Raw genomic sequence first — 144,179 nt, 5'->3', positions numbered from 1 at the left:
ATGTATGTGTCAGGGTCTACAGGACACAGAAGACACACGTGGTGGAGGGGGTGTGGAGGCTCGGAAGACAGATCCCACGGTGATGTGTGGAAAGCTAGGGGGAAATAGTCATGGATGGGGAGGCAACAGGGCTGGGAATAACTGGAGCCCTCCCCACCCGAAGTGCCAAAGGAGGAAGCAAGGTAGAACTCTGGGAGAGAGGACCACTGAATGGGACTGTGCTGGTATGAAAGAAAGAGCAAAAAGTTGTGTCTGACTCTTGCAATCCCGTGGACTGTAGTCCACCAGGCTCCTCTGTCCATGGGATTTTCCAGGCAAGAATACTGGAGTGGGTTGCCATTTCCTTCTCCAGGGGAACTTCCCAACCCACTGCCTTGGCAGGTAGATTCTGTACCACTGAGCCACCTGGGAGGCACCTTTTCTCACTTAGGCCAGCAATTTGGCTGCTCCTTGGAATCAATTTCATTCACAACAGGCTAGAAGGAATAAGTGTTGCTAAGTGGTATAAGTTCCCGTGACAACCCTGTCCAGTGGAAACATATTGCCAGCCACTCACGTTAACTTACATTGTCTAGCAGGCAAATTTAAAAGGAAAATTAAATGGGTGAAATTAATTAAATGCGTGAAATAGTGATATATTGTATTTAACCCAGTATAATAATAGAGTATTATCATTCTAGAGTGATCAATAGGAGAACCATTGATGATACATTTTACATTATAGCATTATTACTTTTCACACGACGGCTTCAAAATCCCCTGCTTAGTTTCACCTACAGCACATCTCAGTTTGGCTCAGACCCATTTCAAATGCCCAGCAGGGACACGTGGCAGGCAGCTACCGTATGAGTGCAGATCTGTGAGACCCCCAAGAGACCAAGGAACTTCCTGGCCCACCCTCTGGGAACCACCACCACAGTGTTCCCTCCAGAAAAAGTCAGTCATTCTTCCCAGATGAAATGAGCCCATCAGTCCATCCAAGTGGAGCTTGTGGACTAAGAAGGATCCCTTTGTTTTAAGTCCGCAGAGTCGGACACAGCTGGGTGAGCACACAAGTAAGTCGAGGACAAGTATATGGTGTTGCTTATATGTGGAATCTATTTTAAAAAAAGATACAAATGAATTTATTTATAAAACAGAAACAGACCCACAGACCTAGAAAACAAACATGGTTTCCAAAGGGGAAAGGGATAAATTAGGAGTTTGGGATGAACATATACACACAACTAATTATAGAGTTTAGCACAAAGAACCATATTCTGCAATAACATATAATGGAGGGACTTCCCTGGTGGTCTGGGAACTGAGACTTCAACTTCCAATGTGGGGAGTGCAGGTTCGATCCTTGGTTAGGAAGCTAAGAGCCCACATGCCTCACAGCCGGAAAATCAAAACATAAAAACATCAGAAGCAAGATTGTAATAAATTCAATAAAGACTTTAAAAATGATCCATGTCAAAAAAAATCTTTAAAAATACATACAATGGAAAAGGATCTAAAAAAGGATATATATATATTCTTGTAGATATAAAAGAACATATATATCTAAAAAAGAATATATATCTAAAAGAATATATATCTTAAAAAGTATGTGTATATATATTTATATATATATATATATATATATATATATATATATATATATATATATATATATATAGTGTGAAAGTCGCTCAGTAGTGTCCAACTCTTTGCAACCCCATGGACTATACAGTCCATGGAATTCTCCCGACCAGAATACTGAAGTGGGTAGCCTTTCCCTTCTCCAGGGAATCTTCCCAACCCAGGGATTGAACCCAGATCTTCCAAGTTGCAGGCGGATTCTTTACCAGCTGATCCGTGCAGTGTTGATCGCTCAGTTGTGTCCGACTCTTTGCAACCCCGTGGACTGTAGCCCACCAGGCTCTTCTGACCGCGAGGATTTTCCAGACAAGGATACTGGAGTGGGTTGCCATTTCCTTCTCCAGGGGATCTTTCCGACCCAGAGATCGAACCCGGCTCTCCTGCATTGCCAACAGACTCTTTATCATCTGAGCTCACGTTGCTATACACCTGAAACTAATGCAACTTTGTAAATCATCTATATTTCAATGTTTGAAAATTGGAAAAGAAAAATCTAGAAAAGGAAGCTATTCATTTTTAGGGCTGGTATAGAAGGAGACCGACACGTAACCCGTTGAGCCTGATTATGTATTTAACAGCATTCTCTAAACCAACACAGGAGCCGCTAAAGCAAACACACAAGCAAAATATCTCCTGGTGCACCTGAGCATTCCGTTGGAAAGCATTTCTTAGGACTCGGGGGAATGGAGATAAATAGGAATATTACATTTATAGTTAGGAGCACCAGCATCTCTGAATTTATGATAAAAGTCAGAAGTTTGCAAAGCTGGATAAAACATAACTTCTCAAGGACACATCATTTGCAACTGTTGACTTCCACAGGCAAGGCAAAGTCGAGAGAAGAACACAGATTTCTACTTTTCCTTTTAAGGAGAGCAGATGTAATTACTTCAGTGTAGGTATTTGCGTGGAGAATTCAATCAAGTGACTTTAAAGAAATCAAATAAACCTTGGCTGGAGAACTGAAAAGCAAGAATGATTCAGTGGGAGTTGAACTGAGAGCACAGCACTGCTGATGGGCCCCAGGGGAGGAGCACAGAAGCAGGAGAAAATGTAATTTTAAAAGGACCATATCCCAAGAGCATGAAACCCAAACAGCATTGCAGCAGACAGACCACAGCGGCAGGGAAGCGCGAGACCATTTGCAGTCTATGGGCTGTTAATAAGTCAGCCTCGGGAGATACACAATGCCAAATGGGGCATCATAGTTGCCCCCAAGGGCTGCCTGAAACCATGGCCCATGCCAGCTTCTGCGGCAACAGAGAATCAGAAAGAGCTTACTGTTTAAAAAGAGCCTGATGGACTTCCCTGGAGGTCTAGCGGTTAAGTCTCCATGCTGCCTCTGCAGCGGACATGGGTTCAACCCCTGGTCCAGAAGCTAAGATCCCACATGCCACGCAGCGCAGCCAAAATAAAGAAAGAAAATAAAAAGGGCACGGTGTGGACATTGAGCACGCACAGTGTCAGGAAACCTCTGAAGCCACTGTCCCAAACCGCTCCCTCCACCCAGCTTCCCTGAGAGCTGACCAGGTGCAGAGTCATATCAGCGAGAACGTTTCCTCCCTTTCGACCAAAGGCAACTTCCTTGAGAAGCACATCTCAGCCACAGAGACTTCCAAACCCGTCCAAATGCAGACTTGAAACCCTAGGAGCAGACTGACCCCCCGTCTGCAGTCGGAGCCACGCAGGGCTTCACCAGCTCTACTGTGCAGTCGTTTGCAGCTGGTGGCAGGGCTTCCCTCGTGGCTCTGATGGCAAAGAATCTGCCTGCAATGCAGGAGACCTGGGTTCCATCCCTGAGTTAGGAAGATCCTCTGGAGAAGGGACTACTCCAGTATTATTGCCTGGGAAATCCCATGGACAGAGGAGCCTGGCAGGCTACAGTCCATGGGGTCACCAAGAGTCAGGCATGACTGAGTGACTAACACATACAGAAAACAGCCCAGAGCTGTGGCTTAATGGACAGAGAGCCTCAGCTGGTGTCCCGACCTCTTCCCCAGAACCCACTCAGGCCCCACCCTCACTAGCTGTGAGAGGACCAGAGGGAGTTGACAGTCCACTTTTCAGACCTCTTTCCCTCCCGGGACAGAAGACTCAATTCAAGACCTGTTATGGTCAGCGCTGCCCGAAGTTGTTCCAAAATGCAAGGTTGCTGCTTGGGAAAACTGTGTCTTCCTTTTAGCAAAACGACACCAGAAAACAAACAAAACTGGCAAAGAACTGCAGAGAAATCGTCCTCTTGACGTGCCTTCTGCTTCGCTTTAAAAAGGCACTTGATTTTGCAAGAGACACACGCAGTCTGAGCTGGAAGAAGGAGGGAAATGCAAATATTTCCAGTGGCTGATGAAAATTCACACAGTACTGCAGGCTCAAGTGGGGAGTCATCCTCCAGGAGTAAATCAACAGTAGGTACCGGTCCAGTCCACTTCTGGCCGCTCTAACCCCAAAGGAGAGCTTCTCTTCCAGAAAACTCAGGCAAAGCGAGGCGAGATGAAATAGGTCTTCACTTGGCATTGGGCCTGGATGGAGTGGGGGCCTCAAGGAAGGAGCAAGTCGTGCTTTCTAAGGAAACTGCTGTGCACCTCACGACATCAGTGCCAACCCGGGAATGCTAACATCACCAAAGGAAAAAGACGGCTCTCCCCAAGGGATCCATTGGGAAACTGACCTCAGAAGAAACGCTTGCTGTCAGCCAGTCAACTGCAGCTGCCCATGGTGGCAATTCGTGTCTAATTTGCATAAGGACCCGATTAAGATGGCATCTCCCATCCAGGGACTGTGAAAGGCTAACACTGGTTGAAGCTCACGGGCTTTCATTATAGTCACTGGTTATGAAGGAGTAGCCAGAGGTCCTAAGCTGGCTTCGGCGCAGTGGTGGGCACTGGAGACGTAGCAGTGAATGGTACGTGAACAGGGAGTTGGGCAGACAGTCCTCACCTCTGTCCACCTCTCCATGAGACCTCCCTGGGCAGGTCTGCTAACATGCTCCATCTCCCAACTGCCTGTGTGATTTTCAGGCTTCGGCAGACGGGGAGTCATGACCTTCTGGATTTTTACCATGCAATGTGACTATTTTTTTAGGTGAAATGCACATAACATGAAAGCTAATCTTTTCTTTTCTTCTTCTTTTTTTTTTTTTTGCTGCACCACTCTGCATGTGAGATATTAGTTTCCCAACAAGGGATCAAACCCAGGCCCCCTACAGTGTAAGGTCAGAGTTTTAACCACTGGATGCCCAGGGATCCAAAAACCTAATTTTTGAAGCAGCTTTCAATAGCATTTAGTCCAATGACAAAGCCATGCAACCAGCATCTCTATCAAGTTCCAAAACCTTTTCATCCACCCCCCAAAAGAAAACCCCTTGCCTATTAAATTGACACCCTCCCCCATTCCAACACAACATTTAAAAGAACATCTTCTCCTTGTGGTACATATACACAATGGAATATTACTCAGGCATAAAAAGGAACACGTTTGAGTCAGTTCTAACGAGGTAGATGAATCTAGAGCCTATTATACAGAGTGAAGTAAGAAAGAGAAAAACAAATATCGTATATTAACGCATATGTAATGGAATCTAAAAAGATGGTACTGATGATCCTATTTCCAGAGCAGGAATAGAGATGCAGACATGGAAAACCGACGTATAGACACAGTGGGAGGAGAGGGTGGGAAGAATTGAGAGAGCAGCACTGAAATGCATACATTCCCATGAGCAGAACAGAGAGCCGGTGGAAATTTGCTGTATGTCAGTTCAGTTCAATCGCTCAGTCATGTCCGACTCTGCGAACCCATGAATCACAGCACACCAGGCCCCCCTGTCAATCACCAGCTCCCAGAGTTCACTCAAACTCACGTCCATCGAGTGGGTGGTGCCATCCAGCCATCTCATTCTCTGTCATCCCCTTCTCCTCCTGCCCCCAATCCCTCCCAGCATCAGAGTCTTTTCTAATGAGTCGACTCTTCGCATGAGGTGGCCAAACTATTGGAGTTTCAGCTTCAGCATCAGTCCTTCCAAGGAACACCCAGGACTGATCTCCTTTAGAATGGACTGGTTGGATCTCAGAGTCCAAGGAACTCTCAAGAGTCTTCTCCAAAACAACACAGCTCAAACCCATCAGTTCTTCGGCGCTCAGCTTTCTTCACAGTCCAACTCTCACATCCATACATGACCACTGGAAAAACCATAGCCTTGACTAGATGGACCTTTGTTGGCAAAGTAATGTCTCTGCTTTTCAATATGCTGTCTAGGTTGGTCATAACTTTCCTTCCAACAAGTAAGCATCTTTTAATTTCATGGCTGCAATCACCATCTGCGGTGATTTTGGAGCCCCAGAAAATAAAGTCTGACACTGTTTCCACTGTTTCCCCATCTATTTCCCATGAAGTGATGGGACCAGATGCCATGATCTTAGTTTTCTGAATGTTGAGCTTCAAGCCAACTTTTTCCCTCTCCTCTTTCACTTTCATCAAGAGGCTTTTTAGTTCCTCTTCACTTTCTGCCATAAGGGTGGTGTCATCTGCATATCTAAGGTTATTGATATTTCTCCTGGCAATCTTGATTCCAGCTTGTGCATTCCCAGCGTTTCTCATGATGCACTTCACATATAAGTTAAATAAGCAGGGAGACAATATACAGCCTTGACGTACTCCTTTTCCTATTTGGAACCAGTCTGTTGTTCCATGTCTAGTTCTAACTGTTGCTTCCTGGCCTGCATACAGGTTTCTCAAGAGGCAGGTCAGGTGGTCTGGTATTCCCATCTCTTTCAGAATTTTCCACAGTTTATTGTGATCCACACAGTCAAAGGCTTTGGCATAGTCAAGAAAACAGAAATAGATGTTTTTCTGGAACTCTCTTGCTTTTTCCATGATCCAGAGGATGTTGGCAATTTGATCTCTGGTTCCTCTGCCTTTTCTAAAACCAGCTTGAACATCTGGAAGTTCACCATTCACATATTGCTGAAGCCTGGCTTGGAGAAATTTGAGCATTACTTTACCAGCATGTGAGATGAGTGCAATTGTGTGGTAGTTTGAGCATTCTTTGGCATTGCCTTTCTTTGGGATTGGAATGAAAACTGACCTTTTCCAGTCCTATGGCTATTGCTGAGTCTTCCAAATTTGCTGGCATATTGAGTGCAACACCTTCACAGCATCATCTTTCAGGATTTGAAACAGCTCAACTGGATTCCATCACCTCCACTAGCTTTGTTCATAGTGATGTTTTCTAAGGCCCACTTGACTTCACATTCCAGGATGTCTGGCTCTAGGTGAGCGATCACACCATCGTGATTATCTTGGTCATAAAGATTTTTTGTACAGTTCTTCTGTGTATTCTTGCCACCTCTCCTTAATATCTTCTGCTTCTGTTAGGTCCATACCATTTCTGTCCTTTATCGAGCCCATCTTTGCATGAAATGTTCCCTTGGTATCTCTGATTTTCTTGAAGAGATCTCTAGCCTTTCCCATTCTGTTCTTTCCTCTATTTCTTTGCACTGATTGCTGAAGAAAGCTTTCTTATCTCTCCTTGCTATTCTTTAGAACTCTGCATTCAGATATCTTTCCTTTTCTCCTTTGCTTTTCGCTTCTCTTCTTTTCACAGCTATTTGTAAGGCCTCCCCAGACAGCCATTTTGCTTTTTTGCATTTCTTTTCCATGGGTATGATCTTGATCCCTGTCTTCTGGACAATGTCACGAACCTCATTCCATAGTTCATCAGGCACTCTATCTATCAGTTCTAGTCCCTTAAATCTATTCCTCACTTCCACTGTATAATCATAAGGGATTTGATTTAGGTCATACCTGAATGGTCTTGTGAATTTCCCTACTTTCTTCAATTTAAGTCGAAATTTGGCAATAAGGAGTTCATGATCTGAGCCACAATCAGCTCCTGGTCTTGTTTTTGCTGACTGTATAGAGCTTCTCCATCTTTGGCTGCAAAGAATATAATCAATCTGATTTTGGTGTTGACCATCTGGTGATGTTCACGTGTAGAGTCTTCTCTTGTGTTGTTGGAAGAGGGTGTTTGCTATGACCAGTGCATTCTCTTGGCAAAACTCTATTAGCCTTTGCCCTGCTTCACTCTGTATTCCAAGGCCAAATTTGCCTGTTACCCCAGATGTTTCTTGACTTCCTAGTTTTGCATTCCAGTCCCCTATAATGAAGAGGACATCTTTTTTGGGTGTTAGTTCTAAAAGGTCTTACAGGTCTTCATAGAACCATTCAACTTCAGCTTCTTCAGCATTACTGGTTGGGGCATAGACTTGGATTATTGTGATACTGAATGGTTTGCCTTGGAAACAAAGAGAGATCATTCTGTTGTTTTTGAAATTGCATCCAAGTACTGCATTTCGGACTCTCTTGCTGACCATGATGGCTACTCCATCTCTACTAAGGGATTCCTGCCCGCAGTAGTAGATATAATGGTCATCTGAGTTAAATTCACCCATTCCAGTCCATTTTAGTTCACTGATTCCTAGAATGTCAACGTTCACTCTTGCCATCTCTTGTGTGACCACTTCCAATTTGCCTTGATTCATGGACCTGACATTCCAGGTTCCTATGCAATATTGCTCTTTACAGCATCAGATCTTGCTTCTATCACCAGTCACATCCACAGCTGGGTATTGTTTTTGCTTTGGCTTCATCCCTTCATTCTTTCTGGAGTTATTTCTCCACTGATCTCCAGTAGCATATTGGGCACCTACTGACCCAGGGAGTTCCCCTTTCAGTATCCTATCATTTTGCCTTTTCATACTGTTCATGGGGTTCTCAAGGCAAGAATACTGAAGTGGTTTGCCATTCCCTTCTCCAGTGGACCACATTTTGTCAGACCTCTCCACCATGACCCATCCGTCTTGGGGGCCCTCATGGCATGGCTTAGTTTCACTGAATTAGACAAGGTTGTGATCCGTGTGAACAGATTGGCTAGTTTTCTGTGATTATGGTTTCAGTGTCTGCCCTCTGATGCCCTCTCGCAACACCTACCATCGTACTTGGGTTTTGTTCTTACCTTGGACGTGGGGTATCTCTTCACGGCTGCTACAGCAAAGCGCAGCCACTGCTCCTTATCTTGGACAAGGGATATCTCCTCACCGCTGCCCCTCCTGACCTTGAACGTGGAGTAGCTCCTCTCGGCCCTCCCCCGCACAGCCGCCTCTCCTTGGACGTGGGGTTGCTCCTCTCGGCCGCCTCCCCTGACCTCAGGAGTGGGGTAGCTCCACAATGCAGAAGCATGCCAACTGTGATGGACCGTGCAGAAGTGTGGCCAAGAGGAGCTACCCTCGCGCAAGGTCAGGGGCAGCGACTAAGAGTGCCAGGCTGCGTCGGCACAGGAGTGGCCAGAGGAGCTACCCTACGTTTGAGGTCAGGGGCGGCGGCCAAGAGGAGCTGTATGTCACAGGGAGGTCAAACCTGGTTCTCTCTGACAGCCTGGAGGGGTGGGATGGGGTGGGAGGTGGGAGGGAGGTTCAAGAGGGAGGGGACATACGCCTACCTATTGCTGATCCATGTTGATGTATGGCAGAAACCAACACGATATTAAAGCAATTATCTTCCAGTTAAAAATAAATAAAATTTTCAAGAAAGAACATCCTGTTTAATTCCCAAACACTGTCTCCTCTCACTCCCTCCTTGACCTCAGCCCAGCATCTAGCCACAAAAGAGCATGGTGTCCTCAGGCAGGGGGTTAGGTTTTATTCATCCTTACATCCCCAGGGCCTTAGCACAGGGTATGGCTCCCAGTTGAAGCTGTGGGAGCAAAATGGTAAAAACAGGATGTTGAGCCTGCACTTAAGATAATCAGGAATGCAAATTTCAGCTCCTCTGGAGGTGCACTTCACCCTAGACTCTATGGGAAACTCACCCAACGCCTAAGCTAACGGGGAAGCCAGGGAAAGCCAGGAGCGAGAACCCTCCTTCCTTCATGGTGTCCGGACCCCAAGGGTGTCCCAAATAGCACATCCACAGATGGCCTCCATGTCAGCGTCCCCTCTCCCCGCCGGAAACTCAGTCACGGGCGGTCCATGGGATGCTGGAACATGATACATCACAGCACAGAACAGCAAGCGCTTTTCAGGGACAGACATGTGACTGTGGCAAACTGTCCCCTAAGAATTCCATCTGGCTCCAATAATCACTGCACCTGTTGCTCTAGGGATGGGGCTTCGGCCTCAACCCCCACCTGCTGCAGGCCTTTCAGAGCAGATGTGTTTTTCTCATCTGTCTGCAGCTGTGGGTCTGCACCAAACAAGGACTTTGTCCCTTTAAGCACCTCTTCTGCCCTGTAGCCCCACACTATGTCTCTGGGGGAGGGTTCGGGACTTGCCCTGACCTTTTGGAGTGGGTTCAGGTCTGGATGGGGCTTCCCGGATGGCTCAGCAGTAAAGTATCTGCCTTTCAATGCAGGAGACTCGGGGTCGATCCCAGGGTGGGCAAGATCCCCTGGAGGAGGAAACAGCAACCTGCTCAAGTGTTCTTGCCTCGAAGATTCCATGGACAGAGGAGCCTGGGAGGCTACAGTCCATGGGGTTCCAGAGACGGACGTGACAGTGACGGACACGCACACACACTGGTCTGGATACTGCACTGGCCTGGCACCAGCTTCCCCCAGAGGGGCGAGCTTTGGGGAAAAGGACTGGAGGGAGATAAATACACGAAAATGCCCAGAGCCTGGGTGCTGAGGTCTGGCGCTCCCTGCTCCTCTAAGGGGTAGGACCACGCTTGAACATGGAAAGATTGCACTTTCAAACCCACAGGGCAAGACGCACTCGGTAAAAACAGAAAAAGCAGCACGATGCATCTGTAGGAGATTCCCAGCCCCGGGCGGTACCCGTTTCTGGTGAAGTGATTCTATTTTAGAACCTTGACTTCCATCTACCCTCTGAGTCTAGCAACAGAGACACAGGTAACCTCCCATCTGTGTTAGAGAGTCTTCCTTTTATTGGGATAATATGTCACTCTCAGCTTGGCTCGTCACTGAGGGACTGAGTCACATCTTTCTTTCTCGAGCCAAGGGGAGGGAGGAGGAGCGTGGGAGGAGAAACTCCGAGAACAATGGGGATCCTGAGAGTCAGGGAAGCCTGCAGCACCAGCCGTGTCAGCCAAGCAGAGGGCGAGAGGGCCCAGCCCTGAGCAAACAGTAAAGAGGGCCACGTGTGGACCCGACCGTCCCCAGACCCCACTGCACCCCAGGAACCAGCAAACCTGCATTTCAGATACACGGTCCCCAGACCTGAGATGTGCACAGGTTGTCCTGAGCTGAAATGAGCTTGGGGAATTTGTGGGGGGTGGGTGGCGGGAGCAACTACAAATTACATACATGATATATTCTTATATTCCCACTCCAGTATTCTTGGGCTTCCCTGGTGGCTCAGCTGGTAAAGAATCGCCTGCAATGAGGGAGACCTGGGTTCCATCCCTGGGTTGGGAAGATCCCCTGGAGAAGGGAATGGCTACCCACTCCAGTATTCTGGCCTGGAGAATTCCATGGATTGTATAGTCCATGGGGTCGCAAAGAGTAGGACATGACTGAGTGACTTTCACTTTCACTTTTTGTTCTCATATATAACAGAATATAACATATTATAATAAAACATGTATAATTTATAATATATATAACATTATTTGTTGTTCAGTCGCTAAGTCGTGTCCCACTCTTTGCAACCCCAAGAACTGCAACACGCAGCTTCCCTGTCCTTCACCATCTCCCAGAGTTTATTCAAACTTACATCAATTGAGTCAGTGATGCCATCCAACCATCTTATCCTCTGTCGTCCCCTTCTCCTGCCTTCAATCTTCCCCAGCATCAGGGTCTTTTTCAGTGAGTCAGCTCTTCGCATCAGTATTGGAGTTTCAGCTTCAGCATCAGTCCTTCCAGTGAATATTCAAAACTGATTTCCTTTAGGATGGACTGGTTGGATCTCCTTGGGAGTTTTTACACATAGGAATTGGCAGACTCTCCAATCAAGACTTCTCTTCTCCCCTCCCCCAGTGGAGCTGCTTTACCAGCATAAGAGGGCTCTTAGCCCAGCTTACAGTGTCTCATGGACTTGGGGGCATGTCGGGGGCTCTGAAGATTCCCCATGTCCTGCTTTTTGCTCTGTACAATTCTTAAACGAAGGTCCCCTTTGGGGAACTTTTGAGGTTTCCCTTCTCCACAGACTGGAAGGGGGTGGTTGTTTCCACTCCACTCTTCCAAGTGGGAACACCGAAGTATAGTTGATTTACAGTGGTGTGTTAGCTTCTAATGTAGTTTCAAAGTGATTCATATATATATATATATATATATAGTCCATGGGGCTGCAAAGAGTCGGACATAACTGAGCTACTGAGCACACATATGCATACATTGAGTTTTTTATTTTTTCCAGTATGCTTTATCACGGGATGTTGAATATAGTTCCCGGAGCTATGTTGGTCCTTGTTTATTTTACATACAGTGTTGTGTATCTGTTAATCCTCAGATCTTTGTTTATCCCCTGCTTTCCTCTTTCGAAACCATAAATTTGTTTTCCACATCTGTGAGTCTGTCTCTGTTTTGCAAGCAGGTTCATTTGCATCATATTTTAGATTCCACATATACGCGATATCATATGATATTTATCTTTGGCTTATTTCATTAGTATGATAATCTCTGGTCCGTCCATGTTTCTACAAATGGCATTATTTCATTCTTTTCGAGCTTCCTTTTAAAAGAAATTTCTTATTTCATCCTAAAAACAACTGTAGATGGAAATTATTTTTCAGGATCAAAGCTGGTGGGGTAGGTTGTCTGCCAGCAGTCCTTGGGGAAACGGCACCGGGAAGTGGGGAAGTAAGCCCTGTGGACCAAGATAGGGGACCAGCTGGTTATCTGAGGACTTGAGGCCCCAAACCCAGTGCATTTTCCCTCCACAAAGCCCTGGCTAAGGACCTGCCCCTTCCTGAGGACTAAGGCAATGACTGAAGAGAGCAGGCTTCTCTTCAAAAGACTCTGAAATGCCAACAGCAAATTTCTCCAGGACAACACAGATTTAATGAAACGCAAAATGTAGGCCTTTTGCTCTCCAGCCAGAGCTTCACCAGGAATTTAAACCTCATCTCGATAAAAGCGATGCCGTCTCATTGTTGCAGAAATTAGTGTAATCACTGCAATCCATTCAGAGGATACAAGCCTCCAGAGGAAGGGGGAACATCAGGTTTAATCTGATCAAAATGCTAACAAACTTTGCGTACCAAGTTAAATGACACGATCCCTGTAGATGGTGCAGTAAAGGAGAAGATGAGGGGAAATGATACAGGGAAATGACTGTTTTCTTGTAAAATTAAATATACCTTATTAGAGAAAATACCCTGAATCCTGGTCTCCAAGTCACTCCCACAGGTAAGAGTTGGAATCTCCCAACAAGGGTTTCACTGCGGGGACCAGTTTTCCTGAAGTTTCCATGTACCTGGTCACTGCTCAGAGTGAACTACCAGGACCTTTCTCCTTCTTTTTATTCCTTTTTAATTTTTATTGGAGTACAGCTGCTTTACTATATTCTAATAAAATCCTAAAGGAAATCAACCCTGAATTTTCATTGGAAGGACTAATGCTAAAGCTGAAACTCCAATACTTTGGCCACCTGATGCAAAGAGCCAACTCATTAGAAAAGACCCTGATGCTGGGAAAGATTGAAGGCGGAAGGAGAAGGGGATGACATTGGATGAGATGGTGGGATGACATCACCGACTCGATGGACATGAGTTTGAGTGATCTCCGGGGGTCGGTGATGGACAGGGAGGCCTGGTGTGCTGCAGTCTACGGAGCTGCGAAGAGCCACGCGTGGCTGAGCGACTTCACTTTCACTTTTCTGCTTAGTCCAACCACAGCCGACCCCTGTCTCTGACATGCTGGAACATTTCAAGTCTCTTGCTCACCGAACAGCATGCATGTTTAAAGAGATAACTAATAAGACTAACGCACAGCACAGGGAACTCTACCTTACTCTGTGATGACCTAAACGGGAAGGAAATTCAAAACAGAGGGGATATGTGTGTATGTACAGTCCGTGGAGCCACAGAGAGGTGGGCGTGACTGAGCGACTAGCATACACGTGGCTGATTCAATTTGCTTCACACTTTGAATATAATCAATTCACTTTGATTCACACTGACACAGCAATATGAAGCACCTATACTCCAATAATTAAACTAAAAATGCAGCAAACTAGGGAACACTACGAAAATGAAGCAGAATCACAGATAAAGAGAACAAACCAGTGGGAGAGGGGAGGAGGGAAGGGCAGCACGGGGTAGAGGATTAAGAGGTACAAACTGTTAGGTATAAAATTCGTTACCAGCATATATTGTACAAGAAGAATATAGCCAACATTTTACAATAACTATAAATAGAGTGCAATCTTAAAAAAACTATGAATCACTACAGCATGCACCTGTAACTAATCTAATCTTGTACATCAACGATACTTCAATTAAAAAATTTGAATTTAGAAAGGGGGAGGATGAAATAAATGATACCCACAGTCTGACAAGGCAGGCAAAGCACAGACTGGATCTCAGCCTCCTGCTCCCCTCCTCTGGGCACCCTATGCAGTGTGCAACTACACAACTGTGTGGTCCTGAGAGGTTCTTAAGGGTCCTGAAACAAAGCAGGACCCTGCAGTCCTTTCCCCTACCCCAGCCCCCATGTCCTCAGCCTGCCTTTTTCTAGAGAAAAACTTTAGCCCAAAAATAAGTTTAATTAGAGCAATGAGAACATGCAGAAACAAAGGAAAATAGTCAAGGACGATCAAATAATAATAGCCATCAAGCATAGTCAAGGACTTTTAGTTCCTTCTCAAGGACTATAGATAATATTCTGAGCCATATCCTGTGAGCTGTCATATAGATACTGAAAGCCCCACCAGATGAAAGATGTTAACTACATGGTAACCAGACTGTAGCCACAACATAAGCTGCCATGATCCTGAGGGTTGGCCTCAAGGAAATGGAAACAGATAGACCCTGGAACTAAAGACTGGGGCTTCCCTGGTGGCTCAGACTGTAAAGAATCTGCCTGCAATGCAGGAGACCCAGGTTCGATCCTTGGCTTGGGAAGATCCCCTGGAGAAAAGTGTGGTTACCTACTCCAGGATTCCCGCCTGGAGAATTCCATGGACAGAGGAGCTGGGGGACTACAGTCCATGGGGTCTCAAAGCAGCGGACACGACTGAACTGTACTTGAAACAATCAAGATGACATCATCAGACCACCATGACCAGTTTCAAGACGTCTGTCAGAGATGACTCTGCCATTTCTGCATGTAGCCCCCTCTGTCTGTCTATAAAAGCTCTTGCTTCCTGCTTTTCCGGGGGGTGTGGTGGGGGAGAGTCTGCCTTTGGAGAGACATCTGCCTTCCCTGCCCCCAATGCCCTGGTGGCCGGCATCCAAAATCAAGCAAACTTTCCTTTCCATCAACCTGGCTTCTTCATTAGCTTTTCAGCTGTGAGCAATTGAACCCTCCACTTTCAGTAACAGTTGTAACTATCCAAGGTTCTGATTCTTGAAATCCAATGAGAAAAGAAATCACGGTATTGAATGTTGGTCTCCTTTGTCCTATCCAAAGTGAACTGTCATTTCCCTTCTCATCCAAAGTCATACCCACGTGCAAAGCAGCCAGGGCCAGTCCTCTGACCTTGCAGAGGGTTCTAGATGTTCTAAATTTAGGTTCATGTGTGGAGCCCCCGAGTTAGGATTTTAAAAGGCTCCCTCTACCCTTTAGTTTTCATCACATCTTCCCAGTGGAACACAGTAGCTGTTCTGCCACACACACACACACACACACACACACCTGTGACTTCAACTTTCCAGTGGTCTGGATTTCTGATCATTATAATAGTCTCCCATTGTTACAACACCTCAAGATACAGGACAAGTAAACATGACTTCACCTCCCCATGGCACATCAGCTGTCGGTGACAAGTGAAGAAGAATCGCCACATAAGGACTTATGCAGAAAGACAAGCATCATGGCAAGAGGACCAAGGCCAGCTGTTGATTTTGAACTTAAAGCACCACTTGTAACTACAGCTCTGATTGTTTCTCAGATGTCTTCCAGTCATCAATGGGAGCATAAATGGAAAAATGGAAAAAACTCTAACAGGAAAACCCCACCCTGTCCTATCTCTGCAGTATCATCACCTGCAATTATTTATTGCTGTTTGTAAACCTTCTGGAGAAGAGAATGGCAACCCACTCCAATGTTCTTGCCTGGAGAATTCCATAGAGAGAGGAGACTGGGGGGCTACGGTCCATGGGGTCACAAAGAGTAGGACACAACTGAGCAACTCTTCCCATTTAGGAAATAGATATGCTTGTCTTTTTGTTTACACAATTTACTTCTTTATTGTGGTAAAGTATATATAACATAAAAGTTACCATTTCAGTCATTCTATAGAATCGACATTTTTGTGGCATTAAGTACATCATGTTGTTATGCAGCCATACCATCATTCAACTACAGAATTCTTCCTCTGCCCAAACTGAAGCTCTGTACCTATTAAACCCTGAATCCCCCTTCCCTCCTCCCCCAGCCCTTGGTGCTTTCTGTCTCTAAGGACTTGACTATTTCAGGAAGCTCCTATAAGTGAACTCAAATATTTGCTCTCTGTGGCTTTATCTCACTTAAACCATAATATCCTCAAGGTTCACCCATGTTGTCCCATGTGTCCAAATTCCCTCCCTTTTAAGGCTTATCCATTCATCTGCTGATGGATTCTTGGGTTGCTTCCACCTTCTGGTTGTTGTGAACAGTGCTGCTATGAACAGGAGGATACAAGTTTCTGTTTACATGTGGCTTTCTTGAGCAGTGAGGATGAGGAAAGCTTAGGCTGATCTCTGATTATGCAGAGTTCAGTTATTTGCATTGTGAGATGTACATGCAATTCAACAAGTCCACTGAAGTGCAGACTGTTGTTTAAATTCACACTGGAAAATGAGCCCATCTGAAGCTCCTCCAGGACACAAAGCCTGAGAGAGATGTCGCCAAGATTCCCTTCCCATCCTTCTCGCTTCCTCTCCGTTCCACACCTGCCTCTCGGGAGGAAACAGACATGCTCATGGCTCAGCGGGTCAAGAATCCGCCTGCAAGGCAGGAGACACCGGTTTGACCCCTGGGCCAGGAAGATCCCCTGGAGAAGGAAATGGCAACCCACTCCAATATTCTTGCCTGGGAAATCCCATGGGCAGAGGAGCCTGGCGGGCTACAGTCCATGGGGTCACAAACAGGACGGAGCTCGCATGCACCGCCCCCCGCGCCCTCCACCTTTGCTCTCAACAGTACTTTGTCTTCATTTACAGTCCATCAGACACCTCACTCCTCCACAGCCTCCATCCTTGTAGAGTCAACCTCTCCTCTTCGGCTTCTTCTCAGGATATAAACATGCCCAAACTCCCCCAGTTCAAAGTCACCAACTGCATGAGTTTCCAGCGGCCAGCACACAAAGTAGGTAGCTTGAAACAACAGAAAAGTCTCCTCTTTAATTTCTGGAGGCCAGAGTTTGAAATTAAGGTGTCAGCAGGGCCGCCCTCCCTCCAGACACTCTAGGGGAGAATCCCACCTCACCCACCGGCTTCCAGGGGCTCCAGGTGTCCCTTGGCTAGTGGCCACATCACTCCACTCCCCAGCTTTCCCATCACACAGCCTTCTCTGCCAGTCCTTTTCTGTCTCCTATAAGGATATTCTAATTGGCTTTGGAGCACACCCTATTCCAGAATGTTTCTGTCTTAATCGTTATCTGAATTGCAGCTCCAAACTGGACCCCTGTTGCTTAGTCACTGAGTTATGTCCAGCTCTTTTGTAACCCAAAAGACTATAGCCCACCAGGCTCCTCTGTCCATGGGATTTCCTAGGTAAGAATACTGGAGTGGGCTGAAATTAGACTCTACTTACAAAGTCGTAGTCTGAGGTTCAAGCGTGTGTGAATTTGAGAGCAACACCATTCAAAGCTGCTGCTGCTGCTAAGTCTCTTCAGTCATGTCCGACTCTGTGCAAAAGCTAGTAAATCCCAATTGCCAAGAACAATGGACATGGCTCAGTGGCTGTCTGCAGTAATTGTTTTGATTATTTAAAACAGAAATAGCCTTATATTTCCTACAGATTTTTCAGATTATAGTCATTAAGGGAAAGTTTCGATGTAGAAAAATTGAAACAAAGCAAAAACACCCACAAACTTACAGCTCTTAGAGATTTACCTAAATTAACATTTTGGATGACATTCTTCCACACTCATTAATATAAGACAATATATGCAAAGAAAACTGCATATTTTATTATGTTTTTTCACTTAAACTGTGGCATGGACAACATGCCAGATTGATAAACACATACTCATTCATCCAATAAATAGACACAGATGCTTGCTATGTGTCAGACACATTTTCCAGAGCCTGAGATCTAATGGTGAAAAAACACGCATAGATCTTTGCTCAGAAACTTCCTTTCGGACAGGGACAACCAACATAAGATTATTAACATAATAAATAACCGCCTTGAAGACGGAAAGTGCTACAGGGAAAGGAAACAGTAACATAAGGAAGAGCAGCGTGAAGAGTGAGTGGCAGTGACTGTGACTTTTAAAAGAGGAGGTAAGTGCCTCATTAAGAAGGTGACTTCTACACACAGCTGAAGACCCCAAAACACTGGAAAATCATTTTCAATGACTGCATAGTATTCCATTGGTTATACCTGCAACAGTATATTTATTTAACTGGTGCTCCGTGGATAGATATTTAAATTGTCTCTATTTTTTTTAACTATTATAAATATCCCTGCAATATCCCCTGCCTGGAAGTGAAAAGTGAAAGTCACTCAGTCGTGTCCAGCTCTTTGCGACCCCATGGACTATACAGTCCATGGAATTCTCCAGGCCAGAATACTGGAGTGGGTAGCCTTTCCCTTCTCCAGGGGATCTTCCCAACCCAGGGATCAAACCCAGGTCTCCCTCATTGCAGGCGGATCCTTTACCAGCTGAGCCACCAGGGAAGCCCATGCCTACGACAGATAAATGTCGTAAAATCATTTTCTTAGGATAAATGTCTAGACCCAGAATGGCTAATACATCTAATCATTTCTAAATTTTGAGACCTACTCTCACCCTGTCCTCCAGGAAGATTTTGCCAGTTTGCACATCTGATAATATATGCAAATTCACAGTTCTACTGACCTACCATGCACACAAACTCCATGTACTGTATTTGCGGTCTATTTTTAATGATACTAACTTTAGAGTTTAAAAAATGTTGTTATATTTGCAGTGCTTTTACTCTGCCATGGTGGAACATATGCTCCTCAGCTCTGTGTATTTCTTCGCTTATAAATTCCTCATTCACTTCCTTTGATCATTTTTTTCCTATGGGGGTATTCATTGTTTTTGTAAATTAGAAACATTATGTGTGAAAATATTTTTCGTGGTTTATCTTCTTGCTTTATCTTTCAAACACTTATAATTTTTATACTGACACAAAATCAGCGTCCCAAGATAGTTTTTGAGACCCCATGGACTGTAGCCCACCAGGCTTCTCTGTCCGAGGCATTTTTCAGGTGAAAATATTTGAATGGGTTGCCATTTACTCCTCCTGGGGGATCATCCTGACCCAGGGGGTCAAGCCCATGTCTCTCGCGTTGGCAGCTGGATGCTGTACCACTGAGCCACCTGGGAAGTCCACGAAAGAGGGAAAGGATGCGTCACTTTTCTTCCAGCTGTCCCCACAATGTATGTGTCCCACTTGCCACCTGGGTAGCCCTCTGCCCCTCACATCTCCCATCCATCCCTTCCTCAGGACCCTCTCTGGCTCCTTTCCTTCTGACTTCATACAATAATTGTTTTCCAGACTCTTGTCTTCTGTATCCTCTACTCACGCTACAGTCTCCCAGGGAAGAGAGAGGCGTTCACCATACCCATAGTTACACTTCCATGAGTATGCGCTGACCACCTCCAAATCTAGAGCTTGGTCCGGTCCCTGATAAGCCTCATCCCCACACACCTGATTTCCCACAGGTGCAAGCACGTGCATACATGCTCAGTCATGTCTGACTCTTTGTGACCCCACCTGTAGCCCACCAGGCTCCTCTGTCCATGAGGATTCTCCAGGCAAGAATACTGGAGTGGGTTGCCATGCCCTCCTCCTGGGGATCTTCCCAGCCTAGTGATCGAACCTGAGTCTCCTGCATTGGCAGGCAGATTCTTTACCACTGAGCCACCCGGGCAGCCCACAGAAGTGAGCAGATACTTTCACCTGAAACGTCATCCTCTGCCTCCAGGTTTCAACCATCCTGCCGTCCCCCATCCTCCTGGCTGTTCCCCTCTGTGGCCACTAATCTCCAGATTATTTGAGTTTTGCTTCTTATTCAGCCCAGATCCATTGCCCCATCTTCACCCTCATGGCTGCTCCCTTAATCCAGCAGCGAACCATCTTTCTTTCTTACCAGCATCCTGTTAACCCAGAGGTCAGTCAACCATAACCTAGTGAGTCAAATCCAGCCTGCAGCCTCCCTCTGCACTGCCCATGAGCTAAACATAATTTTATAGTTTTAAAACAGTGTAAACAATTTTTTAAACATTTTTTTGATGTGGACTATTTTTAAAGTCTTTATTGAATTTGTTACAATATTGCTTCTGTTTTACGTTTTGGTTTTTTGGCATCAAGGCATGTGGGAATCTAGCTCCCCAACCAGGGATCAAACCTGCACTCCCTGCATTGGAAGGTGAAGTCTTAACCACTGGATTGCCAGGGGGAGGGGGAAAAAAAGAGTATGCAACAAAGATCTATGTTGTTTGCAAAATCTAAAGTAGACCCTTTACAGAAAATATTCACAGGCTTTTGCCTCCAATCTATACTTCATATCCACCCCTCCAGTGGTCTTGTTGCAGGAAGGGGGACCCCTTCCATGGCCCAAAAGTGAGCTCTTGTTTAACACTCAGAAATGAATTGTCCAAGGAGATACATGTGCTGAGAAAGCAAGAGATTTTATTGGGAAGGGGCACCCGGGCAGAGATCAGTGGGTTAAGAGAACCCAGGAGAACAGCTCTGCCATGTGGCTCACAATCTCGGGTTTTATGGTGATGGGATTAGTTTCCGGGTTGTCTTTGGCCAATCATTCTGACTCAGAGTCCTTCCTGGTGGTGCATGCCTTGTTCAGCCAAGATGGACACCAGCGAGAAGGATTCTGGGAGCTGTTTGGACACGTGGTATCACCTTTTGACCTTTCCTGGACTCTTCCGTTTGGTGGTGGCAGCTTATTAGTTCTGTGCTCCTTACCAGGACCTCCTGTTGTAAAACAACTCATGCAAATGGTCACGATGGCGCCTGGCCGGGGTGGGCAGTTTCAGTCAGCGTGCTCGCCCTAACAGTCTCAGACCCACACACATTCCATATCCCCACTGCTCCTCCCAGCACAAGCATCCCATGGGATTCACTCACGATTTCCTTAGAGTCAGGTGAAGCAAATGTCCTCATTTCTTGGGATGGGACACCTTCAGATCAAGTACTTAATCATTCCTTAGCTCCTTTGTGCTAAATTTCATCAGTCATATGCCAGGAGAGTCTCAACATTTTGTTTGAAAAATACCTCTTTTTTTCCCCTTCTGATGGTAAAAGTAATATAAAGTCATCCTAGAAAATTTGAAAAAAGTCAAAACTCTTTTAATATTTATTTATTTGCTGCCTAGGTCTTCGCTGCGGCACACGGGGTCTTTGCTGTGGTGTGCAGGCCTCTCTCTGGTCCTGGCGTGTGGGTGTTCCCTCTGTGGTCTGCAGAGCTCCGGCTCTCTCTAGTTGGGGCGCAGGCTCAGTAGTTGTGGTGTGTTCACTTAATTGCCCCAAGGCATGTGGTGTTGTAGCCACGAGTTCTGGGAAACAAACAATGCAGATGGTGGGGTGCAGTTTCTCACACTGGCGGGCCCAAGGCAGAGTCTCCTCTTAGCCAAGAAGCCCGACGAGTTTTTGTGAAAACCTTATATACCCTAAGTGTACGTCCCTAAATTCCCTGAAACTAGTCTGAACAAAGGAAAAGAAAGATACAAAGTTAACCTGTGATTCGTAAGCCTGAAGCCTAGGTAGTTAACAGTGGACAATTATCAATAGGCCTGTGGGCATATCCCAATAAGCATAATAGAATGTATGATTCTATTCGGTTACACAGACAATTAGGGTACTCTTCTAGGTGACAGAGGGTCTAGGTACCAGCGCTGGGGCTCTTCCTTTGGCGGGGGGAAGGGGGGGATCTGGTTTTGGTAGTTGGTGTGTCGTTTCCATAGATACTGGGCATATAGCTCAAAGTCCACAGTCTGGCCCAAGATGGAGTTCTGCTTTCAAGATGGAGCCTGTTCTGTCTGTTTCCTCCTTCAGTGGGATCTTAATTCCCCAACCAGGGATGAAACCTGCGTCCCCTGCACTGGAAGGAGGATTCTTTACCACTGGACCACCAGGGAAGACCATAGAATATTTAAAAGGAAAATTAGAAGCCCCCCTCAGCCCCCGTCTCAGAAGTTCCCTATTAATATCTGTGTGCATTTCCTTCCAGTCTTTGATTTGGTCTGTGCCTGTGAGATCCACCCTGTTTTTCTGTGGGCTTTTCCCCCATGAACTAGAAATTCTCAAAGGGCTCCTTGAACACTCTCTTAGACACCACAAGTTTCCCCCACTGAATTCGTCTATAATTTGCCATGTAGAATTGCTCATCAGAAGAACACTTCTACTGACCTGGAGCATCACGGCAGCCTCGGTCCACAAGTGAAGCCCCCAAAACTCGAGGTGATTCTAGTGGTTCTTTGACCAGCTACTTTCCAGCTTGTAACTCAGTCATGTGTTGTTTCTTTGAGGTTAAAGTTCACCATCGGATTGTTTTGCACCTTAGCTAGTTTAACGTTAATTAATCATCTTCCTAATGTCTTTCTGAGCTAAGTCACTCAGTCTTATCTGACTCTGTGACCCTATGAACTATAGCCCACCAGGCTCCTCTGTCCATGGGACTCTCCAGGCAAGAATACTGGAGTGGGTGGCCATTTCCTACTTCAGGGGATCTTCCCAACACAGGGACCCAACCCCCATCTCTCGCGTTTCCTGCATTGCAGGCAGATTCTTTACTACAAGCACCACCTGGGAAGCCCATCTTCTAATAAGGAGAGAGAGAAAGAACAGGGAGAAGGGGTTGGCTTTTTCACACAGACCCACATTTACTCTGAAACAAAAGACAGAAAAGCAACTTGGGTCAAGGAAACCAGCAAGATCCCGGGCCCCGCTCGGGTCATCCCTTTGCATGCTGTACAGCACTTCACAGTTTGCAGAGAGTTGCACTACGTTATCTCCGGGCAAGCCACGAGCCGGATGCGGAAGGACCGGGAAAGTGGTTCTGACTGGCAGTCTGATGCGCATGAGCTTGACTGGGGCCCAGAGCAAGCGCCGGCATGGCGGTGGTCGGGGTGAGAGGTTGGTGGGAGGTCCTTTGCGTCCCAGGCTGTGCAGGAACAGGAAGGATGGCCTGTTCTACCAGCCACAGCTGCAGCTATCCCCGCTGAGCAGCTCAAATGCTCTTGCCAATGCAATTCACATCACCCCCTCAAATTCACACCTGGCATTCCAAGAAAGAAAGAAATGTTAAGAGCGATCATTAACATTCCTTTCTGTATTCCCCGCCCCCACCGCACCCCACCCCCGTGCGTATTTGCATTCGTGCCCACAGGTGCTGAAGCAATGCTCACAGCTCAGACCTGCCATGGCCCTCTCTCCTCCCCAGGCAGGGGAACCCGCTCCAGTATTCTTGCCTGGAGAATTCCATAGACTGAGGAGCCTGGCGGGCTAGTCCATAGGGCCTCAAAGAGTCGGACAGGACTAAAGCGACTGAACACACCTCCCCAGTCCAGGGCGGCCTGCGTTTGCTCCAGACAGGGCCTAAGGCAGGGCCGCTCCACACCTGACTCCGACTCCTCCTGGCATCACTTCTTACTTGACACTCCAGATCAGTCTCCTCTATGTTCCAGACACTCTCACATTTTATTGGCTTTTTCTGGTTTCTCAGCTGTGTTCCTGTTCTCCACCAGGCGCTATTAAGCTTCCCATCCCATCTTCCCCGGGATAGATCTCACCTGCACACACAGCCTCACCTGGCTGAGGCTGTCACATAGTCCAGGCTCATACAGCTCCACCCACTACAGGCCAATAAGTCAGGAGATGAGTTGTGGGGGCAAGGAATAGTGACTTTATTTGGAAAACCAGCAGACTGAGAAGATGATGGACTAGTGTCCTAAAGCACCATCTTACCCAAGTCAGAGTTCAGATTTCTTTTAGACTGAAAGCGGTGGCAGCAGGGTTTGGTTGTTGCAAACATCTTGGTGTCGGAATCCTTTGCTGTTGCCGCTGTTTGTATAGGTTCAGTCATGATGATCCTGGAAACCTCCAACAAGACAAAGGTTATTCTCAATTCTACAACTTTTGATCTCTGTATCAATGAGCATTACACTTTTAAAGGTCAGAGCTCTGAGAATGGGCTACCTTGTGTATTTCAGGCTATAGGCAACGTTCTTAGCTTGTAGCAAAAGCAATTGAATCCAAAGGTTAAAGTAAAAGAAACCAGTGCAACATGGAGTCAGATCTGTTCTTCCCTACTTCAAGGCCACCATTCCATCCCACTCCCTGGGACCTTCAGCTTTCTTTGCTCCCATTTTTGTTTGTTTTAAAAGGCACTTAAGTAGCATACGCATTGACATTCTTTCCCTGACACATGACACAGACATTCGATTAACCACATGCTAGTTCATCACAGTGTCAACTGAAAAAAAAACAAAAAACGGCACGACCTGAAGGTTGAGAGTTGCGTTTAATTCAGAGGACCGACTGAGAACCTCAAGCCCAGGAGGCAGTATTTCAAGTAACCCTGAGAGAACTGCTCCAAGGAGGCGAGGAGGGAGAGCTAGAATAGCTAAAAGTTTCGCAACAAAGGGCATATAACAGGGAAAAAAGGTGACAGTTAATAAAAGAAAGCTAGATATCTCAAGCTAAGGAACTGAGTGCTTTTCTACGAATGGGAAAATGCAAGCATCTGAGCTTCCTGAAATCATTCCTCTGACATGCTCCTCAGCTGTCTGGGGCCAGCAGCCTGTGTTTTCACATCCTGAGTTTCCACAGGGCTCCCTGTGGGGAGCGGTCACAGTCTGATGGCTGCTAGATGACAAGTATTCTTTATTTCCTTCCTGAGTCCCCTCAGGGCTCACCGTTGGAGGGCTGCAATTGCTGATGACCGTGACATTCTTTGTTGACTGACATGGCAGGCAATATTTTATTTCTCGCTAGATACTGTCAGAGGTTAAAGTGTCTGCCCACAATGCGGGAGACCAGGGTTCGATCCCTGGGTCGGGAAGATCCTCTGGAGAAGGAAATGGCAGCCCACTCCAGTATTCTTGCCTGGAGAATCCCATGGATGGAGGAGCCTGGTAGGCTACAGTCCACGGGGTCGCGAAGAGTCAGACACGACTGAGCGACTTCACTTTCACTGTTAAAAAATAAAATTCAACTGAGTACCTTTGAAGATCAAATTGGCTTTATTCAACAATGCATGAACTAGGCAGCATCCTATTTAGCAGATAGACACTAGAGGTGCTGTACAAAGTGGATGATTTTTAAAGGTCTAAAAGGGATGGGACAGAGTGTCGTAAACAATAAAGGATTATGTCAGGCAAGATCACCTGCTTTACGGGGAAAGTTGGGGTCTCTATGAGAGATTACCTCATCTGTGGCCGGGAAATTCCAGACTGACTATAAAAGGTTACATTTCTGGAGGGACTGAACCTGAGGTTAGGATAGGTAATCAGTCTGCCTTGGCTGATACAGAGCTTAGCACAGGGGACTCCATGTGGGGAGACCTTTGTTTCTTTTCAACATCATCAAACCCACACACACCCCATCTTCACTCTCTTCCTCTCTCCCAGCTTTTTTCCACATCAGCCCTCCGAGAACTCTTCTATCTGCTTATCCATGTCAGTACTGATGCCCACAGCATTAGAGAGAAGGCTACAGTCAAAATTAGTACCTGTTTAAACACAATTATTTTTGTTTCTGGTTAGATGGCAGCTTTCTGCCACCAGCTGGGGACCCAGGCCCCTCCATCTCATGATTCCATCATCCATCCTACAAGGGGCAAGGCCAGAGGAGGGGGCATACCCATTATTTAAGACCTTGGCCCAGCAGGGCACACCCAGTCCTAGTGGGCCAGGTCTGGGAGCATGGCTGCCCCTCCATGCAAAGGAAGCTGGGAAATGTGATTCAGTCCTGAGCTAAGAAAAGGGGGAAAGTGGGTTTGTAGGATCAACCGGCAGGTTCCCAGGACTGCCCAGAGCAGTTACCTCTGTTCGTGTAGGTCCAGAAACTCACTGACCATTCAAACAGGAAGGTTACAAATGAGCCAGAAGATGGAGAAAACAGCTTCAAACTGGGGGCTGAGACGAGTGCAGGTCCCCTCCATGACATATGAACGTGTGGAGAGATTGCAGGAAACTGTTGCTGTTGTTGTTGAGTTGCTAAGTCATGCCCACCTCTTTCGTGACCCCATGGACCATAGCCCACCAGGCTCCTCTTGTCTGTAGGATTTCCCAGGCAAGGATACTGGAGTGAGTTTTGCCGTTTCCTTCTCCAGGGCATCTTCCCAACCCAGGGATCAAACCCACGTCTCCTGCATTGACAGGTGGCTTCTTTACCATCGGAGCACGAGGGAAGCCCAGAAACCTGCTAAGAGTCAGCTAATCTGACAAAGCCGCCCTCTTCCACCTCAACACTCAGGGAAACAAGACCCCAGGGTGACTCTGTGTAGGCAGAGAGCTCCCCACCCGAGGCCAAGATCAGACCACACTCCAGGTCTCCAGACAAGAGTGCCCAGCCTGGCTGATTTTGAACCGAGTTCAGCCCACCTGAAGTCAGACTTAGAGATTCCGTCTCAGGGCAAAATTAGCAATGAGAGCTCAGACATGGCAACCGCTGCATCAGACACCCCACCCCGCCTTGCATGGGGTGCTAGCAGTGAGCAGGGACATTGTCCATGACTCCCATCCAGATCCCCCAACCCCATCCACCCTGTCCCAGTCTCAGCTGCTTCCTTTGACTCTTGTCCTGGTATCTGTTCTGTTCTAAAAGGAAAAAAGACAAGGTTCCTCCTCTACAAATGAAGAGTTACTGAGGGCAGTTATCTAAACATCAAAGCTATCTCGCCAAACATTGGATTCACAGACCAGATGCTGCTTCTTCCTTGTGCTGAAAGATAAAAACAGATCCATGGGATTGATTATTAAGGAAACTATCCAACCATGAGCAAGGTTAATCCATAAGATAAGTTGGTACCGCTCGAGTCCCATCCCCAGCTGCTTGCTTATTCAGATAAATGTGTTCTCAACAGAGTGTTTTTCTCCTTTAACCAAGGGGAGAAAAGGCACCCCAGAGTCAAATGACACAGAGCACAAGCCTGAGGGAAGAAACTGCTTATAAAACTTTCAGAAAGCTTTAAAATTATTGGCTGAACAAGAAATTTCACACAGTGGTTTATATGTGTTTCATAGCAACATCGGTTCTAAACGTCCCCTTGCACTCGGATTCCGGGAGAGTCTTCCTAATGCTTCGTCATCAAATGATCGTACCAATGCTTTAATCATGATGGCCAGCAGAAAGAATACAACCACAAGCCAAAACTGCAGATGTTAAATGTTGAGGCAGAAACCAAACCAAATATGTAAACATATAGAAAGAGAAAGACATGCCCCACACTGCTTTTAACCTTGGCATCGCCTTAGGGTAAAATGCATGCATGTGAAAGTCACTTGGTCATGTTCAACTCTTTGCCACCCCATGGACTGTTACAGTCCATGGAATTCCACAGAATACTGGAGTGGGTTGCCATGCCCTCTTTCAGGGGATCTTCCCAACCCAGGGATAGAACCCAGGTCTCCTGCACTGCAGGCAGATTCTTCACCAGCTGAGCCACCAGGGAAGACCAAGAGTACTGGAGTGGTAGCCTATCCCTCCTCCAGGGGATCTTCCCGACTCAGGAATCAAACCAGGGTCTCCTGCATCGCAGGTGGATTCTTTACCAGCTGAGCTATCACGGAAGCTCATACTTACCAATAAAAACCAGAAATCTTTCAACTCTGAAATTTGACTGAATTAAAGACTTCGCTCAAAATTCTTGCCCCTAAAACCAAGGAGAGTAGCAAAGGAACAATTACAAAGGAGTGTTTATTACATGTCTGCTCCACGCAGGCACATGTCTGTTCCACGCAGGCACGTCTGTTCCACGCAGGCACATGTCTGTTCCACGCAGGCATATGTCTGTTCCACGCAGGCAGATATCATGCACATGGTCTTGTTTAACTTTATAATAACCCTATGAATTGGCTATTGTGATGACCGTTTTGTAAATGTGAAAACTGTGGCTCAGTCAATGAATTCGAATAGTCTATTGGTCTACTCAGGCTGCCCTAACAGAACCCTACAGACTGGAGGGCTTAAACAGCAGCAGTTTGTTTTCTCGCAGTTCTGGGGGCTGGAAGTTTAAGACCAAGGTGCCAGCAGGTGCCCTCAATTGGTTTGGAAGACCTTTCTTCCTGCCTCCTCTCTGTGTCCTCACATGGCCTTTCTCTGCAAACACAGCCCCAGTGTCTCTTTCTTTCCTTAAAAGAGCACAAGTCCTTTCGGATTCAGGCTTCACCCTTTTGCACTCATTTCACCTTAATTATGTCCTCAGAGGACCCATCTCCAGATAGAGTCACACTGGGTGTCTGGGCTTCAACATATGGATTTAGGAGAATACCATCCGTAACAGCACGACCAGGAGCCCACAGCCGCTGAGTGGTAGAACCAAGGCTGTCTGGATCGAAACATTTCTGTATCCGGAGTGGGCTGCTTCTCACATACCACAGCATCTCAGGGAGAGCCAGGAGACACCCTGCTGTCAGAGCCGACTCTTAGAACTTGCTGGCAGGGAGACACTTTCACAGCAGTGAGCCTTGTCCCGGTGGGAAGTGTGGTAAAGTCCTTACACAAGCTAGATCACAGGGCACAGCCAGATGACGCTCCTCCCAAAAGAGGCTTCATCTGCTCTGATAGGAGCTGCGCAAATGGGCCAATGATGCTCGGTCGTCTACCGCACTGCCAACCACCAAGGGGGTTTCCAGGACCCTCAGAGAGCCAGCGGTTCATTCGGTTTCTCTTTTCTTTTCTCCAAACCACCAGCTAACGTCCTAGAGGGTGACTCCATGGACCAGGACGTTGAGAGCCCCGTGGCCATTCACCAGCCAAAGTTGCCTAAGCAGGCCAGGGACGACCTGCCGAGACACGTCAGCCGGGACCGGACCAAAAGGAAAATCCAGAGGTACGTGCGGAAAGACGGAAAGTGCAACGTTCACCACGGCAACGTGAGGGAGACCTACCGCTACCTGACCGACATCTTCACCACCTTAGTGGACCTCAAGTGGAGATTCAACCTGCTCATCTTCGTCATGGTCTACACCGTGACGTGGCTCTTTTTCGGGATGATTTGGTGGCTAATCGCATACATCCGCGGAGATATGGACCACATAGAGGACCCGTCCTGGACTCCGTGCGTCACCAACCTCAACGGGTTCGTCTCTGCTTTTTTATTCTCCATAGAGACAGAAACCACCATCGGTTATGGCTACCGGGTCATCACGGACAAGTGCCCGGAGGGCATCATCCTCCTCCTCATCCAGTCGGTGTTGGGGTCCATTGTCAACGCTTTCATGGTGGGGTGCATGTTTGTTAAAATATCGCAGCCCAAGAAGAGGGCGGAGACCCTGGTTTTTTCCACGCACGCAGTGATCTCCATGCGGGATGGGAAACTGTGCCTAATGTTTCGGGTGGGGGACCTGAGGAATTCCCACATCGTGGAGGCTTCCATCAGAGCCAAGCTGATTAAATCCAAACAGACTTCGGAAGGGGAGTTCATCCCTCTGAACCAGACGGACATCAATGTCGGGTATTACACGGGGGATGACCGTCTGTTTCTGGTGTCTCCGCTCATCATCAGCCACGAAATTAACCAGCAGAGTCCTTTCTGGGAGATCTCCAAAGCCCAGCTGCCCAAAGAGGAACTGGAAATTGTGGTCATCCTGGAAGGAATGGTGGAAGCTACAGGTAAGGCGTGCCCACTCTGGGGTGTCTGGGGATGGATGTTCATCTTAAGCCGGACTTCAAATCCTTACTCACGACAAGATGTGGAAAACCGAACCTCCCTCACTATTAGACGTCACCTCTTTATTCATGAAATAGTGTATAGCCTCTTACTTAAGGATGTCCACCAAGAAGTCTAACCATTTAGCTTAAAAAAAAAAAAAAAAAAAAAACCTTGGGAAAATACATTAATAATTTTTAAAAACACCTCTTAATATATTTTAAATTTTCAAACATTTACTTAAATGAAAATTTGATCTCCCTCTAAAGCAATTTTAGGTGGTCTTAAAGCATTGTTTAGTTTGTATAACTTGAGGCTATTTATTGCCAAGACAGGAAGAAGAAGTTAAGCCTTTCAAAGGAAAACCTGACAAATTGCTTTAGTAAAAATGTAATTTTGCCCCTTCTTTGGGAGTCAATCTCTTCTAAAAATAGAGAAATGGTCTGTTTTTATTGAAGTCTTTACTCAAATCTTTTCATATGTCTTACACATCCCAGCCGCAAAGGAGGTCCTTCCATATTTGTCTGTAACGTTCTATGAAATAGAGTCATAACCGCTGACTTAAGGTAACAATAGTGTCCCATAGGATAGGCATAAAGTAGAACACTCATCCACACTTTGCTTTTCTGTCTTCTGAGTTATCCATTTTAGCCTTGGGATGCTCTTTAGTTGTACAATCAGCCCTTCTGTGCTTTGAGGTGTTCAACTTGAGGCTCAGGGTGGGTTTACACAATCTGAAAATGCATGGCCACTGGCCGGACTCCAGACTCCTCATCTACCCATGACTTGAGCTCAGTCATCCATCCAGGGCAAGTCACTGGTGCCATGTCTCTGCCTCCCTGGACCCAACAGGCAAGGTCATTATCTCTAACAAATTTCTCTTAAGGTGGTACAGCCTTCGGCAGCAGATTTTTTTAAATGCTGCAAGCAATAAAAAGGTGAGTAAAAGGCGTTGCATAAACTGCGCTCCTTTGCACGAGACAAAAGGAATGTCTAAAAACAAAAGAATGCTAAATAAGTGCTGTCCAGGTGCACAGGGCTCTCTGTACCCTGAGCCTGACTTTGGGGCACACTGGTGAGGCAACAGTTGTGTGGGAGGAAGGGAGAAGGGGGAGGAGGAGAGCGGGGAAGAGCCTGGATCAGGGAGAGGGGAGGGGAAACCAGCTCAAACAGGGAGCTCCATCAGTTCCCACAGACCAGAAACTTCCTCCCAGGCCAAGCACAGGGACTCTGGGTCCCCCTAGTGGTAGCCATTGAGATACAGCCTCTGGCAGCACAAACTGACCCCTGGGGATGCAGTTTTAATATTTGATTTCTCGCTATAAACGCTCCCAAAAGGACAGGAGGGAGGAAAATGGGCAAGCTTAGTTCTCCTCCCATCTCTGAGCCCCAGAAGCAAAATCCAGTGGAGAGGTACCATCTGGTTACTGGTGTTAACTCAAACTTCAAATTGCAGGAGCTGTGTTTCCTCAGATCAAAGCCCAATCTCGAAAGATAAACAAATGCGGAGTAAGGAACTTATCTTTGTGTTGTCCCTGAGTCTGAATCCTCCCCAGGGCACACCGTGTCCTTCTGATGACAGCTTGTGATGAGTGAGCCTCTCCAGCCAGAGGACCGTCCCTTTGTTGGTAATTCATAGTGACAGTTGCCTCTGAGCATCCGGTGGCCTTTCTGCTGCCGCTTTAGAGAAAACTGGGTGGTTACCAGCAAAAAGGAATCAACACACCCCTGTTCCTGGGGAAAGGCAACTGCTATCAACTTTCTAAAAATAATAATTATTTTCTAATTTCTCAAAAATAGAGGGAGGAGGAGTGCTCTAGAAAGTTCTGGGTTTTTCTAGAAGCTGGATACCTCTTGATTTTTTTCTTGACAGGACTTGCACAGTTCAGTCTTTCCAGCACATCTGATCTCTTAAACTTCAGGGAGACACTTTTTTCTTTGTGAATGAAAAGCACAATTGGGATTTATGGGTATGAAACAGGCTTTTGGGAAGGACTCCCTGGTGGCTCAGACGGTAAAGCATCTGCCTGCAATGCAGGAGACCCAGGTTTGATCCCTGGGTCGGGAAGATCCCCTGGAGAAGGAAATGGCAACCCACTCCAGTACTCTTGCCTGGAAAACCCCATGGATGGAGGAGTCTGGTAGGCTACATTCCATGGGATCTCAAAGAGTCCGACTGGACTTGAACGACTTCACTTTCACTTTGGGGAAGGAAAGATGTTTCAGTGAACCAAAGCCACAGGAAAAAAATTAATGTGGACCAAATGCACACTGAGGAAAACAAATTCACAAAAATCTCATTATTCACTGGAGGGCTAGATGGGAAATTAGGAGCCATGGAAACCCAAGCTGACACAAAACAGCCTCTGCTTGACTCCAGCTTTGTTTCAAGTCTGTCTCAGTTGACCTTAAACTACTGTCCGTGACCTCCGTTAGGGGGCCTCTCACTGAGGCCCATTTCAAGGACGAGCCTCATCAGCAACACCTCTGCAGCCTCAAAGCAATGCCCTCTTCCTGTCTTGCACGGCGTGGGCACACAGTGTCACGACGTGGTATCTTCTGGAGACCCAAGCTACTGAGCAGTAGGCTGAGAGGACCAGTCCTTCAGACGGCGGGGGCTCAGGCTCAGCACAGGTCAGCCAGTGACACACAGTAAATATCCCATCCCCGAGCTCACTGCCCCCAGCCTGCTTCATCACATCACTCAGGGTCAGGCTCATCTTTAGAAATGGCAGGTCAGCTCCTGGAAGGCAAGCGGCTGAGTCTTGCCCACCTCTGAGGGCCTGCGGGTCCTGGCCCTAAGACTCACACCCACAAAAGACAGACGCGCGCTCCTGGTCGATGGCTTGGATCTGGCCCTGCCCAGATCAGGGGGAATGTGTCACCTCCCAAGAACCGTCAGGTCATGTGATTCTATTTTTGAAAACGAATCCAACCCTGGAAACTTCTGACACCAGCCACCCAGACATCTGGGCACTGGCCACAGCTCGTCGCGCAAATGTATTTTTAAAGGGGGCCCTTTATGTGCCTGGCACATGGGCAATTTGGAGATAGTGGTGTTTACAGAGGGTTCACAGCTACGTAAACAAACACGCCGAGCAGCTGCGGCAAGCGTGCGTTAAAATAGTAAAGCATTCATATAGACTGATATTTATAGAGGGCAAATTGGCCTGGAGGCTAGATGACAGCCACACAGAGCTGGGCCCCATGCCAGCCAGCGCCTCCTCACTATAGGCTTTCTGATTGATGAACTTCCAAATTTACCCCCAACGATTATGCAACGGTGACAGGCGGCCCTTTCCAACACCTCAGCAAATATGTCTCCTTCAGGATGAATCCCTGTTAAGCTTTTTTTTTTTTTAATTTTATACTGGAGTACAGTTAATTTACAACATTGTATTAGTTTCAGATATACAGCAAAGTGACTTGGTTGTATGTATCTGCATTTCTCCTCTTCTTTGGATTCTTTTCTCACATAGGTTATTACAGAATATTGAGTCAAATTTCCTGTGCTGTACAGAGAGTAGTGTTATCTATTTTAACCTTTTATTTATTTTTTTAATTGATGGAAGCTATGAGACTTCTACAAAAGTAGACAATACATGTAATCAACTCCCATGTACCCAACCAGTCAATTTCGATAATTGTCAGTTCATCACCAAGCTTGTTTCATTTGTGTTATCTACTCACTAACTGCCCCTCCAGCATCATATTATTCTATCTGCAAATATTTCAAAATCTGTCTCTAAAAGATAAGGACTCTTTTTAACACGTATTAATGATCATTTCTTGAGATTCAATATCTATTAAATGGGCCAAGTGCCAATTGTCTTACAAATGTCTTTTTAATTTTTTTTTTTAATCTGCTTGTTCGAATCCAAACGAGGTTAACACACTGTGGCTGGCTGAAATCTCTTCCAAGCCTTAGTCTGTGAGCTCTTCTGTCTCTGTGGGATTTTTTTCCTTTCAAGTTTTTCTCAAGGAAGAGAATTTCTGAAACATTTATATACTACATAGAAAACTGGGGATGGTGGAGGGTGGGAAGCTGCCAACTTACTGAGGTTATCCTAGATAACATTTTGTGGATGACAAAGAGGGCTGACTGTCCAGAAGTCAGTATTTGGGGGTTACCCAGGAGGAGAGGGCAAACCAGAAGCAGATTCTGAAGGTAAACCCTCCTTCTCCCATAGCAGAGCTCAGTTCCATTTCCAGAGTCACTTGATTTCACACTAAGCGAGCTTAGTCGTATAAGTCATGCAACAGACGGCAGGATTTTTGAGTTGCAAGTCTTCACCCTACTCTTACTTTACTGGTGAGGAAACTGAGTCCCACCAAGACTAGTGAGCTGGCTAAGATCAGCTCATCAGGGGCAGAGCAAGAATGTGAAGCCCAAAAGCCATGGATGATGTTGTCCAGCCCCCAGGGGCAGCGCTGAATGCTGTGGGTCCGTGGAGATTCTGTGGAGCACCCAGAAGGACAACTGGTACTTACTGTGAGGACAGGATCTCTTCTCTCCCACCATCAGTTCTTTTTCATTAAGGCTTCTCTGTTGGGCTCCAATGTTATCAGCTTATTTTAAAATTCTCCATTACATTCACATGAATTTTTAACAACTGTATATTAAAATCAGATGTGCCACAAAGCCGTTCTGAAATTGAAGTTAAGTAAGCACCACCTACAAAAATACTCCTGGAAGAACATAATGTTCCGTCAAGTCTGATTCCCAAGGACCATTTTTGTTTGCCGTAATCAAAATGTCGCTTCACTGTAACAGAGGTGCTCACAGAGTTTGAAAAGGTGGCGTTTCTCAGCTAAGACGGCTGCAGGTTAGTGCTACAGTACTTTTAAGCTGTTTCTACTAATAATATTTCACAGCCTTTGTATTTCTCAAATCTTATTTTCTTCTCTAGATAAGTTACTGCTAATCCCTCCGCTGGCCATTCATTATCTCCAGATTTGCCATTTTTCTTTTGAGTTGTAACCCCAACTACCTAGCCTGGGAAAAGAGTTCATTGATAAGATCTGGAATGCTTAGATCTTGGGTGAATATCTCCCGGTAAATCTCTATAACGTGCAATAAAAAAAAAAAAAGATTCAAAGGTATATGAATTTATTTTTCCTGGTAGGAATCCGACATCAAGAAATTCAACCACCCTCTCTTCTTCCAGCATTAATTTCAGGTGATTTCTTCAGAGCTTCCTCTCAAACATCCACCTCAATATAATATACCCGGGTAGTGTCATTGGCTGTATAAAACCTGATAATAGCTGCTCCACAAATATGGTGAACATTTTGTAACCCTAAGCAGTTTGGGAACACTGTTCTGATCCTAACAAATGGAAGTTGGATCCGATGGAACACACATAGAATTTTAACCTCTTCCACCACCCCTCCTATAAAAAAAAAAAAAAAAAAAAAAAAACAATGCTGTCACTCTGTTAAACGTTATAGCTCTGTTAAATATTTCTCATAATTTAGAAGGCGCTTAGAATCTCACAACTTAGACAACAGCAGTGCATCAAGGTCAGCATATATTATTGTGATTGAAAAGGGAAACGTACTGGGTAACTATGAAACTTTTCATTATGAAAACACCAGCACCCGAAACTCTGGGGTTCCCCGGGCGGCTCAGGGGTAAAGAACTCACCTGCCAATGAGGAGCCTCGAGAGACACGGGTTTGATCCCTGGGTCGGGAAGATCCCCTGGAGGAGGAAATGGCAACTCACCCCAGTATTCTTGCCTGGAGAATCTCCATGGACAGAGGAGCCTGGCAGGCTGCAGTCCATGGGGTCACAAAGAGTTGGACGTGATTGAGTGACTGACCACACACACACACACACACAAGAAAACCCATTGTTCTTCCTTCTCCAGAAGGGCCTTGAGGAGCTCATAAACTAGATGTTCAGGACAAGGCAGGGATGGTCACACAATATACACCATTTAAAGTTCAAACCCAAGAGAAAAATAGACTAGCACCTGAAAGTTTGCTTTTTAGCTAATTTTTGTTTTTCAAACTCTGAAGTCAATACCCATGTTGGGAAGATATTACACCATTCAAATTAAGAGATGAGTATCAAAGAGTGAGATGCCTCTAATTAGGGCATCCTTAACTAAATTGAGCTTTATTATTTCCTAGGGCATTCAGTAATATGAGTGCTGACAGCGTGGTGCCAGTGAAGCAGTTCTACCCAGCAATTTCTAATGACCAGAAGAGGATCACTGGGAAAAACTGTGTAAATTACTCACATACACAAATACACACACACCTCTGCTAAATACCTAAACATGCAGAGGGGCTTCCTCCCCAGTTAAGCATGCCCTTGCTACTCTGTTTTATACCAACCCACCTACAAACCTTATTTGTTGGATTAATTATTCAGTTCTCTTTTTTTTGGAAGTAATCTCTCTAGGCCATAGCTCAGCTTATCTGCACTTCACTGTGTCATTTATAGTGTCAGGCAATCCTGGGTTGAAACCACAGTTGTCACGTCCACTGGCCCATTTAACCTCTCTAAGGCCTCAGTTTTGTCCTCTTTAAAATGGGAACGGGCTTCCCTGGTGGTTCAGTGGTAAAGTATCTGCCTGCCAGCGCAGGAGACGCAGGAGACATGAGTTCAATCCCCTGGTCAGGAAGATCCCCTGGATGGGGAAATGGCAACCCATTGCAGTATTCTTGCTTAGAAAATCCCATTGACAGAGGAGCCTGGCGGGCTACAGTCCACAGGGTCACAAAGAGTCGGACTTGACTGAGCATGCACGCACATCGCAGAATGGGAACAGTAATGGAACCTACCTCATCGGTGACTTTTCAGCATCACAGATTCTGTTAGATCATTCCTTCCCCTATAGACAGCACAGGTGAATGTCAGTAGAGAGGAAGGAAGCCGGGCATTTGGGAGAGCCAGCCCCAGGCACCGACTCCATTGTCTCCAGGGACCCGTGCCCCAGGATGAGATGATTCCCCCCTGGAAGGCATGCTGAAGAAGTCAAAACGGCAAACGCCAACCTGTGATGGCCAGTGCAAGAAACGCCCACTCACCGCATGAGAGTAAATGCCAGCTGGGCCTCGTCTCACTTACCCACCGTGAATCAGAGATTGATGCGCTCTGAATTAATGAGGCTCACTGGACTCAGAAGAGACTTTGCACTCCTATAGATAGCAACATTTTATCATTATAATGTCTGCCCAAATTGGACATGAATATCAATTATGCTCAGAGCTTCCAAGGCCACTCCTCAGGGAGGACAGGACCAAGAGTCTGCATTGAAACAAGATTCAAGTTGCAACTGAAACAAGTTTCTTTCTTTTTTTTTCTTTCTTTTTTAATACATTGAAACAACACAAATTTCAAACAGGACAAGTCTGTGCTGAAACAAGTCTGCATAGAAAGAGGATGTCTGTGTTCCCAACGCCCCTCCCAGGTCCTTCATAAGAACTCTTATCAGTTGATGCCCCAATTTGGAGAATGTATTTTTGGGCTGTAAACTCAACTGAATAATACTTATTTACATAATAAGTCCTGAGAGAAACTTCTGCTTTAAAGTACAGGTGTACTTCCACAAAGCAGACGGTAAATGTAAATTTCTATAGAGCCAATTCCATTGCTCTCTCTTTACTGAGAATGGTAAGCATCATAGCAGTCAGCTTTGGCTCAGTCGTGCTGCAGTAATGAGCAACTCCAAGTTTGCTGAACATGGAGGTTCATTTCTCACTCATGTTAAACACCAGCTGTGGCCCTGGTTCATGTCCTGCTGGCTCCAAGATGCAAACGGAAGGAGCAGCCTCACATAGAACGTGCCATTCTAATGGCAGAGAGGAAAAAAGAAATGACGGAGCGCCTCGCTTCTGTCTGCCACTCACTAGTCATAGCGAGTCATACAGCAGCGCCTGACGTCCACGGAATGGGGAATGTGATTCTCTCCCAGGAACGTGGAGTGAATAATTCAGAACAAAATAATGCCATCTACCACAGATACCCAGGTGGTTCTGAAAACCCGCAGAGTGAGTTTTAAAGTTTTTGCAAGTTAGGGCTTAAAATATGCAGTAGTCGTTAGTGTTGTTCGTGGGATATGTCCAGCTTTCATCCTTCTAGACACATGTTAGAATCCTACAGGTTTCCCAGGTGGCACTAGCGGTAAAGAACCCCTCTGCCAATGCAGGAGACATAAGAGATGCAAGCTCGGCCCCTGGGTCGGGAAGATTCCCTGGAGAAGGGAATGGCAACCCACTCCAGTATTCTTGCCTGGAGAATCCCATGGACAGAGGAGCTTGGTGGGCTGCTGTCTATGGAGTCACAGAGAGTCAGACAAGACTGAGTAACTTAACACGCACACACCAGGATTCCATTTCTGTTGCTGTTGAACGTGGTCATGTGACTTACATTCGTCCCAGCCATTTGGGGCACGAGAACTGGGGGTTGGGGTGGGGGTCCCTATCCCTGACTCCTGGACCTGAAGACCGAGCTCCAGAGGCAGCCCTCCCTCACCCCTCTCCGTCCTGCCTCGTGCTCAGTCACTTGTGATGTCCACACGTGGTAAATTCTCGGAGTCCTGGAAGGCAGTTGCCAGCTTCATGCAAGAATCAGTCATTCACAGGCTGTGTGCATCTCATAAAGCCACTGGCCTCTTTTGCTGCTGTCGTGACAGTACTCTAACAATACCCACCCTCGAGCAGGGCCTGCACATGGCAAGTCAGTGGCTCTTTAGGGACAAATCTTCAGGTTTCCTGTTTTTGTACCGCGAGGTGAGTAAGCATCCCTTTGGCTTCCCTAGGGGCTCAGCTGGTAAAGAATCCGCCTGCAATGCAGGAGACCTGGGTTCAATCCCTGGGTTGGGAAGGTCCCCTGGAGAAAGGGAAAGGCTGCCCACTCCAGTCTTCTTGGGCTTCCCTGGTAGCTCAGCTGGTAAAGAATCTGCCTGCAATGCAAGAGACCTGGATTTGATCCCTGGATTGGGAAGATCCCCTGGAGGGATGAAATTAAAAGACGCTTACTCCTTGGAAGAAAAGTTATCACCAACCTAGATAGTATATTCAAAAGCAGAGACATTACTTTACTGACTAAGGTCAGTCTAGTCAAGGCTATGGTTTTTCCATTAGTCATGTATGGATGTGAGAGTTGGACTGTGAAGAAGGCTGAGCACTGAAGAATTGATGCATTTGAACTGTGGTGTTGGAGAAGACTCTTGAGAGTCCCTTGGACTGCAAGGAGATCCAACCAGTCCATTCTAAAGGAGATCAGTCCTGGGTGTTCTTTGGAAGGAATGATGCTAAAGCTGAAGCTCCAGTACTTTGGCCACCTCATGCAAAGAGTTGACTCATTGGAAAAGACTCTGATGCTGGGAGGGATTGGGGGCAGGAAGAGAAAGGGATGACCCAGGATGAGATGGCTGGATGGCATCACGGTCTCAATGGACGTGAGTCTGAGTGAACTCCGGGAGTTGGTGATGGACAGGGAGGCCTGGCGTGCTGCGATTCATGGTGTCGCAAAGAGTCGGACATGACTGAGTGACTGAACTGAACTGAAATGATGCTGGGAAAGATTGAGGGCAGGAGGAGAAGGGGACGACAGAGGATGAGATGGTTGGATGGCATCATTGACTCAATGGAGATAAGTTTGAGTAAACTCTGGGAGTTGGTGATGGACAGGGAGGCCTGGTGTGCTGCAGTCCATGGGGTTGCAAAGAGTCGGACACAACTGAGCGACTGAACTGAACTTAAGGGAGGTACTATATTCTCATTTAACAAATGAGGAGGTTGGTTCTCGAGTGGGGCGTTGGGGAGAGTAACTTGCCAGAGATCACCCAAATGGTGAACTGGCAAAGCTGGGATTCCATCTCAGGGATGCCCACCTTCCAGGCTGTCTGCTTCGTGCCCCTCCAGGGAAGGCACAGCACACAGAGGCACACTGGAAGCCGTGGATGTTGATTAAAGTTCGTAGGACGTAGACTATGGTGGTTTGATGATGTATTCTGTATTTAAACTTTTTATTTTGTATCAGAGGATAGCTGATTAACAGCGTTGTGATAGTCTCAGGTGGTCAGCAAGGGAACTCAGCCATACATATACATGTATCCCTTCTCCCCCAAACTCCCCTCCCACCCAGGCTGCCACATGACAAGGAGCAGAGTTCCCCGTGCTCTACAGTAGGTCCCTGTTGGTTGCCCACTTTAAATATAGCAGTGTGCACAGGCAACCAAGAGTCTGTTCTCTAAGACTGTGTGTCTCCTTCTGTTTTGTAAGGAAGTTCATTCGTACCATTTCTGTTTGATTCCACGTATAAGGAATGTCCTAGGCATTTCTGCTTCTCTGTCTGACTTACTCACTCAGTGTGATGGTCTCTCGGTCCGTCCACGGTGCTGCACACAGCATTCGTTCCCTCTTTTTGACAGCTGAGTAATATTCTGTCGTGTATATTTGCCACACCTCCTTCATCCATTCCTCTGTCCATGGCCGTTCCGGTTGCATCCACTTCATGCTCACGGCTCAATTATAAGCAGTGCTGCAGTGAACACTGAATAGCAATAGACTTTCCAACCGTTTCTTCCCCCCAAATATATGCCCAGGAGTGAGACTACACGGTTAGATAGTTATACACCATGTCGCTCTGCTTCTAGTTGTTTGAGGAATCTCCGTACTTCTCTCTGTAGTGGCTGCAGCAATTTCTTTTGATTACCGGCTTCCCTAATCAGGCTCACCTCACCTGACTGCAGGAGGCAGGCAGGGGCATCTGCTCTTACATAACAGTTGGCGCTGAGTCTCTTGAAAGGAAACCTACTTGTTCATACCCTCAGATTCCACCCAGTTCAACGTTATCAAGCAACCACGCCAGTCGACACTTCAGGGCAACCCAATCCAAAGCAGTTTTGTTCTGCATCAAGCATAACCCAAAGTGCAACCACAGAGCCAGCTCAAAAAACCCTTAGGGGAGGAGCTAAACACTGAAAGAGAGGAATCACTTTAGACTCTGAGCTTCCTGCCAGAAAGCACGATAATAAAAAGATTTAGGCTCTGAGTAGCCTAAGTAAACCCTGTTGGGGTTTCCATTTCACCGCAAAACATCCGACAAGATGGTTCTTGGAGTTTGAGGGGGTGATGATCAGTCTTCTCTAGTCGCTGAGGCCATCCTTGGGAGATTTTAATTAAACATTTGCTAAGTAAATACATTTTCTTTTGCATTTTCTCAAGCATAGTTTCTATGGGTGAATGTTAAAAGAAGTCTGTGAGAGTTGATGGGTAAAGGAGGGGCCGTCGGGTAATGACATTAGAGAAGACCATAGAGCAGCAAAGGGGCAAGGCTGACGGCTGAACCTGAGTGGGACAAATGCTTTGTTCACATTAGCCCCAGACAGCTGGTGTTCAGTCAGTGAGTCATGTCTGAGGCTTTGCAGCCCCATGGACTGCAGCACGCCAGGCTTCCCTGTTCTTCACTATCTCCCTGAGTCAGTGCTGACATCCAACCATCTCATCCTCTGTCATCCCCTTCTCCTCTTGCCTTCAATCTTTCCCAGAATCACGGTCTTTTCCAGTAAGTCAGCTCTTTGCATCAGGTGGCCAAAGCTTTGGAGCTTCAGCATCAGTCCATCCAATAAATATTCAGGGTTGATTTCCTTTAAGATTGACTGGTTTGATCTCCTTGCAGCCCAAAGGACTCTCAAGAGTCTTCTCCAGCATCACAATTAGAAAGCATCAGTTCTTCGGTGCTCACCCCTGTTTATGGTCCAAGTCTCTCATCCATACATGATTACTGGAAAAACCACAGCTTTGACTACATGGACTTTTGCCCCAAATTAAGTATGTTTAAAACAACTCAGAGAGCTAAAGTAGTAATAAAGTGTTTGCTTTAGATACTAGGTCATATATATTGTCTGTCTCCTCAAAGTTGGAAAAGATGTAAGAGCAAGGGGGAAAGGGGGGCAGTTGGATGAATTGGGAGGTTGGGATTGACATATATACACTGTTGATACTGTATATAAAATAGATAGGGCTTCCCTGGTGGCTCAGATGGTAAAGAATCTGCCTGCAATGCGGTAGACCCAGGTTTAATCCCTAGGTCGGGAAGATCCCCTGGAGAAGGGAACAGCAACCCACTCCAGGGAGAATTCCATGGACAGAGGAGCCTGGCAGGCTACAGACCCTGGGGTCACAAAGAGTCGGATACGACTAAGAGACTAATAATGAAACAGATAACTAATGAGAACCTACTGTGTAGCACAGGGAACTCTACTCGATGCTCTGTGTGACCATATGGGAAGGAAACCCAAAAATGAGGGGATAAAGTAAACATATAGCCAATCCAGCCACTGTTATGCAGCAGAAACCAGCACAACATTGTAAAGCAACTATATAACCAAGAAACCAATTGCAAAGTCAAAGTCGCTCAGTCGTGTCCAGCTTTTTGTGACCCCCATGGACTATACAGTCCATGGAATTCTCTAGGCCAGAATTCTGGAGTGGGTAGCTGTTCCCTCCTCTAGGGAATCCTCCCAACCCAGGGATCAAACCCAGGTCTCCTGCATTGCAGGCAGATTCTTAGCCAGCTGAGCCAAAAAAGCAACTATACTCCAATTAAAAAACAATCAAACAGAAAAACCTAAGAGGGGAGAAAAATGATGCCGGTCTATGATTCTTGCAAAAGCTCTTATGAATCCACAGGGGGTGCAAAAAAGATTTCCAAACACCTCCCTGGATCTCTCCAGCATGAGTCTATGGGGTTCGCTGAGGGACCTCAGCCTGTTCAGCTTGGCTTGCAGACCCTATTTCAGCCCCCAAGGTAGGGGGAGGAAAGAGGTCACGTTCACTAAGCCAACAACGGATGGGTCATGACTGAGTGGGCGAGAGCAGGCAGCTTGACTGGCCATCAGCAAGCCAGGCCAAGAGCAAGGCAGGGCAGGGACGTTCCCAGTCCAGCCTCACAGCTTCTGCGGCTCTGGGGACCTGGCCCAGAGTCACACCCCGGGCTTGGTGGATGACTTAGGAAAGCCCCCGTGTGTGGCTGGAAATGCTCGTTTCTGACACTGAAGAGACAAGCTGGCATGCCTTGGATGCCCAGGTCAGCATTGCAAGGTTTCCTCCAGGGTCAGGCAGAAGGCTGGAACGATGGCCTGGCACCTCTTCCCTGGAGTGCACTTTGACACACGCCCACCAGGTAGAAGCAGGCATCTCATGAGTAAGGAGCATCTGTAACCTGGGGAGGTGGTGCTCAGTGGACAAGAGACAGAGAAGATGTCAGACAAAAAATGCGGTATGTCCCGCCCTCAGGACAGTCTTAGACCCAGACTGCTAACTGATCCATCTAAGTGGCTCTCAGGTCTCTTCAGTACAACTTGTCCTAAACTCAAACCGGCTCCCTCTCCTGTATCCACCCTTCGACGACTGGAGCCTCTGGTCTCCAAGTTGCCCAGGTCAGAAGCCTGGCTGTCATCTTGTGCTCTCCCCACCCCTCCCCACCTGGGGAGCTACAACCTTCTCACTCCCATCCATTTCCCCAAACTCTGGATGACTGGACTCCTTCGTGCAAATGAGGAAAATACATTCCGTCCTCAACTCTACTGCCATCTGCTGGGAGATGCGTGTCATAAGTATGTCAATGTATCTCTGTCCCTTAGGTGTCGTGAGTTGTGCAGTGTGCAACCTACACAACCATATGTGGCAGCCCTGGCTGAATTCACCCATTCCATCTTTGACCTGCGTCTAGTATCCAAACGTCCTCTCCTCTCCAGCATCTTAGCCAGCTTCTCTAAGTGTAGACTGTCATGTCAGCAATCTCACTCTTTATAATTAGCAGAATACACGTTGTAACTTATAAACCCCACCTTCCCCCACTCCAAGCTCAAACATTCTCAGTAGCTCCTGCGTAGCTAAAGAATCAAGTCCAATCTTCTTTGATTGTCACAGTCATGCCTTCTGTCCAGGAGACCTGTCACTTGCCCCAGAGCCCACGTGAGCTACTAAAATTCCTGAATACACCCGGGGTTATTTTGCCTCTGCACACACGCTATGACATTATCTCTGCCTGGAATATCCTCCTCCATTTACCTCCCCAGTCACCCCTTACCTACCCACTGAAAGTCCCTGCAAACATTGCCTTCTGTGAAACCTTCCTGACTGCTTCGCAAACTCAGGCATCCCCTATCTCTGCCTCCCCCGTATTTCTACAAACTTCCATCATGTCTGACTGCATTCTGGGTGACTGATCACATGGCTAGGTGTCCCCAGCAGACTCTACATTTTTGAGGATAAATATTATGCCCTTTTTTTTTTTCCCTATCCCCAACAACTAGCACAATCTGCCATGTGGTAGGTGCTCAGCAGAAAGAGCGAATGCACCAGTGGCTTTGTCAAAGCAACGTCTGCCCTTTCTAAATGTGCCTTAAACTCTCTAAAGCATTTCCTTTCCACCTGGCACCATGCTCTCTCACCTCTACTGAGAGCCCAGGGCTATATCTGCTTTCCCTGTGAGGCTGTTACATCATTTAATTAAAAAGTTAAAGACACATTTTATTAAAAGAGTCTGTTTATTCTACAAGATCCTTCCACCAGCCAATATTCACCAAGAACATAATAAAGTCCATCCAATATGTATACACAGATAGTTTAAAGCAGAGATCCAAAAGGCAACCTTGTTGCAGAATTTGATCTCAAACCACACAGCAGGCTCTGCCAGGTAGATATATCCCTGTGCTCCTTCTCTAAGCAGGTCTAGTCCACCAGAGGCTCAGCAGGGACAACAGGCAGGACCTCCTCGCGGCTTTCATTCCCCCTCATCCCACACATGGCTATTTCCCTTCCATGCTATCTGGTTCTGCTCGCCGATCTCCTCCCCTCTGCCAAGAAGCAAGCAGATACTTCAGAAGAGCAATATGTGGGAAGAGAAGATCCCTTTACCCAAACTGCTAATCCAAAAATAAATAAGGAGTCTCTCCATATGAACCACACTCACAGCAGTGAAGCTCCAATACGTTGGCCACCTGATACAAAGAGCCAACTCCATTGGAAAAGACCCTGATGGTTTGGGAAAGATTGAGGGCAGGAGGAGAAGGGGGTGAGAGAGGATGAGATGGTTGGATGGCATCACCGACTCAATGGACATGAGTCTGAGCCAACTCCGGGAGAGAGTGAAAGACAGGGAAGCTGGTGTGCTGCACTCCTTGGGGTCTCAAAGAGTTGGACACAACTGAGCGACTAGACAAAAACAACACTCCATTGATGAAAGACACGGGTAGGTGCTGAGTCAGGACCCACCAGCCCACCTCTGAAGCCTCCCAGGAAGGCTTTCTGGAGGTAAAAACTCAACAGGCACAGTGTCAGAAGCTGAGGAGTACCCAGTCTGCAGGCGAGGATTTTCCAGAACCTTCCGTGTGCTAAGACTTGTGCAAAGTTAGACAAGCACAGTCCTGCCCTCAGGGAACTCACATTTTAGAGCAAAGGTGGGCAGAATGTTTTCTGTAAAGGGCCAGGTCGTAAATATTTCAGCCTCTGTGATTTCTCTGTGACAATGCCTCAACTCTGCTGCCGTAGCATACAAGCAGCCATCGGCAATACATTTTCAGAGAAGCGTGGCCACGTTCCAGTAAGATTTTATTTATGGACACACAATTTTCATGTGTCATAAAATATTACTCTCCTCTGGGGTTTTTTCCAACCATTTAAAAATGTCAAAACCACTTTCAGCTCTAGGCCATGGGATTGGACATAAAAACAAATTACAACACAAAATGGAATAATGTATATTAAGAGAGCATTTTTTTTTTATGGGGAGGTGGACCAGCAGGTAGAGGGGCTCTGCTCTTATACTGCCAGCCAGAATCCCACTTCAAGTGTGTGCCACCTAACAAGTGCTAGCCACAGCAAGCCTGGCACCTCCCTGGAGGAGGAGGAGCAGCCACCATCCAGGAGAGAAGAAATCACACACATTTTCTGCCTGCATCAGCATTGCCCCAGAATTAGATGATAACAGGGAGCAGAGGGCCCCTGACCCTGGAGAACAAGTGAAAAACTGAACTTCTGCTCAAAAGCCGAGATTCATCAGTAAATAGTACTATTATCAACATAATGGTTTGAAGGGGAAAACATTTTAAAATGTGAGTGTCTTTGTTTCTGAGGGTTTGCACTGACACTCCCTTTGGTGCCTGCTCTGTTTTTCTTTGACTGCAAATCACTCCGCTTACTTAAATTTGGTTCCCCAGGGGCTCAGTCAGTGAAGAATGCAGGAGACACAGGTTCGATCCCTGGGTCAGGAAGATACCCGGAGAAGGAAACTGCAACCCACTCAAGTATTCTTGCCTTAAAGTTGTACTGCTGTTCTCCCAGAAACATTTATTCTTTTTTATAAGTTAAAATATTTATTTATTTTATTTTATTGACATATAGTCAATATACAACGTTTTGGGTGCACAGCAAAGTGATTCAGATATATAAGTTACTTTTCAGATCCTTTTCCATTTCAGGTTACAACTTACTGAATATAGCTCCTTGTGCTATATAGTAGATCCTTGAAATAGATCCTAGATCTATTTCATATATAGTAGTATGACTCTGTTAATCCCAAACTCCTAATTCATCCCTCCCCTACCTTCCTGCTTTGGTAACCATAAGTCTGTTTTCTATGTAACCTTTATCCTTTTTTAAATTTCTTTATTTTTATGTATTTCTTTATTTTGGGCTGCATTGAGTCTTTGCTGTGTTCGGGCTTTCTAGCTGACAACTAAAAACTTAGTCACAACCTGAAAGTAGAGAGTTGTTTTATTTGCATTTCATGAAGCTCTGAGAAAACTGCTCCAAGAAGGCAGAAGAGCAAGCCAGGCTATATAAAAGTTTGCGACAAAGGGAGCACGCAGTTGGAACATCAAAGATTATTATTAAATAAGGAAAACCAGATATCAAGGTTTTGTTTCCCTGATAGCTCAGCTGGTAAAGGATCCGCCTGTAATGCAGGAGACCCTGGTTCGATTCCTGGGTCAGGAAGATCCCCTGGAGAAGGAAAAGGCCACCCACTCCAGTATTCTTGGGCTTCCCTCATGCCTCAGCTGGTAAAGAATCCACCCACAATGTGGGAGACCTGGGTTCAATCCCTGAGTTGGGAAGATCCCTGGAGAAGGGAAAGGCTGCCCACTCCAGTATTCTGGCCTGGAGAATCCCATGGATTGTATAGTTAATAGGGTTGCAAAGAGTCGAACACAACTGAGCAACTTTCACTTTCACGGATATCACATTCAGGAATTTAGTGCTCCTGTAGGTATGGGAAGATGCATCAGACCCGGATTATTGCGGTCGTCTCTTTCATAGGCATCTCGGCTCTCTGGGGCCAGCCTCCTGTCTTTTTGCTTTCTTACAGTCTCCCCGGCCCCCGAGCCCCTCAGCCATCACTGCAGGGGGTGGCAGCATCCGTTGGATCACAGGCTTTGTGTTCCCTTTGGGGAGCCCCTCATTCACACTCGGAGGCTGGAAATGGCTGATGGCTGTTACATCCTTGTCTATTGACGTGGCAGAAGACATTCCATCTCACATCGTTGTGGTCAGCGGGGGCTCCTCTTCACTGCGGTGTGTGGCTCCTCATTGCGGCGGCTTCTCCTGGAGGACACAGGCTCTAGGCACACGGATGTCAGTAGCTTGGGTGCACAGGCTTTGTTGCTCCATGGCACATGGAATCTTCCTGGAACAGGGATCGAATCTGTGTCCCCTGCACCGGCAGGCAGATTCTTAACCACTGGATCACCAGGGAAGTCCCACATTTATTGTTCACATCAGTTCATTTGGAGGTTGAGGGTCCTACACTCCCTTCCACCCAATAAGAAACTTTCTTGGCCCAAACTTCCCTCTGCCCCCACCTACCTCACCCCTGGTTTCTTAGGAGGCTGAGTGGAACGTACAATGATTAGCCATCAAGAGGATTAGCCATCAAGACACTCGACCTTTGCTATGAATTACACATCCACACCATATAGACCAACTCTGTCTCCCGTCAGGCAACCACGGGGCTTAGTCCTTAACAACTTTATCAGAAATGCCTCCCATTACACAACTTGCTGTCAACGCAGCCCCAGCAATGCAACCAAACATGGTCGGTGGGAAGACTTCACCAAGACCCACAGAGTTACATTTGGCTGTGTTTCTATCTAATCGCAGGATCTTGGATCAGAATAATCGTAACGAACTCTTGAAAACCAGTAGCACACTGGAACTTGCCTTAACAAAAATCGTTCTCCCTAGGATGAATTTTCACCTGAATACACACAGGCGGAAACCTCGTGGTCTCTCCTGGTTCACTTCCGTTCCCTGTCTCTCCCTGTCTTTCCCTGGCTTCCTTTCCCTGCTAACCTGAGTCCCCCACACCCTGCAAGATCAGATAAGTGCCCTCCTCCGTGAGGCCCTTGAGTGATGCAGCTTGCCGCTCATTCCCACTGCTAACGAGGACAGTACTCTTCCCTAGGGTTCCCAGGTGGCTCGGTGGTAAGGAATCTGCCTCCAGTGTAGGAGACGTGGGTTCGATCCCTGGGTCAGGAAGATGCCCTGGAGAAGGACATGGCAATGTACTCCAGTATTCTTTGCCTGGAGAAGCCCATGAACAGAAGAGCCTGGTGGGCTACAGTCCATGGTGTCGAGAAGTCAGACACGGCTACTGTCTCCTACCTTTCCAAGTGTCGTTGTCAAGGGGACTCTAAGCCACATAGTGGTAGGACCCTAACCTTCCAGTCTTCTCTCTCCCTGGTCCCCTTGGCCATGCTGAGCACAAGAAACCAGAGCACACCGTGGGGGAAGCTCAGGGACCTCCTGAGCCCCCCTACGGATCCCAAATGTGCCAAGGGTTCTTTGTTAACAATTTGACAGTGTCGGGACCAGAGCTGGCTCAGTTCAGTTTCCGATGTTCAACATCGCTCACCTGGTTCAGACCTTTGTATTGATCCTCTTAGCCGATCACAAGTTGGGCCAGTTGAACCATCTTCCACATTGCACCACATTTGCAGGACCGTCCTCTCTAGATCCACGTACAGGGGTCAACATAGGTACGCGTGTGTATACATGTATATGCATTTGTGATTTTTAACTCACTTGAGAGTGAACTGTAGACATAGTACCACTTTCCCCCGTATTTTGTAAGTGTGAAGACAGTCTTACAGAACCACCGTATAACCATCAAAATCAGAAAATCGATATTGATATAAAGTTATTGTCCAAAGGCTTGATTCAGATGTTGCCAATTTTCCAAATAATTTCTCTTATTGTCAAAGAAAATCCCAGGTCATACTTTGCTGTCACGTCCCTTAATCGCCTATGACCCAGCGGAGCTCTTTTGTGTCTTTAACTCTCAGGACGTTGACATTTTTGAAGAGCAGAGGCCACTTACTTTTGTAGAATGCCCCTCCCTCCATATGGATTTTTCCCACGGTTAGACTCGGGTTTTGCATTTCTGACAAGAATACAACCGAAGTGAAGCTGTGTGCTTCTCTGTACATCATGGAGGGAGGTGCCTGATGCTGGTTTTCCCCAACTCAGGTGATGTTACGTTGCAAAAAGTATCTTGTAGACAGACACTTTGGGACCAAGTAAATATCCTGTTCTTCCCACAAACTGTCATTTTAGTATCCATGGATGATTCTTACTTGAAACAACTATTACTAGAAGGGTTGTTGTTGTTGTTCAGACACGAAGTCATGTCCAGCTCTTTTGCACCTCCATGCAGTGTACCCACCAGACTCTTGTGTCCAAGGGATTTCCCAGGCAAGGGTACTTGAATGGGTTGTTATTTTCTTCTCCAGGGATCATCCCTGGTCAGCGATTGAACAGACATCTGCTTGGCAGGCAGATTCTTTACCACTGGGCCACCTGGGAAGCCCACTAAGACGGTTACCAAATTGCGGTTTTCTGACTCCATGATTCTTTCTACATTTAGATGTTGACTTTCAGTGAGAAAGAGCTTTTCTCCCTGGATTACTTCAGTTCAGTTCAGTTGCTCAGTCGTGTCCGACTCTTTGTGACCCCATGAACTGCAGCACACCAGGCCTCCCTGTCCATGACCAACTCCCGGAGTTCACTCAGACTCACGTCCATCGAGTTGGTGATGCCGTCCAGCCATCTCATCCTCTGTCATTCCCTTCTCCTCCTGCCCCCAATCCCTCCCAGCACCAGAGTCTTTTCCAATGAGTCAACTCTTCGCATGAGGTGGCCAAAGTATTGGAGCTTCAGCTTTAGCATCATTCCTTCCAAAGAACACCCAGGGCTGATCTCCTTCTGAATGGACTGGTTGGATCTCCTTGCAGTCCAAGGGACCCTCAAGAGTCTTCTCCAACACCACAGTTCAAACGCATCAATTCTTCAGTGCTCAGCCTTCTTCACAGTCCAACTCTCACATCCATACATGACTATTGGAAAAACCATAGCCTTGACCAGATGGACCTTTGTTGGCAAAGTAATGTCTCTGCGTTTGAATATGCTATATAGGTTGGCCATAACTCTCCTTCCAAGGAGTAAGTGTCTTTTAATTTCATGGCTGCAATCACCATCTGCAGTGATTTTGGAGCCCAAAAAGATAAAGTCTGTATTACTTACTTATCATCTATATCAGTATAGACTCACTGAGTCTTATTTTATCCAATGGACTTTTGTCTGCTTCTACAGTTACTTGTGATGCTCCAAGTATTAGGGATTTGATCAATGGGACCTCCTACAGGCAGGCCTCCTACCCTTTAAACATCTCCCCATCCCTTTATAGCACAAAACAGATGTTCCAGACTCACACTGTAATTTTCCAGTCCCTACTATGCAATCAGACATTTATTGAAAGATTTTTTCACTCCTTTTAGTAGAGAATGGTCTTTAGCAACCAAGACTTGTGCACTAGGTGTGAAAATGATATCCATATTCAGTTCAGTTCAGTTCAGTCGCTCAATCGTGTCCGACTCTGTGACCCCGTGAATCGCAGCACACCAGACCTCCCTGTCCATCACCAACCCCCAGAATTTACTCAAACTCACATCCATCGAGTCAGTGATGCCATCCAGCCATCTCATCCTCGGTTGTCCCCTTCCCCTCCTGCCCCCAATCCCTCCCAGCATCAGAGTCTTTTCCAATGAGTCAACTCTTTGCATGAGGTGGCCAAAGTATTGGAGTTTCAGCTTCAGCATCAGTCCTTCCAATGAACACCCAGTACTGATCTCCTTTAGAATGGACTGGTTGGATCTCCTTGCAGTCCAAGGGACTCTCAAGAGTCTTCTCCAACACCACAGTTCAAAAGCATCAGTTCTTCAGTGCTCAGCTTTCTTCACAGTCCAACTCTCACATCCATACATGACCACTGGAAAAGCCATAGCCTTGACTAGACAGACCTTTGTTGGCAAAGTAACGTCTCTGCTTTTGAATACGCTATCTAGGTTGGTCATAACTTTCCTTCCAAGGAGTAAGTGTCTTTTACTTTCATGGCTGATATCCATATTAGCCTCCTCCTATTACAAAGGAGAAGGTCCGTTCTATCCCAGTGCCATTGACTGCTCGTTGTATGTATCTGAATTAAACCACAAGTCCAGAAGCACTGCCCTCCAGAAACTCTTCAAGGAGAAATCTCAAGCTCATCTCCTCCATTACTTATCAGAAAGTTGGTCTGGAGTGATCCATCTGGGAAGGCCTACCTGCCTCATGCAGACTCCATATTCTTCCAGAAGGTCTACAAGCCAGTTTTTGCACCTACCAGAAAAGCAGAGGGCTTTCCTGGTGGCTCAGACAATAAAGAATCTGCCTGCAATGCAAGAGACTTGGGTTCAGTCTCTGAGTTGGGAAGATCCCCTGGAGAAGGGAATGGATACCCACTCCAGTACTCTTGCCTGGAGAATTGCATGGACAGAGGAGCCTGGTGGGCTACAGTCCACGGGGCCACAAAGAGCCAAACACGGCTGAGCATGAGAAGCTCAGAGAAGACTTAGAGGCTCACTGCAAGACTTAGAAGAGAATTACTGGACTTAGAAGCCCACTGCTGAAGGTTTTTACTGAGCTGCAAGAAGTAAAACCAGCCTAGTGAAAGGGACCTTGTGTCTCCTAGAAGACAGTGTTGACTACAGGGTCACAGCCCCACCAGCTTGTTACAAACTCAGGAGACATTTCTTCACGTCACAGCGCTAAGAGTAGTTGGACTTTTGCCTAAAAGTTGATTTGCTTGCACGTGATGGATGCTCTGAACTCTGTGTGGTGTGTATAGTCTGTAGCCAGGCCTCCCTGTGGTCACAATAGTGCCTGGAAGCAAATCTGCGGCATCTGTAGCAAGGCTGCACCTCCTTGGGATGTGCGTTCACACAGGGCCTCACTCCTGGTGCTTTTTATGACCTGATCCTAGCGAGCTCTCTCCCTAGCACTGGCTCCCCTCCCCCACCACCCCGCATCATGACAGTTGCTATGGATATCTAGGCTACTTGTATTAGTCGTGTGGGGGCTGCCATTAGAAATAACACAGGCTACACAGCTTGCACAACAGACGCTTATTTCCTCTCAGTCACGGAGGCTGGGAGTCCCAGATGGAGGAGGTGGGGGTGGCGGATGCGGTTTCTGGTGGCCACGCTCTTCCGGATCTGCAGATGGCCACCTTCTCCTGGTGTCTTCACAAGGCCTTTCTCCTTCATGCTGGAAGACAGACCACACTTCCTCTTCTAAAAAGACACCAATTCTACGGGCTTCCCTGGCAGCTCAGACAGTAAAGAGCCCGCCTGCCTTGTGGGAGACCCAAGTTCAATCCCTGGGTCGGGAAGATGCCCTGGAGAAGGGCATGGCAACCCCCTCCAGTATTCTTGCCTGGAGAATCCCATGGATGGAGGAGCCCAGTGGGCTACGGTCCATGGGGTTGCAAAGAGTCAGACACGACTGAAGTGAATGAGCACACAGGCACCTCTGAATAGGCCCTACCTCCGACAGCAGTCCCCTCCACGATGGGGCTTCAACATGAACTTGGAGGGAGGGGACAGAGCTGACTGTAACTCCACGTAAACCACGTCTGTCCTTGTGAACCACGAGGACAGTGTGTGCATCCTCGCTAGGAGTCTGCAGCCTTCCCAGCTCTGACACCTAGCGCACAGGCCTGCCGCACCTGTGACTCGACGACCTGTGCTCCATCTGAAATGGTGCTCTGTCATGCCCGACTCTTGCGAGCCCATGGACTGCAGCCCGCCAGGCTCCTCTGTCCATGGGATTCTCCAGGCAAGAATACTGGAGGGGGCTGTCATGCCCTCCTCCAGGGGTTCTTCCCAACCCAGGGATCGAACCCCAAGTCTCCTGTGTCTGCTGCACTGGCAGGTGGATTCTTTTACCACTGTTCCACCTGGGAAGCCCCCTCTATCTAAAATTATATAAACAACACTCCACTAAAACTTGGCTCATTATTCTACAACCAAACAGTGGAGAAAATTCCTAAAGCGCCCCACTCTCCCTTGTCCAGAGCTGCCCACACCCCTTCTTTCTCTGTTGGAATGTGAGCTCATTGCTGTTGAAAGGGCCATGGGTGTGGGGAGGTCCTGGGTCTGAGCGAAGATGCTGTCACCTGCCCAGGTGAGAACCGCCAGTGTAAACACACAGCGGGATGGATGGCCCCTTCTTAGAAGGTGAAGCCTGAGGGTACGTGGCTGGGGTCCTGGGCACATCACATCCGCATCCCAGCTTGGAGCATCCTCCCTTCCGAACTTCTCTCCATCTTCCAAGCCCCTCTCCCAGGAAGGTGCCGTTGGCGCTGCAGCTGGGTTCATCTGTAGCTTCAGGAGCTCTGTTTCAGTTCATGCAGTGGGGTTTCTGCTTTTCTTCCCAAGTCATCATCCGTCTGGAATGATCAGCTGGACTCTGTGGTCCGCCCTCTCCTGATCGCTTCTACTGACGGAGCAGCTCGGGTTCTCAGGGCAAGAGGCTCTGCCCAGCAGGGACACCCATGGACCCGTGCACACCTCCTGGCCCCTGCAGGGGGCTGCCCCGGCCTCTCCTGTTCTGCCACAGAACCGCTCAGCCCGCCTGGACTCACACCCTCTTCCTGCCCACTGGATCTGGCTGTGTGGACGTAGCTGTCAGTTCCAAGCCGTCACCCAGGATGCAGTCTGGCTCACTCATGAATCACAGCCCAGACCCACACGCTCCTTCCTCCTCCAGCTCAGGCACACCCTCGGGGCCCCCTCCTTGTAGAAGAGGCATCTGACACACCATCCCCCAACCAATGACATTCGTCAAGAGACCACAGGGTGTATACCTCTGCTTAGACGTTACTGAGCTAGCCGTTGCTGGAATGCTGCCTGAGAAGGCCTGTGACATAGCACTTGGCGGCATCAACACCAGAAGGAGATATTATCACATTTCAATAGCTGATCTGACAGATTTCCAAACTGGATTAGTGTTATTTTCTGCTGTCACCAGAGAGAGTATCACAGGCACGTTTCTCCCTACCCATCAGTCCTTTTTTAAACTGACATGTAGTCGATTTACAATTTTGCGTTAATTTCTGCTGTACAGCAAAGTGAGTCAGTTATAGTAATGCATACATGCATATACGCATTCTTTTCTCGTATATTCTTTTCCATCATAGTTTATCACAGGATACTGACTATCGGTGCCTGTGCTATACAGTAAGACTTTTTTGTTTATCCATTCTGCATATACTGGTTAACATCTGCTAACGCCAACCTCCCACTCCACCCCTCCACCAACCCCCTTTCCCCCTTGGCAACCATAAGGCTGTTCTCTTACGTCCAGTAAGTCTGTTTCTGTTCCACAGGTACGTTCATTTGTGTTATACTTTAGATTCCACATGCAAATGTTCCCACATGACACTTGTTTCTCCTTCTGACTTACTTCCCTTTGTACGACAGTCTCTACTTGCATCCATGTTGCTGAAAATGGCATTATTTCACTCTTTTTATGGCCGAGCAGAACACCACATCTTCTTCATCCATTCATCTGTCGACCATTAGTCCTTTTTAATAAAAAACAAGCCAGAACATCAACAAAGTGTAGCTAGTCCCTAATGAGACCGTTCTTACAAGGTTGCTCACAGAATCACTTTTGTTGTGATGATTTACAACACAAATAGAGATATATAAAAAGCTACCCCTTCTTGGCACCTATATTAAAACTTAACATATCTAGTCCAGCCTTTTTATTCTAACTTTAACTAAATAAACATTTCATTGAGGGAAGTGACTTTAGAAGTTTGCACTAAATAGATACTTCCTTGACAGGTCACCAGCTAATTGTGGGTCTCAGTGGGAGATCTGTGTCTTAGAGAATGTCAAATTGCCAATCCTCTGTCTCTTTGAAAGTGAATTTTAAGTACTGTCCTGTTCAAAGCCAGGGTCTAAACTCTACTTCAGGGAGAGAGAAGTGCTCATCCCCTAAGCCCCAAAGTCCTGCCCGAACCAGGAGAACATAGTCTGTCCAGCCAAGACAAGGCTCATATTGGCCCCCACAGCCCCACCATTTTCCTGAATCTTCTACAGAAATGGGAGCTAGGGATGAGGCATTATTCTTATAATCAGTAAGTAATTGGCGTTGGTACAGTTGAAGAGATTATACTTGTTTTTGTCTCCTATAAACCAATGAGCTTTAAACACAATTTGAACCCCTTATGCAGCTCCTTGGAAATTATTCTGAAACAGAGGGGGGAAAAAAGCATTGATTTATTTCTCAAAGGGAGAGGAAGTTGAAATACAAACGTTCCATGGGAAGGTGGGTGTCTCTCGATGTTCAGAAAGTGGACGCATGTACCAGATTCCATTGCCACCAACCCCGAGTGACCAGCAAAGCGCATTAGAATCCATCCAAGTCAGGAACTGCTTAGAATAAGAGGGCAACTAACTGAGGGAAGATAAGTTTTCTTTTAATCAGATAGCAAAGCATCTCAGAAGAGAGCTGCCTTTGGTCCACCGTGATGGATCACGGCAAAAGCGTGTTGGATGAACAAACGCATGTGTCTGTGCCCTTGTTTTAACAGGTCCTGCAGGGTCCATGGAGTTCTAATGGGTCTGCTCTCCAGGCACGCACAGGTGTACTAGTCATGCTCCCGATTCCGCCCCTGCCAGGCGGCTCCAGCCAGGTCTGATCACATGCTATTACTGCTGATTTCAACTCGTGCCTAAAACTGAGCAAAGCACAGGGGGCTGAAACGGTGCCTGGAGGCCATGCCAGCCAGGGGCAGAATTGTGAATCAGGCTCAGGATAGGACCGCCAAGAGTTCTGCAGACCTCAGGCTCAGCTGGCGCTTTCACCCAGTGGGGGCCAAGACTTCCAGGCTTCCAGCAAGTGCTGCTGGGCTCCGTGAAGGCCAGCAAAGCGAGCTGTCAGAACCCAGGTTGTTGGCCCAGCTCTTCCTTATTGTTGCCGTTTAGTCGCTTGATTGTGTCGGAATCTTTGCGACCCCACAAATGTAGCCTGCCAGGTTCCTCTGTCCTTGGGATTCTCCAGGCAAGAATACTCGAGTGGGTTGCCATTTCCTCCTCCTGGGGATCTTCCTGACCCAAGGATCGAACCCATGTCTCCTGCATTGGCAGGTGGATGCTTTACCACTCAGCCACCAGGGAAGCCCAACGCTTCACTTGCGTTGAAGGTAAATGGTTGGAAGTGTAGAATTAGAGTGCACGGTGAGACCGCTGCCTGCCCAGCCCCCTTACCTGGCCAGCAGCCCCCCAGCAGTAGTCTCCTGGGCTAGGAAGCCTGGGCTCTCAGCCTCCATCCCCATCCTTCCTCCTCAAAGAGGCAGCTTAAGGATGCTTGGCTTGACATTGCAAAGTTAGCTGAGACTTCGCCAGGAATATGTTCCTCTGATCTATGCCTGCTTTTTACACATCTTCTGTTTGGAAATGGAAGGGCTTTATGGATCTTACTTTTTTTTTTTTTTTTTTTTGGATTTTACTCTTTTAATTCATCTTTGTGCCTGGATTGTGGCCATAGGCTATTATCTGAGTCAGGTGCCATCCTTGGTAATCAGGTCCCCAGAATAGAGGAAAATATCCATAGGGTATTATTGGAGTTTCCCATAACCACGACCTTGTATTCTACCAACACCTGTTAGAGATGCAAAGTTGCATAGCTGCCCGGCACACTTTGGCTGAAGTCAAAAATTTAACCCCATGGAGCAAAGATATTTATTAAAAGTCTTGTAGTCAGTAGTCTTTGAATTTTATAAATTTAAACAAGATTCAAGGCAGGAAATTTTACTGTCAAGTATATGCTATAGAGTGGAGGTGTGCGTGCACGCATGCTCAGTCGTGCCCTGCTCTTTGTAATCCCATGGACTGTAGCCCCCCAGGCTCCTCTGTCCATGGGATTCTCCAGGCAGAATACTGGAGTGGGTTGCCATTCCCTTCTCCAGGGGATCTTCCTGACCCAGGGATCGAATTGACGTCTCCTGCGTTGGCAGGAGGATTCTTTTCCACTGTGTCACTGGGAAACCAATGTGCAAGCATCTAAATGTGAAAAAAATTAAATGAAAAATGATAAACCTCTGGACATAGTTCATAAAGATGATAAAAATATAGCAATCTGTAATTTTCATATATGTGGATATTTTTAACTAATTATATCATGTGTTGATTAGTTGTTAATTTTAATTACATAATGCTACACAGAGAAGACAAGGGTGTTTACAAGGACAGTTTCTCTAGTTGATTGCAGTGGGTTTCTTTCATCTTTCTAAACCCTCAATCCAAAATTAAGCTACCTGTGGATACAGCAGCTTGGGCCCATTGATGATGAATAAGCTGGTGCCTTGGCCATCAGAGATTTAACCTTTGATTCTTGGTTTGGGACCCCAAGCGGCTTCAATGGTGGAGAAGAGCAAGTACTTCCCCAGTGTGAACCAATGGTGTGAGGAAGGATTCTCAGGTCACCCAAGCTTCCCACCAACTCCTGATGCCAGAGATGAAATAAGCAAGAGATTAAATCTCATCTTTCACAATCAAACACGAGGTTCAAAACACAAATAGCCCAGCACGATGTGTCGCTTGTTCTGACACTGAGCGACAGCTGTTTTCTTGTGTTACCAACAGCTTAATTCTTTAAAAGGAGGAAGGGAGACTGCCTCCTGGGCACTAAGAGCCGGGGGCTGTGGTTGGGTAGGTGATAGATGAGAAGCGATCTGAAAAACTCTGCCTGGCGTCTGAACACCGCCTTCTTGGGAGGCTTCGATAACAGAGAAACAGGATGAGAACACTGAGCCCCTGAAAGGGCAGAGAACAAGGTGGAGCCCCTTGGAAGGGGAAGGAGGAGCCAAGGCAAGCACACCCTGCCTGCCGGCTCTCTCTCCCTGCTCCCTTCTGACCCACCAGACTCTTGAAGTTTTGTGATTTTTGACGTGACTCCAGGGCAGGAAATTCATCAAGATATCATCCCACGAAGGGCAGTGGAGGGTAGGAGAGATGATTACCTTCCTCACTTGGGCTCTGTCCACTAGAAAGGGGTCACTTTTTAAAAGCTGGGGACCCTGACAGTTCTTCCCCAAGCAGGACGTCTCACTCACTTTAACTGTCCTTTCAAAAATATGTGTATAGCTCAACTCAGTGCTCTAGTGACAACCTAGAGGGCTGGGATGGGGGTGCGGGGGGTGCGAGGGAGGTTCAGGAGGGAGGGGACGTACGTATACCGATGGCTGATTCATGTTGTTATACAGCAGAAGCCGACACAACGTTGTAAAGCAATTGTCCTCCAATTAAAAATAAATTAATTAAAACAGAAAGAATATATGTATATTATATGGGACCTTCCTGGCAGTCCAGTGGTTAAGACTGTGCTTCAACTGCAGGGGCCACAAGTTAAATCCGTGGTCAGGTAACGAAGATTCCTCATGCCAAGCAGAGAAGCCAGGAAAAAAAGAATATATGTACACGATGGTAAGAGTAACAGTCGCTCAGTCGTGTCCCACTCTTCGCAACCCCTTGGACTATACAGTCCATGGAATTCTCCAGGCCAGAATACTGGAGTCGGTAGCCTTTCCCTTCTCCAGGGGATCTTCCCAACCCAGGGATCGAACCCAGGTCTCCCACATTGCAGGCAGATTCTTTACCAGCTGAGCCACCAGGGAAGCCGTGTGTATATGAAAATACATAATATATAACATACCATAATGAAACATATAACGCTGTATATTATACATATACATACATGGATGCGTGCTAAGTCTCTCAGTCATGTTCGACTCTGTGACCACATGGACTGTAGCCCACCAGGCTCCTCTTTCCGCGGGATTCTCCAGGCAAAAATACTGGAGTGGGTTGCCATGCCCTCCTCCAGGAGATCTTTCCAATCCAGGGATCAAACCTGCATCTCATATGACCCCCTGCATTGGCAGGCAGCTTCTTTACCACTAGCGCCACCTGGGAAGCCCACGTATGCTCATTATATGTACATAAATATATATATAAACATATATACACATTTGGCTTAAAGCTCAACATTCAGAAAACGAAGATCATGGCATCCGGTCCCGTCACTTCATGGGAAATAGATGGGGAAACAGTAGAAACAGTGTCAGACTTTATTTTGGGGGGCTCCAAAATCACTGCAGATGGTGACTGCAGCCATGAAATTAAAAGACGCTTACTCCTTGGAAGAAAAGTTATGATCAACCTAGATAGTAAATTCAAAAGCAGAGACATTATTTTGCCGACTAAGGTCCGTCTAGTCAAGGCTATGGTTTTTCCTGTGGTCATGTATGGATGTGAGAGTTGGACTGTGAAGAAGCCTGAGCACCGAAGAATTGATGCTTTTGAACTGTTGGAGAAGACTCTTGAGAGTCCCTTGGACTACAAGGAGATCCAACCAGTCCATTCTGAAGGAGATCAGCCCTGGGATTTCTTTGGAAAGAATGATGCTGAAGCTGAAGCTCCAGTACTTTGGCCACCTCATGCGAAGAGTTGACTCATTGGAAAAGACTCTGATGCTGGGAGGGATTGGGGGCAGGAGGAGAAGGGGACAACAGAGGATGAGATGGCTGGATGGCATCATGGACTCGATGGACGTGAGTCAGAGTGAATTCCGGGAGATGGTGATGGACAGGGAGGCCTGGCGTGCTGTGATTCATGGGATCGCAAAGAGTCGGACACAACTGAGCAACTGAACTGAACTGAGTATGCATATATTTAATAATATCTTGACTACAAATGAATTACATTAGCTCAGTATATACTCAAAGATTTCTCTATTTGACCTATGGCACTCTCGCTTCGGATCTAATATTTTAGCCAATACTTCCACCCATAATGTCACTGTGTCTATTAAATGCCTTTTCTAAGACTGTAGGACTAAGAGAAAAATACTTACTAAGCAATCAAGTCTGGTTTCCAGCCAAGTATGGGTACAGACGGGTTCCATTAAAGAGTAACCTCAGGTGTCTTATCTGATGACCTGCAGCCCTCTCCCCCACCAGTTTGGCCAGTAGAATTTGATGTCCTGGAACCAGCCTTGCCAGCGTTCAGGAAAAACTAGCGCCTGACAGGAGTGCGAGCAGTCAAAGCAGATTTTAATCAGGAACGATCACAATAGGGGAAGAAAGCTCTGCATAGAAGTGCGCTCCATTCCAAACACAGTGCGGCCAAGCAGCGACTTTCAGCCAAGGTGGCAGAGAAGGAAGGTGTCAGCGGGTGGAAAAGTACCGAGAGGGAACAACCGGGGTAAGGGAGCGTGCCGACGAATCCAGCCCAAGAGGACGCTCACTGAAGGCAGGCCAGGGCGATCAAAGGTCAGCTAGGGAGTGGTGAGGACCGAGAACCAGCTCCGTACCGGAGACGATCAGATATGGAGGAGGATGGGTGCCTGGCTAACCCAGCTTAGGAGGACGTTTGGCTAAAATTGGGCAATACAGAGACGGAAGTCCAAGGGTCAAGGCATCACTGGAGAGAGGATTCAGGGGAGCCTGCCTAAAGTCAGGTCAGGGAGAGCCTTTGGCACCATCAGTGGGTTATGTTTCACCCTGCATTCGGCTGACCAAGAGGGTGAACTCCACCAGGGAGAGCCGTGGTCTCTTGCAATCAGAAAATGTGTTCACGTCTTGACCCTGCCCTGTCCTCGACCAAGATGCCTGATTCAGTCGGACCCCCCAGTTCCTGTATCTGATGAGAGAGGAGAATAACCTGCTTAGCTTGATTCTGATGATTGCAAACTGAGATTCCATAAAAACACTTAGCATAGAATCTGAAATATTGCAGACAGTAGAGAAAAAAAAAAGTCTGCTTTTTTAAAATCTTGGCATCTCTCTAGTGCTCAGAGGTTCTCCTCACCTGTAAAATGACAGATGGTTCAAACTCCTGAAAATGTCAAGTTAGAAAAAGCATGCCTTCTCCTTATTAGCTGGTGATTCTTTCTTAGGATGAATCTTAGCCAAATGAGCTGGGAATTCCATCACATATAATCCAGGTAATTTTAGAACACATTAGTTCTAAAACTATCTTTATAGAGGGAAAAGAAAAAACCCTGTCTGCCAAGCCTTCACTGAAAATATGAGCTAAACTAAAGATGGAGAGTTGTCTGTTTCTCATCAGGGGTTCCTGAACCAGGTCAGACAAGAGGACTGCCTTCCATCTTAGAGAGTAGGACTCAATGAAGAAGAACCACAGAATTTAAATCATCCAGAATTAATAAGGTCAAAGTAGCACTAAAAAAAAAAACTTTTAATCATCTGACACTTATTTATCTGGCAACTTGATCCATCTAGATTCCAGAATCCAACTAAGAACCCAAAAGTGAGGTAGAAATGCAACCACAAAAGAGGTCAGGGTGTCCACTGATTAAACCTGGGGCATTTTAGCACAGAGGGCTTCCCATGGCAGGGTGCAGTGGTAAAGAATCCACCTGCCAACACAGGAGACGCGGGAGACACAGGTTTGATCTCTAGGTTAGGAAGATCCTCGGGAGTAGGAAATGGCAACCCACTGCAGCATTCCTGCCTGGAGCCTGGTGGGCTACAGTCCATGGGGTCCAACAGAGTCAGAAATAACTGATCATGCAGGCACGCATTTTAGCACAGGCACTAAGGCTGACATGAAACTACGCAAGAGCCTGTTTCTTTTTTCTAATCAGAAATCCTAAGAAGGCGGGTTGACTGGGTTCCCAGACCAGAAACAGAAGCAGTAAATAAAGGCAGGACACGGGTTTGCAAAACAGCTGGCTGATGGAAAGCAGTGAGTGAGGGAAGCCCGGATCCACTCATCAAAGAAAAAGAGCCCAGCGTGCAACCATAGGGAGCTATTTGGGAAAGAAGCCCACGTTCCTCCGGCTTCCAGTCTCCCGAGGCAGGTCTGCACTGAAGAGCCGTTCAGGAGTTGAGGTTTCTGTCGCACAGGCCCAGAGACACGAGAACACGCTGGGATGATGCCCAGCTTCGTCTTGCTTGAAAACAAAGGGCAGTGTTGGCCACACTGGCCAGTGATGTGTGGCTTCAACAGAAAAGCGTTTGTTCATTTCCATTGCTGCTTACACGGGAAAACCTCAGTCACCCTGGAATATCCACCCCGTAGGGCATAATCCCATGGGGAGGAGGCAGCAGCTGGTACCCTAGCTGGGTGTGAGCCTTCCAGGGCCACACCCGAGCCTGTCCCCAGGAGGATGCACACCGTTCTCTCACAAGCCAGCCCCTGAAGCACTTCCAAGGGCCGGGACAATACCCTCCGCCCCACGCACCACCCACCTCCCCGCCATGTCCTAAAAGGTAGCCTGCCCTCTGGTGGTGTTAAGTACTTCCTGAAAGAAAACAGCGTGGACCAGGGGACCAGCCTGCTGGGGTCTCCTTCTCCTCTTTCGTCCGGCCAAGTGTTCTCAGGAGCATGGCTTTGCCTGCCTCTCAGAAGGACATGTGCTCTGGGTTCTGACAGGGTTCTGCCACTGCTCCCCCCATTCATTTCCACACTCACCCCTCCCTCCCCACAGCAGCTGTGTCCCAGCATCTGGGTACCCAGGAGTCGGGGGCCTGAGACCCAAGACGGAGGCTCCTGTCTAATCCTGTTTCCCCACGTGTGCTGTCTCTCAGTCATGCCTGACCCTTCGCGACCTCAGGGACTGTAGCCCTCCAGACTCCTCTGTCCGTGGGATTTCCCAGGAAGGAATTCTGGAGCAGGTTGCCATGTCCTCCTCCAGGGGACCTTCCCCACCCAGGGATTGAACCTGAGTCTTCCGTGTCTCCTGCCTTGGCAGGCGGATTCTTTACCAATGAGCCATCAGGGAGGCCCCTTGGGTCCCGGGAGCGTTGAGACGGGGAGGGTGTGTGGAGGTCGAAACACCTGATTCAGGGCCTGTTTGTTAAATCACAGGAACTCTTGCCCTGCCAGACCACAGACACCCTAATCCCCTGCCTACACTGCCAGTTTGATTAAGCTGATGAATCTCTTTCTTTGTTTGCTTCCATCTAAAGCAATTAAATGTTGCCTGTCAGTGTCCCCAGCTGTGTGCACGTAAGAGTTCCCCAGAGCAAAATCATTTTATTGTCAGGGAAGAATCAGTGTCTCGTTCCTCATTTTGGTTTTTTTTGTTTTTTTTTTTCATTTTAATTTCAATCTTTTTACATTACAAGTCATAGTGGCACATGGTAAGAAGTTCCAATAGCATCAGAGAATATATGATGAACAGGACAATCCCCCCTCTCCTTTCTGTTGCCTCTGCCAAGAGCCAGGCATACTCAGCCACTTGTACGCCTTCCAGAAATGTTCCATACTTATCCAAGCACACGTCCACGTGCGTTAATACATATTTATACCTTGTTACACAGATGGAAGCATATGGGTTTTGCCCCTGGTTAGTTGCTTTTTCAAAATGTAATCTATGTATGCGTTCACGTGTTGTTTTAAACGACAAAATAAGAGTCCGTTTTATGGATGTGCAATCATTTATAGAGCTAGTCCTCTGTTGATGAATATTTAGGGAGCATCCGACATTTTTTCTGTTACGAAAAGCACTGCTAGGAAACTCTTTGACTTCCATAAAATAGATTATTAGAAGTGAGATTGATGGGAGAAAAGAGGGTATGTGTATTTTGCTTTTAAAGATGCCGCCAAATTGCCCCCTGGAGGTTGTGTCGACTACAAACCTTCCTCCAGAGGGGCGGGTGCCTTTGGAAAGGTGCCTTCACCCTCGCCGGATATAAGAACTCACTGATCTTTACCAGCAGGATAGGTGGAAACCAAGTGTCATCTGTGTTTCTTAGAGGGGTGTTGAGCATGTTTCAACATATTTACTGCTGCTTGGCCTCGTGACTTTCTTTGCTAACGGTACTTTTATTTTTTTTATTTTTAGCCTGAACATTTTTATACTATTTATATTTTATGTAGTAAAGCTTATCCGTGTTTTTCTTTTTGAGATTTCAGTTTCATGTCATAGGTGTGTTTAGGGTTTAGTAACATAAGAATTGTTGCTGTTGTTTCGTTGCTCAGTGGTGTCCAAATCTTTGGGACCTCAAGGACTAGAGCCCGCCAGGCTCCTCTGTCGATGGGATTCTCCAGGCAAGAATACTGGAGTGGGTTGCCATTTCCTCCTCCAGGGGCTCTTCCCCGACCAGGGATCAAACCAGTGTCTCCTGCACTGGAAGGCAGGTTCTTTGCCACTGAGCCACCAGGGAAGCGTAACAGAAGAATAGGCCTTCCCTGTTCTTTTGTTATTAACGTGAAGCAACCCTGCTTTGCTTTCTTACAGTCCTTTTAACAGTTTCACTTTTAGACTGAGATCTTGGATCCGGCTGGACTCCGCTGGAAAGCCAGCTTGCATTTTGCTCCAAATGACCGGCTAATTGTCCTAACACTCTCCTCTGAATAATCCACTTTTCTCTCTGCTGCTCTGAGTGCTCATCGACTTTGCAGGTGGCTCAGGGGTAAAGAATCCACCTGCGAGATAGGAGACCCGGGTCTGGTCCCTGAGTCGGAAGATCCCCTGGAGAAAGAAATGGCAACCCACTCCAGTATTCTTGCCTGGACAATTCTATGGACAGAGGACCATGGCAGGCTACACACCATGAGGTCGCAAAAGAGCTGTGCATGATTGAGCATGCACGCACGTGCACGCACACACACACACACACAGCTTTGAACTATATGATTTTGCCTGACCTTCTGCAGCAAAAGAAAACACAATAGTAAATATTTACAATACTAAATAGTAAATACTATATTTACAATAGTAAATATTCCTAATCTGTGGGTTACAGTAATGGTTTCAAATGTCAGTGTAAGGCCTCTTAAGCTGCTTATGCCAACACAATGCTTTACAATTATTACTGTTAAACTATATCCCCCCAAAATTCAGACGGTGACATCCTGGCCCCCAGAACCTAAGGATGCGTGCTTGTTTGGAAACAAGGTCATCATGGATGTAATCAGTTAGGATGAGGTCATGCTGGAATCGGGTGGACCCTGACCCTAAAGGACGGCTGACCCTGAGCCTAGAGGACAAGCCCGCTGTCCTTATAAGAAGGTACATTTGGGCACTGACGTGGGCTCAGGAAGAACAGCACGAGGAGAAGAGGGCAGAAGCTGGAGTGCGGCATCTCGGAGCCGTGGACCACCCGTGATTGCAACAAGCCCCCAGAAGCCGGGACCGGGGCCTGGAACAGACCCGGCATCACCACCCTCAGAGGAAACCCAGCTGAGGTCACCTCGCTGTCTGACTCCAGACCTGTGAGACACAGCTCTCCACTGCTGAAGCCCCCGGTCTGAAGGACTCTCTTACGGCAGCCCCGGCAAATCAATATAACCATAAAAGGGAGGGTCTTCACTTCTTATTAAGACTGGAGACCAGCTGGTTCACTGTGGGAGAAGCTTCAGTGGGGAACACCTCCCATCTGTGCAGGTCAGCCTCCCATAGACACGGTCAATGGCCATCTCAGTCCCTCGGGGAGTGCGCCCCAGGGTCTTGTTCTGCCTACCCGCTCTCCCCGCCAGCCCCACACCGTTTGCCCTCCCAGGCAATGGCTCCTTCCCCCGAAGCACATCAGCAAAGAGCACTGCCCCCATCCCAGGTCCAGACCAGCCGCTGACTATGCTGAGCAGCCTTCCCCAAGCCCAGCCGCTCTCAGCCCCCAGCAGAGCTCTGCCTGCTCCTGCCCTGCCCTTGGCTGCCTCCCTGCCTCCCTCCTCTGACCCCGCCAGGCTCTGAGCCTGCCTTCCCTCTTTCTGCAAACGAGCAAACATGCTGAGCCGGGCAAACAGGCCATCCCCACCCTTGCAGGGACCGTGCGTCCAAGGTTCCGCAGCTAAGAAGTGTTATCCGCAGTGTGCTCGTGAAATGGCAGAAAAGCCAATAGGCTGAGCGAAGGAGTGGGGGGAGGTGATGGGAGGAAAAGGATGATCCTTTCGGGGAACCCTGAGGAAGGAAGGATTTATGCAAAGCTGCTCTCTGTAAATGCTGTTTTTAAAAAAAGCAAGAGCCGTGAAACATCCCTCCAGGAATGGGGGCTTCTCAATGACCACGTGGCACTGGCTGGCCTCTGCAGCCATGTCTGTCACTGGGGAAGCCACCTTTGTGACACTGGCTCCATTGTTTTGGGCAAATACAGCTTTTCTTCCTGCTGCTTCGTGCTTGTATGTGGATTGGGGAGGGGGGTGGGGGCATGGCTTGTAGCTGATTTCCTCCCTCTGAGAACACGCAGCTGAAGAAATGATTATGGGAAAAGGATGGCCGTATGATTCAGAGGACACACGTTTCCAGGGAGGCTCCCCAGAGATGAGAGGCAGGGGGTGGGAGCAAGCAGGATCTACTTGCAAAGGCAAGCCTGGATGTGGGCTGTCTGACTTGACCATCCCCAAGGGCTGCTTCCAGAAGCATCCCGACCTTTGCTCCCACTGCTCAGAGCTCCTGAAAGCCGCTGGGGTTGCAGCCCCTTCCCAGCAAGCTGCAGAGATAGATGGAACCCTTTCAGCATCCTCAAGTTAACAGAGGACCACTACGGTCTCCACTTGAGGCGCCAAGCGTGGTTGAATGGTGACCCCACCCCCGAAAGATGCTTATATGCCCTAAGCCCCAGTACCTCTGGATGTGACCTTATTAGAAAAACCATCTCCAAAGATGTAAGAAAGCTAAGAATTTCAAGATGAGGTCATCTTGGATTGCCCAGGTGGTCTCTAAATCCCACAACGAGTGTCCTTACGACAGAGAAGAGAACACAGACCCAGAGGAAAAGGCCATGTGAAGATGGCGACAGAGATGGGAGCGAGGCAGCCACAAGCCAACGGGCTTCTGGAGGCTCCCGAGGCCGGAAGCGGCAGGAGGATCTTCCCCTAGAGCCTTCAGAGGGAGTTCAGCCCTGCTGACCCTTGATTTCAGACTTCTGGCCTCCGGGTCTACAAGAGAATCAATTTATGTTGCTTTAAGCCATCCAGTTTATGGTGATTTGTGATGACAGATGTGGGAAACGAACACACCATCCCTCCAAATAATCCCTCACATTCTGCTGTCTCCTCGGAGACCATCTAAACACACACTATTTGTGGAATAAAGAAACCAACAAGATAGAAAAGCACCAGGCCCCAGCCAGCCCCCCAGCATGTGGGCACAGCAGACCTCTTTCCCCTAAATAAAGAAATAGAGCACCAGGTGCCTGTGCCCTTCAACAGCCATCCGAGACCCGCAGGGCACGCCCTGACCTCTGGTCACACAGGAGCTCCACGGACGCTGGTCTCAGTTGCCCAGGGTGTCTGCCCGGAGCCTTGACTTTCCAGAAAACACCATCTTTACCTTCTCTTTTTTTTTTCTTATTTTTTTCTTATATTTTTGTCACTAGCATAATTCACCAGCCACATATACATTCACAACGAGAAAGTTGAACCAACAAAATGAGAAAACATTGCTCCTGGTTTTCCTTTTGACATCACAAAAGGTTGTGAACAATCCAATGGAGTGCAGACATTCCTGAGAAAGCAAGCCCTTGGTGGACGGATCAGGGTGAAGGCAGCAGACTCAGGCATGCACCTGTCAGAAGCTCCCGATCAAATTACAGGTTTCTCTTCTGCTCTGAACAGTGCAGAACCCTGTGCTATTCACTGATAATTCACCAATGAGCACCTGTCACTCTCCTCTCAGACTGAAACCAACATAAGAACTATCTGCAGAAAGGAAAGAGGATTCAATCAGAGAAACGTGGACGGTTATCACATTGTTTTCAATCACGAAGTCGTGTCTGACTCTTTGGGACCCCATAGACTGTAGCCCACCAGGCTCCTCTGTCCATGATATTCTCCAGGCATGAACACTGGAGTGGGTCGTCATGCCCTCCTCCAGGGGATCTTCCAGACCCAGGGATCGAACCCTTGTCTCTTGCGTCTCCTGCATTGGCAGGCGGATTCTTTACCACTGAGCCACTTGGAAAGTTACCAAATTACTATCCGGCTATTTCTGGAGCATCCTCCACTCAGATCACATTATACCTGTCGACATCTGGGGAATCTCCTCCCCTCATTTGAGAATTTCAAGTCGTTGCATCAGATGAAAATTGCCAGGAAAGGCAAGGACTGAAAACTCTCACTCCCTGGAGACTTAGCGAGACAAGAGGAAAGCTCAGCCTTGGCGTTCTTATTTCTGACCTGACCATGGGACTAAGCTATTTAGGCCTTGATGGTCATCAGACAGATTTCTTGAGGTCACTTGGAAATCTTGTGGTCAGCTCTAGGGTCACAGCTCCCTGCACAGCTGACAAGATCCTCAGTAGAGTGCTCTTGGTGGGAAGTTTTGCAGAAACACAAGATCTGCTGGAAACAGCAAATGCTGCCTGCTCTGGAGAAGAGACTCTTTAGCGAGCCCTGAGGCTCCAGAGGTGTGTGTTAAAGAAGCTCCCTGAAGGGTGATGGAGATGCTGGCTGCAGTGTTCTGTGTAGCCTGGGTTATTAGTCTGGGCCCTCCAGAGAAGCAGAACCAATAGGATCAGTCAGTTCAGTCACTCAGTCGTGTCCAGCTCTGTGCTACCCCATGGACTGCAGCACGCCAGGCTCCTCTGTCCTCCACTATCTCCCGGAGTTTCCTTTGATTCATGTCCATTGAGTTGGTCATGCTGTCTAACCATCTTATCCTCTGTCGTCCTCTTCTCCTTCTGCCTTCAGTCTTTCCCAGCATCAGGGTCTTTTTCAATGAGTCGGCTCTTCGCATCAGGTAGCCAAAGTATTGGAGCTTCAGCTTCAGCAGCACTCCTTCCAGTGAATAGTCAGGGTTGATTTCCTTTAGGATTGACTGGTTTGATCTCCTTGCTGTCCAAGGGACTCTCAAGAGCAGCACAGTAATTCGAAAGCATCAATTCTTCGGCGTTCGGCCTTCTTTATGATACATATGTAGGTAGATAGACAGATAATAGCTCACAGATAGATACACAGAAACAGATGGTAGCTAAAGAGACTTACTATAAGGGATTGGCTCATACAGCTATGGAGACTGAAAAGTCCCGGGATCTACAGTTGGCAAGCTGGACACCCAGGAGAGCCAAGAGTGTAGTTTCAGTCCAAGTCCAGACCCGAGGAGAGAGGACCAGTGACCCAGCAGGAAGACAATCATAATCATAGGAGAGTTCCTATGCTGGTTTCAGTCTGAGAGGATCTCCTTCTCCGCCCTTTGGTTCTGTTCAGACCTTTAATAGATTGCATGAGCGCCCCACGTCATGAAGGGCACTCTGTTATACCTCGTTCAGCCATTCAACTATGAACCTTATCCAGAAACACCTTCACAGACACACCCAGAATACTGCTTGGCCCCATTATCTGGGCACCGACTGGCCCCCACCAAACCGACTTATACAATGAGCCGTCATCGATGACAATGGCAGCCCCATGGTGCCTGGAGCTGGCTGGTGAGCTGCTCTGTGGGTCAGACAGTGAGCATCCTTGGAGATGCCTGAGATCTGAGAACTCTGGTGTTGTGGGGAAGGAGCTGAAACATGCTAGGGGGTCACGGGAGGTCCAAGTCAGACAGCCAGCCTCGTTAAAGGACCAGAAGGGGCAGGCCCTTGGCGGCAGTCAAATGAGACTGGCAGTGACAGCATCAGCACGCACACTGAGTTCCCCTTCCTGCGGGTGCCCCGTGGAAATCCACGTCATCACTTGCTCTCCAGGGCCCTGGCTGATTGGACCAAGGTGATGAGCAGACTTTTGCTACCTTCATGCACATCGTTCTTGGGCAAATGTTTCTCTCTGATCCATCCCCAGAGGGCTTGCTTTCTCAGGAATTTCTGCACCGAGTTCTATCTTCACTCACTTTTTTCCCTCCCAAAGGGGAGGAGGGGGGATGAGTAAAGAACAAGCAAGAATGTTCTGTTATTTATATACACTCCCAGTCAGTAAGGGAAACCAGTTGAGAGGCTGAATAGAATCTACACATCTAGCTTCCATTTTGGAGGTGGGGGTGGGGGGAAACATGATTCACTGTAGACCATTCATTTATATACAGATATCTAGCTAGAGTCAAAAAAGAATTTTAATCAAAGTTCTCACCATGGTAACTGGCTCTTCTGCTGACTCAGGGCTTCCCAGGGGACTGGTGCTCACAGATACTCAGCTGCTTCAAAACTATGAGTAATGAGGATGTTTGGCAAAGCTTTTTAAGGTCAATATTAGACAGGGTTCTTTCAACCAAGCCTAGCAGGTGAGAGAGCCTGATCTTTGAGTTGGTGCAGACAGTGACCAGGAGAATGTCCTGAGACAAACAGGGCAGGCTCAGCCCAATCCTGGTCCTCCACGGTGATGGTCTTCATTCACTCACCGACCCACGGACATCCTCACACTTGTGCTAGCAGGGCTCGCCAACTGGTTAGGATAAGTGTCGATTCCCACCTTCCATTCATCCAGCAAGAACTCTATTTCTTCCCCTCTCTTCCATCTTTGCCCAAAACTCATGCAATGGTTACTAATGATACTTAAAACTGATGACCACTGATTGAGCAATTACTGTATGCAAGGCGCTGTTCTAAGTACTTCGTGTGGACTAACTCACAAAACTCTTATTGATCATCTATGACAGAAACACCATTATTATCATCCCAGTTATGTGGTTGAGGAAGCAGAGACACCAGAGTTTTAATTCACTTGCACGAGGGCACAGAGCTTCTGTACTGTTCATCCACTGATGTACCACACTGCTGCTGCTAAGTCACGTCAGTCGTGTCAGACTCTGTGCAACCCCATAGACGGCAGCCCACCAGGCTCCCCTGTCCCTGGGATTCTCCAGGCAAGAACACTGGAATGGGTTGCCATTTCCTTCTCCAATGCATGAAAGTGAAAAGTCAAAGTGAAGTCGCTCAGTCATGTCTGACTCTTCGCGACCCCATGGACTGCAGCCCACCAGGCTCCTCCATCCATGGGATTTTCCAGGCAAGAGTACTGGAGTGGGGTGCCATGTACCACAACTTACCCCCAAACTTAGGGGATGAAACACAAATATGTGTTGTCTCCTGTAACTGACTTCTAACCTCATAACACTGTGGTCAGAGAGGATGAGTGATACGATTTCGATTTTCCTAAATTCACAGAAGCTTGATTTGGAGTTTCTGTAGGTCAAGAATCAGGAGCTACTTAGCTGGGTGGTTCTGGCTCAGGAGACAGCAGTTGCCCAGAGGCTTGATGGGGCTGGAGCGTCCACTCCCACGTGGCTGTTGGCTGAGGCCTCGGTTCCTTTTCTTGTGGATCTCTCTCTAGGCTGCTTGAGCATCCTCACAAAATGGCAGATAGTCTTCCCCAAAGCATATGGCCCAACAAAAAAGACACAGACGGCCTCAGTGCCTTGAACGACCTCATCTCATCACTTCCACTTTTACTTCTTCATTAGGAATGAGTTCTAAGTCCAGACCACACTTTGTTGTTGTTCAGTTGCTAAGTGGTGTCCAATTCTTTGCAACCCCATGGACTGCAGCACGCCAGGCTTCCCTGTCCTTCACTCTCTCTCAGCGTTTGCTCAAACTCAAGTCCATTGAGTCACTGATGCCATCCAACCATCTCATCCTCAGTCACCCTCTTCTCCTCCTGCCCTCAATCTTTCCCAGAATCAGGGTCTTTTCTAATGAGTCAGTTCTTCATATCAGGTGGCCAACATGTTGGAGCTTCAGCTTCAGCATCTGCCTTTCCAATGAATGTTCAGGGTTGATTTCCTTTAGGATGGACTAGTTTAATCTCCTTTGGGACTCAAACTCAAAAGTTTGGTCTCCAAGAGACTCTCAAGAGTCTTCTCCAGCACCACAGTTCAAAGGCATCAGTTCTTCAGTGTTCAGCTTCCTTTATGGTCCAGCTCTCACATCCATACATGACTCCTGGAAAAACCACAGCTTTGACTAGACAGACTTTTGTTGGTAAAGTGACATCTCTCCTTTTTAATATGCTCTCTAGGTTTGTCATAGCCTTTCTTCCAGGGAGCAAACATCTTTTAATTCCATGACCACAGTCACCATCTGCAGTGATTTTGGAGATGGGTGAGTTGGGAGATAAATGAGTAGATGGATGGATGGATGAATAGCTGGCTGGACATTTGGCTGGTTGGATGAATGAACTGATGGTTGGGTGACAAAAGGAATGGACTGATAGGTAGGTAGGTGGGTAGGGAGATGAAGAGTGAATGGATGGAGAAATGGAATGTATGGATGGATGAATGGTTGGCTGGTTGGATGAATGAGCTGATGGATGGATGAGCAAATGAATGGGTTGATAAACAGATGGGTGGGTTGGGAGATAAATGAGTGGACGGATAGATGCATTATGCATGAATGGATGGATGATGCTTGGATAAATGATCAGGTGAATGAATGTTTAGGTTGGTAGGTAGATGGGTGAGTGGATGGATGGCGAGACACAACTTCTGATCTCATGGAGCTTCAGTTCAGTTCAGTTCAACCGCTCAGTCATTTCCAGCTCTTTGCAACCCCATGGACTGCAGCATGCCAGGCTTCCCTGTCCATTGCCAACTCCCAGAGTTTACTCAAACTCATGTCCATTGAGTCAGTGATGCCATCCAACCATCTCATCCTCTGTCGTCCCCTTCTCCTCCTGCCTTCAATCTTTCCCAGCATCAGGGTCCTTTCAAGTGAGTCAGCTCTTCACATCATCAGGTGGCCAAAGCATTGCAGCTTCAGCTTCAGCATCAGTCCTTCCAATGAATATTCAGGACTGATTTCCATTAGGAAGTACTGGCTGGATCTCCTTGAAGTCTTAAAACAGTCAAATTAAGATTAACAGAACATATGTATTCTGGAGAAATCTACCAAAGAGAGATATTATGGAAAACGGTCTAATTCAGGATAAAACCATATGAAAAACAAAGCATAAAATGTTAATACAAACAATAGCAAAAGAGGGGGAGAAAGATGGGAGAGCCTAGGAGAAGGACCCCAAATGAAAGGGCAACTAAAAGCACCAGCATTTCACAAACCCAAGGATTTGCTCCTCTTGAGCAACATTACTGCTTTTCCCCCAATGGATTGAAAATAAACTCTCGGCCAACTTGCTGTCTGAGTGGGACGCAGGCTGCCTGTGCCCCGTGTGCCTCAGGAGCGGATCCAGCGCGGAGCTGTTGCCATGGAAAAGCCATCAGCCTGGGCTGTGTTCACAGGAGCCCGCCCCCACCCTCGCTCCCTCACCACAGCAGCTCAGAGCCTGCCTTCAGCCTCGGGAGGGGCCGGTCCAGCCGTCAGAAGCAATTGTCCAAGGACGGCAAGGAGGCGGGCACCGCTGTCCTGGCCTCTGGGGAAAGGGATTCAAATCAATGGTGGATTTCTGCCACTGGACAGAGGGAGCTCACGGATATGCATGCGGCCTGGCCAGGAGCCCTGTCCCTGCAGTCCCCTGGGACCAGAACTGCAGGACCTCTGCATAAGGTCGCAGGCCCCAGTGCTGGGCAAAGTGGAGGCGGTGGAGAGGGTGCACCGGAAGACTGGCAAGCGCTGGCAGGGTGGACAGAAGCCCTCTGCGTCCCCACTCAGTCCCTCCAACGCAGCACTGCTCCCAGCTGTGGCATCTGCTGGGCGGCTGTCCAGCGCATCGGAGGGTGTTTTGCAGCCACAGATCTGGCCTCTGCCCTCTAGGGCAGTAGCTATGCTTCCCGAGTTTAACCACCCAGTGTCATCAGAGGAGCCCGGGGTCCCTGAGGGTGGGAGAACACTACCCACAGAGAGCCCCTACTCTGGCAGCAAGGCCGACCCCTCTGTGCCCCTGTTGTTTCGTGCACTCACGTATCACCTCCCTCCAGTCCAGCCCTGGACAGAGCCCCTTCACAGACCCTCCAGTGCTCTCGGGCGACCACGGGCGACCACGGGCGCCCAGGGCCCCGGGCGCATGCTCAGAGCCCTCGACAGCTTTTCCACGAGGCCCTGCGATTGTCCATCTGAGTTCATGCTTCATTCCCCTGGGATTTATCAGGCGCCCAGCATCAGATGGCAGCAGGGGGCAACAGGGGCCAGAGGGCAGGAGCGGTGGAGCTTGAAGCCCACCTGTCCACCCGCCCATGAGCTCCTTAGGGTCACAGGACACACACCTGACCGGCGGCAGGACCGGCCCCTAGAGGAAGGTCACGTAGCACACTCTCAGTATTGACCAGCCCGTCAGTTCCCCAGGCTGCAGGCATCACCAGCCTAGCTCACCGCCCTCAGACCGCGGGCCCCCGGCAGGCCTCAAGCTTTCTGGTGCACACAAGTCTGCTGGGGAAAGCGCTGACATGCTCGTGGTGACGCAATGGGTCTGGGTTCTGCATTCCAACCAGCTCCCAGGGCTGCTGCTGCTGCTGGTCTGAGGGACCACACGTGAGATCCAAGTTGCACTCAGGAAATCTGACAAACGCCTCGGGGGGGGTTAGTGCACTGTCGCCCGTGGCCGTGGGGACTGCAGAGGCGTTTGCCCTGAAGATGACGCTAGCAATGAGAATTTGGGGGTTGGGATAACGGTGGCATACTTATTCAGGAACAGGACACAGAAATTGTCTAAGAGCCAGCTTGCTGTTCCAGCTTGATCGCGTCAGTTGTATTTGACTCTTTGGGAACGCCATGGACTATAACCCACCAGGCTTCTCTGTCCTTGGAGCTGCCCAGGCAAGAATGCTGGAGCACGTGGCCATTTCCTTCTCCAAGGCCTTCCCTGCTGGCTCAAGCGGTAAACAATCTGCCTGCAGTGCAGGAGACCCAGGTTCAATCCCTGGGTTGGCAAGATTTTTCTGGAGAAGGAAATGGCAACCCACTCCAGTATTCTTGCCTGGGAAATCCCATGGACAGGACAGTCCATGGGGTTGCAAAGTGTTGGACACGACTGAGCAACTAACACTTCTCCGAGGGAGTCTTCCGGACCCAGGGATGCAACCCACGTCTCCTGCATTGCAGGCAGATTCTTTACCACTGAGCTACCTGCAAACCCAAGAGTCAGTACCAAGTTGCTATCGCTTTCAGGAAAAGGGAAGGCCTCTGGTGACACCTTCCAGGGTCTGTCTCTACAGGTCAAGACATACTGGCTTATCACACACCCTCTCCTGGGAGCTAGAAAGGCACTGAGGCTCAAGTCATCACCACGGCCCCTGATCCCAGGTCCAAGAAGTCAAGGAGCAGCTCCTCCCAGAGATGGTGGGGACCTGAGCACAGCCCGAGGTCTCCAGGCGACAGCACCTTCCCTACGTGACGTTCGTGGTGACTGCCCAGCACTGTCAGTTCAGTTCAGTTCAGTTACTCAGTTCAGTCATATCCGACTCTTTGCAACCCCATGGACTGCAGCACGCCAGGCCTCCCTGTTCATCACCAACTCCCGGAGTTTATTCAAACTCACATCCATAGAGTTGGTGATGCCATCCGACCATCTCATCCTCTGTTGTCCCCTTCTCCTCCCACCTTCAATCTTTCCCAGCATCAGGGTCTTTTCCAATGAGTCAGTTCTTCACAGCAGGTGGCCAGAGTATTGGAGTTTCAGCTTCAGCATCCAATGAATATTCAGGACTGATTTCCTTTAGGATGGACTGGTTGGATCTCCTTGCAGTCCAAGGGACTCTCAAGAGTCTTCTCCAACCCCATAGTTCAAAAGTGTCAATTCTTCCGCACTCAGCTTTCTTTATAGTCCAACTCTCACATCCATACATGACCACTGGAAAAACCATAGCTTTGACTGGACAGCAGTGACCGAAAGCAACCTGGGTCCGTCTGACCATCTCTGAAAGACATACGAGCGCCACCTGCTGGTGTGGTGATCACACAGCGGGCCGCACTTCGGCCTGCCGGGAGGCTGACCGACAAGTCTCTAAAACCAGGGCATCAGTCACTGGAAAACATCCCCTAACTCTATTCCTCCCTTCTGAAGTTAATTTTGTGGATGTTGGTATCTCCAAAGTGTAGCCGTCACCCCTGAAACTTTAGATAAGGAAAGGAAAGGGCTGTGGTGTTTGCACTGACCCAAGACCATAGGACTGTAAACAAAGCAGAAAGTTTTGAGGCCTCCCGAGCTCAGTCCAAGCCAGACACTCAGAGCGTGATGTGCAAGACGTCTGCTGAGTTAAGTCCAGGGCAACTGGCCCTCTGAGCAGGGCTCCCTGAGCCCACCTGGGAGGCTGGGAGGGCTGGAGAGGATGGGTCTGGAGAGAAACAATACCCTTTCTCCTCCTTAGCCACCCTAATGGGGCCCGTTGGCTGGATCTGGTGCATTGGTTCATTCATTCCTTCATCATTAGTGAGCACACAGTCTTGAGTCTTCCAGAGCTCACGCTGTGCACCAACAGTGAGTGAAGCAGGCTCTGGCTCCCACGTGTTTGCAAGCGGGTGAATGGGAGACAGGGGCTAAGAGAGAAAGTACCCGGGTCAGGGTGGGGCGGGCGAGAAGAAAAAGGAAGCAAGAAGCAGGTTCTGAAGTGGCGGGGGGGGGGGGCCCACAGGTGAGGCAGGGAGTCAGGGAGGGTCTCTCTGAGAAGGTGAGGTTAGAACCTGCCTGCACAGGGAAGCCATGAGCCATGGAAATCTAAGGGGGAGAGTGTCCCAGGCGGAGAGGACATGAGTGCAAAGGGCTTGCAGGGAAAAGGCAGCGTGGAGAAATCAAGGGTGTGCTAGGACGTTCAGAGCTAAATCTGGGCAGGCCTGGATGAGCTGGTCACTGACTGTGGCCGGCAGCCAGGAGAGGGAGAGAGGTCAACGCAGGGGCCCAGGTGAGAGGCAGCGTTGGGAGGGTGGTTGGAGGTGAGAACCCAGGAGCTCCACAGTGTGGGCCTGGGCTTCTACAGGCACCTGTGGGTTCTTCCCTGCCCCCCACTTCAGAGCGGCCTGTCTTCACTGGTTCTATGGACCCAGATAGAGGCCGACTTCTCATGAGTGGAATACGCTGTGTGCACTAAAGGAGAGAGCTGAAGGTTACACAGTAAATGCGCACAGGTAAGCTCTGCTCTTCAGCCGCCTTCTCCTCCAAGGCTCCCCCAGGTGTCTCCAACACACAGCGGGGACGAGCCCCGTGAGAGCCTCTTCCCCCTTCTTGCCTTCACTGAGCCACCTGGTAAACTCCTATTCATCCTTCAAGTCATCTTTTTTGAAGGCTTTTCTTGCAACACTCTCACCCGTAAAATCCCTCCCTTCTCTCTGCCCCCTCGAGCTCCGAACACACATCTAAAATTAAATGTACCCATCTATCCTGTGACTAACGAACTAACAAACTGTGGGAAATTTTGAAAGACATGGGAATATGAGACCACCTTACCTGCCTCCTGAGAAATCTGTATGCAGGTCAAGAAGCAGCAGTTAGACCCAGACGTGGAACAACAGACTGGTTCCAAATTGGGAAGGAAGTACATCAAGGCTGTATATTGTCACCCTGCTTATTTAAGTTATATGCAGAGTACATCATGAGAAATGCTGGACTGGATGAAGCACAAGCTGGAATCAAGATTGCTGGGAGAAATATCAATAACCTCAGATACGCAGATGACACCACCCTTGTGGCAGAAAGCAAAGAAGAACTAAAGAGCTTCTTAATGAAAGTGAAAGAGGAGAGTGAAAAAGTTGGTTTAAAACTCACCATTCAGAAATCTAAGATTATGGTATCCAGTCCCATCACTTCATGGCAAATAGATGGGGAAACAATGGAAACAGTGATGGACTATTTTTTGGGCTCCAAAATCACTGCAGATGGTGACTGCAGCCATGAAATTAAAAGATGCTTGCTCCTTGGAAGAAAAGCTATGACAAACCTAGACAGCATATTAAAAAGCAGAGACATTACTTTGCCAACAAAGGTCTGTCTAGTCAAGGCTATGGTTTTTCCAGTAGTCGTGTATGGATGTGAGAATTGGACCATAAAGAAAGCTGAGCACCGAAGAATTGACGCTTTTGAACTGTGGTGTTGGAGAAGACTCTTGAGAGTCCCGTGGACTGCAAGGAGATCCAACCAGTCCATCCTAAAGGAGATCAGTCCTGAATATTCATTGGAAGGACTGATGCTGAGGCTGAAGCTCCAATACTTTGGCCACCAGATGTGAAGAGCTGAAAAGACCCTGATGCTGGGAAAGATTGAGGGCAGGAGGAGAAGGGGACAACAGAAGATGAGATGGTTGGATGGCATCACCAACTCAGTGAAGATGAGTTTGGGTAAACTCCAGGAGTTGGTGATGAACAGGGAGGCCTGGCGTGCTGCGGTCCATGAGGGCAGAGTTGGACATGACTGAGTGACTGAACTGAACTGACTACATATAAAATAGATGAACAACGAGGACTTACTGCATAGCACAGGAAACTATACTCAATATCTTGTAATAACCTATAATGGAAAAGTATGAAAAAGAACTGAATCACTTTCCTGTATACTTGAAACTAACAACATTCTAAATTGACAGTGCTTCAGTGAAATGATTTAGAAAATTAATGAAAATTTTAAGGGAATATTTCTTTTCTCCATTCTCTGTATGATTAGAGTTATCTATCCTTTAATGTTTAAGAAAGCACACGGTGAAAACACTTCATTTTTTCCATCTAGTATTTCTTTTTTACGAAGCCTTTTAACTACTAATTTAGTTTCTTTAACAGTTATAGGACTATTCAGGATTTTCTATTTCTAGTTAAGCCATTTTTTTTGAAAATTACATTTTTTTTAGTAACTTTGTTTCATTTAGATTTTCTAATTTACTGATATAAATTTATATAGTATAAAATAAGTTTATGTGTATTATATTTTCATATCTCCACACACCTTTATGTATACACTTTGATTCCTAATACTACATGTATGAAGGAGGAAATGGCACCCCACTCCAGGATTCTTGCCTGGAGAATCCCATGGACGGAGGAGCCTGCCAGGCTACATAGAGACGGACATGACTTACGGAGCATGCACACACACACACACACACACACACACCTGTAAGAAACGCTGCGGGAAGAAGGAACCACCCCTATGGACCGTTGAACAGGGCCTTTTATTGGGCGGTCGCTCTCGGGCAGAACTCCCGGGGGCGGGTAAGCAGGGAAGTGAGGGGGGGTCTGCGAAGCAAAGGGAGTCAGCGGGGTAAAGGGAGTCTGCGGGGGAAAGGGAGTCTGCGGAGTCTGCGAGGTGTGAGGGGTGGGGAAGGGGTTTTATAGCCCGGGCCGGGGCTCCCATATAAGGAAGAAAACGCGGGCTCAGTGGTGACTGGTGTCCAAGGGCTCCGTGTCAGCTCCTGATTGGACGGCGAGGGCTTCATGTCGGCTCCTGGGATTGGTCAGCTTGGTTGCGGCCCATCTCTGGGGTGTGTCTGCAGCGCCCTCTGCTGGGGCATGTCCCGACATGCCCGGGCATGCCTCAACACGCCTGACCTTTCCCTGACCTTTCATCCTGACCTCTCCCTGACCTTTCATCCTGACCTCGCCCTGACCTTTCAACACCCCACACACTGTTCATTTAAATTATATTTCTTCTCAACTATGCTAATCTCAGAAGGCAATGGCAACCCACTCCAGTACTCTTGCCTGGAAGATCCCATGGATGGAGGAGCCTGGTAGGCTGCAGTCCATGGGGTCACTAAGAGTAGGACACGACTGAGCGACTTCACATTCACTTTTCACTTTCCTGCATTGGAGAAGGAAATGGCAGCCCGCTCCAGTGTTCTTGCCTAGAGAATCCCAGGGATGGGGGAGCCTGGTGGGCTGCCATCTATGGGGTCACACAGAGTCGGACACGACTGAAGCGACTTAGCAGCAGCAGCAGCAGCATGCTAATCTCATTAGTGGTGGGCCCATTTCAATAATCTTCCAAGAATCCACTTACTCCTTTTTGTTACATTACTGTTTTCGCACTCATTGCCTGTTGCTTTCGTCTTCATTGTCTCTTTGCCTCTGTTTCTTTGGATCATTTCTGTTACTTTCTCCCCTTAAAGTGCAGGTTTCTCTCATTCAGCTTCTGCCTCCTTTTTCTTTTCTAATAAATTCAGAACTAATTTTCTAAGAGTCCCTTTAGTTTCATCCCACAAGGTTTGATTTGTCATTTTGAAATTATGGTTCGACTCTAAGAGTTATCTAACCATGATCTTGGATCATTAATTGACAAATTATTTAGACATGACTTTATTTCCAAAAGCACAGCATCTTATTAGTCTTGCTTGTTATTGACTTCTAATTTAATTTCATGACAGCTGGAGAATGTGAACTGAATGACAGTTCTTTGGAATTTATCAGCCTTGTTTGCTGAGTCTGTGCACAGGCGATTTAACAAATACTCTGTATGTGCTTAAGAACACCGTCCCAGCCCTTGGATCCAGTGTTTGACACACATTCAAGATGTTAATTAAGCTTTTCATTGTGTTCTTTGTATAGATATATGTACTCTTACTGGTTTTTTTGTCTGTTTAATCTGTTACTGATAGAGCCTTGATTACATTGGTGAATGTGTCCCCTTCTTCTTGTTCTATATTGCAATATGTTATTGTGTACTCAGACGCCCACCTGTGTCCAGTTCTTTGTGACCCCATGAACTGTAGCCCGCCAGGCTCCTCTGTCCATGGGATTCTCCAGGAAAGAATACTGGAGCGGGTCGCCATGCCCTCCTCCAGGGGATCTTCCCGACCCAGGGACTGAACTTGCATCTCTTATGTCTCCTGCTTTGGTAGACAGATTCTTTACCAGTAGCATCACCTGGGAAGCCCAAAACATGTTATTAGATGTATGCAAAGTTAGCATGTTTATATCTTCTGAGTAGAAACATTCATCATTTTGAAGTGATCTTTTCATCTCTTGCAATAATTTTGGCTTTAGTTCACTTTATCACTTATTAATATAACTACCCAAGTGTTCTTTTGGATCCTATTTGCCTAATATACCTATTATTATTTTTTTTCTTCAAGCTTTCTGTGCTCTTCTGTTCAAGGAATGCCTCTTTTAAATAGGATCCCATTGAATTCTTTAAAAATTCAGTAGAACCATCTTTGTCTTTTTATTAGGGAATTAGTTGAGTGCTCGAGGTCAGTGATTAATGGGGGTTTATAAGCTTTTCTGTTCACATACTCCTTAAAAAGGTGGGTAAAGTATTAGACCTCTCATATAGCTTTAATTTGACATCTAGCTTGTTTATCATAAACTAAGTAACTGCAAAAGATTTTTTTGACATATTCTATTGACAATAACTATTAAGTGATTAAATAATTCATTTAAATATATTTCATGAAACATAAATATATACGAATTACTCTATAAAAATATTCTTCTTAATTCTATAAGAATTCTCATAGAATAAGTATTATTTTTATAAATACATAAACAATGGTAGAGTGAGTATCAATATAGTAACTCAATCCTTTGAACTTCTTTAGAGTCACTCGTTTTAAAAGTTACACATTGATTAATCATCAAAAAATATTTTAAATGATCCATACACTGAGACATGAGTTAAATCTTGTTTTAGTTTTGCTAAAAGCAAACCCTTAGAAACCAGGTCCTTACAAAAGGATGTGTTACTCTCACCGAGTCTGAGCTCATACTGCTCATCACAAGATAGTCCAATGAACAAGAGACAAGCTTTCTGCCATAAGGGTGGTGTCATCTGCATATCTGAGGTTATTGATATTTCTCCCGGCAGTCTTGATTCCAGCTTGTGCTTCCTCCAGCCCAGCATTTTTCATGATGTACATTGCATAGAAGTTAAATAAACAGGGTGATAATACACAGCCTTGATGTACTCCCTTTTCTATTTGAAACCAGTCTGTTGTTCCATATACAGTTTTAACTGTTGCTTCCTGACCTGCATACAGGTTTCTCAAGAGACAGGTCGGGTGGTCTGGTATTCCCATCTCTTTCAGAATTTTCCACAGTTTATTGTGATCCACACAGTCAAAGGCTTTGGCATAAACAATAAAGCAGAAATAGATGTTTTTCTGGAACTCTCTTGCTTTTTCCATGATCCAGCAAATGTTGGCAATTTGATCTGTGGTTCCTCTGCCTTTTCTAAAACCAGCTTGAATATCAGGGAGGTCACGGTTCACATATTGCTGAAGCCTGGCTTGGAGAATTTTGAGCATCACTTTACCAGCATGTGAGATGAGTGCAATTGTGTGGTAGTTTGAGCATTCTTTGGCATTGCCTTTCTTTGGGACTGGAATGAAAACGGACCTTTTCCAGTCCTGTGGCCACTGCTGAGTTTTCCAAATTTGCTGGCATATTGAGTGCAGCACTTTCACAGCATCATCTTTCAGGATTTGAAACAGCTCCACTGGAATTCCATCACCTCCACTAGCTTTGTTCGTAGTGATGCTTCCTGAGGCCCATTTGACTTCACATTCCAGGATGTCTGGCTCTAGGTGAGTGAACACACCATCGTGATTATCTGGGTCGTGAAGATCTTTTTTGTATAGTTCTTCTGTGGATTCTTGCCACCTCTTCTTAATAGCTTCTGCTTCTGTGAGGTCCACACCGTTTCTGGCCTTTGTTTGTAGCAAAAGCAGCAAAATACAAAGGTTGAAGTAAAAGAAACCGATCCAACATGGAGTCAGATTTGTTCTTCTCTGCTACACTACTAGTCCTTATGAAAGTGCAAGTGTTCGCCGCTCAGTCATGTCTGCCTCTTTGTGACCCCATGAACCCCATCAGGCTCCACTGTCCATGGAATGCTCCAGGCAAGAATACTGGAGCAGATTGCCGTGCCCTTCTCCAGGGGATCTTCCCCACCCAGGGATCGAAGCTATAGTCAGCTCCATTCCCTAAGAACTTTACAAGGGTGCTGGAACGGATGAGGTTATCAAAACTATTACCAATAGTATCTAACGCTATTAACTAGTATCAAGTTAATTATATGATAATAAAATAATCAAAATTAATTATATCAGTTCCTCTTGTAGTTAGAAGCATCTCTTTTAGCCCATTTTCCAAAAATTTTTAGAAAAATAGAAATATTATTCATTTCAATCCACCTTTTCTTTTTTTTTTAATTTTTTTGTGTGTGTGATTTTTTTTAATTTTATTATTATTTTTTTAATTTTAAAATCTTTAATTCTTACATGTGTTCCCAAACATGAACCCCCTTCCCACCTCCCTCCCCATAACATCTCTGTGGGTCATCCCCATGCACCAGCCCCAAGCATGCTGTTATCCTGCGTCAGACATAGACTGGCGATTCAATTCTTACATGATAGTATACATGATAGAATGGCATTCTCCCAAATCATCCCACCCTCTCCCTCTCCCTCTGAGTCCAAAAGTTTGTTATACACAGCTGTGTCTTTTTTCCTGTCTTGCATACAGGGTCGTCATTGCCATCTTTCTAAATTCCATATATATGTGTTAGTATACTGTATTGGTGTTTTTCTTTCTGGCTTACTTCACGCTGTATAATCGGCTCCAGTTTCATCCATCTCATCAGAACTGATTCAAATGAATTCTTTTTAATGGCTGAGTAATACTCCATTGTGTATATGTACCACAGCTTGCTTATCCATTCATCTGCTGATGGACATCTAGGTTGTTTCCATGTCCTGGCTATTATAAACAGTGCTGCGATGAACATTGGGGTACATGTGTCTCTTTCAATTCTGGTTTCCTCGGTGTGTATGCCCAGCAGTGGGATTGCTGGGTCATAAGGTAGTTCTATTTGCAATTTTTTAAGGAATCTCCACACTGTTCTCCATAGTGGCTGTACTAGTTTGCATTCCCACCAACAGTGTAGGAGGGTTCCCTTTTCTCCACACCCTCTCCAGCATTTATTGCTTGCAGATTTTTGGATCGCAGCCATTCTGACTGGTGTGAAGTGGTACCTCATTGTGGTTTTGATTTGCATTTCTCTAATAATGAGTGATGTTGAGCATCTTTTCATGTGTTTGTTAGCCATCCGTATGTCTTCTTTGGAGAAATGTCTATTTAGTTCTTTGGCCCATTTTTTGATTGGGTCGTTTATTTTTCTGGAACTGAGCTGCATAAGTTGCTTGTATATTTTTGAGATTAGTTTGTCAGTTGCTTCATTTGCTATTATTTTCTCCCATTCAGAAGGCTGTCTTTTCACCTTGCTTATATTTTCCTTTGTTGTGCAGAAGCTTTTAATTTTAATTAGATCCCATTTGCTTATTTTTGCTTTTATTTCCAGAATTCTGGGAGGTGGATCATAGAGGATCCTGCTGTGATTTATGTCTGAGAGTGTTTTGCCTATGTTCTCCTCTAGGAGTTTTATAGTTTCTGGTCTTACATTTAGATCTTTAATCCATTTTGAGTTTATTTTTGTGTGCGGTGTTAGAAAGTGATCTAGTTTCATTCTTTTACGAGTGGTTGACCAGTTTTTCCAGCACCACTTGTTAAAGAGATTGTCTTTACTCCATTGTATATTCTTGCTTCCTTTGTCAAAGATAAGGTGTCCATATGTGTGTGGATTTATCTCTGGGCTTTCTATTTTGTTCCATTGATCTATATGTCTGTCTTTGTGCCAGTACCATACTGTTTTGATGACTGTGGCTTTGTAGTAGAGCCTGAAGTCAGGCAAGTTTATTCCTCCAGTTCCATTCTTCTTTCTTAAGATTGCTTTGGCAATTCGAGGTTTTTTGTATTTCCATACAAATCTTGAAATTATTTGTTCTAGTTCTGTGAAAAATATGGCTGGTAGCTTGATAGGGATTGCATTGAATTTGTAAATTGCTTTGGGTAGTATACTCATTTTCATATATTGATTCTTCTGATCCATGAACATGGTATATTTCTCCATCTATTAGTGTCCTCTTTGATTTCTTTCATCAGTGTTTTATAGTTTTCTATATATAGGTCTTTAGTTTCTTTGGGTAGATATATTCCTAAGTATTTTATTCTTTTCGTTGCAATGGTGAATGGAATTGTTTCCTTAATTTCTTTTTCTACTTTCTCATTATTAGTGTATAGGAATGCAAGGGATTTCTGTGTGTTGATTTTATATCCTGCAACTTTACTATATTCATTGATGAGCTCTAGTAATTTTCTGGTGGAGTCTTTAGGGTTTTCCATGTAGAGGATCATGTCATCTGCAAACAGTGAGAGTTTTACTTCTTCTTTTCCAATTTGGATTCCTTTTATTTCTTTTTCTGCTCTGATTGCTGTGGCCAAAACTTCCAGAACTATGTTGAATAGTAGCAGTGAAAGTGGACACCCTTGTCTTGTTCCTGACTTTAGGGGAAATGCTTTCAATTTTTCACCATTGAGGATAATGTTTGCTGTGGGTTTGTCATATATAGCTTTTATTATGTTGAGGTATGTTCCTTCTATTCCTGCTTTCTGGAGAGTTTTTATCATAAATGGATGTTGAATTTTGTCAAAGGCCTTCTCTGCATCTATTGAGATAATCATGTTTTTTATTTTTCAATTTGTTAATGTGGTGAATTACATTGATTGATTTGTGGATATTGAAGAATCCTTGCATCCCTGGGATAAAGCCCACTTGGTCATGGTGTATGATCTTTTTAATGTGTTGTTGGATTCTGATTGCTAGAATTTTGTTGAGGATTTTTGCATCTATGTTCATCAGTGATATTGGCCTGTAGTTTTCTTTTTTTGTGACATCTTTGTCAGGTTTTGGTATTAGGGTGATGGTGGCCTCATAGAATGAGTTTGGAAGTTTACCTTCCTCTGCAATTTTCTGGAAGACTTTGAGTAGGATAGGTGTTAGCTCTTCTTGAAATTTTTGGTAGAATTCAGCTGTGAAGCCGTCTGGACCTGGGCTTTTGTTTGCTGGAAGATTTCTGATTACAGTTTCAATTTCCGTGCTTGTGATGGGTCTGTTAAGATTTTCTATTTCTTCCTGGTTCAGTTTTGGAAAATTGTACTTTTCTAAGAATTTGTCCATTTCTTCCACGTTGTCCATTTTATTGGCATACAACTGCTGATAGTAGTCTCTTATGATCCTTTGTATTTCTGTGTTGTCTGTTGTGATCTCTCCATTTTCATTTCTAATTTTATTGATTTGATATTTCTCTCTTTGCTTCTTGATGAGTCTGGCTAGTGGTTTGTCAATTTTATTTATCCTTTCAAAGAACCAGCTTTTGGCCTTGTTGATTTTTGCTATGGTCTCTTTTGTTTCTTTAGCATTTATTTCTGCCCTAATTTTTAAGATTTCTTTCCTTCTACTAACCCTGGGGTTCTCCAATTCTTCCTTTTCTAGTTGCTTTAGTTGTAGAGTTAGGTTATTTATTTGACTTTTTTCTTGTTTCTTGAGGTATGCCTGTATTGCTATGAACTTTCCTCTTAGCACTGCTTTTATAGTGTCCCACAGGTTTGGGGTTGTTGTGTTTTCATTTTCATTAGTTTCTATGCATATTTTGATTTCTTTTTTGATTTCTTCTGTGATTTGTTGGTTATTCAGAAGTGTGTTGTTCAACCTCCATATGTTGGAATTTTTAGTAGTTTTTCTCCTGTAATTGAGATCTAATCTTAATGCATTATGGTCAGAAAAGATGCTTGGAATGATTTCGATTTTTTTGAATTTATCAAGTTTAGATTTATGGCCCAGGATGTGATCTATCCTGGAGAAGATTCCATGAGCACTTGAAAAAAAGGTGAAATTCATTGTTTTGGGGTGAAATGTCCTATAGATATCAATTAGGTCTAATTGATCTAATGTATCATTTAAAGTTTGCGTTTCTTTGTTAATTTTCTGTTTAGTTTATCTGTCCATAGGTTTGAGTGGGGTATTAAAGTCTCCCACTATTATTGTGTTATTGTTGATTTCCCCTTTCATACTTGTTAGCATTTGTCTTACATATTGCAGTGCTCCTATATTGGGTGCATATATATTTATAATTGTTATATCTTCTTCTTGGATTGATCCTTTGATCATTATGTAGTGGCCTTCTTTGTCTCTTTTCACAGCCTTTGTTTTAAAGTCTATTTTATCAGATATGAGTATTGCCACTCCTGCTTTCTTTTGGTCTCTATTTGCGTGGTATATCTTTTTCCAGCCCTTCACTTTCAGTCTGTATGTGTCCCTTGTTTTGAGGTGGGTCTCTTGTAAGCAGCATATAGAGGGGTCTTGCTTTTGTATCCATTCGGCCAGTCTTTGCCTTTTGGTTGGGGCGTTCAACCCATTTACGTTTAAGGTAATTATTGATAAGTATGATCCAGTTACTATTTACTTTATTGTTTTGGGTTCGGGTTTATACACCCTTTTCATGTTTCCTGTCTAGAGAATATCCTTTAGAATTTGTTGGAGAGCTGGTTTGGTGGTGCTGAATTCTCTCAGCTTTTGCTTGTCTGTAAAGCTTTTGATTTCTCCTTCATATTTGAATGAGATCCTTGCTGGGTACAGTAATCTGGGCTGTAGGTTATTGTCTTTCATCACTTTAAGTATGTCTTGCCATTCCCTCCTGGCCTGAAGAGTTTCTATTGAAAGATCAGCTGCTATCCTTATGGGAATCCCCTTGTGTGTTATTTGTTGTTTTTCCCTTGCTGCTTTTAATATTTGTTCTTTGTGTTTGATCTTTGTTAATTTGATTAATATGTGTCTTGGGGTGTTTTGCCTTGGGTTTATCCTATTTGGAACTCTCTGTGTTTCTTGGACTTGGGTGATTATTTCCTTCCCCATTTCAGGGAAGTTTTCAACTATTATCTCCTCAAGGATTTTCTCATGATCTTTCTTTCTGTCTCCTTCTTCTGGGACTCCTATAATTCGAATGTTGGAGCGTTTCATATTGTCCTGGAGTTCTCTGAGATTGTCCTCATTTCTTTTAATTCATTTTTCTTGTTTCCTCTCTGATTCATTTATTTCTACCATTCTATCTTCTATTTCACTAATCCTATCTTCTGCCTCCATTATTCTACTATTTGTTGCCTCCAGAGTGTTTCTGATCTCATTTATTGCATTATTCATTATATTTTGACTCTTTTTTATTTCTCCTAGGTCCTTGTTAAACCTTTCTTGCATCTTCTCAATCCTTGTCTCTAGGCTATTTATCTGTGATTCCATTTTGATTTCAAGATTTTGGATCATTTTCACTATCAATATTCGGAATTCCTTCTCAGGTAGATTCCCTACTTTTTCCTCTTTTGTTTGGTTTGGTGGGCAACTCTCCTGTTCCTTTACCTGCTGAGTATTCCTCTGTCTCTTCATCTTGGTTATATTGCTGCGTTTGGGGTGGTCTTTTTATATTCTGGTAATTTGTGGAGTTCTCTTTATTATGGAGCTTTCTCACTGTGGGTGGGGTTCTATCAGTGGCTTGTCAAGGTTCCCTGGTTAGGGAGGCTTGTGTTGGAGTTCTGGTGGGTGGAGCTGGGTTTCTTCTCTCTGGAGTGCAGTGGAGTGACCAGTAATGGGTTATGAGACATCAAAGGTTTTGGAATAATTTTGAGCTGCCTGTATATTGAAGCTCAGGGGAGTATTCCTGTGTTGCTGGAGAATTTGAGTGGTATGTCTTGTTTTGGAACTTGTTGGCCCTTGGGTGGAACTTGGTTTCAGTGTAGGTATGAAGGCATTTGATGAGCTCCTATTGCTTAATGTTCCCTGAATTCAAGAGTTCTCTAATGTTTTCAGGCTTTGGATTTAAGCCTCCTGCTTCTGGTCTTCAGTTTTATTTTTACAGTAGCCTCTAGACTTCTCCATCTATACAGCACCGATGATAAAACATCTAGGTTAAAGATGAAAAGTTTCTCCACATTGAGGGACACTCAGAGGGGTTCACTGAGTTACAAGGAGAAGAGAAGATGGAGGGGGTAGTTAGAGGTAACTGGAATGAGATGCGGTGAGATCAAAAGAGGAGAGAGCAAGCTAGCCAGTAGTCACTTCATTATGTGCGCTCTATAGTCTGGACCGCTCAGAGGTATTTACAGAGTTATACGGGGAAGAGGAGAGGGAGGAAGTAGACAGAGGTGACCAGGAGGATAAAAGGGGAAAATGAAAAGGAGAGAGACAAATCCAGCCAATAACCAGTTCCTTAGGTGTTCTCCACCGTCTGGAACACACAGAGATTCACAGAGTTGGATAGAGAAGAGATGGGGGAGAAAAGAGACAGAGGCCACCTGGTGGAGAAAAAGGAGAGTCCAAAGGAGAAGAGAGTGGTCAAGCCAGTAATCTCGCTCTCAGGTAAACTTGGGTAGTGAAGTTTGGGTTTTTAAATGTACAAAATTGACAACAAAAACCTAAGAGTAAAGATTAAAAATCTAGAGTAGAGGTTGGATTTTCAAAAATACAATATTAAAGAAAAGAAGCAGAAGGAAAAAGGAGGAAAGAAAGAAAGAAAGAAAACAAGAATTATTAAAAAAAACAAACAAAAAAAAAACCAAAACAAAACAAAACAAAAAACACAAAAAATCACCAACAACCATCCAAAGGCTATATATGGTGTTTGCCTTAAAAAAAAAAAAAAGTTTTTTTTTAAAATAGTAATAATAGGTTATAGTAATAAAAATTAGAGAAGAAATAGAAGACTTAACAATTTTAAAAAAAAGTTAGAAAAAAAAAGAAAAAAAATGAATGATTTTAAAAATAGTAAAAATATATCTGGCCCTTCTCTGATGTTTTGGGCCGTGTGGGATCACTTCCAAGGTGGTTCCCTCTGTTTAACTTCTTCCGTTTGCTGGTTTTTTAGGCTCACTAGTTCAGTCGCGCTGTGGGGAGGGGGGAAGGGGGATGCTGCAAACAAATAGCACTGTCGTGTGCACACAGTGTCTCAGCCCCGCTTGACCTGTCCCTTCTCGCGGCGCACAAACCGCTCCGGCTCTACAATGCTCAGCCGGGAACCGTCTGGGGCCGGCCCTAGGCTGCGTGCACTTCCCGGGTCCAAGCCGCTCAGGGTCGGCGCTCAGGCAGCCCTCAGAGGCACAGATTCGGCCGGGACTGCGCTTTGTGCCCTTCCCAGGTCCGAGTAGCTCAGGAGTTTGGCGAGTGCGATCGCCGCGGCTTGTCACCTTTTCTGCCGCTGCTGCTCAGCTTTCTGGGTGGACCGCTGGCGTCCCCCGTGGGGCAGATGGTGACTGTCCAGCACCCCCAGAAGTCGTAGCAAAGAAGCCTGCTTGCAGTTAGGTAAGTAAAGTCTCTCCGGGTCTGCAATTGCCCCTTTCCAGTCCTTACGGCTCTGGCTGCCTGTCCCGGCGGGGGATGGTCTGCAGCCGGCTTTTTCTGTTCCGTCCTTTGTTCTGTGCTCGGTCCTGGCGGTGTCTTATGTTCGAGCTTTTCGTGTGGTAGCTATCCCACAGTCTGGTTTGCTAGCCCAAGTTAGATCGTTCTGGTTACGCGTGGGGTGTTCCTGCCCGATTCTTACAAAGCACTGCAGCCCACGCCTCCCGCGCGTCCCTGCCCTGCCCCCACTTCCCAATGGCGGATGCAGGCGTCTGTGCTGCTTTTCCGCTGGGGGAGTTACTGTTGGGCTTGTAATCTCTTGGTTTTAATTATTTCTTTATTTTTCCTTCCTGTTATGTTGCCCTCTGTGTTTCCAAGACTCGCCACAGACTCGGCAGGGAGAGTGTTTCCTGGTGTTTGGAAACCTCTCTTCTTAAAATTCCCTTCCCGGGACGGGCTTCCCTTCCCGGGACGGGCTTCCCTTCCCGGGATGGAGCTCCCTCCCCTCCTCCTTTGTCTCCTGTTTCGTCTTTTGTATTTTTTCCTACCTGTTTTTGAAGACAATGGTCTGCTTTTCTGGTTGCCTGATGTCCTCTGCCAGCCTACAGAAGTTGTTTTGTGGAGTTTGCTCAGCGTTGAAATGTTCTTTTGAGGAATTTGTGAGGGAGAAAGTGGTCTTCCCATCCTATTCCTCCGCCATCTTTATGCTCAGTCCTCAATCCACCTTTTCAAAGGAAAAGTTGAGTAGGGCATTCAGTAATTAAAAGTTGGCAAAATTTAATGCAAATGCTTCCCCTGTAAGTCTGCATAATGTTGAGGAAACTCTACAACAATGTCTTTCCTCTGATGGATGCTGTGTGTGTATGTGTGTGTGTGCTATGTTGCTTCAGTCGTGTCCAGTTCTTTGTGACCCCGTGGACAGTAGCCCGCCAGGCTTCTCTGTCCATGGGAGTCTCCAGGCGAAAGTACTGGAGTGGATTGCCATGGCCTCCTCCAGGGGATCTTCCCGACCCAGGGATCAAACCCACATCTCTTACGTCTCCTGCATTGGCAGGCGGGCTCTTTACCATGGGCACCACCTGGGAAGCCCTCTGATAGATGCTGCTGCTGCTAAGTCGCTTCAGTCGTGTCCAACTGTGCAACCTCTCAAAGACGTCACGATGCCGTGCTAGAAGGAGACAGCCTTTCCTTCTCATCCTTAAAACCAGGCAGATGGTCCACAGAGACACCAGCAGAAGACAAGGCTCCCCAAGATCAATGGGGTGAATTCGGAGAGAGTAGAATTCCTGGTGCCTAGCCGGCATCAGGAAGCTTCCATCCCATATGCAGAGAGGGTGCTCGGGGCCCATGAGCCCTGGAGCGTGACTTCTCTCAAGGCCGGCTATTTCTAATGCCGAGAAACAGATAAGGCGTGGACTCCTGTGTGTGTCTGTGTGTTTGCTCGTTGGGTGACAGGACACATTACCATCCAAGAGTCTTAGTTTTGTCCTCAAGGGGACAGCGCATGCTGTGGCCATAGAAGGAGATGAAAGGGTTGATAACCAAAGGGAACCTGATGCTCTGTGTGCTAAGCTGCTCTGCAAGAGTTTGCACGCAGAGCATCACCGCTGAGCTGGAGCACCAGTATCCGGCGCTCCCTGCACAGGGCAGGGCTTGCAGACCCAGGGTGGTGCCCGGTTACAAGTGTATGCATCAGCTTTGGTGTTTTTAACCACCCTTTTGGGGCCTCAGGAGGTCCCTGCACTCTGGGGCATTGATGGATGCTGGTGAACTCTGGCCATTCTTGGTCAAGTGCAAGGGGATCCATCTTGAAAAAAAGGAAGAGCAGGAAAGAGACTGCAGGTGCGTGCCAGGCAGATTTGTTTGGGAAAGGCTACCTGGACTGTGAGACTCTGCAGTGATGCTGCTCCCCCCACCCCCAGTGGACAGGGGAGCCTCACTGGGGGTCCCCTAGCCATCTCCACTTCCCCCGTGAGTCCCTCTGCCTGCCTCTTGGCACTTCTCTTTCCTTCCAACTTCATCTGTACCGATGCCCACCTTTTTATCCTGTATCCAGCATTTTAAGTATTTCAGAGGGGGGTGGTTTTCTGGTTGTTTACACAGCTAGAAACAGAAGTGCTTGGATAGCTTTACAAAAGGTTTTGAATCTCTTCTGGGTAAGGAAGGTTAAAGAAGCTAGGAGTACACCAGCTGGAATCCTGAAATCTCTAACTTGCCCAAGCATCATCTTGTTCCCAGCAGCCCCCGTGGGTCGAGGGTGACTGTGGTCCCAGCACTGGCTTAGGCTGGAGACCACTGGCTCCTGTGAGCCCCCCAATGAGAAAGCTGAGGGTCTAGCTAGCACCTGCCCCCAGGGAGGCCCCAGGCCATGGTGAGTACAAGCTGCCCCGCCCTCCAGAGTGTCTCCCATCCTTCTCTGCTCTTCCCCTGGTTTATTCTGCCTCTTTCTCAAGCTCGCCTTATTTCCAGTCTCATTTCTCGGCTACATCTCAGACTGACCTAGACCCTTACAGCATCTCTACCAGTTGGGGGGTCACAGAAGATTTGCCCCAGGGGTGAGGGGCTGGTCCTGGTCCCCCATCCCAACTTAGAACAAGGTCTCTGCTGCCAGTAAGGGGGTCCTAAAAGCTAGAGCTGACTCTTCAAGAGTCATCAGCCCACTCCTGTCACACCTTCTGGGTTCACTTCTGCGACTCCTTTGTGGTCAAGTTCATGGTCAAGAGTGCGAACTCACAGCCCATTTCTCATGAGGAACAGTGTGGTCTGACCACACTACCATTTTCAGGAGTGTCTGGGAAAAGAAAGCACCCGGGGATGGCCTGGAACTCTTCTCGAAGCTCCTCCTGTGGCTCTGAGAACCTCCGAGAACCAAGTTTTTACCAACTAACCCTGACAAAGCAGGGACACATTTAAGGCTGGAAAAATGGATCAAAATACATCTTCTTTTCGTGGGGGGGAAGAGTGCAGAGTATTCCCAGCTCAATTTCTAGCTAATGTAAACATTGGAAACAGATTACTCACTTGAGGAGTGAGAACAAGGAATTTGATGTTTTAAAGTGTGCGAGCCAGCATCTCTATAGAGATATTTAATGTTTGAGGAGACGCAGAATGGAAAGAGGGTCACCCTGAGGATTGGAGAGTCCAGGTGAGCCCAGGTTCTGTCACTACCCGGATGGATCACTGGGGTCAAGCGGTCACTGCCTCTGTTTCCCCACCTGACACAGAAGGAGTGGGGGCCCCTCTGAGGCTCCTTGCACCCCTAATGAGTCAGGATTCTGTGCCACAGAGAATTCCTTAGGCTAAATTCTTTGGCCACCTGATGTGAAGAGCTGACTCATTTGAAAAGACCCTGCTGCTGGGAAAGATTGAGGGCAGGAGGTGAAGGGGATGACAGAGGATGAGATGGTTGGATGGCATCACCAACTCGCTGAACATGGGTTTGAGTAAACTCTGGGAGTTGGTGATGGACAGGGAGGCCTGGTGTGCTGCGATTCATGGGGTCGCAGAGAGTCAGACACGCCTGAGCGACTGAACAATAGAAACAGCAAAATCAGCTCTTCCCCTCCCGTGAGTCCTGCCGCTGGGGTCTGCACTGCCTTGAGAATGAGCACAGTATTGTAATGCATTTTCTTTTTCCACTCATTCTATAGACAAGGCAAAAAAGAAAACCTATCACCACTCCTCTCCCCATATCTGCAACGCTTTTCAAACCATCAGAAAGTTGCACACACACATCATTTCCCCCCGCTTGCTGCAACACTTTAGCAACTGAGAAGCTCTTCTCAAATGTTCTGCACTTGGAGAAGGCTATGGCACCCCACTCCAGTACTCTTGCCTGGAAAATCCCATGGACGGAGGAGCCTGGTAGGCTGCAGTCCATGGGGTCGCTAAGAGTCAGACACGACTGAGTGACTTCACTTTTCACTTTCATGCATTGGAGAAGGAAATGGCAGCCCACTCCAGTGTTCTTGCCTGGAGAATCCCAGGGACGGGGGAGCCTGTTGAGCTGCCATCTATGGGGTCGCACAGAGTCGGACACGACTGAAGCGACTTAGCAGCAGCAGCAGCAGATATTGTAGGACCCACGTTAAATGGCTGTGCAGCGGCAGAAACTTGATAGAGACCCTCGCACATGTGCAAAGACATTTCCAAGGGATCTCAGCTTTCTCATCCAGACTAAGTTGCAATGTCATGCATGTCTTTAGGGTCCAAATGCTTCCATCCCTCCCTTGACTTCACTGTGCATTCCCACCGTATGCTTGTGATGCCCTGATCTCACTTTTATTTTCCTCTTAATCTCTAAAATGAGCATCTCCACCAGGCTGTGGCTGATGTGAAATCAGTTCCATGGGCCCTGACTGCACATGGCCGTGTCCTCTGCCCCCACCACGCTCAAAGCAATTCTGTTCCATGTGTGACCAAGTGATCAGTAAATATTTACAGAAGCAGGAAACTTGTTTTAGGATAAAAACACCCAAGTAAGATAAACGAGTCTCAGAGTGTGAGTCCAGCCCGGCCAAGGTGTGATCCACTTGGGCGGCCAACAGACCTGAGTGCAAAGCCTCCACTCCAAACTGAAACACGCGCATCACCACATGTGAAGCAGAGAGCCAGTGGGAACTTGCTGTGCGACTCAGGGAAATCAAACCTGGTGCTCAGTGACAACCTAGAGGGGTGGGGCGGGATGGGAGGTGGGAGGGAGGCTCGGGAGGGAGGAAACATATGTTCACCCGTGGCTGACTCATACTGATGTATGGCAGAAATTAACACAATACTGCAAAGCGATTATCCTCCAATTAAAAATGTTATTATATATATATACATATCTTTAATTCTCCATCTACCGCTTCACCAGCTCATGAGACAACCATAGGAAAGATGCTGTCAGAGAAACAGGTCCCCGAAGAATGAGCATCGCAGGACTTCATGTTGAAGGGACTTTTCTGAATCAGGGGGTGGTCCAGACGGGTCGCTCTTAAGAAATCACCGTTTTATTTAACCGCCTTTTCACGATGACCTCACTTAGCTGTCTTTCCACCAAAAATGATCTGGAAAAACTGGAGAAGTATGATTTTTTTTGCCAAGTCCAGGAAATGAGGGGAGCCCCTCTGGTTCACTGTGGTCCCCCTGATAAACCGTCGCCCGTGGACAGGATCCCTTTAGAGGAAAGAGAAAAGAAGGAGCAGGGGATGAGGCCCTGACGTCCTCACGAGCTTGGGTGGCTCTCCTGCTGTGGACAGAGAGGAGGGGCTCTCCCAGGGGACGGCAGCAGAGTGCCTCCATCTTAGAACCACTCCCCATTGGAAGTGCCCCTCTGGGCGCCCCCTGGCTGCGCCCCACCCCAGGCCTACCTCTAAGGTTCCTGGGGCCCGGGCTGGAGCACAGGTGCAGCTCCAGGACGCACGTGTCGTCTCTGCGGCCCCCAGCCCCCTCGTCCAGGGGGCGCTTGGGGCTGTGTGGGTTCACCCCGGTGGATATGCCCAAGCCTACCCACTGCCCCTCAGGCCCAGGGCACCCACACAGCCAATTCTATGACTTAGGCCAGCTCAGGCCTTGAAAGAGAATGGAGAGGGTGTTCCCAGCTCCCAGATACCCGGGACCATCAAGGCCAGCGCAGGTCCTGGGGCTGTTTCTGTACTTAGTCACTCAGTCGTGTCACTCCAGAGAAAGATCTGGAAACATCACGCTTCATCTTCCTATTGGTGTCAGGGTTTGCTTGATGCCTTATTATTCTCTGAATGTTTCCAAATACCCTTTGATGCCTGATATTTGAAGAGTCACTCTTCTCTTCAAAGAGAAAAGTGTTAATGGCTCAGCCATGTCGACTCTTTGTGACCCCATGGACTGTAGCCCGCCAGGCCCCTCTGTCCATGGAGATTCTCCAGGCAAGGATACTGGAGTGGGTTGCCTGCCTTCCTCCATGGGATCTTCCCAACCCAGAGATAGAACCCAGGTCTCCCGCATTACAGGCAGATTCTTTACCATCTGAGTGACCAGGGAAGCCCAAGAATCCTGGAGTGGGTAGCCTGCAGAGGCCTGGTATTTACGGAGCCCTTGCAAAAGATCAGAAGTTCTATTCAGGTTCCCTGGTTAAGGAATGAGGGTGGAGGTACAAAAATATGTTTACTAAACGCATGGGCTTATGCCTAGTTGAGGAACTAAGACTCGCACTCATTTTTTCAAAGGAAAAAGGACAGAATATGAAAAGACCCTAGCCAGTGGTACAGACGATAAATGAATCAGAATTCCTGAGAATAAAGCTGGCCAGGGTGCTCAGAAAGGCCTCCTTATGGCATTGGATGGGACTTTGACAGGCAGAGGAGGAGCAAGAATGTTCCAGAAGGGAGGACTGCATGAAGGTGTAGAGGTTGCCCACCCAGCCCCACCCCGCCCCATCCCAGTTGCTGTCTCTGGGCGAGCTTACCACGGGTCAGGTAAAATCCACGACATACCCATATAGTACCAGATAAGGAAGCTGTAAAAGAAGGAGGCTCAGACAGATGCAGTGACTTTCCCCAAGCCACACAGTGAGTGAGATGCAGACCAAGGTAGCTGACTCCCAACAACGACCCTGGGCTGCCTCCTTCCATGCAGCCCCACCTTGTAGGTGCAGGTTGCTCAGAGGGGACCACAGGGAGCTGGCCCAGGCCCTCTGGGTCAGCCTCCAATGGAGCCAGGCTACCCTGAGGGCCGGGCAGGACGGGAGCCACAGCTTGGTGCACTGCTTTTCCAGAATGCAGACCCAGCAGACAGGCTGCTTTCAGAGCGGGAATGAGCGTTTCTTGGTTATTTCACAAATGGGAACATCCAAAAAGAGATAAATAGACATGTCTCTCCCTCATGCAGTGCCACAGATCTTGGTAAGATTTTTGTGCTTCCCATAGAGGTTTGAGGATCTTCAACCTTTATAAAGGTCCAAGGCTGAACTAGTCTCCAGGGGCAGAGAGAGAGGAAGCCAAGCAAGCTGCTGGGTTTTCTCCCTGACCCCGGGAGGGTCTTCCTTCTGCTTCTTCTGTTAGAGTAACACCACCACTCCGGGAGCTGGTGATGGACTGGGAGGCCTGGCGTGCTGCGGTCCATGGGGTCGCAAAGAGTCGGACACGACCGAGCGACTGAACTGAACTTAAGCACGTTTGTGAAATACGAACTTCTTATCAGATCACTGAATCAGTGAGGTGCAGGCTAGATTGTTAATAAAGTCTGAAAATTGTATTTGAAGAACTGCCAGTGAAAATGCAGATTCAAACTAATAATGGAAAAATGCAGCGATAGTTCAGAGTCCATTAAACATTTAACTAAAAAAGTGAACTGACTTTTTTCCAAACATGTAACGAAGGTTTTATGTGTCCGGTCGCTCAGTCGTGTCCAACTCTTTGCAATCCCATGGATGGCAGCTCATCGTGCTCCTCTGTCCATGGGGATTCTCCAGGCAAGAACACTGGCATGGGTGTCTGTGCCCTCCTCCAGGGGGTCTTCCTGGCCCTGGGATCAAACTCGCATCTCTCACATCTCCTGCATTGGCAGGCGGAGTCTTTATTCAATAAAGCAGGTGAAAAGTAAGGCCATCCTAAGTCTACTCCCCGTCGTCATTGAAAAGCAGAGCTGGTTTTGCCGTACACTGACATGAATCAGCCACGGGCGCCCATGTGGCCCCATCCCGAACCCCCTCCCACCTCCCTCCCCATCCCGAACCCCCTCCCACCTCCCTCCCCATCCCATCCCTCTGGGTCATCCCGGTGCCCCAGGTTTGAGGGCCCTGTTTCATGCATCAAACTTGGACTGGTCATCTGTTTCCCAATATTGCAAAGTAATTAGCCTCCAATTAAAATAAATAAATAATTTTTTTTTAAAAGCAGAGCTGGGAATGGAGGTTAGTGCAGAACGGGGGTACTGTGTCCAACACACACCTGTCAAACCACGTAGAATCTCCATGGACTAAAGCCATCCAGCAAAAAACTGAGAAAGCGAATACAGCTAATGAGAGGCAGGCAGGTGGGTTCCCAGGAGCCTGGAAAGGATGGATCCCGTCTGTGCATCACAGCTGGGACCCAGGCTGGGGCAGGAGGACCCCCAGTTGCATGTCCTGAGCCCTCTCCCACATTCCCTGCCTGAATCCTTTGAGCCCACGCGCAGATCAGCGCAAACCCACCTCCACTCCAGACCTGGGGGTCCACTCCTTGATGGTCAATCTCACCACGTTCTTTCCCTCTTCCACCCATCCACTGATGTATTGAGCACCTGCTCTTTGCAAGGCACGGAGTCAATACTGTGTGAGACAGAAAGCCTACTGGTGAATCGGGCCGGGGAAGGCTGAGGCCGATATGCAAATAAGCATGGTTCAAACAGGAAAGGCCAGACGCTCAGGCCGCAGCTCAGCCTTCTGCTCTCGGGGCCTTGACTGGCACGAGTCACTAGGCGTGCTCTTCCTCTTGGCTTTGTCTCCACTCCCTTCTTAGTTCTGAAAAGTTCCAGCAGAGACCGTTTTACTCACACATTTTGCTTTGGGGTTGGTTTTTTTTTCTTCTTCATAATTTTATTTATTTATTTATTTTTGGCTCTTCGTTGCTGTGCGCAGGCTTCTGTCTAGTTGCGGGGAGTGGGGGCTACTCTCTACCTGCAGTGAGCAGGCTTCTCAAGGCAGCGGCTTCTCCCGTTGAGGAACCCGGGCTCTAGGGCACAGGCCTTCAGCAGTGGCATCACGTAGTCTCAATAGCTGTAGCTCCCGGGCTTAGTTGCTCAGCAGTATGTGCTGATCTTACCAGATCAGAGACTGAGCCGGTGTCTTCTGCACTGGCACGCAGGTTCTTTGCCCCTGAGCTCCCAGGAAAGCCCAACACTTTGCTTTTTAAAGTTGGTTTTCCACTATATGTTGTGGTCCGGGCACAGGTCGGAAAAGAATTTCCAGACGTGAGACAGAACGGGAAGGCAATAAAGTTTCTTAGAACGGGAGATGCTGTTAGAACAGCTCAAGGGAAAACTGACATTGAACAGGTGTCCTTAGTCCACTTTTTTACCCAGGATACAAGGAGGGAGGGGGAAGGGTCGTTTGCTGAGGCACGTACGCTGGGTGTGGGAAGAGCAGGGCAAACACCTTCCCACTGTGGGTAGGAGGGGAGATGGGTTATACTGCTCAGGAGGACCTAAAATCTGTGAATAATTCCAACATGGGTGGAGGGTGGAAGACGATCAGGGTCTGGTTTTTCTGTTCCTGCATTCCAAGACCCTCCTTGGTTTCATTTGCTCTTTAGACCTTGAGTCACCACACTATACATTTTCTGATTAATTCAGAACTTGTCGTAGGTTATTCCTTTTACATGTTTTGTTATATACTCATGTGATCAGTATTTTCACAGCGAAGGAGTCCTTAGGAAGTGCGGTGAGTTGTACTGTGAGATAGAGGGCCTCTGTGAACCAAGAGATCCCTCAAAACCCACGGCCACCAAGGCTGCGTGAGCGAAGCAGGGCTGTGTCACCCACAAGGGTCTCTGCAGGGGCATGTAGAAGATGCTCGCTGCGTCTCACTGGTGCCACGTGGCTGCCTTCTATTCAGTGACACAGAATAAACACAGGGGACACAAATGTGGGTAAATCAGAATCCAGGCTGCTTCATCTGGAGACAGCCCCTTCCGAAACATCAGCAAAGGGCGGCCCCACCAACAGTGACCTCTGATTCAGAACTGCCTCTCTGCGGATGGTACAGACAGCCCCTAGCGAAGGGCTGCACTCATGCCACAGCCTCCCACCTTGGAAACCCTCATTTCCCATTGTTCTCATCATGCAATCATCACAGAGGGCTTTTGCAACCTACAAAAAAATTCCTCTCTAGGTCTCCTTCAATTTCTCATCCTATCTTCCTTAATAACTTCTACTGAGTTGTACAGTTGTGGTGAATTCTGTGGAGCAAGATTGAACAATTAGTGGAAGCTGAGGCAGGGAGGTGGCTGCTGGAGGGTAAGAGCTGTCCCATCTTCCTCCTGGAAATCTAAGTGCTAGGAGGCTTTGGCTCAACACTTCTCAGATCTCTTCCACTGCAGCTCATGGGTGTTTTAATTGCAAAAATTAAACAGAAGTCAAGAGGAGGGAAAAGAGAGACACAGTTGTTTTAATATTCCCAGTACTTAAAAAAAAATTTTTGTAACCCCCATGTAATAAATCCAATAGAATGTGGCTGAGAAATTACAAGAAACAGGGAAGATAGTTGGTTTTCATCATCTTGTCAGGCTGAGAAAGGTCCCTGACATCTACAGCCCAGGACTCAGCACAATGAAACTGAGACCCTCTAGTCTAAAATCGGGTTTGCTGGGCTCAGCAGTAAAGAATCCACCTACAAAGCAGGAGATTCAGAAGAGCCAGGTTCGATCCCTGAGTCAGGACAATCCCCTGGAGGAGGCAACCCACTCCAGTATTCTTACCTGGAGAATCCCATGGACAGAGGAGCCTGACAGGCTACCGTCCATAGGGTCGCAGAGAGTCGGACATGATTCTAAGAGTAGTCGTGGTAAATGTGCACCGACTGACAATCTGGTTAGGAGAAAATGCTAAAGGAGTGAAGTTAGCGTATCCAGAAAGGAAAACAAACCTCTTCTGGGTTTTGCCTCCTGTTTTAAAGACTGGCCAGATCACATTCATCCCGTTAAGGTCACAGAGCAGTTCTCCAGGTAGGTCCCCACCCTGTGTGTGCATGAGCACTTCCTAGAGGAAAGGCTGGCCGGCTTGCCTCCCGCCCTCCGGCTCCACTGAGGACCACCCTAAGAGCTCCACAAGCAGCTGACGGAGGTCTAAGCAAGGAACCGGCTACTTGCCAGACTGCAGCCCCAAACTCTGCACACAGAGCAGCCTGGCCTCAGCCGTGCCAGCCTCCAGCTTCTCAGCAGAGCTCTTCCCCTGTGAGTCCTTCCAGTCCTTGTTCCCTGAGTCCTGGCTCCTCTGGGGAGCATTTTAATTCTGGAAAGAGAATGACAGAGGTCACGCTCAAAGCTGCCTCCCCTTCAAGCGCTTGACATACCCCCCAGGACTGTCTCAAGATGCCCCTCAGGACTATCTCAAGATGCCCCTCAGGACTATCTCAAGTTCCCCCCCCAGGACCGTCTCAAGATCCCCCCCAAGACCAGCTCAAGATCCTCCCCAGGACCGGCTCAATATTCCCCCAGGACCATCTCAAGACCTCTCCAGGACCATCTCAAGATCCCCCCCAGGACTGTCTCAAGATCCCCTCTAGGATTGTCTCAAGAGCACCTGTGGGGGCCACTGCCCTGTTCTGGCTACTCCAGGCCAGGAGGGCCCCAAGCAGCATCAGAACAGCCCGAGCTATCAGCCACGACCCCTGACCCCTGGAGCTGGCTCAGACCCCATGTCCGAGTCTGAGGTCCGGGAACACAACTACTGTGATCAGTGCTGTCGCTTCCTCACCGGCTACATCATCAGCCAAGTCGTGGACCCCGTCCTCTGCTTCCTCCAGAGGTAGACTCCTTTTAGAGTGTATCCGTAGAAAAGTTGAGATCTGGTCAGGCAAATAGATCAGGGGCGTGTGGCTCGGTCGCTCAGTCGTGTCCAACCCTTTGCAATCCCGTGCACCATAGCCTGCCAGACTGCTCTGTCCACGTACTGGTGTGGGTAGCCGTTCCCCACTCTGGGGGATCTTTCCCACCCAGGGATCAAATCCATGCCTCCTGTATCTCCTGCACTGCAGGTGGGTTCTTTACCTCTGAGCCACCAGGGAGGCCCAATAGACCAAGTGATGATTGCAAAGATGACTCACTGCATATCCCAGGAAGAGGGGGCATGCCACGTCAGGAGGGGGTGGGTGTGGGTACCACTAGAATTGACCAGGGAGAGGGAAACGAGCAAAAGCTTTTATTGTGATTTCCATGGGAGTGTGCACCTTAATAAAGAAAAAGAAAGAAAGAAAGAATCATGTGTTTTATCGGCAAAGTGATTTTATTTGGGAAGAGCAGAAAATTGCGATTCGAGATGAGCAAACTGTGGTGAAGCACACGCAAGTCCAGAGAACAGAGGAGGGGGCTTGAAAGGAGGAGACTGGGGAGGGTGTGGGGTCAGGCACTGGCGGTGGGCGGCTTGCGTCGCATGGTCAAAGGGAAACCTGGCTTCCTGACTCCGTTCTGAAGGAGGCTTCCTTTATCCCTGTTTATAGAAGAAGGGGCGAGGCAGGCCCCGGATGGGCCAGGCTGGATAATCTCAGTGGACTCTGGGCATAGACGCCATCCCTGATTGTCTGGTACGGGGCCCTGGGGAGTGATGAGGGCTGGTGAGCAAGGATCTGAGAGTGTGAAAGTCTCATAGAGGAGCTGGTCGGGGGTAGGGGCTCTGAACCGGTCAGTATGCATTTTAAAATCACTCTCACTGTCAAGCAGTTCACTGTTGATGGACAGGGCTTTGCAAAACCTGGGAGGGACAGTCGCTCCAGAATCACCAAGACCCCAAAGGTCGCAGAATCAGGACGTGGAAAATAAAAGACACGGTCCACACATTAACTCAGAACCCAGCCACGAAGCAGCCACAGTGTTCTCCCCTCCAGCCAGCCCTGATCCTGAAAGCATACACACCCCTCAGCCAGGTCTTTAAACCTAACAGAACACCCCCTTAAGCAGATCCCCCCTGTGCAAAAAAAAAATCAAAGGATCCGAAGAAATGAGCTGAAAAGTATCACCGGTGCATCAAGGATACAACTAGCATCACATAACAGCCTGGACTTAATAGGCGGTGCCCTTGGCTGGAAACACATTAAGAGTTCAGCACTGAGCTAGAGACCCGAGTCTTATCCCATCTGATAGAAGACTTGTCTTTCTCCCACTGCAACAGAGGAGGGGCACCCCCTCCCTTCAATCTTGACCCAGGCGCACAGTCTCCGCCACGCTGGGTAAGGGCCATTCTCACCGGGAGTCAGAGCTGACTGCAGACACACACCATGACCCAGCATCTCAGCACCTGCTGTTCCCGACTCCTGGGAACTCTGCTCAGCATCTCCAGGAACACTGGCCAGAACATCCCGGCCTCAGTGAGATGAGATCGCAGAGATTAGCCCGAGGAGGAACACGGTGTCGTTGTTCGGGTCCTTCTTGCCTTAAAAGGCAGAGCCAAGTAAATGCTGAGGCTCCCAGAAAACAGGATCACGCCAGGATAATATTAGCCAGAAGAGGTGGATAGAAACCGAGGGACAGCTCTCTCACTGCCCGGAGCTCAGGCAGGCTATAACTTGGACCCTGGGCAGAGATTCAGGGCCAATGGATGGAGAGTGGTGAGGGTTTACCTGGCCACACCAAGTTGCCGTTCCCTCCTTAGAAATATTTGATTCTCCCTTAACATCAAAACCCTGTATTTGCAACATCAGACCCTCCTGGATTACGTCCCTTGCCATAAATGGTTTGGAACGAGCAATGTAGAGATCAGTTGATCTATGTACTTGGAATCAAGACTGGAACGTGAATTAAGCCTCAGCAGCCTCTACTTTCTAACGAGTTGACGCATGTTTATGGGGATGTGTTCATTTAGAAGACTTGCCTCACGTGCCACACAGCAAACCAAATTTTCTATGTGTCGGGAAAGAATCCAAATTTGAAGAAAGGATGCAGGATGGAATCGGGTAAGCAGAAGTGACCTAAGTTCGTTCATGGTTCACCGTCAGTCAAAGAAAGAGGAAATTCCAACAGATCCCAAGAGCAGCACTAGATTTGTAAGTCAGGCTGTAAAGTGGGTTTTTTTTGTTTGTTTGTTATTGTTTTTAAAAATCTATTGCTTATGGTTGTAAAAAAAAAAAAAAGTCCTTTAGGATCTGTTCTGTTATTTTTAAAGAAAAACACCTGCTTTCTCGGCGTTTCTCACACCTCACGCTCGCCACTTCCTCTGTGGTCCAGCCCTTGCCTTCCCCCAGGAGGACAGGGACCTTTGAATCTTTCAGAAAATTAACTTTGAGGGAAGGAGGAAGGGCAGGAAGTGTGGCTATTGTTTTGGAGGTATCCCCTTAACTTTAAGAAGAATTTCAAACATGCTCAAAGCATTTCCTTTCTTTCCTTCCATATTGTTGAGCTATGATTGACAACGCAGCACTGTGGAAGTTTAAGGCACGTGACCTGACTTGCATGTCTTGTGAAATAATATTACCACAATAGGTTTAGTTCACGTCCATCATCTCTTACAGATACCAAAAAAAGAAAGAAAACGTTTTTATTTGTAAGGAGCTCTTAGGATCTATTCTCTTAACAATTCGGAAATCTACCCTACGATGACAATAACTATCCTCATCATATCCTGCCTTACAACCCTAGGACTTGTTTCTCATAACTGGACGGTTGTAACTTTGTACTATCTTCCACCCGCTCCCCACTCCCCCATCTCTGAAAGCCACAAATCTGATCTCTTTTTTTCTATGAGTTTGGTGGCTCTTGTTTTTCCTTTAATTCCACACGTAAGTGAGATCATGCAGTGTTTTTCTGTCTCCAGGCATTTCCTTTTGACAGGTTATTAACAAGGCAGAGGACAGACTGGTCCTCTGAGAACATGCAAGGTGCATCTCTGCAAATTGATGAAATGTGCCTCCTGAGGTGCAAAATAAATGAAAAACATAAACAATTAGGAAAAGGCAATAAAGGTGAACTATGGTCAGGCCAGGCTCAAGCTACACATAATTTCTCAGGGAAGGGGCTCCAATTTCTGTGCACTCCTGAAATATCAGACAGATTCACAGAGCTAAAGGAGAATCAGGAGGTCACCGTGTTCTGCTCCTTTCTTGCTCGTGAATCATCCCACTACTAAAATTGATCGAGGTTTGTACACATGCCTCTCACAGGCAGAGACAAACCTCAGGTTGGGCAACTGAAAGTCGTTTTGATAGGTGTCACTGGAGGCTAAGTGTGTGCATGCATGCTAAGTCACTTCAGTCATATCCAACTCTTCTGTGACCCTACGGACTGCAGCCCTCCAGGCTCCTCTGTCCATGGGATTCTCCAGGAAAGAATACTGGCATGGGTTGCCAGGGGATCTTCATGACCCAGGGATTGAACCCCCTTCTCCCACGTCTCCTCCATTGGCAGGTTCATTACCACTAGCGCCACCTGGGAAGCCCACTGGCTTTGTGCTCTTGGCCAAATCAAATCCAAGTTAGTTGATATTCTCTCTCTCTCTAGTAACAGTGTCACCTTCTCTTCACTTTCAGCTTTCTAAACAACTACTCAGGTGCAAATATGTGACGAGGGTCGCTCTAGAGACCTAGGTCACCCACTGGGACACCAACAACATCCACAAGATGCCAGATTGAGCCTTTGTTGACATGTCTAGTTCTTGATGGTAGCACCTTAGCCCAGAGCTGGCTTGCAAGTGACAGATGGAAACATCAAGGCACATGGGTTCTGCTGCCCTGGAATCCCCCTTGCCCGATTGTCAGGGCCCAGCTAGGTCCAGGCAGCCTGGTCCAGAAGCTTCCCAGAGGGAGTCCCTCAGCCATTAACCCTTGGGCACACTCCCTGAGCTGCTCATTTTAGCTCTGAGTGTATGCACCTCAGACTACCCGCTGGAGTTTACTCAAGCTCATGTCCATCGAGTCAGTGATGCCATCCAACCATCTCATCCACTGTCGTCCCCTTCTCCTCCTGCCTTCAATCTTTCCCAGCATTGGAGTCTTTTCAGATGAGTCAGCTCTTCGAATCAGGTGGCCAAAGTATTGGAGCTTCAGCCCCAGCATCAGTCCTTCCAATGAATATTCAGGATTTCCTTTAGGATGGACTGGTTGGATCTCCTTGCAGTCCAAGGGACTCTCAAGAGTCTTTTCCAACACCACACTTCAAAAGCATCAATTCTTCAGCCCTCAGCTTTCTTTATAAAGCGACTATGCTTCAATTTAAAAAAAGAATGTAGGGAAAAGAAATTTTTAACAGATAACATGGCCACATAGAAAAGAAGATGAATTCAATAAATTGGAACTCTGTACTTGGATTTTACTAGTGGGAATAGTTTAAAGTTTAAAAGAATTATAATTTTTAATTTCACCTCATAGATTTCAACAGTACAAAGAACACCTGTACTATTAACAAAAAGTAGTTTATTCAGATAATAGGGGATATTAATAGTTTGCTACCATGTTTCCTTCTCAGAGAAATTCATGGGTTTTATAAAGTAAAAGGTAGAAATGTCAAGACTGTCTTTGATTGGCGAGTGTTCTATTAGAGAATTTTTGGAAGTGGGGAAGCATTCTGATTGGCTTTCAAGTGCATTTGGCAGTCTTTGATTGGTTAACTCTCTACTGGTACATGCTGGGGCTTTCACGTCAAGCCACAGGGGTTTTTCTGTTTCAGCTGGAAGGATATCTGATCCTCTTGCTTTGAGGTCTGAGTCTTATACAAACAAATCCTCAGGAGACTTGTGTGTGTGCTCAGTCTCTCAGTCGTGTTCAACTCTTTGCAGTTCCATCGGGCTTCTCTGTCCACGGGATTTTCCAGGCAAGAATACTGGAGTGGATGCCATTTCCTCCTCCAGAGGATCTTTCTGATCCAGAGATCAAACCTGCATCTCCTATGGCTCCTTCATGGGCAGGCGGATTCTTCACCACTGCGCCACCTGGGAAGCCCCCTTACTGGCGTCATCATTCCTAAACTGCTTCGTGTGCTTGTAGGAAAGAGCCAGTGATAAGTGTGTAGACCGCTGGGAGCCCAGAACTGTGAGAGACACACACACAGAGTGGGAGAGGTTGAGGAAGAATTCTACAGTTTGTCATTTGATTTGAGGCTATCTCATGATTTCTTTAAAAAGAATCAAGGTTGCTTGATGTCTCCAAGCAACATTCTGCAGCTGGTAGCCAGTGCTCCAGACTCAGTAGAGAAAAAGCACATTTGTATGGAAGACAAGGCAAGGATGGACAGGCTTAGGAGAGCTGGTGGGAAAAAAATGGACGATATGGTGGGAAAGATAAATGGTAAGCAGTTATTTGCTGGCAACTAAGTTACAACACCCAATGGCAACACCTCTGGCCATGATGATTCGGCCACGCTCCATTTTATTTCATAAATTTAAGTATAAGGCACTTAAAGGAGTTACAAGGGCTTCTTCCCAGGTGGTGGTAGTTGTAAAGAACCCGCCTGCCAATTCAGGAGACACAAGAGAGGCAGGTTTGATCGCTGGGTCGGGAAGATCCACTGGAAGAGGAAATGGCAACTCACTTCAGTATTCTTGCCTGGAGAATCCCGTGGGCCAAGGAGCCTGGCAGGCTACCGTCCATGGGGTGGCAGAGAATCAGACACCACTGAGCATGCTCGCACGCAGGAGGAGTTATACACATCACAATGAACACAAAATCCCTCGTTTAAAAAACAGATACAATACTGTGGCCGTTGAATATATAGGCTCTAGAGAGGCTATGACTCCTTAAACTAGAACTCTGCTTCCACTAATGAGCCACTGGTGTTAGGGCTGCCATAACAAAATATTGCAGATTGAATGGCTTAACCAACAGAACTTTATTTTCTCACCATTCTGGAGGCCAGACGTTTAAAAGCGAGGAGCCGACACATGTACCCCAATGTTCATCGCAGCACTGTTTACAATAGCCAGGACATGGAAACAACCTAGATGTCCATCAGCAGATGAATGGATAAGAAAGCTGTGGTACATGTACACAATGGAATATTACTCGGCCATTAAAAAGAATACATTTGAATCAGTTCTAATGAGATGGATGAAACTGGAGCCGATTATACAGAGTGAAGTAAGCCAGAAAGAAAAACACCAATACAGTATACTGACACATATATACGGAATTTAGAAAGATGGTAATGATGACCCTGTATGCGAGACAGCAAAAGAGACACAGATGTATAGAACGGACTTTTGGACTCTGAGGGAGAGGGAGAGGGTGGGATGATATGGGAGAATGGCATTGAAACATGTATACTCTCATGTAAGAAACGAAGTGGCAGTCTATGTTCGACACAGGATACAGGATGCTTGGGGCTGGTGCATGGGGATGATCCAGAGAGATGATATGGGGTGGGAGGTGGGAGGGGGGTTCAGGATTGGGAGCTTGTATACACCCGTGGTGGATTCATGTCAATGTATGGCAAAACCAACACAGTATTGTAAAGTAAAATAAAGTAAAAATTAAAAAAATAAAAAGCGAGGAGCCGAGAGGGTTGGTTTCTGGTGGGGTCTCTATCTCGGCTTGGGGACAGCCGCCCTCTGACTGTGTCCTCCCGGGACCTGATCTCTGAGCACAGGTGGAAAGAGACCAAAGCTCTCTGGTGTCTCTTCCTCCAAAAGGATGCCATTTCTTTTGCATTAGATGACTTCGTTTAACTTTAATTCCCTCTCTAACGTTCCTATTTCCAAACACAGTCACGTAAGAGGGTTCGGGCTTCAGTACAGGAATTTCAGAAGCATACAGTTCAGCCCATAAAACTGTGTGACCCAGAAAATTATTTAACTTCTCTTTGTCTTAGTTCGCTTCTATGTAAAAGAGGTATCGTAGCACCACCCACCTAAGAGGGCTGTTGTAAGATGTTATCGGTTGAAGAATGTAAAGGATTTGGTGCCTGGCAGACAATAAACAGGTTTCCCCAGTGGCTCAGCTGGTAAAGAACCTGCCTGCAATGCAGGAGACACATAAAAAATGGGTTCAGTTCTTGGGTTGGGAAGATCCCTTGGAGGAGAGCATGGCAATCCACTCCAGTATCCTTGCCTGAGAATCCCATGGACAGAGGAGGCTGGCGGGCTACAGTCCATACGGTCGCAAAGAGTCACACATTACTAAGTAGCAACACACACGGACGCATATGATAAACACTCAGTAAATAATGTATATTACTTAATTCAATACTTGATTTATGAATTTATCAGCCACTTTGGTGAAAGCAGATTGGGGGCAGGACGAGACGGGGATGACAGAGGATGAGATGGCTAGATGGCATCACTGACTCGATGGACATGGGTTTGGGTAAACTCCGAGAGTCGGTGATGGACAGGCAGGCCTGGCGTGCTGCAATTCTTGGGGTCACAAAGAGTTGGACACGACTGAGTGACTGAACTGAACTGAACTTGGTGAAAGCAGAATTAGGAGTACACATGTAAAATGTCTTTTTTTAGACACTTTTTTTAAAAGGACATTTCAATATCTTTTTGTGTAGCTAGAGATGAACTTCACTGGCCATCCAGTACTTCAGTAACAGAAAAAGCACAACTGTTTACTGAAGGTATTTTTAACCTGAACATAAGGCAGGACTTGTTATTTAAATGATTGGCAATTGGCTGAGCCTCCTGAACTAAAACCACTATTACGGTAAGATTATTCTTCTTCTTTTTGACCCTGGACTTGGTAAATCACCAACATCCTTCTCGACACGAAGACCTATAAACATTAGTGCAGAACACTTTATCACTGCACTAATTCAGTGCAGGTTTATTAGAATGAGAACCAAGAGTCAAGGAAAACATTGCATCATATAGCCTGGTATTTGAAATAAAAAGGCAAAATGTCAGCAGTTAATTCTCTGTTTCTGAGCATTGGCAATTTAAATTTATTTTACAGAATTCCAAAGTGGTGAGGGTGGTTCATATCCATCTTATTTCATCTTGTTTCATTGGAATCACATTCTCCAGGCCTTTGTGATGCGTTTTTTATCTACTAAGAGAGTACCTCTGGCTTTTTTCAGGGGTCTCTCTTGAGGATGGCTTTCATCGTATTGTTATTCTGCACGAAATGTCTCTTATCATTATTTGTCACCATGAATCTAAAAATAGGACTCTGTCTGTTAAATCTCCATCTTGCAGGGCCTTACCCATGTTGGCTCAGGGTTTATCAGATCCCTCAGCTGGGCCTCAGCTTGGTTTCCTGGCTTTCAGGCTTTCTGTTCAACACCACCACCAAGCCTTGCCTCCTTCACCACTCCTTACTCTAACACCATCTTACTCAAGGAAGGGAACACCACCAAAAGAGATGGGCTGTTTTTACTCGCTTCCAAGTGAGTTAAACTCTTGAAAGATTGACCAGAAATTGGCTCAGACAGTAAAGAATCTGCCTGCAATGCAGGAGACCCATGTTCAATCTCTGGGTCAGAAAGATTCCCTGGAGAAGGCAATGGCAACCCACTCCAGTATTCTGGCCATGGACAGAGAAGCCTGGAGGGCTGCAGTCCATGGGGTTGCAAAGAGTCAGACATGACTGAGCGACTAACACACACCAGAGAAGTTCTCAGTAGAGAAATTAAGTGCAATAAATTTTTTAAGGCACAAACACAAACACACACACACACACACATACACACACACAGCCCTACCCCTTTGGGCTTTGGGGAAATAACTTAGACCCGACAAGCTTTGGCAGAAATCAAGCAGCCTTCTCAAGCACAAAGTCAAAAAGGCTTGCCTGGCCCAAGAACAAGCCAAGAGGCCCTTTCTCCTCCGACCCCACTAGCCTCCATGCTGTCTTATAATGTCAGTGTCCAGCTGTTTTTCTTGAGATGGCGAGGCCAGATTCCCCAGGGACAGGACATGAGTGGTCTCCACTCCTCAGTTTCCTCATCTGTAGAACAAGAGTAGTGCAACAGCACCTGCTCACAGCACTGGTGTAAGGATTAAGTGAAATAGACATGGTAAAGGCCTTGGGAAAGCCCCAGCTCAGAGCAACTACTTAGGAGTGTTCCATGAAGGTGACAGTGACATGATAATGCAGAATAAGAGAAATGGAGACTGTCATTCAGAGCACAAGCCTTCCAACCACATCCCCGTCTCCAACTTCATCTCACCCTCCTCTAAGTTGACTTGCAGTGGTGGCATCTCCCAGGCTTATCTGCACAGAAAGCAGTCAAGGAGGCTGAGTAGGCGGCATTCTACTCTACAGAGACCTAATTTCTGACTCACTGTCAAGGAAACAAAAATGCATGAAAAGTTAGTTGAAAGGTGGCAAACACAATCACGTGCTTCCGTTTAACACCAGCAGCTAGAACATGGAGCCAAGGAGACAAGAATGCAGGTTAGACCCCAGAGGTACCAAACCTCCCTCCCCATCCCCACCATTCATTCCAAAGGCCCCAGGCATCCTATTGGATGTTGGTCTTGATGAGTCCTTGGTCTTTAGGCCAGGGTCCTCACTTCTGAAAGTCCCAGTCAGAATATCTGAGGCTGAACTGCTACAAGAATGAAAAGATGGACTGCTGGTCCCTTGAGGCTAGGAACGCAGTACTTAGCATATGGGTTGCATTTAATAAGTATCACCCAAAAAAATAGTGGTTAGCAGTTCTGAGAACAGAATAGCTTGAAGAAAATCATTATAGCCATTTTGAGCCAACAGATGCTTGGAAACATTTAAATGACAGTCCAACTCTTTGGGACCCCATGAACTGTACACTGCATGGAATTCTCCAGGCCAGAATACTGGAATGGGTCGCTGTTCCCTTCTCCAGGGGATCTTTCCAACACAGGGATTAAACCCAGGTCTCCTGCATTGCAGGTGGATTCTTTACAATCTGAGCCACCAGGGAAGCCCAAGAATACTGGAATGGGTATACTATCCCTTCTCCAGTAGATCTTCCCGACCCAGGAATTGAACCAGAGTCTCCTGCTTTGCAGGCAGATTCTTCACCAGCTGAGCTACAGGGAAACCCATAAATGATAGTACAAAGCAGAGTAATATAGATTAGATTATGTCACAATTCTTTTCTACTGTTTCCAATTCTTTACATAAAAAGAGTAAGTTCATATAAAAAACAGGGACCTACTCTATAGCACAGGGAACTATTCAGTATCTTGTAATAAAGCACACTGGAGAATACTTTGAAAAGAATATATACACATATAACTTAATCACTTTGCTGTATACCTGAAACTAACACATTGTAAATCAACTATCCTTCAAGGGAAAAAAAGGGGGGAAAAAAAAAACAGTTTTGAAAACACAGAACAAGAAGGGCCCTTACACAAAACATACGCAGGCTAATACTACAACAAAAAAATGGAATTACTGATTGAACCCAGTCTCCTGCATCGCAGGCAGACGCTTTACTGTCTGAGCCACCAGGGAAGCCCTTTTTAAAATATAATACTTGATAAGTACAAAATAATGTAAGTCACATATTATGTTGCACAGTATTGCTGGTTCAGTTGCTCAGTCGTGTCCAACCATTTGCAACCCCATGAATCGCAGCACGCCAGGCCTCCCTACCATCACCAATTCCCAGAGTCCACCCAAACCCATGTCCATTGAGTCGGTGATGCCATCCAACCATCTCATCCTCTGTTGTCCCCTTCTCCTCCCGCCTTCAATCTTTCCCAGCATCAGGGTCTTTTCCAGTGAGTCAGTTCCTCACATCAGGTGACCAAAGTACTGGAGCTTCTGCTTCAGCATCTGTTCCTTCCAATGAATATTCAGGCTTGGTTTTCTTTAGGATTAACTGGCTGGATCTCCTTGCAGTCCAAGGGACTCTCAAGAGTCTTCTCCAACACCACAGTTCAAAAGCATCAACTCTTCAGTGCTCAGTTTTCTTTATGGTCCAACTCTCACATCTACACATGACTACTGGAAAAACCATAATTTTGATTATATGGACCTTTGTTGGCAAAGTAATGTCTCTGCTTTTTAATATACTGTCTAGGTTTGTCATAGTTTTTCTTCCAAAGAGCAAACGTCTTTTAATTTCATGGCTGCAGTCACCATGTGCTGTGATTTTGGAGCCCAAGAAAATAAAATCTGTCACTGTTTCCATTGTTTCCCCATCTATTTGCCATGAAGTGATGGGACTGGATGCCATGATCTTAGTTTTCTGAATGTTTAATTTTAAACCCTTATCATCCCCCTAATGGTAACATTCCAGAGTCTGCAGGTGGCTGTGTTTTGTATTTTGTCCAGAAGTCTTGGCTATAAGCAATGGGAAGGAAAGGCTGGACTGACTCCATCTTCACCGAGCCCAGAAATCCCATCCCTTACTTTTTATTGAACTTACTTTGGATAAAATTCAAATGTTTGTAATTTTCTGGTATCTAGTTCGCACTCTAGCTGAGAGTCCTTCCAAGATAATCTGACATAACCCAGGAAGCAGAAATCTCCCACTTTCTTTTCTAAGGACCACAAGCCATCTTTTAATTTAATGATACATGTCAGATATTCCTAATCAACATTTCTCTAGAGTTCCTTAGGTCCATCCTCTTCACTTAACAACAGGTATCTGGGAGGAACCTCCTACGGTGAAACACTTGCTAAACGGTATGGAGATAAAAAAGAAACCTCGAGGCATTCACCATCCTACAAGGACGCCAGCTGACAAGGAAACCAGAAGCTTAGCCTGAGTTGCAGAAGCTGTGAGAAGGCTGGGATGGGATCTCACTGTACTGTCTGTCCTGATAACCCTGGGTTCCTAGTCCTAATTCAAGAGAGGTCAGTCCCAGGGAAAGGGAAAGGGAAAGTCGCTCAGTCGTGTCTGACTCTGCGATCAGGCCGGAATACAGGAGTGGGTAGCCTTTTCCCTTCTCCAGGGGATCTTCCCAACCCAGGGATCCAACCAAGGTCTCCGGCATTGCAGGTGGATTCTTTACCAGCTGAGCTATGAGGGAAGCCCATGAGTCCCAGAGGAGGTAGAAAAGGAGACAGTAAATCGGCTCTGATAAGACGAGCAAGATGCCGCTGAAGAAAAGGCATTCAAGATAGAGCAGACAGCACACGTGCAGGCATAAGAATTAGAAATGCAAGCAGCAAGGCGGCCCAGAGTAAAGCAGCTGCCCCCCAACTTGGAGATCAGACTTTTCAGGTTTTGCTCATTTCGACAAAAGAAGCATCTCGTTTTCCACAGATTGCTTTGCTCGCTTGACACCTACCTTGGGACAACGTAATGATCTTTCTGATACGAAAAACAAACACAACGGCATACACACTGATTGAATCTTCTTTTTTTCTGGATTCAAGAAAGTCTCCTCTTATTTCATTGTTTCTATGTGCGTATGGATTTGCTGTTGTTGTTAGTCGTGTCTGACTCTTTAGTGACCCCGTGGACTGTACCCGCCAGGCTCCTCTGTCCGTGGCCTTTCCCAGGCAAGAATACCAAGGTAGATTGTCACACCCCCCTCCAGAGGACCTTCCCGACCCAGGGATCAAACCCACTCGGGATGCCTTGCTTGGCAGGCAGATCCTCCGCCACTGAGCCGTGTGGGAAGCCCACATACACAGATACACGGTATCTAAACATTCGCCTGCATGGTGCATATGCCTTCGTCATTCCTGTGTTCCTTTATCAGTGTTGCCAATATTTGTATGCTTTCATGTTTCATCTTCTTTATTAAAAAAATAAAATTCTGCATCCTCTGCTCACACTCATTCCAAAGCCTAAAACAAAACCCATGAAAACTTGTTCTCCGAGTCCGTCACACTTCCCTGAGTTAAGTGACGCTGGAAATCACAAGGGCTCCATTGCCACACACTGATGTAATGTTGGCAGCTCCATCTGAGTTGGTTTTATTTGGTTATATTTTCAACAACAGTAAGAATCACATTTTTTCTAAGAATGGACTGGGACCAATGTCAATATGTAAGTCAGGAATCTTTCTGAAGGAAATGAAAATTCACGGCCTACACTAGAAATACTTTTTAATGCTGTTAGGCAAATATATTCATATTCTTTTTTTATCTCTTCCACAATGAATTAGGACACCAAAAGATGGATAAAACTCGGAAAAGCATCCATGAGCATTTGTTTAAATCTCACTTACTCATTTTTTTAAATTGGAGGAGATTTGCTTTACGTTGCTGTGTTAGTTTCTGCTGTACAACAACGTGAATCAGCTCTGTGCTTACATATATCCCCTTCCTTTTGAGCCTCCCTCCCCCCCGTCCCCATCCCACCCTTCAGGTCATCCCAGAGCACAGAGCTGAGGTCCCTGTGCTATACAGCCGCTTCCCACTAGCTATCTAGTTTACACGCAGTAGTGAGGAGACTGAGAAAGCTGGCTTAAAACTCAACATTCAGAAAAGTAAGGTCATGGCATCTGGTCCCATCACTTCATGGCAAGTAGATGGGGAAAAAATGGAAACAGCGACAGACTTTATTTTCTTGGGCTCCAAAATCACTGCAAACGGTGACTGCATCCATGAAATTATGAGGTTTGCTCCTTGAAAGAAAAGCTGTAACAAACCTAGACAGAGTATTAGAAAGCACAGACATCATTTTGCCGACAAAGTAAAGCTCCATATTGTCAAAGCTATGGTTTTTCCGATAATCATGTACAGATGTGAGAGTTGGACCATAAAGAAGGCTGAACACCGAAGAATTGATGCTTTTGAACTGTGGTGTTGGAGAAGACTCTTCAGAGTCTCTTGGACTGCAAGGAGATCAAACTAGTCCATCCGAAACAAAACCAACCCTGAATATTTATTAGAAGGACTGATGCTGAAGCTCCAACACTTTGGCCGCCTGATTCAAAGAACCAACTCATTAGAAAAAACTTTGATGCTGGAAAAGAGTGAAGGCAGGAGGAGAAGGGGATGACAGAGGATGAGATGGTTAGATGGCATCACCAATTCAATAGACATGAGTTTGAGCAAATTCTGGGAGATAGCGAAGGACAGGGAGGCCTTTGCGTGCTGCAGTCCATAGGGTTGCAAGGAGTCAGACATGACTCAGTGACTGAACAACAACAAAATCTTATTAAAGTGGTGCTATGAAAATGTGTTTGACTATCCCACTGAAATTCAATAAGCATGTTCATTTGTTAGAGCTGACATCACAATGCACTACAGACTGGGAGGCTTAAACACCAGAAATTCATTGTCTCATAATTCTGGAGGCTAGGCATGCAAGATGAAGGCACTGGCAAGGTCGGCTGCTCCCTGCTCAGTCTGTGAATAGAGGTGGTGATCTTCTCCGTGTCTTCAAATAGTCTTTCCTCTGTCCTCGTCCGTATAACTAATCTCTTCTCGTAATGACACCAGTCACAGAGAATTGGGACACCCCCGCATGGCTTCATTTTAATTTAATGCCTCTTTAAAGACCCTCTCTTCAAATGCAGTCACAATCTGAGGTTCTGGGGGGTTGGAACAACATATGTATTTGGGGGAAGGGGAGTACAAAATTTAGCCACTGGTTGTTTTCAACAAATGACCCAAGGAAAAAGGCTATTTTCATTGGGCAAGATCTGTGCCTGGTCAAAAAAGACACATGTTTTGTTAATGGGGCTTTCTACGGAACTGCTAGAAACTTCAAATAATGACAGTTCTGAACATGAGACTTTGAAAGAGCTCCAATTCTGTTCCTACCCCTCCAGGAGTTGCTAGCTGCTCTTTTGCACCACAATTGCTGGCTATTGGGTTTGTTGTTTTTGTGTTTGTTTTTTTTTATTGTTGTCCGTGCTGGGTCTTCACTGTTGCCTGGGCTTTTTCTCTAGTTGGAGCAGGCAGGGGCCACTCTCTGGGTGCCGTGCATGGACTTCTTATTGTGGGGGCCTCTCTGGTTGCTGACCATGGGCTCTGGAATGCACAGACTTCAGCAGTTGTGGCTCACATGCTTAGTTGCCTCTCAGAAGTGGAGTCCTCCCAGACCAGGAGCCAAACCCACATCTCCTGCTCTGGCAGGTCAGTTCTTTACCACTGAGCCCCCAGGAGAAGCCCAAGCTATTGATTTTGAAGTCTAACATAAGCTGAGCAGGGGGACGCTGAAACTTTGCCAAGCTCAGGGTTCTTACTGAGATTCCGCCATTTTTCTTGAACAAACACTCCTGGAGTTCATTTACAGAGTTTTGAAGAGTTTGTATCGTCAATTTCTGCCAATGTCCTCATTACCTTCATGGAGGAGAGGGTTTTCAGAGGTCCTTTCCCCATCTCCCCGAGGACATCCTCTTGGCTGCATCCTGCGTTGTTTCTTCACACCTATATCTCAAGTTTCTGATTCTCTGTTCAGCCAATTCCAATCAGATGTGAAACCGACTGATTTTAACATAAATTTAACATATAGAGTTTAATTTTAATCATTGTATTTTTAATTTCTAGTTCCATTTGGCTATTTTCAGTTCAGTTCAGTCTCTCAGTAGTGTCCGACTCTTTGCGACCCCATGAATGGCAGCACGCCAGGCCTCCCTGTCCATCACCAACACCCGGAGCCCACCCAAACCCATGTCCATTGAGTTGGTGATGCCATCCAACCATCTCACCCTCTGTCGTCCCCTTCTCCTCCTGCCTTCAATCTTTTCCAGCATCAGGGTCTTTTCAAATTAGTCAGTTGTTCGCATCAGGTAGCCAGAGTATTGGAGCTTCAGCTTCAACATCAGTCCTTCCAATGAACACCCAGGACTGATCTCCTTTAGGATGGACTGGTTGGAACTCCTTGCAGTCCAAGGGACTCTCAGATGTTTATCCAGCACAACAGTTCAAAAGCATCTATTCTTCGGTGCTCAGCTTTCTTTATGGTCCAACTCTCACATCCATACTGACTACTGGAAAAACTCTAGAGCCAGACATCTTGGAATGTGAAGTCAAGTGGGCCTTAGAAAGCATCACTATGAACAAAGCTAGTGGAGGTGATGGAATTCCAGTTGAGCTGTTTCAAATCCTGAAAGATGATGCTGTGAAAGTGCTGCACTCAATATGCCAGCAAATTTGGAAAACTCAGCAGTGGCCACAGGACTGGAAAATGTCCGTTTTCATTCCAATCCCAAAGAAAGGCAATGCCAAAGAATGCTCAAACTACCACACAATTGCACTCATCTCACATGCTAGTAAAGTAATGCTCAAAATTCTCCAAGCCAGGCTTCAGCAATATGTGAACCATAAACTCCCTGATGTTCAAGCTGGTTTTAGAAAAGGCAGAGGAACCAGAGATCAAATTGCCAACATCCGCTGGATCATGGATAAAGCAAGAGAGTTCCAGAAAAACATCTATTTCTGCTTTATTGACTATGCCAAAGCCTTTGACTGTGTGGATCACAATAAACTGTGGAAAATTTTGAAAGAGATGGGAATACCAGACCACCTGACCTGCCTCTTGAGAGATCTGTATGCAGGTCAGGAAGCAACAGTTAGAACTGGACATGGAACAACAAACTGGTTCCAAATAGGCAAAGGAGTACATCAAGGCTGTATATTGTCACCCTGCTTATTTAACTTCTATGCAGTGTACATCATGAGAAACGCTGGACTGGAAGAAACACAAGCTGGAATCAAGATTGCCAGGAGAAATATAACCTCAGATATGCAGATGACACCACCCTTGTGGCAGAAAGTGAAGAGGAGCTAAAAAGCCTCTTGATGAAAGTGAAAGAGGAGAGCGGAAAAGTTGGCTTAAAGCTCAACATTCAGAAAACGAAGATCATGGCATCGGGTCCCATCACTTCATGGGAAATAGATGGGGAAACAGTAGAAACAGTGTCAAACTTTATTTTTTTGGGCTCCAAAATCACTGCAGATGGTGACTGCAGCCATGAAATTAAAAGACGCTTACTCCTTGGAAGAAAAGTTATGAGCAACCTAGATGGTATATTCAAAAGCAGAGACATTACTCTGCCGACTAAGGTCCATCTAGTCAAGGCTATGATTTTTCCTGTGGTCATGTATGGATGTGAGAGTTGAACTGTGAAGAAGGCTGAGTGCCGAAGAATTGATGCTTTTGAACTGTGGTGTTGGAGAAGACTCTTGAGAGTCCCTTGGACTGCAAGGAGATCCAACCAGTCCATTCTGAAGGAGATCAACCCTGGGATTTCCTTGGAAGGAATGATGCTAAAGCTGAAACTCCAGTACTTTGGCCACCTCATGCGAAGAGTTGACTCATTGGAAAAGACTGTGATGCTGGGAGGGATTGGAGGCAGGAGGAGAAGGGGACAACAGAGGATGAGATGGCTGGATGGCATCATGGACTCGATGGACGTGAGTCTGAATGAACTCCGGGAGATGGTGATGGACAGGGAGGCCTGGCGCGCTGTGATTCATGGGGTCGCAAAGAGTCAGACATGATTGAGCGACTGAAGTGAACTGAACTGACGAGACAGACCTTTGTTGCAAAGTAATGTCTCTGCTTTTTTTTATATATATATTTATTTATTTGGTTGTGTCAGGTCTTAGTTGTGGCAGATGGGATCTTTGACCTTTGTTGGAATCTTTAGTTGCAGCATGTGGATCTAGTTCCCTGACCAGGGATCGAACCCAGGCCCCTTGCATTAGGAGCGTGGAGTCTTAGCCACTGGACCACCAGGGAAGTCCTCTCCACTTTTTAATATGCTGTCTAGGTTGGTTATAACTTTCCTTCCAAGGAGTAACCATCTTTTAATTTCATGGCTGCAGTCACCTTCTGCAGTGATTTGGGAGCCCCCAAAAATAAAGTCTCCCACTGTTTCCACTGTTGCTCCATCTATTTGCCATGAAGTGATGGGACCGGATGCCATGATCTTCGTTTTCTGAATGTTGAGCTTTAAGCCAACTTTTCCGCTCTCCTCTTTCACTTTCATCAAGAGGCTTTTTAGCTCCTCTTCGCTTTCTGCCATAAGGGTGGTGTCATCTTCATATCTGAGGTTATTGATATTTCTCCTGGCAATCTTGATTCCAGCTTGTGCTTCCTAAAGCCCAGCATTTTTCATGACATACTCTGCATATAATTTAAATAAGCAGGGTGACAATATACAGCCTTGACGTACTCCTTTTCCTATTTGGAACTAGTCTGTATGTAAATTTGGCTATTTACATAACCAGAAATGAAAATCTGGGTGGATATTATTTTATGTGCCTGTCTCTGTTTTCTAGTCATGTTAAAATAAACATATGCTTCTTTTATGGGGAAAAAAGTTATTATTGTTTTATCATCTTTCCTTTTGACTTCCTGTCTGCACCTCACTTTGAGCCCGTATAACCCTCCCATCACTTGCCTTCCCCCATGACTCCCAGACACAGCTAAAGACTTGCTACCTCCAAAGAGAAACGTTCTTTGAAAAATCAAAACAAAAAAAAAAAAAATAAATAAAATAAAAACAAAACAAAAATAAAATAAAATAAAATCAACAATTGTTAAAAAAAAAAAAAAGAAAAATCAAAACAAGATGCTATTGTTCTTTGCTTTGCAATGCCTAGTAGCCTTGTAAACTTGTTTTAGAGGCATGGGGGTGAGGGGACCAAATCATTGGCAAGTCAGGAAAATATTGAAGAAGAGTAGCATTCAGTTCGGAGGTTCAGAGGAAGAGCAAAGGGCTAAATGAGGACTGTGTGGGCTCAGACTCTGCCAGCTGCCGCAGGCCAGTCCTTTAGTCCCTGCCTCCGTAAGTCCCGATCCTCAGGACCAGTTTCTTCTTTTAGCCATGAGAAGTCAATGCACTGCTGGGGGAATATTTTGTAGATCTGAACCCTTCTGTGTAAAACCTATTTGTGTCCTATTCTCCTTATCCCAACTGCATTGAGCATAAAGCAATTGCTTAATGCATGTTATTCACTGTCCTGACGGACAATATATGAGTGACTGGTTGCTCCCCTGGATGAATGAACACAAGGAGGCAGTAGGAATATCATGAGTCCTACAGAGCTTCACCTCTGTGGTCTCCTTATTCCATTTTTTAAATGTTTAGTTATATTTTTATAGAATTACATGATATAATATGTATAAAGTATATAACCTACTTCATATGATATGTAATGAGGGCTTCCCCGGTGGCTCAGTGGTCAAGAATCCGCCTGCAATGCAAGAGATGCAGGTTCGCTCCCTGGGTCAGGAAGATCCCCTGGAGGAGGGCATAGCAACCCACTCCAGTACTCTTGCCTGGGGAATCCCAGGGACAGAGGAGCCTGGCGGGCTACAGTCCATGGGGTCACAAAGAGTCAGACTCTACTTAAGTGACTGAGCATGCATGCACGCGTACTGTGTAATATGCTGTCGTTGTTCATTGTTCAGTCCCTCAGTCATGTCCGACTCTTCGCGACCCCATAAACTGCAGCATGCCAGGCTTCCCTGTCCTTCACTATCTCCTGGAGTTTGTTCAAACTCATGTCTATTGAATATGTAATATACTTTATATAGAGATGAATATATTAACATTTTCTTCTACCTGAAATCTCTTTTTTTTTTCTTCTGACTTTAAAAGAAAATAAAAGTTTTCATGGGCTCCTAAAAACAGGATGGGCTTTTAGCACTGAGCTTACTGAGTTGAAGGGAAAATCAGACCTGAAGGGATGGCAAATGCTTCCAGTTCCTGAGAAGTTTCATAAGAGAATTCTTTGACCTCGTGGGGGTGGAAAAATGTACCAATGACATTCCTCTATTTCACCCCAAGCCTGTTGCCTTGTTTTCTCTGCTTAAGGTAACAGGTGGGATTTCCCTTGTTCTGCCTTTTCACTTGTAAAAGGAAGCCACTCCTGACTCCTGGGCTGCCAGTAGCTCACATGGCATTTTTGTGCAAATTAGAAAAAGTTTTCTTGTCTATAAGCAGGAAGGGCGGGTGAGGTGGGGAGTGACTTTGTTATATTATTGCATGAGCTGAAAGACATCTCCACTAGTCCTAGGGAAGGTACAAACTCGGGTGGGTTTCCTTTCCAGCCTCATTTGGGGAACCACCGTCATGGCCTGCGTGTCAGGGACGTAGGTCTCCAGCTTAAGGGCGTGTAAGTGTAGTTCATAAGTCAACTTTCTTTCTAAGCCTGTGGCTGCTGCACTCAGATCTCAGTAGGGCTCAGGCAAAGCCTCTGAAAGCAATGTCAGATCCCGGTCATGACCTCAGGTGAATTTGCAACAAACCGTGGACAAGGCACAGCCACGTGAGTGAGTACCCGTGTGCGTGTGCACACATGCTGTCCTGTGACCTCGCAGGCAAGCTTTGCCTGCTGTGGGCCAGAACTCCCACCTCGCTCCCTAGGACTCCGCAGGAGAGCACACGCATATGGTAGCACACTAGTCGTCTGTGACGAGAAGCACATCTCCCTAGCTGCGGCACTGTTACCAAGTCCAAGCTTGAACAGCTCAACAGGCCAGTAAATCGAGAAAGGAGTTGTCTTTATTTGGAAAGCCAGCAAACCAAGAAGATGGTGGACTAGTGTCCCAAAGAACCATCTTACCTGACTTAGAATTCAGGCTCCTTTTATATTAAAAGGGGAGGATGTATGGTTGTCATTGCTCAGTTGCTCAGTTATGTCTGACTCCTTGGGACCCCGTGGACTGCAGCAGGGAACCCCGGCTTCCCTGTCTTACACTACCTCCTGGAGTTTGCTCAGACTCATGTCCATTGACCTGATGATGCCATCCAACCGTCTCATCCTCCGTCATCCCTTTCTCCTCCTGCCTTCAATCCTTCCCAGCAACGGGGTCTTTTCCAATGAATCTGCTCTTTGCATCAGATGGTGAAAGTATTGGAGCTTCAGCTTCAGCATCTGTCCTTCCACTGAATATTAAGGACTGATTTCCTTTAGAGTGGACTGATTGGATCCCCTTGCAGTCCAAGGGACTCTCAAGAGTCTTCTCCAGCACCACAGTTCGAAAACATCAAACTTCTCAGAGGGGAAATCCTTTCTTCTTGCAACTGTCCACATAGTTCAGGTCATGACCTTCCTGTAAACTCCAGCAAGACAACTGTTATTCTCTTTTCTGCAACTTTTTATCCTGTACCAATAGGACAATGTTATACCTTCAAAGGTCAGAACTTTGAAAATGGGGTCTCCTGTATATTTCAGGCTATCGGCAACATTTGTAAGTTGCAGCAAAAGCAACAGAGTGCAAAGGTTAAAGGAAGCAGATAAAATATGGAGTCAGATCTGTTCCTCCCTGTTACAACAGTCTATGCAGGTCACAGTCTCAACACTACACACAGCAGTACTGCCCAGCTCCCTGAGCCCCCTGGTCAGTGGGAAGCCTGTACGTGTGCACGTGTGCACACACACACACGCACTAATCCTTCTACTCTCCCCTCTGCAGGGATGACGTGCCAAGCTCGAAGCTCCTATATCACCAGTGAGATCCTCTGGGGGTACCGATTCACGCCTGTCCTGACGCTGGAGGACGGGTTCTATGAAGTTGACTACAACAGCTTCCATGAGACCTACGAGACCAGCACCCCATCTCTCAGCGCCAAAGAGCTGGCCGAGTTAGCCAGCAGGGCCGAGCTGCCCCTGAGCTGGTCTGTCTCCAGCAAACTCAACCAACACGCAGAACTGGAGACTGAGGAGGAGGAAAAAAACCCTGAGGAGCAGACGGAGAGAAATGGTGACGTGGCAAACCTAGAGAACGAATCCAAAGTTTAGTCCCCGGGCCCGGGGCCGCCCCTTCTCCTCTCCAACCCCCACCCCCCACCCCCACAACCCTCCCTTGTCTCTCATTCTCTTTCTTGTCTGTCTGTTACTCTGTTCTTTCCTTATATTTCAGTTTGGCATTACCAGGAAACAAATCTTCAAGGTGTAAAATATCTACCTGCCCTCTCAGTTAGTTCAGATTGACGAGGTAGCTTGCAGATTGGGTTAAGGTGTCATATGCCCTCTCTTGTGGTCCCAGCCTGGTCTGTTCCCGGGATAGAGCACATCTGACTAGAGATTTACGCTACTCCCTTGCATGTGTTGTAAAATAGCAGATCGCTCAAAAGGGTGCATCAAAGAGTTTCCCTGGGATGTGACGAGGAAGGTCTCTGGTGCCTATTCATTCACGCAGTGAGACATGGAGTCGAGCCCTCCGTTTTACACATCTCAATAAATTTCATCCACGGGGCGAGGTGCTTGCCCTCTGTGGGCGTTGCGGTTACAGGACCCAGGTGAGGTGAAGACAGAACCCTGTACATATATATGCCTTATGTAATTATCTTCTTTTGCAGTTAGTAACGAAACCCAGCATGTACAAAAGTGCTGTAGAACACAACTGCTAAATACTGTACATAGGTGTAAGATCAATGTAGGTTTAGATATATAACTTTAGAAATAAGATTTTTTAAAAATGATCCCCAAAGTACAGTAGGCTTTTCTGTTCTGATGTCTCTTTTCTGGATTTCTTTGATCCCATCGACCGCTGGCCCTTTAGTGCATGGCCTTTGTTCTGTGTCCCAGACTGGCAGCCGTTTGGGTACCTCACTGTTCCCTTCGTTGACTCTAATAAGCCATAGGTCTGGGGGAAGTTTGGAGGTCCAGTAGATGGCAAAACCCATCACCAATATGCTGATATATTGTGAAATGTTTACAAAACTGAGGTCTCCTTTTTAAGACAACAAGGACCTCACTGACTAGCTTGGGGCAGAATTTCAGGAGAACATGCTCTGGCATGCCACCAATGACGTGCACTTTTTTTGTTTCTTGTGTGTGTGTTTTCCTTCCTTCTTTTTTTTGGGGGGGTGGGGTGGAGGGGTAGGGGTGACTACTCTGCGAAGCTTGTGAAATCTTTGTTCCCTGACCAGGGATTGTACCTGGGGCCCTGGTAGGGGGAGGAGTGCCAAGCCCTAACCACGGGACCACCAGGGAATTCCCATCAATGATGTGTTGATGCTTTTCCAGTGAGTTTCACCCTTTGTAGAACCGTAGTTTGAGAACCTTTTCTTCTACAAAACCACTGACTCTCCCACTGTTTCCACCCTATAATCACAGTTTAAAGATGAGACGTGGTAAGTTCATAAAAGGTGGTTTGGGTCTAAAGTCATGAAATTCACGATGGCCTGTAGTGGGCAAAGTATACTATAATCAATGTTCTCATACCCTCTGACTCCATCTGACACTCTTCCTGTACCTAGGGGCTTAGCCGTCAGAATTCCTTGCATTGGTATTTATTATTATTATTATTATGAAATTACCAGAACTCAATATTCAATGATTAGATCAACAATCTTGGTGATCGTCTAACAAAGAATCACTTTAGAGTATGCCACAGGTTAGAAACTATAAATTCAAAGAATCTCCCAGTCAAAGAAAATGACAAAAAAAAAATGACAGTCTTAATTCATTTTAATCTGCAAAGGTAAATGAAAAAAGAAAGAAAGAAGAGAGGAGAGAAGGAGGGAAGGAAGGAACAATATTTTGTGCTGAAAATCTAATTTTCAAAAATGAAAAATGTTTCGAATGAAAAAATAAGAGAAAGAAGAGAATCTTAGACAAAACCTCAAGGGCAGGTGGAGATTTTGCACTGAAACAGATCTTTCATGTTGATTTTGCATTTATAAACTGTGTGTTCCCTAACACAACCATCCATCACAGATATTCATTGACTGGATCCAAGTTCATTTTCAGCTCCTACAGCTGTGCTCAGTTTGAGGCTTTGCACTGTGGAGATTGCAGAGCTCAAACTAGCTGCCCTTCCCTGTTGCCCTGGCCTTCCCTAACCAGATAGCACAGGCCTTCACTGTAGTTTGGGGACCTCATGTACTAAAAAGCATGTCCCAGAGATAAGGAAAGTAACTCCTAAATTTGACGTGGCGGGGGAGGGAGGGTGTCTCTCTTCTCCCTCTTCTGACACCTTGTACCCAGACAGTTGCGACTTGGCACTGATCATATGGAAAACAAAACTGCTGGCCATAGCTCTTGCCTCCCTGCCAACATTTCACTTTTTGCATTGATCATGTGTTAGTTTTTTTCATTCCACACACTCCAAAAAGGAGGTTGCAGTTGAGGAGGAGGGAGCCCCGTGTGTTTCTTGCCAGGCTGTAGGGAGGCACTGTGGCCTTACCTCAATGTAGCCTTAGAAAGGGCACTCTTGCCTTGGGGACGCTAACCCTGCAGCATCACTGGAGTTGCAGGGAAAGGCATGGCAGCACAAAGCAAGGCCAGCTGGGGCTGCAAAACGTCTGCTAACGTAGCTCCTGGAGACTCAGTGGGCCTTTCCAAACGCTTTACTAAGGCTTGAAGGACAAAACACAGACTGTTGTCTGGTTGGGGTGGGGTCCCTTGCGCACAATTGAGCAAAGAGCCTTAGCAACTCTTTGGGCAGACACAAGTGTCAGTTCTGTATCTGTGACAGGACACCCAGGTGTGAGGTCTTTCCCCTTTTCTCACTGTCTTTGGTGTCAATGTAGTTGGAGACGGAACACAAACCAAATCTCATTTTTGTAATGTGACCTCTGAATCTTTAAATGATGATGCTCCAGAAGAACCTTTTATTAGAATGTCCTTATCAAACATGTCTATTTTTCTACAATTGTTGCTAACACAGTTTAACAGTGTATTTTGTGTCAACTGTTAAGATTTGGAACTGAAAGAAGCTCATTAAGACTGAATTTTCTAAGTAGCAAGTATTGAAAGGTGTTTTTCATTGACAGTCCAGCAAAGATGACTCTACAGTTTCTATGCATTCTCTTCCACCATATCCAATCTCCGATCACTCAGTCCCTTGTTTATTTCCATAGGAAATCCAGCATTATTGAAATAAATAAGCCTATTGTAATCCTTCAATATTCATAATGAATGAGGATCACTCTCAACTTGATACTTTGATCTGTCCGGTGGCATATTTGAGTCCCTTTCCCATAAAAGCATGGCCGTATCATCAGCCAGATAAGAACTTTAGGCAAAAGGGTTACAACTTGCCATAGCTGACCCCAATCTGGAGAAAAGACAGACTCAGCTGGAAGTATGACCTCCCCAAGGGCTGCTGAGACCCTCAGATTCTCATTGCCACCCACCCCAACATGCTTTCTGACTAGAAGATCACCTGTTTATGTCAGTTTTATGTAACTAATAAAATTGTTTATGTTTCTGGATGTCCCATGGGCAAACTATACTCTTTTGGATTAACACCCTTGTGATCCCTGTAAGGTCAGGTCATTGCTTTTCAATCTCTTCAAAACATGGGCTTCTGGCCTGGTTTGGTCCAATACATAGACACTCTAGGTCCATGGGAAGGAAATGTCTCTTTCCCCATCCCCTTCTTCCATCTAACCCTCTCTTTTGCTGTTTCCCTCATTCTCCAGTTCTAGTTCCATCGATTTAGTTTAATATCTTATGTTCCCAAATATTAATTCCAGCCACTGTATCTAAAAAGTTCAGCCTATTTCTAAAGCACAATTTTCTCTTATCAGTTTAACCAAACGAAGGCTCTGAAATGTCTATTTCTCATGATACTCTATAATTTTAAAATTATTTATGACTCTATTTAAAAGCCTAAGTTTTGAAATTTCCAAGCAACATTCCTGTTTCTCTCTCCCTAAGTTTTCTTACTTCCCCGCCTCCTTTGCTTTTGTATTTAGGTTGAAGTCGGTATCTTTGGGATATTCAGAAAGTGTTTATGTATGTGGGTGCCAGTGGACAAAAGCTCTATTCAAAAACTATTTGAACTCACCGAAAGAATGTGAAATTATTTGATTTTGATTAGCTAAGTGATTCAAGATAAAAAATAAAATAAAATATAGTCGTTTCCAAAAGAGCTTGCCAAACTAGTCTGACTAGTTTTCAGTCTTGCTGTGACTTGGGTGACACTCTGATTCAAAAGAGTCCTAAAGAGTAGTTGAAAGTTAAATGTCTTACACAGATGGTGAACTTTGTCTTCTATCATTTCTTTTCAGTGGATGGCTCTGAAGTAAAAAAATATAGATAATAGAAACCTAATAAATGTTTCATTGATATAGCATTACAATAGAGTCAATTAATAATATCTTGTTTCTAGATTTTATGGCCAACCTGTATTTACGCAAATGTCATCCTTTAATTCAAAACTGAGTAAAATGTACCTCCCCCAAGTATTTCTGCCCTTAACGTCATAGAGAGCTTCTGGATGTAGTGTCCTCTAGAAGTCAAAACTTGGTCGGGCTACTATTTGATTTTTACAAAATACAGTATGGACAATAATAACAAAACAGTAGTGCATGCTACATTGTGTAGTGTTTTGGAGCATTCAAAGCACTTTCATGAATTATCTCATTTAATTCTAATCTACCATGAGAGCTTGAATATTATAATTTACACTTTACAGATGGAAAACTAGGGTTTGGGCAAGCTGAGTAATATCCTTGAGGCCACAAGTCCAGTTAATTACAGATCCTGGTCTCAAATCCATGTGCAAAATAAAAGAAAGAGAAAGACATTTAGTGACATGTAAAAATTACATCAAATTCAAATTTATGTATCCATAAATAAAGTTTTATAGGAACACAGGCACACCCATTTGCTTATGTGTTGCTATGACCATTTTCACAATACACAGCAGAGTTGAATTTATTAGCCAGAGGCCCCATAGCCAGAAGACTAAAGTACCTATTATCTGACCCTTTACAGGAGAAGTTTGCCAACCCCAGGACTGTACTATCAAATACTATTAGTACCGTTAAATACTATTGGTACCATTAAATACCACTGCATATTGTACTGTACTATTAAAAGATTCCTGGGCAACTTAGAATAATGATGATCTTTTTCCAGTATAAATCTATTTTCAATTATAAATTTATTTCCAGTATTGTGCATGGGTTTATTTGAGGAAAAGTAACTTATTTTTTAATAAGAGAGACAACTGCTTCACAGTTGTATGTTTCTTTGAGCTGAGTCTCAAACAAAAACTGTTTCCTTATTATAACCACTTCCCAAGGCTGGTAAATAGAGTAAATAGTGAGGCAAGATTCAGTGGCAACTTCAGAAAGTGGTGTGGTGAAACTGCTATATTAAAAATTAAAAGTAATCAATGATTCTTTTTTGTCAGAATTCCCAGCTATTCCTTCACTGAGCTATTGCTTCACTGACATTCCCAGGAGTTTAAATACTGAGATGGTTGGGTCCCAAGTCTCTGTGGAGTGGGATGGCCTGGATTTGCTGTGATTGCCACATGTCCAAACAAATTCCCCTCCCTACCTGCCTTCCTCTCACGCCTTCTTGGAACCAAACTAGCTGGACCATTGAGCTGTCTCTCCATCTTTCCTTGCCAGGTTCTTCTGGCCCACAGTTGATCAGTATGATAAGAGCCCTAAGCTGCCACTCCTGTTGAGCTGTACATGTTCTGGCTCCCTCTAGCTACCCAGCTAAAAGGGTAACATGCAAATAAAGACAAACAGGTCCTTTGAAAAAATGCCCAGGAAGAAAAAGAGGTGTAGTAAAAGAATTGGTGTGTTGTTTGCTGCTTTCTGAATCTGAAGTACAAGATAAAGATTGGTAACTACAGAAATATTGGATCAAAGAAATTCAGACACTGGGGTTTTGAGATGAATCAATATTAAATGACACTCGTTAGTATCACCAGACTGAACTCGCTTGCATTCTAAGGGAGCATTTTCAAAGCCAGACATAGGTCAGCCAAGCCAGGTTTTTCACCCATTTAGTTTTACTGAAAAAATACATCAAGTTCCCTTCCAGGTGCTTTCCTGGAAGTTAGGTGGGAAAGAAAATGTTTTGTAATAAATTATTGTGATATTGCATTGCTGACAGGTAAATGATGGAAACTGGGATGGATTTGGTCCTGTGTTTGAAACTAGGCAATGGGATCTGCAATCACGCAAAAAGCTCACAATTTTGCAGCTGTGTGGAACAGCATAATAACTAAGGGCGAGAGAAAATATCTCAAAGTTCAGCACCATAAAACTTAAGTAAATGTTAAAAGGAGTCAAACTTTTACTTGGCCCCATTACCTTGGTGAAAGAAAGCTTCATACAGCCACCTAATTCAAATAGAAGAGGGATGGGGGAAGGAGGAAAAAATACTTTAATACTCACAAGAATAGCTCATTGAAGTAGCAACATGACTAAGTGATTGAGGTTTATCACCAGTGAAAATGGTGCTTAAAAGTTATTCTCAGACACCACACCCCTAGACATGCATTTGAACATGCTCTGTGGTCAGTTAGAGAATTGTGACCACATAGACAACAGAGCTTGATTTCAGAGAACTAAATTGTTTCTGCTCAAAAAGCGTAATCAACCATTTCAAGATTAAGGCTACACACCCCCTGTATTAACACCGATCATGAAGGCTATGATATCAACCAGTCAATCTTTACAAGAACATGAAGGGCTGTATCTCTCAGGCAGTGTAAATATCTGCTACCAACAGGCACTAGTAAAATAAGCACCCAATGCATCATCATACCTAAAGTTTAATAGAAAACATGAAATATCCAACCAAAGGAACAAGACGTCCCAGGAGCCTAAGATGGAACCTTGGGTTACTAAAACCCCAGTCCACACTGAATGCCTTATGGAGTACATCAACACTGGGTCCATCACGCTAAACACAGCTGGCGGAACTGGATCAGCTGGAGTGCAGAGAGCTGGGTTCCCAACAGCTGTGAGATTGGGACCTCTGGGTGTTTAACAGGGCTGCTTAGAGAGAGAGAGACGGAATACTGTTCACAGATTCCATCATAGCAAGTACTCTTCTGGCATCATCTCTCAGGCTGGCTGACTTGGGGGACACATATGAACCACACCTTCCCTTGCCCCTTAACTCAGCCTTGGGTAGTGCAGAAGCCTTGGTCATATCCATCACCTCTGTGGGTGAGTCCTTCCCTCCAGCCCTGGTTTCTGACCATCTAACTGATGACAACTCCCCCAGAAGCGTCTGCTGGGAACACTACATCTTTTGAGCTTGACTTGGCCAGCACTCTTGACCCCACAGAGCGCCCACGTGGCTCAGAGATGATAACCCTTCCTAGAAGAACTGAAATAAGACCTTCTGAGTCCCCTGGGCACAGGGATGCCCCTAACATATGTAACTCAAAATTAAGCAGTATTAACACATAAAAAAGAAAGTGTAAAGTCCCAGAGAGTTCTCAGTTCCGTGGTGATTACCTCACTGCTTTATTTTCCTTTTTACCTAGTTCTTGAGCCTCTAGAAATGGTCACGTTTTGGTATCCCAGTGCCCTGAGTACATAACTGATTGGCTCATCCAGCAATTTCAGCCATCTCTCAAGATGATCTGGCCTGTCGCCTCTTCTTAAGTGAGGAGTCTTGATGTGTTCAAATGCATCCCACCACCAAAAAAAAAAAAAAATGCCAGCCAGGTCAAAAAATTTTGTATCTCTTTCCCTTCCTCTGGAAGAGCCACCCAATGTGACAGCAAAGTCAAGGATCATCTTTTTATTTGCAAGGAACACATCTGGATTGCCACACTTGGAGACCCAGCTTAAGCTGTCCCCCAAGTGCCCGCAGAGCTTTCATGTCACTGCAAATGGTCATCCAAGCACCCTACCCAGCTCCTCTTTCTGAATTTCCTTCCTCAGCAACTGCCAAAAGCCAGATTTCCTGGCACCTTCCTCTGAGTGTTCATTCCATTCTTGAGCTGCAACTGAGAACCTACTGTGTGCCTGCTAAGTCTCTTCAGTTGTGTCCAACTCTTTGCAACCCCATGAACTGTAGCCCACCAGGCTCCTCTGTCCCTGGAATTTTCCAGGCAAGAATACTGGAGTGGGTTGCCATGCCCTCCTCCAGGGGATCTTCCTGAGCCAGGGATCAAACCCGTGCCCCTTACATCTCCTGCTTTGGCAGTCAGGTTCTTTACTGCTAGTGCCATGTGGGAAGCCCATTATTGGGGTTAATCCTATCTCTTGCTTCATTGTCTACCACCAGTTTTAATTGAACATGGAATAGATTCATGGTCGGATTACCTGAGACTAAAACAGAATATTTTGCTCCTACCCCACAGACGTGAGACATTGAGGGCCCAAGTGTGATGCTTGGGCATTTTGACATCAGCCCATAACTGAATGGAACATCAGTGAAGTCTTGTGCCCAAGAGAAAGCTGGACTTTTCCAGGGCAATTTTCTTGTCCTTATGACTAGGCTGGCCAGCTTGCCAAAGATAGTTACAAATATCTTTATTCAGCCCGATGATTCCTCATCTATAATGAGAGCCATGCAGGGAAAATGGTGAGCTCTCACACACATGCAGGTTTCTGCAATGGTGACTCAGACACCTGCCTGTGAAAAGTGATCTTTCCTCTGCCAGCATCTGCACAGACTGCACCCTGGGGGAAAACCTAGCCCCTGTGTGGTGCCTGGTTACCTGGATCATTCATGGCTGCTGCCGTGGCAACCACAGCCTACCAGCATGGACCGCTCCATGGAGTCATTGATGAGAAGTGGCAGAGGCCCCAGAGAGCTAAGGCTCCCCAGGAGTGCTCCACCTGGTAGATAGCCTTGAGGGAACTGAAGATGCAAGGGGCAGTGCCCAGGCAAATGGGTATTTATTTAGCATGCCGGGTGTGAGGTATTCCTATCTCACATTCCTAGGATGGCACACACTTAGGAGGCCAAAAGGCTCCTTAAAAACCTATTCTTCAAGCCATCATCCCATGTGCACACTCTCACATTCAAATCACATTTGCCTTTAAAAAGATCCCAAAACCAAAACTAAATTCACATTTTCTGATATATGTCCAAGAGCCTCCATCTTATTAATCTCTACATAAAAGATAAAGTTTGGTCCAAAACAAATAGTCGAATAGTGCTTCAATAGTAAACTCAAGGACAAACAAAAGAGATTTTTAAATTTTACTTACAAATTTTTGTAGAAAACCTAATTTCCAATTGGAAGTGTTCATTTTTGCCCCAGAATGCAAAGTCCTCTCAACATCGTTTCTCCTTGAACTTGCCATTTTCCATGTGGCTTTGAACCTGAGAAAAACTCCTTTCAGCTCAGTTCAGTCGCTCAGTCATGTCTGACTCTTTGTGACCTCATGGACCGCAGCATGCCAGGCCTCCCTGTCCATCACCATCTCCCGGACTTTACTCAAACTCATGTCCATTGAGTCGGTGATGCCATCCAACCATCTCATCCTCTGTCGTCCCCTTCTCCTCCTGCCCTCAATCTTTCCCAGCATCAGAGTCTTTTCCAATGAGTCAGCTCTTTGCATCAGGTGGCCAAAGTATTCAAGTTTCAGCTTCAACATCAGTCCTTCCAATGAACATTCAGGACTGATTTCCTTTAGGATGGACTGGTGGGATCTCCTTGCAGTCCAAGGGACTCTCAAGCATCTTCTCCAAAACTCCTTTACATTGGTATGAAAGGTGAAGTGGAATTTAGCTCTGAAGATTTCAGAGTTCAGTTCAGTCAGGCTCGGTGACTCCGACTGGAATAAACTACGCTAACCAGAAACATCTCTGTAGCAATCTCACTGGACACTGACCTCAGGGAAACTTTGGAGGCGGTGATGCTCAAGATGAGAACTTGCTTTTAGAGGGAAGGTCTTAATGTTCAAATCTCTAAGTCATGCCCACACTCTGCAAATCAGACCAGACCAGATCCCAGAGTCTGTGCTTCACTTGGTTATCTGGGCACATTCAAATGAGGTGCTAGGGGAAAAGTGAGAATTTATCACGACCTGAACAGTTTGACTTCCATCTTACTTTCTAACACGATTACAACAGGTACCAGCCAGATGTGCGGCCTCTTCTCCTGTGGTTCCTGTTTGTATCTTCATGTGATTTTTTTTTTCCCTTTTTCTAAAAGAAAAAAGGTTGTGCTAAACATTACACAATGCAGTGGGAGTTTTCAGTCTTTCATAACTAACACATCAGCTGACGAATGCAACAACCCCTTCCCTGCATACATACACACACATACACAGATACACAAGCACTTACACACACACGCACACACACATCCTTCCCAATCAGTTATGAGCTGGTCCACATAAGTGAATTTCCAGAAATCCAAAGCCATCAGAATAGCAACCACCTCTCCCCTGCCCCTCTCACCACCACTGTGGTATTCTTTCTTAATTATACCATACGTTGCCCTGAACTCACAGGCAGTGGCTCAGGAAGCAGCCTTTTATTTCACTAGTACATAGGAAACCTGGATTCAGTCCGAGGAAGAGTAGGATTCTGGCCCTGGTTTCATCCCCAGAAGGGCCAGATGTTCTTGACTAAATCAATGAACTGCTCTGAAACTGTTTTCTCATCTTTTTTCCAAATCAAAAAACTTTATTGTCTTGCTTAGAGTAACTTTAGGTCCACAGCAAATCTGGGCGAAAAATACAGAGACTTCCCGTATATCCCTGTCCCCACAGTACACAACCTCCCCCATTATCAACATCTCCCAGCAGAGTGGTCACATTTGTTGCAATTGATGAGCCTATACTGATTTATCATCATGACCAAAAGTCCAATAGTTTACATTAAGGTTCGCTCTTGGCGTTGAACAGTGTTTGAGTTTTCAGAAATGTGTGGCCTGTAATGAACTGTATCCACCATGGCATCATACAAAATAGCTCCCCTGCCCTAAAAACCCGTGCTGTGCCTTTTAATCTCTCCTTCCTTCTAAAGTGTGGTAACCACTAGTGTTTTTATTGTCTCCTCAGTTTTGCCTTTTCCACAATGACATACAGTTGGAATCATACAGTACATGCCTTTACAGGGGAGCTTCTTTCATTTGGTAAGACACATTCAAGTTCCTCCACATCTTTTCATGGCTTGGTAGCTCATTTCTTTTAGGGTTGAATAATCCTACATTGTGCTAATTTATTTATTTTATAAACTACAATTTATTTACCTATTTACATCCCGAAGGACGTCTTCGTGGCTTCCAAATTTTGACAATGATGAATAAAGCTGCTATTAATATCTGTGTGCAGGTTTTTCATGTAGACATTGGTTTGGTTTTGTTTTTCCATTTGGTTAAATACCAAGGAACATGAACGCTGGATCATATGATAAAGCTATGTTTAGTTTTGTAAGAAACTGCCAAGCTGTCTTCGAAAGTAGCTGGACCACTTTGCATTCCCACCGACCACGAACGATAATTCCTCTTGCTCCACATTCTTGCCAGCATTTGGAGTTGTCAGTGTTTTGGGTGTTGGCCATTTTAACAGGGACACGCTGATGTCTCATTGTTTCCATTTGCGTTTCCCTGATGATATATGATATGGAGCATCTTTTTGTCTGTTTACTTGCCACTGTACTTCTTCTTTGACGAGGTGTCTGTTCAGGTAATTGCCCACTTTTTTAAAGTTTTTATTGGAATAGAGTTGATTTACAATGTTGGGTTAGTTTCTGTTGCATGGCAAAGTGAATCAATCATACGTATACAGAGACCCACGTTTTGTAGATGATTTCCCATGTAGGTCATTACAGAGTACTGAGCAGAGCTTCCTGTGCTATCCAGGAGGTCCTTAGTAATCTATTTTGTATATGTTGGTGGTGGTTTAGTCGCTCAGTCATATTCAACTTTCTGCGACCCCAAGCCCTAGAGTCTGCCAGACTCCTCTGTCCATGGAATTTCCTAGGCAAGAATACTAGAGTGGGTTGCCATTTCCTTCTCCAGGGGATCTTCCTGACCCAGGAATCGAACCCAGGTCTCCTGTATTGCAAGTAGTCTCCTGACTGCCTGAGTGAGGAGAACTGACTTTACTGACCGAGCCACTAGTTTGAACACAACGATGTATATATGCCAATTTCAATCTCCCAGTTTATCCATTTCTCCCCTCCCCTTGGTAACCATCAGATTGTTTTCTGTTCTATTTCTGTTTTGTAAATAAGTTCATCTGTAGCATTCTTTTAGATGCCACATATATAAGCATTATTATATGATATTTGCTTTTCTCTGACTTGCTTCAGTCAGGGTACCAGTCTCTAGATTCGTCCATGTTGCTGAAAATGGCGCTATTTCATCCTTTTCATGGCTGAGAAATGTTCCATGTGTAACTGTATCGCATCTTCTTTATCAATTCCTCTGTCAGCGGACATTGGTGGCTTCCATGTCTTGGTTGTTGTAAATAGTGTTCCAATGAACACCGAGATGAGTGTATCTTTTCGAATCATGGCTTTCTCTGGTTGTATGCCCAAGAGTAGGATCGTGGAATCATATGGCAACTCTATTTTTAGTTTTTTAAGGTACCTCCATACTGTTCTCTGTAGAGGTGGTACCAATTTACATTTCCACCAACAGTGCGAAAGGGTTCCCTTTTCTCCTCATCCTCTCCAGCATTCACTGTTGGTAGATTTTTTGATGATGGCTATTCTGACCAGTATTGTGTTGATTTGCATGTCTCTGACAGTTAGTGATGTTGAGCATTTTTATATGTGCTTTTTGACCATCTGCATGCCTTCTTTGGGGAAACATCTATTTAGATTTTCTGCTTATTTTTATTGAGTTGTTTGATTTTTTGTTATTGAGCCAGATGAGCCATTTGTGTATTTTGGAGATTAATCCCTTGTCAGTCGCTTCATTTGCAAATATTTTCTCCTGTTCTGTGGGTTGTCTTTTCACTTTGCTTACAGTTTCCTTTGCTGTGCAAAAGCTTTTCCGTTTAATTGGGTCCCATTTGTTTATTTCTGTTTTTATTTCCATTACTCTAGGAGGTGGATCAAAAGATCTTGCTTCAGTTTATCTCAAAGAGTATTCTGCCTGGGTTTTCCTCTAAGAGTTTTAAAGTATCCAGACTCACATTTAGGTTTTTAATCCATTTGGAGTTTATTTTTGTATATGGTATTAGAGAGTGTTCTAATTTTATTCTTTTACCTGTAGATGCCCAATTTTCCCAGCACCTCTTATTGAAGAAGCTTTTTTTGCCCTTGTATATCCTTGCCTCCTTTATCATAGATTAGTAGACCATAAATGTGTGTGTTTAATCTCTTTGCCCATTTTTAAATCAGATTACTTTCTTGTTGTTGAGTTTTAAGAGTTCGTTGTATATTTTGGATAATAGTGCTTTATCAAACGGGTCTTTTGAAAATATTTTCTCCCAGTGTGTGATGTGTCTTCTTACTCTGTTGACAGTGTTTTTGCAGAGCAAAAATTTTTAATTTTAATGAAGACCAGCTTATCAATTTTTCCTTCATGAAATATGCCTTTGGTGTTGTGTTTTAAAAGTCTTTGCCATACCCAAGGTCATCTAAATTTTCTCATATGTTCTCTGGTAGAAGTTTTATAGTTTTGCATTTTATATCTAAATCTATGATCTGTTTTGAATTAATTTTGTGAAACATGTAAGGCTTGTGTTTAGATGCGTTTTTTTTGGAAATATGAATATATAGTTTTATTCCAGCACCATTTATTGAAATAATTGTCTCCATTCCACTGTATTGCCTTCACTCCTTTGTCAAAAATGAGTTGACTGTATTTATGTGGGTCTACTTCTGGGCTCTCTAGTCTGTTCCACTGATTTATTTGTCTGTTCTTTCACCAATTCCACACTGTCTTAATTACTGTAGCTTTACAATAGGCCCTGAGACGGGGTAGTGTCAGTCCTCCCACTCTGTTTTTCTCCTTTAATATTAGGTTGGCTACTCTGGATCTTTTGTTTCTCTGTACAAACTTTAGAATCAGTCTGTCAATTTCCACAAAACATCTTGCTGGGATTTTGACTAGAATTGCACTGAATCTGTCATTCACTTTAGGGAGACCTGACATCTTGACAATATTGACTCTTCCTATTCATAAATATGCACTATCTCTCCATTTATTTCATTCATCTTTATATCTTTCATCAGAGTTTTGTAGTTTTCCTCCTGTGTATTTTGTTAGATTTAAAAGTGTTTTATTTGGAAGAATGTTCATGTACACAATGGTGTGCTTTTTATTTCAAATTCTACTTGTTCATTGCTGGCATATAGGTTTTGTATATTAACCCTGTATCCTGCAATCTTGCTATAATGACTTATTAGTTGCAAAAAAATTTTTTGGTTGATTCTTTCAGATTTTCTACATAGAAAACTATGTCTTCTGAAAAGAAAAATGTATTTCTTCCTTCTCAGTTCCTCTAAGCACTTCTTTGAAGGCATCACACAAGTTTTGATACGTTGTAATTCCATTTTCATTTAGTCCAAAATATGTTTTAACTCTCTTGAGATTTCTATTTAACCTGTATGTTATTTAGACTATGTTGTTGCATTTCCAAGTACGTTGAGATTTTCCACCTATCTTTCTGTTATTGATCTCTAGTTTAATTTCATTGTGGTCTAAAACAGACATTGCATGATTTCTACTCTTTCAAGTTTGTTAAGGTGTGTGTTATGGCCCAGAATGTGGTTTATCTTGGTGAGTGTTTCCGTGAAGATTGAGGAGGAAATGTGTCTGCTCTTAGTCTCATCTTTTTCAGCAAGCCTTTGAATCCCACCTTCTTTGCTTCTGTGACTCTGAGTTCTGGTCCCCATCACCATCAGATCTGGTGTACTCCATCCTTACACTAACTAAGCCCAGGGTGATTTAGATATAAGTCTTAGATGCTTTGAAGAGTTTCACTGATTTCTTTGCAGGCGGCAGTGAAATTTCACTACCATCCGTGTGCTTGTCACCAGCATACCCTCACCAACTACATTCTTCTCTCTTTTACTTCCTGCAGCAAATAGACAAGCTATAAGTGTGAGTTGGGTGCCTTCTAGACAAATGAGGTATTACTAAATAAGCACTATACTCTCCTCTACAGTAAAAAAAAAAAAAAAAAAGCCCCAAGGAAATATAGTGTCTTTGACAGAAGATAAGTGCATCCCTACATCTTGCAGATTCATCCATGAACAGCTCGGTCAGCCCCAATAGGTTACTGACAACTTACTTTTAACCTGAATGCAGCTCTACCTTCCCTGAAGCATGCATCCAGGACCGCAGGCTAGCCAAAAAAAAAAAAAAAAATTGATACTAAACAATACAGAACATAATTAAGGAGGCAAAAAGCTTAAACCATAATAACATTTTCATTCAACTACTTTATTTCAACCATATCACCCTCTTCCTCTCTTATTGGAAAGATAATTCATGATATTTGCCTTTTCTAACAAAATAGCACAAAAACAAGGTCAAAAACATGACTATGGCCCTGTAGCTAAAATGTGAGGTGGTTCTCTGAGCCATTTCATAAGATAGAAAATTATTCTGGAAAGTTCAATAAATCAAAAGTCCTCAGCAGCGCCTAAACTTTAATAGTCTTTTTTTTAATCTGAATCTGTGACACTGAGGAGAAGTCTTAATCTGGTTTGAGTGTTGCATGTTTGTAGACATCCATGTTTCTGTGGACCCGGAAGTTCTCATCCCTACCACCACATAGAACTTTCAGGAACTACTTACATAAAACAAAGCCCAGGCACTCCTGGGACCAAGTCATCAAGCTAGGGTGTCACCGGGGTGCATATTGGTGTCCCAGGTACAGCATTTCTATTTCTTTTCCTAGAAAATGCTGTTTTCTAAACAGAGATTCAATTATGTTCCCAGAAAGTCTTTAAAACTTGAGGTTTTGATAAATCTCACCTACAGAGATATAAAATGTTTCATTTTCAAGGTGCATGAAGTTCACCAATGCTGGGAGCAGGCATACACTTGTATCTCCATTCTCAGGGATGTAAGTCGCTGAAGAGATAAAGAAAAAACTCCACTCAGAATATTCTGGAAGCAGATGCCCCATACTTACCTGTCCTAGATCCACATGTGCTGGACTGAGTATTGGCCATGAGTGGTTGCAGTGCAGTGGGTGATGTCCTAGGCAAGTTACCCTGACGATTCTAAGAAACGGTGACTTCCTCTGCCCTCGGTAAGCCTACAACCAACCTCATGGCTCCCAGCTCTCAACATGTGACAACACGTGCTGAGTGCACCAAGCCACAAAGGAGCCCAGTGAGCGAATATTGACTCGCACTTTATAAATGAAGATATTAAGGCATAGAGGGAAATTAACATACTCTAGTTTTCAGAATAAGACAACCTAATATAGAGGGTATACCAACTGTTCTGAAATTTAAAGAAAGCAGGTCAGTTTCCATGTAAGCCCTCGGGAATGGTTTCCTGGGAAAGGAAGGGACATTCATCCTGACATTCCTCAAGACTAAATGGGAGTTGGAATATAGAAATCCAAGAGGGAGGGCTTTCCTTGCAGTTTGAGGAGTCAGCATGAGAGAGGGTCCGATGCTAGGCAAACACAAAGCAAGACTGGGAGATGGTAACCAGGTCAGCCTAGATGCGGAGAGATAACTTATTGTAGGATTTGATAAAATATGCATTTTGAAAACTGGTGCTAAATTGTAGAAGACTTAGGATTACAGGTTAAGGAACACGGACCACAGAAAGAATAGCACAGTAGCATTTGTTAATAAACCCATCATTGTGCATAAAAGGCTTTCAAGGCTTTAGGATTAAGTTTTTTAATAAAAGAATGACTTTTACTGGGGGTGGGGGGGGAAGCAAAATGTCCTTGACCACACTGTCAAGCAAGTTGAAATCATTCAGTGAATCTGTGGAAAACAATAAATCATTGGTAGAATTTCCATAGCATTTAGAAGTAATCTACATGTCCAGCAAAATCATGAAACAGGGGTAATTACAAGAGAGATTTATAGATACTAAACAGTACAATGCAAAAAATGAAGTTTTCCTTGAGCAAAACCAATGGCCCTTTAGTGATGAACTGGAAAAAAAAAAAAGAAAATGCATTTTTCCAAAATTCTACAAGTCTTCTGACTTTTGCTCCCAATAAATAACTAGATCGGCTTCTGAAATCAATATCGCCAACCTTTCCGCCACAGTTTTTGGAAAGGAAAGCCAGGTAGGGCGCAAGCGCTGGTTGGGCTCCCCACCTTTCAGTCCTTTTGTATCTCAACTCCAAGTACGTCTGCACACGGACACCAAGGCGAAAGCATGCGGCGCGCAAAAGCACAAGTTATGTATTAAGAAATCACTACAATGCCAAATTTTTTTAGAATAAAAAATATATATCTTTAAGAACTCGCTGTGTTAGGGTAACTGTTTACATATTGAAGTGTTCCTCCTTTTTTTTGACTGGAACAATAAAAACAAAATTTGTATGGTCTTGGTTTCTTCTTTGTGTGTGTGTGTGCGCGCGTGTGTCCCAAAAAGTCAGCCTTTTCTACGGGTGAGAACATGAATCGTTTTTGAAGCACCATAACCTGTCACAGGATCACCCAGAAGTGAGACCTCCCGCCCACATAAAGCAAGAACCGTATCGTGGCTTCAGAATAACTCAGCCTCTCTCTTTCTCTTTCTTGGTGTGTCTCTTCCTCTGTCTCCCTCCCACCTCCCCTTCCTCTGCCCACTGTCAGATCCCAGCAACAGGTCAGCCTTGCTCCTTCCCACACCTGCCCAACCAGGTGGGACCCATCCAATACCTGCTAGATGTCTGCACCTCATGAAATATTCAGTTCAGTTCAGTTCAGTCGCTCAGTCATGTCTGACTCTTTGCGACCCCATGGACTGCAGCATGCCAGACCTCCCTGTCCATCACCAACTCCCAAAGTTTACTCACAGTCATGTGCATTGAGTCAGTGATGCCATCCAACCATCTCATCCACTGTCATCCCCTTCTCCTCCTGCCTTCAATCTTTCCCAGCATCAGGGTCTTTTTGAATGAGTCAGCTCTTTCCATCAGGTGGCCAAAGTATTGGAGTTTCAGCTTCAACATCAGTCCTTCCAATGAACATTCAGGACTGATTTCCTTTAGGATGGACTGGTTGGATCTCCTTGCAGTTCAAGGGACTCTCCAGAGTCTTCTCCAACACCACAGTTCAAAAGTATCAATTCTTCGGCGCTCAGCTTTCTTTATAGTTCAATTCTCACATCCATACATGACTACTGGAAAAACCATAGCCTTGACTAGACGGATCTTTGTTGGCAAAGTAATGTCTCTGCTTTTTAATATGCTGTCTAGATTGCTCATAACTTTTCTTCCAAGAAGTAAGCGTCCTCATTTCATGGCTGCAGTCACCATCTGCAGCGATTTTGGAGCCCATGAAATATTACCATATGTAAAACAGATCATCAGTGGGAGTCTGATGTATGACGCGGGGCACCCAAAGCCCAGGTTCTGTGACGACCTGGAGAAATGGAGGAGGGGTTGGTCCGGAAGGGAGGGGAGAGATGTATGCCTATGGCCAATTCATGTTGATGTATGACAAAAACCATCACAACACTGTTAGGTAATTATCCTCCCATGGAAATTTTTTTTAAAAAATTGTAACAACAGCAACAAAAGATGGAAGGGACCTCGGGACTCCCAGCAGTTCACAACTGCTTGTCACAGCTCTGTCTTTTTGGATTCTTTTTTTTTTTTTTTTTTTTTTTGGCCCTGTAGCGTGCAAGATCTTAGCTCCCCGACCAGGGATGATCCCTCCACTCCCCCCAGCAGAAGCACAGTGTCCTACCCAGTGGACCACCAGGAAATTCCCTTAAGTATCTTCACTAGAGGACTTCAACAATATCTGACAAGGTCCAATGTTGAACTCAAGAATCATTCTTAAGAGAGGGTTTTCCATGGTCTCAGTTTTCCACTTTGCAAGGGGTTGCAAATCCAGCACCTCAGCTCTGACTCCAGATGGCTTGGCCGCCCGCCCTTTCCAGGAAGGCACAAACCAAACCCGTGGGTCCAGCCCAGGCGCCTCACACCACAACATGCATGGGAGATGCCGTGTGAAATACACCTGGGTCAGTTCACCAGTGATGGCGGATGGGCAGCCGTCACCCACAGCTCAGGGACCTCACTGTTCTCAACTCAGGGTCACAGATGGGTGGTCACATGAGGACAGCCCCATGAACTGCTGACGGTGTTACAGAAACCTTTCCATTGGACCTGGGGTATTTCCCTTTTTCTAAAAATGCAGTGCGCTAAAACTATTTTAGGAATGGAGTTAATATGTCTCATTCATAAGATAGCGTCTTCCTGTGTTTCTGGGTGTGATATCAAAGCGCTGGCTTCTCTTGTTCTCTCTCATACCCTCCCTCCCTCTCCCTCTCTGTTTTTTAAAACAGTTTTACTCTATAAATATGTTCATGACATTTTTAACAAATGTCTTGGGCAATTGGTAAATATGTGTGTGTGTGTGTGTTCAGTCACTTCAGTCATGTCCGACTCTTTGTGACCCTACGGATTGTAGCCTACCAAGTTCCTCTGTCCATGGGATTCTCCAGGCAAGAATACTGGAGTGCATTGCCATGCCCTCCTCCAGGGGATCTTCCTGACCCAGGGGTCGAACCCACATTTCCTGTGTCTCCTGCGCTGCAGGTGAATTCTTTACCACTGAGCCACTGCAGAAGCCCTATATACATATATATAGACACACGAACACATATCTGGGTCTTTTCCCAGAGGCTACGGGACGTAAGATAAAGCTCTCAGGACACCGATGCTATCTCATCCCACCTTTCCTAGTCTGACCCCCACCCAGTCTTGCCGCTGCGCCTGGCAGTGTTTCTGACGTGTCATCCGCATCCTCCAGCCCCTTGCCCATCCTTGCTCCCCAGGCCCAAAGAAACCCACGGGGATGCTCCCACCCCTTCAGCTGCCCAAGAGAAGAGGCCCTGTCCCTGCTGACTCCCCTGGAACCACCCTCCAGATTACCGCGAGGGACTGTCTGGAACAATTCCCCAGCCAAGCCCACAGCTGGAGCGTCCTCATCTACTCTGGTGGTTTCCAAACTAAACTGCAGAAACTTTTTTCTGACGGAACTCTCAAGCAGGAGCTCACTATTTAAATCAGACAGAAGTGGAGTTGCCTGGTTGTAGCAGGAGGGTCAGTTATGAGCCCTGTCCCTCACCCCCACTGTCCTCGGGGCCCAGGTCAATAATCACTGCTGTGCAATGTCACATGCAAACTCCTTGCTGGGGGCATAAGGATAGGCCAGTATGCCACCCCACAAGCCCCCTTTATCAAATATCTACATTCACCAACAGGGCACACCCTCCCAGGCCACCTAGACCTTGAAAACATTGCTTTTTCCTCCTGGTACGTGAAACTGAAGCCATCCAGGAAGCTCAGACATCCTTCCCTGACTCCCCTGACCCTAGCAGGCTTCCAAATCTCTATCCTGAGAGCTCATAAACTAGCACTGCACTGCACATTAACCCTTCTTGTCTGTTGTCCCCAGCAGACAACGAACTCCTTACAGCCAAGGATTGTCTCACCTATCTGTCCCCAGCACCTTCCATAATACTTAGCACTTAGTTGGTGCTCAATGCTTTTTTGTTGGATGGATGAGTAGATGAATGGATGGATGGATGAGTGGGTGGATGGGTAGATGGATGGATGAGTGGGTGGACAGATGGTTGTATGGATGGATGAATGGATGGGTGGGTGGATGAATGGATGGGTGGGTGGATGAATGAATGGATGAGGGAGTGGACAGATGGATGAATGGATGCATGGATGGATGGATGGATGAGTGGGTGGATGGATGGTTGGATGGATGGATGGATGAGTGGGTGGATGGATGGTTGGATGGATGAATGAATGGATGCATGGATGCATGGATGGATGAGTGGGTGGATGGATGGTTGGATGACTGGGTGGATG

At 46.1% G+C, this 144,179-nt stretch overlaps 1 protein-coding gene across 1 annotated transcript; it reads left to right on the top strand.

Annotated features, from left to right (window-relative positions):
- Positions 1-28,871: 28,871 nt before the first annotated feature.
- On the top strand, positions 28,872-123,312 carry KCNJ6 (potassium inwardly rectifying channel subfamily J member 6). The gene is made up of 2 exons (XM_068979663.1): positions 28,872-29,769; positions 122,987-123,312. Exons 1-2 carry the CDS (start codon positions 28,872-28,874, stop codon positions 123,310-123,312), a joined length of 1,224 nt encoding a protein of 407 aa, XP_068835764.1.
- Positions 123,313-144,179: the final 20,867 nt, after the last annotated feature.

Source organism: Capricornis sumatraensis, chromosome 1 (assembly GCF_032405125.1).
Source record: "Capricornis sumatraensis isolate serow.1 chromosome 1, serow.2, whole genome shotgun sequence".
NCBI classification, from domain to species: domain Eukaryota; kingdom Metazoa; phylum Chordata; class Mammalia; order Artiodactyla; family Bovidae; genus Capricornis; species Capricornis sumatraensis.
The sequence above is the reverse complement of the archived record's forward strand: the minus strand, read 5'-3'. Positions and strand labels throughout refer to the sequence as shown.

Excerpts from the sequence above, each read along its gene's own strand:
- KCNJ6 (XM_068979663.1), top strand. The coding sequence starts at position 28,872 with ATGGACCAGGACGTTGAGAGCCCCGTGGCCATTCACCAGCCAAAGTTG. Across the intron at positions 29,770-122,986 it reads AGGAATGGTGGAAGCTACAG|GGATGACGTGCCAAGCTCGA; the intron begins GTAAGGCGTGCC and ends TCCCCTCTGCAG.